Source organism: Carettochelys insculpta, chromosome 12, assembly GCF_033958435.1.
Source record: "Carettochelys insculpta isolate YL-2023 chromosome 12, ASM3395843v1, whole genome shotgun sequence".
Classification (NCBI taxonomy): Eukaryota; Metazoa; Chordata; order Testudines; family Carettochelyidae; genus Carettochelys; species Carettochelys insculpta.
In genome coordinates this window covers 35,799,189-35,943,367 of record NC_134148.1, presented here as the reverse complement: position 1 = coordinate 35,943,367, position 144,179 = coordinate 35,799,189, and positions in this window count along the sequence as shown.

The window sequence follows — 144,179 nt, the reverse complement described above, 5'->3', positions numbered from 1 at the left end:
ATCTTCAATGATATTCAGAAATATCCTTATAGATTTTTTAAAGAAGTTCCTATTTTCTTCTCTGAACTCTTCTAACAACGGTATTGTGCTAAATATAAAAGCTGTCCAATTTTTCCAACCTTTTGCTTCTCTCTAAACCACAGTCATTTTGCTAGACATTGACAATGTCTTGATTTAGTTGTCTTGCTATTTTGGGCCTGTCCTGCCCCCTGCAGTGGTAATAAGGATGGGGTTTCCTGCTGGGCCCTGAAGAATACCATTTCACGGCCGCCACATAGCTGGCGGCTTTTATTTATGGATCCAAGAAAATGAATGGGTATTAGTGTCCAAACATTTCAACATGCTCCTGCGGCCATGCACAAAAGGGACTGATTTGCAGCAAATTTCCACTTATTTTCCAAAAGTATTTACCTTGCAGAAGCTTGGCTGATCGTTATAATGGCATAGCTGAGGGGGAAAATGACCATTTCAGAACCCAATTTTTATATATGTTTCTGAACCTTAAACGAGCTATACTTCTCCTGAATAAAGATAATAACCTTGGTTGCTAGGCTTTCATGGGTATCTGGATAAAGCCAGGCCTTTTTATTTTATTTTACTTATTTTATTATTATTATCTTTACTACATATGAAATAGACATTACCTAAAACCAGAAACCTCTCTCTGCAATGCAAAGTACAAGAATTTTTTGAAAGAGATTTTGAAGATTCCAATGCCATAGTTTGGGTATCTTTAGGCACAGGGAGTATCCCGTGGCATAAGAAATAAAATGGGTATTTCTGTGACCTGTACCTTTACTTATCCACTGGGGGCAGTGCAGTGTTTATTTTATGTTTCCTAGAACATCCTGCTCAGAGTTTTGGAGGAGTGTTTCAAACAGCGCATTTCTTTGCAAGCATAAAAAAATCACACCTTAGCGTATCACCTACCAAAATTACAACTATACTAAGATTTGCACAAGCCCTTTAACTTACAGGAATAGCTAAGATCATGTAGCTAAGATTTTCCCCACAAGAATCCAACTGGAGGTGTCTACAATATGTAGCGTTCAGGTGCACAGTTCAGACACCTACACACAAGTGGAGTTCAAGTGTTGAAGATCATCCCTTTGCATTTATAGGAAAGCCGTTAAAGAAAGAGAAATGCTGCTCTGCTTGCATTATACTTTCATTTATTGGAAGCTCCCAGCACGTGAAATGTGAATTCCAGCTAATAGAATCATAGCACCACAGTAGTTGCTGCTGTGTAAGTTCATACAGGCCATGCCATATGTTGCAGTCTGCAACCCTTTAAATGTAAGACTCCAAAGAACCTATATATATATTAATTTGGCAGGGCCAGTGAACTTGCAATCCCTCCATTTTGTAATTATTTTATACAATAAATTATTCTAGAAATAAGCCACATCCCTATGCGCTTTATAATTTCATCACCCACTCTGCAATCAGATACAGATGTGCTATTATACATGAACACAGTGCTTGCTAATTTACGCGTTAATATTTTTATCTGCTATTGTTTCTTTTACTGGAATGCTATTTGGTGACTATAGCAATATCTCTTATTACTTAAGCCATTACTCTATTCTTTAAATCTATATACAGATTAGGGACATAAAAAAGCCTTAAAAAGATTAGTACTACATAAAGGACTCCATTCCTTTTTATGGGAGGCAGATAAGTTATTCACCAAAGGGGGAAAGTTTTGTCCCTGCATATGGTCTGAATATCTGGGAGAGCCAATGGATTCCAAAAGGGAAGGAACCTTGAATCCTAGACAATTATGCTGCAATGGAACGACTCTCCAGATAATAATGAAGCTGGATGTTCGCTCCCTGTCTCTTATTTATTCTTTGGTCCTACTTGATTCAGAAGCACCCACCTGCAAACTGGCATTACAGAGGCCCCAATCAATACATAAGATGTACAAACCCACCACTTAAGCTGGCTGTTTTTATTATGTGACCATCCTGCACCTCATCTCCAGGCATGCCATGGCTCCACTATGTGCCTGCAAAAGAGGATTTGCCATTAATAGTTCTGACGAATAATGCTGGGATAGAGAGGGGGACAATGCTGAGAGCATCTGTCTTCCTGCTTCCACACCTTGCAGGCAACCCATGGAGGATAAAATGAGAAAAGGAGAGTAGGGTACAGGGCAGGCTTTCCCACCCCCTTTTCCTATGCCAGTTTTATCTATAAACTACAGCAAATTTGGTTATCCTCCAGATGACACAGTAGAAAACAGCTGGCTGATTTTTGACTTCCAGAGTGGAGTGAGACCAGGCCAGCTGATGGTGGAGTGGGGCGAAAGGGCAGGGAGGGAAAGGGGGCAATTCCCTTGGGTCCTAGTAATACAAAGGAGCTTGGTGCTCCTGGCTACCACTGCTGCTGCTGCTGCATCAACGGCAGCGGCCAAAGCCCCAAGCCCTTTAAATCACTGCCAGGGCACTGTGCAGTGTGCTCTGGGCAGCACTGACAGGTGTGGGAGGGGAGCACCATGGTCTGGGTAGTGCTCAGGGCTGGCTGCCCCGAACCACAGTCCTTTTGCCAGAGGCCCTGCCATTTCCAGCGGCATGGAGCAGGGCCCCCTTTCGCCTTGTCAGTGGCCTGGCCAGGCTACCCACCCTACTGAGTGGGTGTATAAAATGAGAACAAGGGCAGCCATCAGGAGTTCTGTCACTGACTTGCTCAATGGTTTGAGGCAAGCCACTTTCTCTGCCTCCGTTTCCCCACTGGAGAATGATGTAATCAGGCTTGCCTATCTATGGACACTGGTGCTTGGAGAATTAACCACAAAGCTTTGAATATGTAAAGCATTAAGAGATGTTAATTTTAAAAAATCTTTCACAGTCACTGATGATAATATTTAAATACCTAGAAACAGCCTTAAAAATCATCAGCTATTGGGCACTCGGTGTAACAATTTACCTTTCAGACGCTCCCAGGCTTATTAAACATCAAGCACTAATGGCCGTTTTAAACAGCTAGACTGATTTAAACAAATATGTTAGGATTTGCTTGGGTATCTTTTTAACATCACAATGTGCTATTTATTTTCCTGGCTCACAACAGTATAATTAAGCTTGTGAGTTTGTGAATACATTCTTTAAAAAAATCCACTAAAGAATATACTACTCTGAAAATTCTTCTGGAAGGTACAGTAGATAAAAAGCTTGTCCTTCCTACTAAGAAATTCTGACTTGCTTTCAGTCAGTTGTAATGAAGCAAGAGAACTTTAACAAAAATGAATACCCTGTGGTCTCTTTTGTTCCCCTTTTTAATACATCTTGGTTTAGTCAGTGATGGAGGAAGTCTATCAAACTCTGCACAAGGTTCTTTTTTCAATCATTAGAAGTGAATCATCTTTAACACACACACGCGCACACGCACATGCACACACACACACACTTATTAGAAATGTTCCATCTTGTCAAGTTAGCAAAAAAAAAAAAATTTACATTTTGCTTTCCTTTTCCTGATGTTAAGAATTACTTTTATCTCACAATGGCTTTGCATGTTACAGTGTTAATTTTGCAATAAATTACAGTACAGGTATGTGGAATTACTCACATTGCTTGACCAAAGTGTCTGACCTAGACAGAACTCTGATTGATGAATAGCTTTTCATTTTGTTCTGCCAGCCCTATCAGACAAAATCGAAAAACTGGGTGAAAAAGATCCTATTTTATGTAACAGAATTTTGTTATAGATCATTAACACTTAATTCTGTCACTAGCACTAGGTGCATGTTAACTAGTCTTTCAACTTAATGCTTTCACATCTCCATGCGACATCCACCGGAGGAAACTGATGCCTCAAAACTGTTGCTCCAAAAGAGTGAAATAGTTCATAGGCTGTTATTGAGTGACTTGTCCACACCCTCTGAGGAAAGAAGCTTACTTTCATGCAAAACTTTTTACAGTGTGTCCACTTGGCTAATCATGGGCCTCACAGAATGCTCCTAAACCAATTGAGAGTTCCTGATATGTCCAAATATTTTGTTTTTATATAGCACTCAAAATTTGAAGTGCCCAGGTTTGGCAAACATTAGCATCACATTATCACAGTGGCGCAGGAGAGTATTATTAAACCCACTTCAAACATAGGAGAACTGCAAGGAGGAGTAAAATTTATGCCAGCATAAGGTGCCATGTGCAAAGGGCTTTTGTGGGACATGATTAAGACTTTCTACAGGCATTCTGAAAAAAGAATGGCAACATTTTCAACAACCTGATCTCTATTTTCCAGGTTCAGTTTTGGGGATGAAAATCCTATTCCCCTTGTTGAGAGCAAATAAACTAGTATGAACTCACAGAGTTTTGGCAGCAAGAACTTCAGCAGGTGGTCAGCTTGTCAACAAATGAAAAAAGGAGTTTTGTGGAAAATCTGTATATTGTTTACATTTCCAAGGGCCAAAATAGACCAGTTTTTTCTTTTTCAAAAAAAAATATGATTTTAAATCAATATTTTAATGAAAAATATTGTCAAAACAGTTAAACATTTTTGGTAATCAAAACCCAGATTGCCAACAATCCAAAGTCAATATCCATTTTACCAACACTTATCCTCAATTCATGTTTTCTGAAAATACATTAGGGAAAATTATGATTTAAAACTTAAAACCATTTTCAACACAAATGAAACATTTTGGCATTTTCTGCAAGCAATCAAAAAATTCATTTATAAAAACTGGCTTTAAAAAAAGTTTGAAAAGGTTGACCATTTGTGGCATGAGGAAATGATGTAACTGTGCAATGCTCACTATTCCTTGTATACTTTCCCTGCAAAAACAGGTTCACTCCTGTTGTCTCTGAAAAACAAAAAATAGGGTGGGAGGGGAGAGCAAAATGGATTCTCTTCCCCTTCTTTAGCCAAATTATAAGTTCTTTTTCTGACTGTAGGCTCCTTACAGCTGGCAGCGGTGTGAGAGGAAGTAATTGTAAAGTAGGACTTCCAGATCCCAAAATGACTGCAGCACTGGAAGTTAGAAAAACAAATCATCCTCACCTAGATGTTACAAATTTGACACAGGAATCATTGGATTACACTCTATAGCCTGTGTTATGTGGAACATCATCATATGTGGTCCTTCTGGCCTTAAAAATCAATTTGCAACTTTTTGATCAATAGAATGACAAAATTTGCTACAAAAATTGACGGAAAAATGAATATGCAATGCCTAGATGCCAGAAAATGTAACAGTTTTCCAAAGAGCATATGTAAATATTGAGTTTTTCATTCAGATATCACTGGTACTTGCAGAAATGTTGCTATATTTTTCTCTATATTTTCCTGAAAAACTGCATTTTTCATGTTGCAGTTTTCATGCACATTGTACGTAACTTTACATTGCAGTTCTGCATCTGTTAGATGATTCGCAGTCCACAGTGCCTGCCAACTGGATTTTCCTCTGTAGATGCAACACCCTCCAGAACTGGTTAATCAGATCATATCTAGCTCTAATTCAAATATACACGTAGGACTCCTTTTTATAATGGCTCCTTTAAAAAGCAAATCAAGAAAGTAATTCTGTGTACATTTCACTATTTTGGATTTCTATCCTGAAGCTAGATCCACGTGAGTGAAGTCAGTGGGGGTCTGTGTGAGTATAAAGGACCACCTGCATGGACCTGATTGCTGGATTGGGACCATAGTTTATAAAGATATCATTTACTGATTTGTTTATATTTTGTAGTCACAACAAAAAACAGCCATGCTTTGAACATGCCTTTGCTCTTTCCTCTTTCCATCCTCCCTTGACTCTATCTAGCCTCATATATTGGGACTAACAAGTTGAATCACGTGCAGTTTGGATTACAAATTCTTGAGGCATGCTCTATATGCTATTTATCTTGAACAAATTAGGCTACTGCAAAATAATTTTAAAAATCTGTAACTGGTATAACACAGTTTCATATAGGCTATGTCTGCACTACAGAGTTTTTTTTTCATAAAAGCCCTTCAAAAATCCCATGGAGCATGTACACATAAAATGCATTCTTTCAATACTAAATTAGAAGAATGCAGCTTTTTCTGGTGGCCCTCCTCCTCTCCCAGATGAGGAAGAGCTCCTTTTTCTGAAAGATTTGTTCATTAAAAAAAAAAACATGTGTAGAGGCCATGGAGGACCTTTTTTCAAAAGAGCAGTCCTCAGGGGGATGGATTTTTGATCCCTGGCCCATTCTTTTGAAAGAGTGGGGGCTGTGTGGACATCCTTTACCGAACGAGCAGATCAATTTTTTCAATCCACCTTTTTTGTGTGTGGACACGCTCTTTCGAACGAAGTTTTTTTGGAAGGGATCTTCCAGAAGAACTTCTTTCAAAAGATTGCTGTGGTATGGGCATAGCCATAATGTGTCCAATTCTCTACATATAATAATTGTCCACAATAATAAAGATTCTTGGTATCCTGACCATCTTCACAGATTGTGTTTTCACCTAGCATCTTCATCTAGTCCGTTTAGTCTGTATTACAATTTGTAGGGATAATTTCTGATCTTAGTCATTCCACTGGAGTTACTCCATATGTACATCAGTGTAGAAAAGATGAAAAGTCTGGCCTCTGATGTGAAAAAGTCTATTTATGCACTTTCACAAAAGACTGAAGTCTGATAACTTTGTGTCTACCCCAAAATGAGACACAAATATGTTAGTCAAAAGCCCCAAGTTTTCTAAATGTAGATGAGCACAGATTAAGAAAGCAGTAATTAATTTCCTTTGACCTCAAGCTGAAATTCCTTTCTAAAGCTGTCATAAAGAGAAAGAGGCCAGAGAGAAGAAGTGAAACTGTGTAACAATGCAATTAAACCCTTGTAATGAGGTCAGCCATTGGACTTGTTGCAACTGATATCATTATAGCAATGAGGAGGCATTATACCGTTGGCCTGATTTTTTGCTTGATTCATTCTTCCCCTTTAACTCTTTAACACTCAGATATGCAGTTTATAATGTTATATAAAATAAATGTGGTTTAGCATTGCACTACCTTCTGATCTTACTAACGCTTTTCCAGGAATATTGATGAATGAATTAACAAACCTGGGGACATCAGACAGTGGCACAGCTCTGATATAGGTAACACTTCCTCTGGATAATATTTTTGTGCCTGGCTGTCAGAACTGTACATTCGAGTGCAAAAAAACTGGACATAGGATCAGTCTGAACTCTGGCATTTCTGACGCTGACAATTGAAAATCTTTCTCTGTTGAACTGTGAGCCTGAATTTCAGTTCAACTTCTGGCTAGCCTTTGCTGGCCTGCACACGTTTGGTGTGTTGACATCTGACAGCATTTGTCTCCTGTGTTCCCAGAGAGTAGAGCACTGGTGTTCATGAGCCAGTGAAAATTGGAAGCTATCTGCTAAAAAGCAGGCCTTTATATATTATTGATGGGTAACTCTGAGTTACATAGGAGTTCTAGGCGCTCAAGGAAAGCAAGTTAAAACTCTAAGAGCTAATTTCAATTTGAAAGAGCCCTAAATAGTTTGGATACTCATTTGAACCTTGTTCATCTATTTTTTGGGTTTAAAAAAAAGAATGGATCCTATTGCAAAGTTACTCATTGATTTCAGCTGGTCCGGCAACCTCATGGTTTTACCTGCCTGGTTAGGTCAGAAATTTGGGAATGAATAAAAGCTTTTAAAGGGAAATATGATACAGTAAACCTCAGAAAATAGTTACTTATTGCAGTTCAAGAACCGAATGAAGCTTTGAATCACCCATATTATATCCCAACTGGTTTGCTCATGTGATTTAAGGTATGATCTCTGGGATCCAGAAATCTGGTTCTCAGGATCATAAGAAGCCTCATGGAGCAGTGAGTTAAAAGAAGAGTAACAAGCACTACTGCAACACACACCTGATTACTGCAGACATGCCACTACTGCAGTGAATTGTGCTTTCTCACACATGTGAGGAAGGACCAAGGACTCATGTGTAGGACACGGATAGATGTCTATCTGAGGTACTGAGCTAGTAGAAACAATACGTCAAGCGGGACATGAAGACTTCGTGGTCCTAGAAGGCTGGTTGATTAGGAGCTTTATCTGTCTAACCTGGCTTGTCCTTCACAATAATATAGTGAATCTCAGAGAATTTTAGAGTAATTGGTATCTACATGCACAAAATCAGATGCTTCTCTGAACTTGAACAGTTATAACTTCTTCAGGGCCTGATCCGATAGCCGAGTCCATAGATGTTTTTCCATTGACTTTGGTGAGGTTTAGAGGTTTCTTCACTTTCTGGTTAGTTTACAGCTCTGGTTGAAAATAAAGCAAGGAACACTTCCTTCATGGGATTTCTGCCCTTCCGGTCCGAGACACAACCAATAAATTAGACACCACACCCTCCCTCCCCAACACCCCACCCCTCAAAAAAAAAGCAAAGTGTGAAAACTGAATATTTTCAAACCTCAAAAAAGATTCAGTTCAGGTTCAGTTTGAGCCAAGGCCAAAGGTCTAGGAAAGCTCCTATTTCATCTGAACCCTAGAATACTTCATACCTTTATAAGCACCATTAAAAGATAGCCTTTTAACCAGAAATAATAGAAGGCAGAATGATCTGGCAATAAGAGCACGACTATGGGATCTGTTCAGATGCCAGTTTTAACACAGAGTCAATGTGAGCACGACCTTAGAAAAGTCACTTAACATCTTTGTACCTCAGTTTCTCCTCTGTGAACCAATACTTAGCAACCTTTGAAAATTGCTCTCATCTTGGAAGAAGAAAGGCTGTACATAAGTGCAAAGTGGTAGCCTTTTAAGGATATTTTAAAAAGACAGTTGAATGATATCCTATAAATTTTGTCATCTTTCTCTCCAGATGGACTACAATATAATATTTCCTCCAGGAATGCATTTATTATTTAACACTTTTCCGTGAAAGGTTTCTTTTACATTGCAAATGCTAAGAGTTCCTCCGTAGGTCTTAGTCTATTGACCCTTTACCTTAAAACAAGCTATTAATGCTTAACATTGCTATTAGTATTCAGGGAAGTAATGATTGGTACTGAAATGTAAATGTGCAGTAAAAACAGCTTCTATTTTGTAAAATAATTATGTAGCCTAATAATTATTTCATATGACTCTTTTTGATTGATGGGAAAAGGGCACCAAGTAGTTTGGAATCTAGATGCTTTTTGGTCTAAATTCAAATAGCAGCCACCAACCATTGTTTCAGATACAGTTACTTTTTTATAGAAACTGCGGCAGGATGATCCATGAATCTGTCTCATCAGGTTACATCAGATACGGTATTTTTAATTAAACTTTTTTCGAATGGCAAGGAATTATTATTCTATAAAGGGCAACACCAACTCTTGCAATCTCCAAGTAAGTCATTAGAACCCTGAAGGTCAAACATAGTTCATGTCTGCAGCGAAGTGAGACTTTCTCTTTCCACTCTGCTGTCATTGCATCTGACCCTAACCTGGTAAAAGCATCCCCAGTGGTGCCAAAGAGGCCTTTCCATTCTCAGTGTACCAGCTACACGGGTCTTTCACATTTGAGGCTGCCAGATAAATGTCAAATTGCAATATTCTTATGATGTTTAATGGGAACTGGACTGAGAATGCTTCAACCTGTTTCACTTTGGAGAAGTTTTTGTCACTCTGGCTTAGATGGAAGAACAAGTCACAAATCAATAATGTACATGAAAGGAATTCACCACACCAGGCTTTCCTAGCTAGTTCACAGCTTCTAGAAAAATTGGAAAAACTATTTAGCCATCAAAACAAAAAAGCAGTAAAGTAGCACTTTAACAACAACTCGCCCAGATCCAGGACTTTAAAGTGTTACTTTACTGATTTTTTGTTTTGATAGTATATAGACTAGCACGGCTTTCTCTCTGTTACTATTTAGCCATGTGTATGATTTTTCTGTACATAGGATTTTTTTCACTCTGTTTTAAAGCAAATTATTTTATAGCTGTACTTTTCTTGAATTAATAATATTATAAACTAGCATACCAGTTTTCATTGCAAATGCTGAGCTTTCATGTAAGACACATCTGGTCTTATATGTGTACATATTTACATCTAAATTTATCTAACTGTCCTTGTAATTATATATTTTTACTAATTCGACTTCTGACTTTTTTTCTATGTTTTAATTTTAATTACAATGTTTTGACTTAGAAAACTATAAACTATTACACTGGTTTATTACCTGTGATAATATTCAAGTGAATTGAAAAATGAATGGCAAAATATATAAGAGAATGCATTAGATGCATGAAAACAAATTAAGAGAATAGGAAATTTGGTCCAACTGGTATAACTTAAATCTAGACCATACTTGGGAGCCACCATAACCAAAAGGATGTAAATAACAATTTCACTTTCACTATACATCATCACCTATTCCAAGCAAAGTTTTCTGTAACCAGAGAAGGAGGAAGAACCAGCGTTTTCATCAAGTTCACTAAGGACCTTTCTATGTCCATCATTTAACTGTGGAAATATTGTCAGGTAAGGGCTAGATTATACTGTCACTGTACTTTGCCATGCAGGGAAGCAAAGAGAAATTTGCCAGTAACTTCACTTTACCTGCTTGACCCCGGTGAATTTTAGGTCTGGTCTGGTTTGAAAAACTGTTGCTGTCATGATATTTTTGTGAGAAAGTGGGTGGAGAGAAGCAGGGAGTGGATGGAGCTGGAGCTGGCTGGACCCAAGAAGAAAGGAAGCTTCCTTTTGATGGGGAACACAGGAGTAATCATGACTGGGTTCATCACATTTTCTTTCAGGATATGGTCCCAGGATGGCATGCCTCTGGCACTTTGACAGAAAGAGAGAAAAGAGAAACACAAGGATTAATTGTTAAATATTACATGTAGGCTTGACATATTTATTGCTAATTATCTAATAACTATTCTAGGACAATGACTACAACCCTATGGTATGTTTTATAAAGAATGACTTACACTACTGAATAACTGAAACACTGGGAAGTATTTACTTCACTGGAAAGTGTTGTAAAATATCATGTCTATAACAGGTGTTAGAGCACTTAAGTCATAACCAAGAGATATGATTGGAAATGGAGAAAAAAAATCTGTCAAATTTTTGTAATTTATCCCCTCCTAACCATAGAAATCTCTTTTCCATATTGAAAACTGCAGACCATGATAAAATCACCTCTTAACCTCATCTGGCATAAACTAGATAGATTGAGATTCTTTAGTCTAACCAAAGGGTAGAGCTGAAAATATTCTTGTAGCTCCTTTCTGAACCTGTTCCAATTTTTCAGCATAACTTTTAAAGCGTAGATATTTTATTGGAAACACTATTCCACTAATGATCTCATCAATGTAATTTACAGAGATTATACCATCTTCCACTTGATGTTCCTTTGGTTCTATAGCAAAGGATTGTGTTTACCCTCTTAGCTATGATACTAAACTTCGTGGCATCTGCAATGGGTTATCAGACAGAACTCTCAAATCCTTTTCAGAGCCACTACTTTCTAGAATACAGTCCACCACCTTATACATGTGATTTAAATGTATGTTGCTGAAAGTAGCCCACCTTCCAAAGTGATCTGCATCATCAGAATAAGTGGCCCGTCCTGTCATTATTTACCACTCTATCAGATTTTGTCAACTGCAAATTTTACTAGCAATGATTTTATATTGTCTTGTTAGTTCATTGATAAAATATTGAGTAGCATTGGGACATGAATAGTTCACTGCGACAAACACACTCATTTCCCATTTATAGTTATTTTGAAATTTACTGGCCAGTTTTTCATCCATTTCAAATTAATTCAATTGATTTTGCTGAGTTTTTAAAAATATCATTGCCATTCAGCGCTGTCAAAGGAACTACAGAAATCTACGGCAACCCAGTTACTTTTATCAATCAAACTTGTAATCTCATAATAAATAATATTAAGTAATTAATTTAGGAATTGATTACTTGTTACTTCCAACTGTTATCATAGCTAGGCATAACTAGTGTTTCAACTGGGTCTGGACATAGTTCACTATATCCCCTCACTCCCTTTTGTCTTTTACATTATGAACAGAAGTGTGTGTGGTACAAGCAGTACAAATGGATCCTCTTACCGGTGGCACACACATAAGGTAGAGAGAGTCTATTAGAGTATTAGAAATTAATCCCATCACTTCATGACTAATTTTAATTTGAACATCTTTTTTCTAGTGCCTTAATGCCAAGACTGAGCAAGTAAGATTCCAGACTGACAGACCAGGAAACTGAATGACCAGAACCTCCATTTTGTTGAGGGTAATAAGCAACAGAATGTCCTTAAAGCTGTCACAAATGGACTATAGAAAATTTCATACAAGGGGGCTCTCCATTGGTTTAAAATGGGCATCTGCACCCTCCCCACCTCACTCCCTGGCATGTTTGGAGTGTTCCGGGTGGGATCCAGGGAAGAGGGAGAAGGGTATGGTGGAATGAAACACTCTCTCTTGGTGGTCACTCAGTAACGAGTAGGATGTCTTCATGTCACCCTGCTATTTGTGCTACACTACACTCAATCCTCCACTGGCAATGGTGTAAGTTAGGCCTTCCCCTGGGCTGCGAGAGGCACATGGCTCTGAACCTTTAAAACTCTGTAGCTGCCTATCTCCACTTTGCAGGGTGGGTATGATGGAGAATCAGGGCTCAAAGTCCTTCATTTATCCCCACCACTAGTAAATAACAAGCAACAGCCTGTCATCCATTCTTTTGTCTAATCTATGATATTTTTAAGTTGCCAGTTGCTTTGTTATCTAAAAGCCAATATGATTTTAATGAACAAGATTACCTCTGAAGATGAAAGGTTAGCTCAAATCTCTGATCCATTTATATGGTGAAGGCTCTATTGACAATGCCAAACACTGGTGGTGTCGAGTTTTGGCCAAACTCATTTTATGTCAGCTATTTAACTGCAAATATTAAAAACTTTTGTTCACTGGTGACCTAGACCAATTTTGATGTATGAACCTAGCATAGAGATGAAAGACTCTCTCATACTTTGTTGGTTTCCTTCCCTATTCTATCAAAATGGAATGCTAAACAGTATGCTATCAGGAAAGATATTCATTATTAAACTCCAGATGGGAAGTGATTTTTTAAAATCATGAGATCAAAAAGCACACAAACTTTTTTTTTCTTTGTTATCCCTCCTTGGTTAACAATATGATGAATTTGGCTGCTACTGAGTCCAGCTGGTAGCAAAAAGTAGAGTAAATCTTTTGAGAATAGTTGTTCTAATGAGGTTGCCAGGTGCTTTGCTCAATTCACTCAATGATTGTTTGCATAAGTGTCTGAACTTTTGGGTTAAATTCAGATTCACACCCAAAGCATCTCAACTTTTGGGAATGCACTTCTCATCAATTACTCCATCATGTCCGTAATGGGTGTGCAGTCACGGTTGTGGTGTCTCCTGCTGGCTACTCCTGGGAATTAGCTCTCTCCAGCCTGTAGCACACCCAGGTATTGTCTCCCCTGCCTCTTCCCTCTTCTCTGAAGATCTCCACTACTGCACTCTGTCAGCTCTCTCCTCCTATACCACAGTGCACCCTTTCCCAGGGTACTGCCCTACAGCAGCATCCATATTCTGAGGTCTTCCTCTCCAACAGAACCCAGTTGCCTCTATGCCCACTCCTTGCCTCAGTGACCGACTACCATCCTTCCATTAGCCCCTTCACTCAGGAACAAACTGCAGCAGTCAAAGTTGGACAAGCTCATAACTGGCAAATGGGGCAGGCAGGGGTGTGGACCTGCTGCCAATTTCTACCCTCGTTGCCCCTCTGCAGCTCTAGTACTTCCACAGGCCTTTCCAAAACTCCTCAGCCTGGGAGTTCATCAGGTCAGAGTTTCGCAGCTCCTCCTATCCTTTCCCAGCACTGCTCTGTCCAAGGTACCCCTCTCAACATAGGCAGTGAATCTTTCTCTCTTCTGAGGTGGAGAGACACTGACTTCCCTCTGTTTTGCAGCCTTTTGTATAGGACCTAGCAAAGCCCTGATTGGCTGCTGCACTTTCTCTCCTGATTAACCCCCAGGACAGCCATCTCCCAGGGCTGATTTTATGCTCCAATGTGAGGAGACTGCCCCATTGCAATGTCCTGTAAAGAAAACAGATAATGGCCAGGCATGCTACATTGCTGGGCAAAATGAGGAAGACGTCTAGGCCACTGAAGCCAACTTCTCACAATTCCCCTGCTCAGACCCCTCAATAATTTTGTTCTTAAGCAATATAAACCTGAAATACCTTCCTGTTTTGTATACACCAGGCTCCCTTTATCTCCTCTTCCAACAATGTTCTAAAACTCTCCCTAATTCTGTAATGCATTCCAGTGATAATGACCATAGTCCTCTCAGACACTTAGTGCATCAAACTCGGTTATCTTAACTGATCTTCCTGCATTTAAAAGTTTTGAGACAGGGCCCTGTTAATTCTTCAGCATGGATCGCTGCAGCAGAAGTCAGACCTCCCATTATTCTGTGGGGGCTGAATTGAGTCCCCTGGGCACTTAAGATACAGAACCACCTTGTCTCTCTTTATTGTGAATCTTCTTCTTGGATTTTTAGTTTCTCCATTATAAACTGATTGTGTGTTTATATTTATGGACAATCCCACTTTTCTCAGGGTAGGTTCAGCATAGATGTGAGGTACAATTTTAAATTAAGCTGGCCATTGCTGAAGAAAAAAACTGCCAAATTATAGAGGGATTGAGCTCGGCAGAACTGTAACAGCAAAGGAATCACACCCATTTTGTCTTGCTGTCTTTGGAGTCAATGGGATTTCTAAAAAGGATGAAAAAGAAAATAGATGTTAATATTTTTCTCTTTCCTGAATGCGTATGCCTGGTCAGTCCAAATGGGAAGAAGAAACTGGTGTGAGAATTTTGTTTCTGTTAATTTTGTTAATAATCTTGTGCTGAGTTTTGTTGGGATGCTTTGTAACTGGGGTCTGCCTTTTTCTCTCCCTGTCTCCACCCCACTCACATACTCTTGCTAAGGATTATGATATTCTGTAGTAACAAGCATTCTTCCATTCAAATTTATATCAATTAGTTTGGGACAGTCATTCAGTCGGAGAGCCCAGTGGATTTTGAAAGAATTGCAACCATGCCAAAGTGGCAACCTTTTTCCTCGGCTTTCAGCCAAAAGCCATTTTTTAAACAAGGAGCTCTTGAAAAGAAATGCCACTTTGATAATTAGTTATTGATCATGGACAATGTGGAGACGAATACCTTCGGATTATGCAGACGCCAGTAGGTCGCGACACTAGAATATCCTTATCGCAATAATCTATAAAAAGAAATGCTCAAGAACAGTCATTAAGGCTAAGTCTGTGGGAAATAATATCCAGAAAATCTAACTTCCTTACTAAAATAAAAATATAAAAGCTTCTTGAATATATCAGGTTCTGTAATAATCCCGTTAAAATAGCTGTCAGAGAAAGAAAATTTGGGAAGTAGAGCATTTGTTTTGAGACAACAATATGCAAAGCTATTTTGAAAATTAACCCTGCTTTGGCCAGCAGTTTTACCTCAGTAGAACACCATTAACCCTCCTGCCCTGAAAAGTCCATTAGAAACAATTTGGGATCTGAACTCAAGAAGACCATAAAAATTATAGACTTGAAAGTATAATTGACTTTTTTGAGGGCTCATTTAGACTGCTCTTGGAGAGTTGCATAAAATTGCTGCATATGAGCCATTTAATGGAGAAAAACTGGAAAGGATAATTATATTATATTTAAAGAAAAAAAGGTTTCCATTAGTTGTAGAGTTTCTTTCTAGGATTACTAATATTAAAATCTCTTCAAAAACTGACAAGGATATATAACTCTCTATGCCACAACTTCGTTAGCTCAGGGGGGTGGGGTACAGTATATAAAATGCTGGTATCAACAGAACAATATTTTGAGAGGAGTGCTTATAGAAGTCCTCTTCTAAGTGAATTGTTTTGACACAGCAAGTAATAATGCATTGTACAGCTTTATGATGTATTGCACTGATAGGATCCAGAGCTTCTCACTTCTAAATCATTGCTTCAAATTAAATTGAGAGCAATATTATTTTATTTGTAGACTTATCTATGATGTTTACTTATAAACGTAGTTTCACAGCAACTCTGAGGTAAAGTAGTATCTTTATGGTGTGGAAACTGAAGCACTGAGGGATTCAGTGGCTTGTGTAAGGTCATACAGGTTGTCTGAAGTCAACAAACTGAAAACAAACTGCCAACACCATCTTTGGAATCCTTCTTGATTGTTTCAGTCAAGCCTAATGAGCATTAAGTCTAGAGACAACTCTTACCCTAAAAGATAAGTTTGATATCATATTAATGGGGAAGCATATAGTAGCAGTTTCATGGATAAAGGTCCTCAAATTATTAGGCTGGTTACTCTGCCATCAGCATGAGATGGGGTTTTTTGTAGCCTATATCACTTTTATAAATGGCTTCCTTTATTTATTGGAATTTATGATGTTACATTGGGCCAAACAATTTATTTCTCACTGTGTTCCTTTTCTTTGACGAGTTTCCAAAGATATGTTCTTGGTATTGTAATGTGCATGACAGCGATTCTAAAATATGGTTGAGGTAAAATGTAAAGATACCATTTATATCATTAGCCCCTTATCTTTGGTATAATAAACTACTTTAATTAGTGTTCGTACTCAAGGTTACTTCATTTTATTGTTAAGACTGCATGACATCTAGTTTTGAAGAGGAAACTAAGAGCTAGTTAAAGTCTGGGAGAATCACAAATGTGAAATGACATACTAAATAAATAGGAAAGGGTCTACCATGAGAAAATAAGCACAGTTCTAGAAGACAAATTTCTTAGTTCTAATCCCCGTGCTACCATAGACTTACTTTGGAAATGTAGGAATGGAAGGGATCTTGGTGGGTCATGTAGTTCTATCCTCTACACTGAGGCAGAACTAAATATTGTTAGACCACCCAAGCCAGATATGTGTCTAACCCAGTGGTGGGCAACCCGTGGAATGTCAGGGGAAGCTGCTGGCAGGAAACTAGACAGGTTGCTTGCCTTGCATCTACTGGTATAGCCACCCACAGATCCCATTGACCATGGCCCACCAGTGGCTTAACCTGATGAACTACATGTGTTCCAGGGGCTGCAGGTTGCCAACTACTGGACTAACCTGTTCTGGAAATGCATCAATGACTGAAATTTCACAACATCACAAGGCAATTTGTTCCAGTGTTCAACTAGCCTCACCATTAGGAAACTGCATCTAAACTACATCTCTCTTGCTGCAATTTAAGCCCATTACTATTTTTTCCTATCCTTAGTGACTAAAGAAAATAATTTATCATCCCCCTTTTTATAATAACCTTTTACATACTTGAAGATTGTTATTATGTCCCCCATATTCTGGGGGAACAAACAGTTTTTCAATCTTCCTCATGGATTAGGCTTTCTAGACCTTTAATCATTATTGTTACCATCCTTTTTTACTATTCTCCAATTTGTCCACATCGTTCCTGAAGTGTGCTGCCCACAACTGGACATATAAATGCTGAGCAGAAAGGAAGAATTACTTCTCTTGTCTTTTGTTTTCAGTACGCCTGCCAGTACGTCCCAGAATTAGGTTTGCCTTTTGGGTTTTTTTGTACAATACAGTTGAACCTCTCTAGTCCAGCACCTCTGGGACCTGACTAGTGACAAACAAGAAAATTTGCCAAACCACAGGAGGCGATAAGGTCTAGCAGCAATACTTCTACTGCTTACTAGGACTTTAGAAGACATTTTGGGGTAAACTGGAACTAAATAACCGCAAAAAACTCTGAGAATCAGGACTAGTTGCTGTAAACAAACTTTATGGGACCAGAGGAAACTTGGCCACACTTATAATAAGAGGACATCTGGTTAACTAACATCCGGCCTGATGGTGGATGTGGCCAAACTAGAGCGTGCCAGATTAGAGAGTTTCATATATTAGTATCATAGGATCACAGAATATTAGAACTTGAAGGGACCTCAAGAGGTCATCAAGTCCAGTTCCCTGCCCTCATGCCATGACCTAGCATCGTTTATGTCATCTCTGTTAGATGGTTATCTAACCTGTTCTTAAATATCTCCAATGATGGAGATTCTACAACTACCCTAGGCAATTTCTTTCAGTAATTAACCACCCTGACAGTTAGAAAAAATTTCCTAATGTCCAGTCTAAACCTTCCTTGCTGCAATTTAAGGCCATTGCTTCTTGTCCTATTTTCAGAGGCTGAGAATAATTTTTCTCCCCCCTCTTTGCAACACCCTTTTAGGTACTTAAAAGCTGCTATCATGTCCCCTCTCACTCTTCTCTTTTCCAAACTAAACAAACCCAACTCTTTTAATATTCTTCCATAGGTCATCTTTTCTAGACCTTTAATCAGTTTACTTGCTCTTCTCTGGATCCTTTCCAATTTCTCCACATCTTTACTAAAATGTGGGGTCCAGAACTGTACACAGTATTCTGTCTGAGGCCTAATCAGTGCAGGGTAGAGAGGAACAATAACTTCTCGTGTCTTGTTCACAACACTCCAGTTAATGCACCCCAGAATCATGTTTGCTTTTTTCGCCACAGTGTCACACTGCTGACTCATACTCAGCTTGTAGTCCTCCATGACCCCTAAATCCACTTCTGCAGTCCTAAGGAGTCTCTTATCATTTTGCATGTATTGTTGACTCATATTTAGTTTAAGATTCACTATAAACCCCAAATCCTTTTCTGTAATATTCCACCCTAAGTAGCCATTTTCCATTTTATATTCATGCAGCTGAGTATTCCTTTCTAAGTATATTGGCCTTAATGAATTTCACCTAATTTATTTACAACCATTTCTTTAGTTTATAAGATCATTTTGAATTCTAACCCTGTCTTCTAAAGCACTTGAAACCTTCCCATTATAGTACCCACTGCAAACATTGAAAGTGTCTTTTGTTGTACGTAAACAAACTCATTTATGAAGATATTGAATAGAATGGGACACAGGACAAATCATTGCAGGATCCCACTAGATTTGCCATTTTTGCTTGACCGTTAACCACTGATGTCTACTTCCTTAGTATGGCTTTCCAAACATTTGTGTACCTTATAGTAGATCTATCTTGGCTATATTTCCCTAATCTCTATGTGGAGTTCCATTTTCTAACCTCAGTTTCCCCATCTATGAAATGGGGACTACATTGTTCCTATAATGTGAAGAACATAAATAGAATAATTCCACTGCTATATTTTGAAATGATACTGTAGAAATCTGTACTATTCTGAACATCAAAGTAGCATTTAGTTTCTGAACAGTCCTGGACTCTTCATTTCTCTTTGGCATCCAAATGTCTTTCCTAGCTAGCAATGCTTTTCACTATGTGCAGAGGCCCAGGAGGCTGCACCCTTTTCTGTTCCCAGTGAGCCACATGTTAAGAGTCTCTCAGCTAAGTCACTGCTGTATATTGGTGTTTTTATTCAGCAGGACCCAAAATATTTTAGAAACTACCACCCTTCCTATAGCTGTCAACTACAATAACGTGCACTTCAGTATCAGGGGAAACTTGCAAATGCAGCAAGGCATTGGTCTTTTTTGTCTACTATTTCCAACCCCAGGGAGTGTCCTTCTGTATGATATTACAATGAATATAGATCTTACCCACTTCAGAATAAAATATAAGATCCCTCTCTTTTCCTGGACTTTCTCCAAATAGCCTATCACCATGAGTGCTCTCTTACTGAATCTTGAAGCAATAGCAAGAATATAACACTTCTGACCAACTGTTTGAGCAGATACCATGGTGATGGGTGCACAATGAGATAACATCGTTTATTTTTACAACAGGATAATAATCCTTACCTACCTACTTCCCAGTGTGTTCTGAGGAGTAATCAGTTAGTGTTTACACAAGTCTATAAAAGGCTATGTACGTGTGAAGTATTGTTATTATTACCTTATTATGATATTGACTTTGCTTGTCAAACTGCAATACTTTCCCCTACTTAGGCTGTAATATCACCATGAAGTGTTTATATTCCTGAAACATAAATGTTTCCTGTTGAAAGTGAATTGAGCGGCATGTTGTTACTAGTGACCAAGAGCATGTTTTATCTGTGTGGCTCAAGAGATCTGGGTGACTTAAAAAAAATTCTAGAGACCCTTCCAGTTAAACCTATCTATGCATTTACATTCATAGTTTCTCCTCTGCCATGTTTGTTGACATGCATTTTTAAAACTATATATTTGGCCAATCCATACAGCCCTGTAGGGCCCTGTGCTTTGCTGCAAGAGTATGTATGAAAACAAAAGAGCAGTCATGTAGCATTTAAAGACTAACAAAATAATTTTTCATGGAAGAGATATAATGTCAGTCTGGCACTGAGATAGAGCTGACTAAAGGAACACAAACTCTGATTTCCTTTTGGCCTGCCTCGGAAGCGCCTGGTCTGAGAGCAAAGAATTAACAATTGTATAGAACCAAGCCCACTATCCTTCCTCGTTGTGATTAGCTCTTAAAACACATTAAAAAAAAAAGAAAACACAAAGCCACCTGATCTGTCAAGTCTATCCTTAGTATCCCTCTGCCACACTGACAGATATTTACCCCCTCCACTCCCCTCTACATCTGGATGAATAGGGACAGGTTCTCCACCCCTCAGAAGATTCACTTACATTAAGTGGTGAGGTGGAAGCAGTGAATGAACAATAGACGGCTGTCAGGCTCGACAGCAGGGCATGGATGTATGAGCACAGAGCTGACAGCGAAGGCCTCAGAGGGTAAACTGCTTTGCTGGAACTAATTAAACAGATGAAATTATTACATGAATATGCAGATGTTGTTTACATTTTACCATATGGTATTATTTCAGGTAATAACTCGCAGGAGGATCCCTTCCTCTCATCAAGAGGAAATGGGTTGAAAAGGAGGCTCCATGTGTCACCTTTCAGTTGCTAGGCAGACAGTGATATGGCAGGCTTCTCTCCTAGTCACCGCTCCTTGTGACTCTTCCTGTAACCACGCTATGCTGGAGGGATCAGTGTTCTCCCTACCAGCAATGTAGTAAGAGATTACCCTTTATTCCGCTCAAATGTTTATGGTTGTTAATTTTTTTTTCAATTAAGTGAGTAAGTCAGTTGCTTTTCTGAGAATGACCCGCGGCATGCACTTTATAATTGAGAAGGTACCAATCTATAGTCTATAGGTAAGAATTGACAGATCTGTCCAAATATGTAGAGGCTAGGAGTGTGACATTTCAACAGAGAGCCTGACATGAAGACGAGTTTGTTAGCATTTACAGCATTGCCAATGTGAAGTGTTGATAACAGAGATACTCCTTTTCAATAAGTTTCCATTCATCATACTGAAAAGGTTGCGCTCTAGAATTATAGAAGCAAAGGATTATCACAGACAACAATATATAAAATCATTAATAACAGGCAGTTAGGGAGGGCAGTCAGATACTGACCCTACACAATTACTGTACATCCCAGGCAAAATACATAGCAAGGCTAAGCAACATACTAAACATTTTGAAAGGGTGTTTACTTTAGAAGCATGATCTAGTGACAGATCCCAGCACCCACTGCTGGCATTATCTGCTCTGGGGGTTACTGAGCAGAACATAATCACAGGCAAGGTACAGGAAGTGGTATAACCATGCTGTATACATCCAGTTTTATATGAAGAAAGGACACGACTTCTGAGATCAATTAATTTGGATACAGCTGTCTTATGTGTAAATCTAGAGGCAAGACCAAAGTAAAAATCTCACTGATAGATAGATCATGCCATAGCTCTGACAAGATCTTAGTACTGGACAAATGATTGTCTATACCAAAGGTTCTGTGTGCACCACAAACTCCTTTCAGGTGGTCCACAGATAGCCCTTAAAGGTTCCAAGACTGGAAGATTTTCTGTTTGAAAAAGAAATGGTTCTTGACAAAAAAATTAAAAATGACATTTAAGAACTTGTCATTCTTAAGCATCAGTTTGAAGATCACTTTCCAGTAGAAGCTAAACCAAACAACTGAATCCATGATCCTTTCAGAACTGAAACCAGTAAGATAACCTGTGGTTGGTCCAATGAAGCAAAAGAGAGCATGCGGGAGCTTTCTTGCGATGAAATGCTATAGTCAGTATTTAAAAGACATTCACTAATTGAGTTCCGAATTCAAAGGACCCAAAACTTACAGACAAAACAATGCATTTTCTGATACCATCTGCTACTACATACCTGTGCGCAGCAGGACTTTCATCATTTACCGCCCTCAATTGCTAATACAGAAGCAGGATGGATACTGCACCTGACCTTAGGCTTACGCTGACAAGCATTACATCAGAGTTCCCTGAACTTTGTTCACAAAGAAAGCACATCCATCTGCCTAGAAAGGTAAGACTACTGAAGTTAAAATATGAGTTGTGTGCTTTTATTTGAGGAACTAAAAAACTTCAATTATTAAGAGTATTTTAACATGGTGCTTATACACAATATGCATTACAATAATTAGCTAACAGTACAAACAACAATTGGAAAGATCATTAAGTGGTCTGGTGAGATCCTTAGCCATTTTCAATTAGTCCTTGAAAAAAAAAAGTTTGAGAACTACTTCTCAAGCCAGTCTGCTCCTAGAATATCCCAAACTCATCATACTTGGATATTAGTGCAGTCAATCCCTCTATTATACTGGTTCAACATCTCTTTTTTATCAAGACCCACATTCTCCCAGGTTGTCACAGACCCATCTTTATAATCAGAAACATGATATACCTTTCTCTCTCTCTGATCATCGCCTCTCCATGTTCTCTGGTCTGGTAGGTGGACAGGTCACAGTGCTTAGTCCCCAAAAGCTCAAGTATCTAATACATTTCCATAACACTTTAGCAGAGGATGCTGCCCAGCTGCGCCACCAAGCATTGACAGATTGGTTGTATACAAACACGAATATATTTGGCTACTAAATGTCCCATCACACCTGCATCACCCTCACAGAGTACCCTTGGTCACTGATGACCTATGTCAGCTGAAATGCACAGGCATGATTTTGAGGTGACAGAATTGTAAAATGTGGCCTGGATCCCTACCCTTGTACATTGTCACAAAGAGAGACCAAGAGATCTGTGTCTTGTACGCTATCATCTGACAATTTCAGCTGGACAGAAAACAAGATAGCCTCTGGTCACTCTGAGGAAAAACCAACCAAGTCTGACCCAAATTTTTCTATCTGATGAATCAGAGATTATCTCTGGAGACTTTTGGGGCTTATATTATTTAAAAAAAATCCAAAGCAAAAGCCACATCACAGCATGTACTTTTTCCCATGGGGAAAGGATGAGAAAACAAACATGACAGATGTTAGTCATATTGCTTATTGTATAACTAGAAAGTTATCAGGTACGATTATAAGTGTGGTTTAAGACCCTATAAGGAATAGAATACCTTTCTCTAGCATTGCCCGTCTCACCTGAGGAAAAGTTCCTGTTTTCTTTGTTCACTGATGATTGAGATAATCAATCTCCTGTTCAGAAGGCTCACCTGCCTCCCAGTCACTGTGGATATATACTCCAATCTCATCTCAAGAAACCAAATCACAAAGCAACTGATCTTGACAACTGCCTTCCTTTCTCTTCTTGGTCAACATTGTTAAGAAGTTAGCGATCGCAAAAACTACAATAGTTTTTCATGTCAGTCATTCAGAGAATTGAGTTATCTACTGTAAATGAGACTACTCTACTTTCCAGGTACGAAAAGCTTCCACAAATCCCCACAGATTACCTTTCTAAGTTAAGTGTCATTTTCATGTTGCAATAATATTAGGAATAAAATATTTAAAGAATATACCTGTAACAATGCACTTGAAATTTTGTTTTGAAAAGCCATTTATTGTAAATTACAAAGTAATTTTTCTAAGGGGTAGAAACACGCCCTGTGTTTTTTTGGCCCTCTGCAAAGAAAGTCAACCAGGAGTTCCATCTATCTCCTTCCAGCCTGTGACCCACCATCAGACAGAAACCAAGTTGTAGATTCTTGGTTGCGAACCTCTTTGGCTTCCTGCCATATATTCACTATACCTTGGTACTATGAGAGAAGCGTTGGGTCATGGGCAGCAAATTCAAGAACTTGAACTGAGATGAGAAAAGAATGAGAATGAGGAGAGAGATGAGAAGAGAAATAGCCGAGGAAACAACTGAAATGGAGACAGCACAAGGTAACAAGCGGTGCTGAAAAAATCCCCTATTGGCTCTCTGGTGTTTTAGGTTGAATCTACAGGTGTGCACAAATGCTACTGGTTAAGTACAGCATAAAGGCTACCACTCCTAAGCTATAATAATAATTGTGGCATGTTATAACAATATAATAACGCCGGGGGTCTTCTCAGCAGCCATAAAAGTATCATTTCAATAAGACTCCAAAGATTCTCAGAGTGTGCATTTCTATTCCATCACCACAGGTACACAAGAATTCTTGAAGCTCAATGACTTTACCTGCTATAATATCTCTGAAATCCTTCCTTTTGTCATCCTTCCATATATCTTAACTCTCATTGTTCATTACCTGACCACTTCTCACTCTGATTCTGGGTAATATCTTTCCCGAGTCCCTCATCTCATGACCTTGCCTAACTGATACAGCTAACCCATCTTACTTTTGTACCCCATGGACACTTTTCATCCCTCTCCTTTTTCTGGATGCCTGCCTTTAAACAGCATATTCTTCTGAACAGAGACTTCCTTTCTAATTGGAATGTGCCTACTGGAAATAAATAATAAATAATAACAAGAGAGTAAATTTTATTTTATCTTGCTTACATCATATGTTCTCAAAGAACTGGCACTTCTCGATGTAAGGTGTGTGTGTGTGTGTAAAATGCAATTAGAAATAAAAAGTAAATCAAATAGTTAAAAATAACAGTAATCTGTTTATTAACCAACTATGTAAATCACTGTACAAAACTGGGATAAGAGGAGTCCTTGATTTCACTCCATAGCCCCATTGAGCAAAGGGCAGCAAAATGTCTGGTAGTGTTTTACTAGCAGATTCTATTTCAGTGACTAATGCCTCAGCATTCTGCAGTCTCTGGTTCAAATCTATCCCTGGGGAATGGCAGCTGAAATCAATGAAGTTACACTTGTGGTATATTTGGTCCCATTGTCTTTTGGACTGAGGCCCAAATCTGAGTGTAGAAACCACTTGTAACTTTACAACGGAAAAAGATATAAAGGAACTGATGTGCTCCCGACATGGAGAAGCCAAAACTGTGTAACATTACATGAGTCCAAATTACACTACGAGCTGTGTTAAAGAACAGAAAACTTGAGCCAGGCCTGGAGTTTTGCCATATTGAATTCCGCTGTACTTGCTCTAGTTTAGCAGATAGGTCACGTCAGGTTCCTAGGTTTTTTCAGCATTCAAGTGTCTACATAGATAAACACTTTTGTGAATAAAAACTGTGTAAAATTTCTGCACATTATGCATGTCATATATTATCTGGAATTTATGAGTACATCTGTGCTATTTTAGAGGTTTTTAATTAAACAGAAACAGTTCTCAGTATCTAATGCTATTTCCAGAATTTTCAATCTTTTCAGAATTACACGTTTTTCTTTCATTGGGTGATAACAGCCAGAAGCAATTTCCTACACTGTGTTATTTTAGGTGTTTCTGCACAGATTATGTGGAATCAATGGCTTGAAGAAAAGAATCTGGAAAGGGCAAGAAAAAATATTATACAATACTTTATTTTAAAAAATATATTTTAGGGCCAGCTTTTCAAACTCCAGTCTCTGTTTGAGCACTTTCAAATTATGGCCTGAAATAATTACACAACCACTTTGCAATCTAGATCCCGTCTGGACAGACTCTTGTACCCACAACTAGCTCCACTGAAAATAATAGCTCTGCAAGAGCACAGGAATCAACCACGGACAACTGCAGTGTTATTTCGAAATAATCTAGTCCAGAAGAGATTTTTTGGAATAGTTTATTCCAAAATTGCGCATCTGCACACAAAATGCATTATGAAACTGCTCAGCTATTTTGAAATAGCGTGTCTAAACACAATAGATCTTATTTTGAAATAAAGCCATTGGACACACTACAGCTTATTTCGAAACAGGCTCTATCCCCTGTTTATACAGCCCCTAATTTGAATAGGCGCTATTCCTCATACAATGAGGCATACCAATGTCAAAATAAGATGCTAGCTATTTTGACATTATTTCAAAATAGTGGTTGCATTGTGAGTGTAGGTGCTCGCAAAGTTATTTCAAAATAGTGTCTGTTATTTCAAAATAATTTTGCCATGTAGACATATCCCAAGACATTTAGGGATTAATCTCGGAAGGAATAAACTCCTTTTGTAACAAGACGCTGAGCATCCTCAACTCCCACAAACTTCAATGTATTTTGCACGTCCAAAAATTTCTCAGCAGTTCACAGGGTCAAGGGCTTATCTGTCAAAATGTCTGATCTGAGAGTGCCATTATACATAGCAAAACTGTCCAAACAGGAAGAAAACATGTTTAAGGCTACAGCTCTGCATTAGAATTCATCCAGTTACACATCTCTTTTCAAGCTTCTGAAACTTTGTTTTCAAAAAATTTCACAGAACCTGTATTTTGTTATAAAATCATGGAGAGCCATGATACTTTATGTCTTTAAAGAACAGAAACATTTTGGGTCCCATTTTCAATGAAAGCAATATTTAACCTAATTTTGCAGAACCTTCATCTTTTTTGAATTTATAGTGAAATATGGAAATACACATTTCATATTCTTCTGATTACTTCCAGTAACAAGCATATTGATTGTATACCTAGATGCACATTCCATAAGCAAATGCTTTTCTTCTATGTTTAGGTTCATCATCATCATCAACCGTGGGCTCAGCGTCTGTTGGTGTCTGATGCCTCTCTCACTATTTCCTTCCATCTTTCCCTGTCCAGTGCAGAGTAATGGTCATGGAATCCCCTTCTCTTAGTTTCTGTAGACTAGCTCCACACCAATCTACTATATCATCTATCCATTCTCTGTGGGGTCTGCCTCTCATACTTGAGCCGTCCATTATGCCGAATACCAGGGTCTTGGTTTTTCATTTGTCATTCATTCTGCGACTTTGTCCAAATACTTGTAGCTTCTGTTTTATAACCTTCTGCAGCAGGTTCTCTTTCGACTGTATCTTTCTATATAGTTCCTCATTGGTGACCTTCTGCATCCATCTACTCTCAGAATCTTTCTATAACAACCCCTTTCGAACACCAATATTCTTCTTTTCGAATCTTTCGTTATCACCCATGTCTCACAGCCATACAACATGCTGCTGAATACACACATTTTGAAGACACTCAGCTTCATTCTTAAGCTAATTGCTTTGCTCTTCCAGATCTTATCCATCGCCTTCAAATTCACTCTTGCTTTCGCTGTTCTAGTCACTATTTCCTTCTTACAGTCTATATCATACATTATGGTTCTCCCCAGATATGTGAACTTCTCTACATTTTTTAGTTCAATACCATCGACACTGATCTTCCTTCCTATTTCCTTAATTCCAAATGCCATTGTTTTTGTTTCATCGATGTTCATAATCAGTTCGTACTGCTTCCCTTCTTTGTTTAACACCTGAACCATTTTCACTAGCTTCTCTTCATCTTCCTGAATGAAAACTATTTCATCCATGAATCTCAAGTTGTTAATTCTTTTCCCATGCTCATATATCTCTTCTACCTCTTCCTTGATCTTGTCCATCACTCTCTCCAGACATACGATGAAGATACTTGGCGATATTGGATCTCCTTGTCTCGTACCTCTACTTGTTTTAAACCAACTTCCCAACTCCCCACATGTTCCCACCGCTGCCTCAGCATTATCACTGATATCCTTCAACAGCCATATCAGACTGCTATCCACTCCATATGACTCCAACACTGCCCAAGTCACTTTCTGACCCATAGGCTACGTCTACACGTGAAGCCTACATCGAAGTAGCCTATTTCGATGTGGCGACATCGAAATAGGCTATTTCGATGAATAACATCTACACGTCCTCCAGGGCTGGCAACGTCGATGTTCAACATCGACGTTGCGCAGCACCACATTGAAATAGGCGCAGCGAGGGAACGTCTACACGCCAAAGTAGCACACATCGAAATAAGGGTGCCAGGCACAGCTGCAGACAGGGTCACAGGGCGGACTCAACAGCCAGCCGCTCCCTTAAAGGGCCCCTCCCAGACACACTTGCACTAAACAGCACAAGATACACAGAGCCGACAACGAGTTGCAGACCCTGTGCATGCAGCAAGAATCCCCCGCTGCAGCAGCCAGAAGCCCTGGGCTAAGGGCTGCTGCACACGGTGACCATAGAGCCCCGCACGGGCTGGAGAGACAGCGTCTCTCAACCCCCCAGCTGATGGCTGCCATGGAGGACCCCACAATTTCAAAGTTGCAGGACGCGGATCGTCTACACGGTCCCTACTTCGACGTTGAATGTCGAAGTAGGGCGCTATTCCGATCCCCTCATGAGGTTAGTGACTTCGACGTCTCGCCTCCTAACGTCGAAGTTAACTTCAAAATAGTGCCCGAAGCATGTAGCCACGACGGGCGCTATTTCGAAGCTAGTGCCACTACTTCGAAGTAGCGTGCACGTGTAGACACAGCTATACTGTCAAATGCCTTTTGAAAATCAATGAAGCAAGTGTATACGTTCTTGTTCTTTCATCGAGCTTTCTCCTCTATCACTCTTGGTGCCAATATCTGCTGTATGGTACTTCTATCTTTTCTGAACACCGCATGCTCATCTGCTATATGTTCTTCTATCTGTAATCTTAGTCTCTCAGTCAGTATCATAGGTTTAGGTTGGACATTAGGAAAAATTTCCTAACTGTCAGGGTGATCAAACACTGGAATAAATTGCCTAGGGAGGTTGTGGAATGTCCTTCTCTGGAGATATTTAAGAACAGGTTAGATAAATGTCTGTCAGGGATGGTCTAAACAGTACTTCGTCCTGCCACGAGGGCAGGGGGCTGAACTCAATAACCTCTCAAGGTTCCTTCCAGTCCTAGCATTCTATGATTCTCTGATTCCATGATTCTGTTATTTATGTTGTACAATAAGGTCTGCTGGAATTGAAATAACAAGCACATGATTTGGGGCCTGAAAATACAAATTTAATCTTAAATTGTGAAAAACCAAATGCTGTTTGTGAGCAAGTTGCTGTTAGCACCTTTCTTGGTAGTTTTAGTAACTGAAAAGGGATTAGCAAGCTTTGACAGATGACTAATTTAAAGAGACAAACAAGAGCTAACAATTTGGGGATCTGGTTACTATCAAGAGGAGTGAAGGAGGAAAGGGCACTATAGAGAAGAGTTCTCCTGTCACAGATGAATGGTTCAATAGTTGTCTCTTATGCACTGCTGGGAATTAACTGCACACCACCACAGTTGCCTCTTTTTTGAATAGTTTCTAACTAATGGTCTGCAATATTGCATTTGTCACAAGCCCCGAGTAAGAACCACCATGTAGTTGCCCTGCCCAAAGAGGAGACCCTGCGGCATATTGGGACTTAAATCTCTGGTGGTTTAGGTCTTCAGGAGCAACATAACCTGCACAAGCCGTATAATTGATGGAACCTCCCCAGCACAGTAGAAGGAAGCAAAATTAAGGGACTACTCCACCTTCCACAAGGAGGGGAAACTGCTGGCCCCAGACTCTTCTCTCCTCCAGCACGGGGCTTTTCTTCTCACATCCCTGAAGGAGTTTCATGTCTTAATGATATAGTGAGGGATACCCTTTCAAATAGTTACTTTTTTGAGTGTGTCAGAGACTGTTTTTTAAGTATCAGTGTAATTAAAAACAAAATTTGATACTTGGGCAATGTCTACACGGGTGATCTGTCGACAGAAGTTTCTGTCAGAAGATATCCTCTGCAAACTCTTCTGTAGACAAATTGCAACCAGACTGCCAAGTGGATCATAAGAGTGATCCACTCTGTCCACAGAGAGCAGCTGGACTGCCCAGCTGCTCTGCTGACAAAACAGACAACCAGAAGCACAACAGACAGGGCTGCCTGGTATCCCGGAAGCCATGTCTGTCAACAGAGGGCCCTCTGGAACGTCCAGACCAGCTTTCTGTCGACAGAGGCGTTCTGCCTCATGGGGGAGCAGCAGAATGCTGTCAATGGAAGTGCCACATTGTCCCTGTGCTGCCAACAGAACACCTTGAGAATGTGGATGCACCATAGGTTTTGTTGACAAAACTCTCTAGCGTAGATATAGCCTTGGTGTATAACAGGTAGAGATTGGTATTTCAGTGTACAGTATATGAAAGGTGGAATATACTTTAAAATTGAATTTATTTTCAAAGTCTGAAGAATTAAAATAAATGGTTATGTTACTGCCTGACAGCATCTGGAGAGAGATTTGGTAGCACTGATGCCTAAATCCATCAAGATCCATAGGATGTACTGAACCTGAAACAACTTTAACTGTTCTGCTTGCATTCTTAAAGATAAGCATGTGCTTAATGGCTTTGATGGATTCAGATCTTAATTCTCAAGACATGTCAGGATGATCTTAATGAGGGGTTTGGAAGGTAGGTTGTTTTGTTTCTTTGGATTGGAGCTGTGGATTGCTCTTAGAAAAAGTTTTATGGAATTTAAAATAAAATACTGTGTATCCTTCATATGGGTTTTTATTATCCAGCCTAAATAACTGAATACAGAATTCTATCCTTGTCCCAGATCACACGGGATAGTTCAGAAATCCTACTAAGCTCTATAGATGTGTTATAGTCCTCTTTACTGAAACTATTGATTTCACCTCTTTTTTTACATGCTAAAAGAAAAGCAGGGGTTTGGTTTTGTTCTTTAGCTACATCTACACTAGAGGGTTTTGTCAACAAAACTTGCTTAGCGTCCACACTACAAAGGTATTCTGTCAACAATAAATCAACAGAATGTGGCACTTTTGTTGACAGACTTCTGCCCCTCCCTTATGAGGCAGAAAGCCTTCCTCCATAGAATTTTTCAACAAAAAATCCATGTGGATGCTCCAGGGGGCCCTCTGGTGACAGACAGGTCTTCCAGGTCACTGAGCAGTCCTGTCTTCTGTGCTTCTTCTTGGCTGTTCTGTTGAGAGAGCGGCCAAAAGGCCTGGCCGCTCTCTTTTGGTAGAGTGGATTGATGGAGCAATCTAATTTTGTGTGTGGCCACTATCTGTCAACAGAAGTTTTGTTGGAAGATATCTTCTGACAGTAACTTATGTCGATAGATCACTCTAGTGTGGACATAGCTCTTGTTTGCAGGAGGGATGTTATATTAAGGGTTGTTATATGTTATGTTATATTCTACCAGAGTATAAACAAAAATATCATGGCATTGTCACTGCAAATATTTTACTTGAAGAATAAAATAGCAGAAGCAACTGGTTTCATAATAGTCTACGCCTTGGCAGTTCAAACAGAAGACATTCTGACAAAAATTAAATTGAGGAGCCAATGATGTGATTAAGACCATTTATGTCTGTAACAGTTGTGAATGGTAGCATCAGTACTTGCTAATCCTTTGATAAATTTGTGTTACCTTTCATCTCCCAAATGTATGTATGCAGGTATGCAGCATATTGCAGGCAGATGCTGCAGCAGACTGAAGTGTTTGTCAATTACCACTGTTTTATATATATATATAAAGTGTTCCGAAACAGTACAGTTAAGTGCACCAAGTACTTCTTATTCCTACTAAAACATATGCAGCATACACTATGATACTAGTGAATACTGGTACCTCTCTTTTTGCCTCTCTAGCCCTTGATCCCACAGCCTTTGCTCACACACGTAATCTCACTAACTTCAATAGCACTAATCACGTGAGTAAGGGATACAGTGTCAGGCCAGAGTGATCAGAAGAGCCCTATCACCTTTGATCCACTTCACAACAAAGCTTCTGTCTTAACCTTGACATGTCATAGGGGAATATACTAAAATGGAGCAAAATTGATTACAGTATAATTAAATGGAAGCTGGCATTTCCACTGCAGTAGCTAACAGTACTTGTTTTATTTGGAACACTTAACAACACTGCTTTAAAACCTACCCTGCTGATTTGACAAAGCTTCAGACACTAAGCATCATCTGCCTCTCTATGGCTTTTACACTGCTGCCCATCACTGTTGTATCTGAGCTCCGTCCATGTAATACAGTTCAGTGTCTTGCACAGAGACATTTCCAGGCTAAAAGCTCTTCTTGAAATGGGTTATTTTGGTTTTAAATTATATTCATTTACTTGTTGGATTTAGTTGTCTCAAGGGGTTTTACAGTTTTTCGGAGTGGGCAGAGTTTGCAAGGGTGGATTCTTTGAGCACAGAAAGGGGTGTCAGTGCAAATTATCCTCCGTCATGCCTTTCTTCAAAAGGTGTGTGCGTGTATAATATTGTCATAAAATAGGCTGGTATGGCTTAGGAGTTTGAAAGCAATATCTTTCCCCACTAAACTGCTTTATTACTGCCATTCCCCTCCCTCTTGGGCCTGCATTCAGCTGAGACTAGGCCAAATTGGCAGTCATTTTCAAAGTGCTTGGCAGGCCCATGATCCCTGGGAGTTTTCAGCTGACATCTCTCTCTCAACCAGTCTATGCAAGGGTCAGTGGGAGACCTGACTCCCAGGCCCTGGCTTGCTCAGGCAGTGTCATGAGTCAGGACCACTATAAATTAAAATCTTAAAGCCGTACTGTGAAAGCATTCTTTACCCCCCGAGGTATTTTTTTTCCTGTGACAGTTTTCCTTTTGACTGGTTTCTTATTTTTCTGTTCTCAGAGACCACAGCAGTAACCACATTTTCAGGGATGGAAGTAGAGCTGGTATCTGGCTAAGAGAGGGTTAAACTGGCACCAAATTTTTAATACTTTTGGTCTATTTGTTGACATTCGATAAGCAGTGGTGAAATAACAATAATACTTGGGGCCACTTATCACTTACAAACAATAGTCCAATGCCAATGTTCACACTGACGGAAAAAATGGCAGCAGGAATTAATAGTGACAGTCCTGCAGGAAACAAGGGAGAAATTGGATACTGAGTTATAAAATACAGACTAACCCAATAGGCACATGCTGCTGTTATTATATTAATATTGTTAAAAATATCAAAGCAATTTAAAAATGGAATTGTACTGTAGGTAGATGGACAATATTATTTCCTTCCCTCCACTTTTTTAAATAGAATTTTTCACTCCTTGTTTGGCTTGGAGGCATGGATATAATTTGTTGCTCTAAAAGAGGTGCTGAGATCTGTGAAAATAAGTCTGAGGATTAAAGTCTCTCATCTGAAGGACAGAATAAGGCGATACTCAAAGTTCTCTCTGTTACAGATAAAACCCTCAGTCATTGTGGTTATGAATGTCATTGATGTTGTACAAAAGTTAAGGAAAGAAGGGGGTTTTTTTAATATATTTTTCTTCCTGTAGATGAGAGTACATGAGAAAAAACAAATTCAAACACCTGCATGAGAGACCTAAATGTGAATTTATGTAAGTGTTATTCATCAAAGAGCTCTATCCTGCAGTCCTATTTATTCCACTGAAGTCATGGGATGGCGACTTCATGTCAATTTAGTTTGCAGGATGAGGCTCTAAAACATGTAGGGAAATGCCACAGCATTGGCATGAGCACAATTAAAGGCTCAGTAAACTCTCTGGGCCTGGATTATGTTTTGTTCCATGTTTGTACAGTGTCCAGCACAATCTGGTGCTTGCTCTATTTTTGAGGTTCATAGTTACAACAACAACAAAATCATCATCATCATCCCAAGCACTAATATATTTTCATCAGTACTACGGGTGTGGGAGGCTGTCAGAGGATGCTTTAAACAAAAGAAGAGCCAGCACTGTGGCTATGGAGCCACAGTGTAGAAGAGCTACACTAGAGTGATCTGTCAACAGAAGTTTCTGTCAGAAGATACCTTCTGACAAAACTTCTGTCGACAGATAATGCCCAGATTGCCAAGCAGAGTGAAAGAGCGATCCACTGTCAACAGAGAGCAGCCAACCAGAAGCACAGCAGACAGGGCTACCTGGAGTCCTGGAATCTGTCAGCCAGCAGAAGGCCCCCTGGAATGTCCAAACTGGCTTTTTGTCGACAGAATCTGTGGACAGAGGCGTTCTGCCTCATGAGGGGCAGCAGAAAGCTGTGTTCTGTCAATTTACCATCAACTGAACACCTTGGGAATGTTTTGACAACAAAACACTGTAGTGTAGACATAGCCTGTGAGGGTGCACTGCAAAAGAGAATGCAAAGAGTCTCCTTTGCTGGCACTCTCACACAGAGAGACATCTACTGGGTTTGTGGTACCTGTGCATAAAATATATATGTGAAGCTGATATATACGGGAATGTTCACCTCTGCAAATTGAATGGCAATGGGCAGCACCAATGTTCCCTCTAAACTTTTCCATCCATATGTAGAATTTTTTCCACTGAGGTGCAGAATAAATTTTGTTATGTGCAGTGACGCATGAGCAAATGTGCACCACGAGGAGATAAGCAAAACTAGCTCTGGGCACTCCGCTAATCATCTGGGCAGCATTTGAAATGCTCCCCAGTTGAAGCACACACACAGGGAACACTGGGCAGCACCATAGCTGTTTCCCCTTGCACACAAGGTGCTTCATTTGTAATGGAAGGGGTGCTGGCCCTCAGGTAAATGTTTTATAACTGATGCAGCAAGTCCAGAGGTGCCAGGGCCAGGAACTGCCAAGCCCAATGGTGTCAGCTCAAGTCCCTGGTAAGTCCCGGAACAAATTAAGCTCTAGGCATACCCATGAGCAGAGCTTGTGCAAACTAGGCGGGGAGGAGGGAGATGCTCCAAGGGACTCCTGGTGGAATTGTATCTGCTTGCAGCACGTTTCCCAGCTTTCCCACTGCTGTGGGGGCGGGGGGTGATGCAGCTCTCACCAGCATCCCATGCAGGGCTGGTGCCTTAGTGGCACGATTGAACCCTTATTAAATTAATACACTGCATGTTCCAAAGCTTTGGTTTTGTGAGCTATTTCCCTGTCCATTGTAAATAAAAATACTTGACCTAGAGTAAAACTGATGGTCGTCTGTCTTTCAAGATACGATAAATGCAAATAATTGAGATCTCTGGCTTTAGTAACGACATGTTTCTTTCCCCTTTGGCTTTCTTTTAATGCTCCCCGAGACAGATCTTCATTTTCTGCAAGACACTGAGACTTGGCTTAATGGGCAGCAGGGGTAACATATCCAGCTTTTTACATGCAGAGATTCCTGAGGTACAGACGAGCCTGGTTCTCAGATATGATGAAGTAATCTACAGCCAGGCCCAGCCTGCCAGTTTAGGCCTAAAGGGATTTGATTCAGTGTCAGAACCTTTGGCTCATGAGGTCACTCTGTCTTCTTGCTTTTCTTCTAACAAAAGCAGAAGGGTTTTTTGTTTTGTTTCTTTCTCTCTCTCTTTCCCCTAAGCCCCCACCCCATGCCACCCCACCCTCCGCCCATCTTGTGAATTCATCAACTGCTGTTTGTTGTGCTGGGTATTTATTTCAACCGACTGAAACGTTTTCATTAGATGGAGGCCTCTGAAGTATGCTGGAGGATGGAACTGTGTGAGTAAAAAAATCTTAGGCCTCTCCAGAAGCAGGCTGATTGAAATCAGCACTGTGTCAGGGGCTGTCATATCTCAGACAAGACATAAAACACACGGAAACATCAATAAGCAACAAGCCTCTGACAGCTCTGAGACATTCCAGCTGACAAGAAGAGAAAAGGGGTAAGGTTAGGGCTCATGGGGGATATTTAAAATGCCTAACAGCCAGTCGAAGTGTTGGCAGGCTTCAGGGAGGCCTAGAACAGACAAGATAAAGTCTATCAGGTTATCACCTGGTTCGAGTCGGATCCCTCACAGCAAGGCCACAGGGATGAGACAATGACACAACTGCTTTTTTTTTTTTTTTTTTTATTTTTCTTTTATTATTTATTTTTAAAGGTATCAGAGGAACAGGCTGTATTTACACTGAGGTTACCCAGACAACGTTTGTGCTGGAGAAGATTAAAAAAAAATAAAGAAGAAGAAATGTAAAAAAAAAAATATATAAAAGGCTGAAAGAGGGAGAATTCTGCGAATTAAAGAATTCTGCTTCTAGCTACCATGTACAGAAATCAAAAAGGATTAACAAGGTTTTTTTTTCCATTTAATTTCCTGTACACCAGCCGCTTTTGTTAAAAGATCAGAGATATTGCTATTTACTGAATTTTTAATATGATCTTTATTAAAAGGCAGCACACATGTTTGGGTTTCTTTTTCTTTCCCCTTTTTTAAAAACACGCATGCATATAAAAATCAAAAGCTCAGGAATGAGCCATGCTTGTTTGATATTGGTCCCTTTATATGATGATTTAGATTCTTATTTACATTTTAAAATATAAAATAAAAACTCAACAAGCCCCCACATAAATGTCTCACATCCCCCCTCACATTAATTTATCCTGCAGAGTAAGGAACGGGCATTGCCCTTTAACCTCCCCCCATCCCCCCCCCACAAGCAAGCTAACCAATCAGACAACAAGTTATAAATGTCTTCAGAGCAGCATGATGCTCACCAATCAAACTACAAGGAACACAGAGTACATGGGGCTATGTCTAATTATTTTACAGTTCCAGGTTGCAAATAACCAGCAGTTTAAGGAACAAAATCTCCCTCGATCCTCATAGGTTTTTAATAATTATTTGAATCATAGTTGTAAATGTGAAGGATTGGAAAGTCATCTAGTTCAATCCCCTGCACTCAAGGCAGGACTATGTAATAACTGTCATTCCTGACTGTCGTTTTTCTAACCTGTTCTTAAAAACCTCCAATGACAAAGATTTCACAACCCAAGCTTAACTACACTGAAGTTTTGAACTTCCATCAGTACCCTTGCTGCAATTTAAGCTCATTCCTTCCTATTATTACAGATTATAATTAGGGATAGCTTGTAACTTGGACTACATCTACTGTATATTGCAGTGTGTGTCTCCATGTCTGTCCCCCAACAGAAGGGTATTGCCCTCTTCTCAGGCTGTGCCTGCTACAGCGGCAGCAGCCATGGATAGATGCTTCTCACCTGGCCCCAAACTGCTGTGACAAGGCGGCTGGGGTTGTCCTCTCTCCCTGGGACAGCCTACATATTAAAACCATCATCCCTAACCCCACTCCAGAACAATTATTTAAATGAAGAAAAATAAAACTTATTTGACTTAAAACAGGTAAATCTTCTAGTATCTGCATACATGAATATGAACTGGTCCTCACAACACATTCAAGTGGATTCAAGCAAAGTAGCATACATAGGACTAAGGGTTTGTTTATTCCAGCCTCAGAAGAGGTTCTTGGTGATATTGGCAAAGCCTTAACACTTCATTTCTCTCCTCAGTGGCCAACGCAGAAGAGCCAGGACAGTAGTATAGGCTGATCATAAATTTGTACTTTCTGGGAATGAGGTGGGAAATAGGGAAGAAAGTTTCCTTTTCTGAGGTGCTCCTGGTGTGGCACAGCCACAAGGCAGATCATCGTACAAACTGTGTCCTTATGACAAAATCTAGACCTAAAAAAATACCTTAAAATAAAAATGTATCTGGATTGGCAAGCAGAAGTATTCTATCCTACCTATTCATCTATCGGCCTGCTACAATGCCCATTAAAGTACAGCTCAGAGGAGAATAGAATTACCAGTTGTTAAAAAGGAGCGGGGAGGAGTATGGAAGATGTGAATAGTCACCACACTGCTAGGAGGAGGACGAGGCAGCTATATGGGGCAAGGAACTGTGAAACATGGTTACACAGAATAATTTTAAACATAGTTATGAAGTTTGAGAATAACTAATTACATCAGTAATTCCTACTCGAGAGAGAAGGGAGAATGGGGGAGACAATAAGGGATATCCAATCACATCCTTCATGTAAGTGTGTTTTGTTATTCAACCTGGCACAAAGTTCAGTGGACGAGCTACGGCATGTCACCATGGTTCTCTTCAGCAACACCATGGACCTGCAGAATTGTTCTAAAACGTTCTTCCAGTAGCTGAGAAGGAGATGCTTTCTAAGCTGGGGTGCAAAGCAGATTTTTTTTTTTTTTAACTCCTGGCAATAATCACTGACCATGGAACCCTGGAGGGGTCTGTGCCCACTTTCACAAAACAATTGACTATAGGCTGGATGCATTGTCCTGGAAGTTTTACCACTACAGATTGAAAAGCGTTATAAGCTTTGTGTACGGGAACAATTGCTCCCTTTTTGGTGAATGTAGATCACATACACTATTAACTCTATTAGCTCCAGTCTAACATGACAAAATGGATATGGTACTTCCTGTTCTCTGCCCCCTCTCCCATGCCCCCCACAATCATGTGAAGGTTGGAACAATTTCTAATCTATGTAGTAGCTATACAGGATATAATTTGTATCTATGTGCAACAACTGAATCCAAATAAACACACTAGTCACAATCAAAGATTTGGAGCTTCTGAAATAAGTCAAGAACTCAGAGTCTGCAGACAAACACGTTCATACAAATGTATATAAAAATTATAAGGGACTTCATAGTTTTATGTTCTACATGCCTGCAGGCTCCACAGTTACTAAGATCCCCTAGTGAGGTGTGTCTACTTTGAAGCACAGTGCTGGCGCAATTTGGCCATAAAACTGGTTTCACTGATTAATGAAGGGTAACCCTAATGTAAGTGTAGTGGACCTGGTATTGATTTGTGCCACACCCCAATGGACATGGAAGAGGAGGCATGGCCAGGATTTCCATTTGAGAGCTGATGTAAGTTAGAGCAGGTTTGAGACAAATGTGAGCTTTAACTGTATATACCTCCTCCTGTCTGAAAACCAGCCATGCCTTAGAATTTGCCCAAAAATATGGAAAATGTGATATTCATTTTTTTCTAAATACAATGTTCTATAAAAATATAAAAAATAATATTCCAAACCAGATGGACCGAAATATTCTCCAAAGAACTCCTCTCCCAACAGCCAGTCAAAAAGAATTAAATACTCAATTTTCTTTAAGTGGGGTGAGAAAACACATTTAAGCTACAGTATCCAAAGCAAGATGGTGATGGTCTTTCAGGAAAGAAAAGAAGACCAGGTTATATCATTATTTTCCTTCCCCACCCCCATGCCTCTCTCGGGACATAACTTCTGAAGGAAATAAAGATTAAAAATGTGTGAATCTTTTTCCCCACCCCACCCTAAAAGGAAAAAAAAAAGGTACCAGAAAACCTCCTCCTTACCTCTTAAAAGAATTCCATTAGGTGAACTTAAATAGATGCATTTTCTGCTCTTCTGGATGAGAATCAGTATTACAGGCAAAACCTACTTAAGAACCTTCTACATTTGTCAGAGTCAAGTTCCTTTTCAGTGTATCTGTCAATCAGACTCTTTTTAAGAGTCAGTGGTCTCAGAATCAGTTAACAAACTGATTTCTGCTTAGCCTGTAGTTATTAGGTGAGGTACTCAAAAATCCCTTATTATGAAACAGTCTGTCTTAGGAGATATTGAGCTGGTCCTGACAACTAATGAAAGCCTCTTTTGAGCCACTTGATTCTTGGAATCTCAAGTACTCTGGCTCAGGTTTAGCTTGTAGAGGCAATGAACTCCAAGCTACAGCAAGTGGTTCACCCAACACATAATTTTATAAAGTAACTCATTGAAAAGGCTAAGCATGTGCTTACAGAATATGCTTACAATGTAATCGTTTACGCAAATAACAATAACAACAAAGCAGCCTGACGGCTCAAATTGACTTGACTTAAGCATATTTAAGTACTCTGCTTACTGAACAGGGTTGTATTTAGACACAGGCTTAAAGTTGAGCATATACTTTCATTGCTTTCAACTGTGGACAGAAGTGGTGTGTAATTTATTCTGACCATTGCAAGGATGTTGTAAACTTTCCTCAGTCAGTGAGACAAATGTAGTTTTAGGGATTGCAAATGGACTATCTGGCAGTTACGAAAAGGCTTGATGATACTCAATTATCTCTGATATGATGGTCATCAGAGATTACCAACAATATTGAGGTGATGAAGATTATCATCAATATCTGTTGTGGTTGTTTACAGATTTAACACAGTATGGTTAGACACTCTTGTCACTGGAATGCAACCATAGAGGGTTATGTCTTCATTGCAGGGTTAGGCTGGGTGATAAGAACCTAGGTTAGCCAAACCCGGGTCTAAATAACCACAACTCTGAGTTACTTCATCCACATTGGTGCTGCCTGACCTCGTGTGTTGATAAGACTGCAAGGGAGCACATTCCAGTGATGCAGTAAGAGGAGCTGCTCTATCATTCTTTCCCATGAATTGTGGAAGAACTTGTCTGTCCTTCTGGGCATGAACAGGGATTTGTGGGAAGGCACTAGAGACTCTCAGCACTTGAGTGCTTTAGCTTGCATTTCCAACACAAAGTGGGTGGGTGGGAAAGCAGAACATGGGCTGAAACCCACCAACCCACCAGCCATGCTCGCTAGTTCAGGCAGAAAGCACCATTAAACTCAGGTGAGAAGTTTCCATTAATGGCTGGGTTGTGAGGTAACATCAGGGTAAAAGCCATGGCTAATTCTACAGTTAAGATATACCCATCGTACATATACTGTCATAGCAACAGCAAACAGGAGGGATTAGGAAGGAATCAATGTACAGTTTATCCAATTACAACCCCAAAATACAACTTGATAGGCAGCGTGAACAGTAAGCACTCATGTTAGACTGGGTCAAGGGTAAACAGGTCCTCTTGAAATAAATGTCATGGCCAGGGCTTCAGTTTTTCAGCCTATGGGAATGGTGGCCTGACTTTGGCGATGAATACAGAAACTACTGTGGTATGCCAACATTGCAAAAAGAAAAAAAAATCAGCACCAATTAATCTCAGAGCATGGGTCAGCTGACTCAGGCTCATCCTAAAGAGCTGAAATTAGCCGTGCAAGCATTCCTGAGTTCTGAGACCCTTCCACGCCAACCTTACTATGTTGATCCCTGTAATACATTGCTCACAAGCCTGAGTTAGACCCAGGCTATGAGACTTGTTGCCAGAAGGTTTTAGGGCTTGTTTGTGTTTTGCAGCGTGGATGTACCCTCGAGAAGAGAAGAATTATGTACCCCTTCACATAGCTCCAGAGCTAAGAATTACCCAATGAAATTAACAGGTCCCAGGTTTAAAACAAACAAATGAAAGGAACTACATCGGAACCTATAGGATTTATTGTCATGGCATGTCATGAAGGTCAAAAACAAATTCTTGGAGGATACATCAGTCAATGGCTATTATCCAAGATGGTCAGGGATGCAACTCCATGATCCAAAAGTCACTAAATCTTCACCTGCTTGAGTATGGAACTGAACGGCAGAGGAATCACATGAAGTTGCCTTGCTCTGTTCATTCCCTCTGATGGCTTTGGCACTGACTGTTATCAGAGGCAAGATATTAGACAAGATAGACCATTCATCCGACTCACTACCTCCACTCTTAGGTTCTCGTGTAGTGCAGTGAGGACTGTTGAAAAATGTTTTCTAACATGCATGCTGGTAAATTAGTTTTGTCATGAGGATTACTTCTCTTGTCATAAGAAGAAAAACCCTCACTTCATCATTGCAGCAATTCTCTCATCAAGGATTGCAATGATACTAAATAGAGGGCCAAATTCTGTTGTCCTCAACCTCTATGCAACCCCACTAAAAACAAAAAACACACAGAGCTTTATCTTTGGCAGGATGCATTGGGACTACAGTGCTATCAAATAATCTGTGGTACATCCTGCATACCCCAAACAATCCAGCTCTATACAGTACCACCAAATAGCACCATTTAAAAAAAAAACCTGTTAGGTTAGTTAGTGCCAGAAAAGACTGCTCATCATGTAGTGTGACTGTCACAGTTTGTGAGCTGTGCGCCAGACTCTGATTTAAAAGCATTATGAAAGTATGTAATTTTGGTGTAGTCTTTTTATTCCCATGGTAATTTACGTCTACGGGTAAGCATTTTATTTCATCAGAGCCATGGTGCTAGAGTTATTTTCTGAAGCTCTTGAGTTTTTCTTTGATGCCTCTGAAACTAAAACCAGAGCTGCAGATAGTACCCATGCTGTTCGTCACAGAGTCAGAGGTTAGAATGCATTTGCTGCTATTTATTGTTACTCATCCACTGCCATAGTTACTGTAGCTCTTCATGAGGGCAACATAGAAATATTAAAATCACAGACAGCAAAACATTGAAAATCAGTGTATAATGGACTTTGTCATTCACATCCACATTATTTCGAAAATAAATGTCTACTTAACTTAATAGCCTCATGTTATTTATACAGTGAAACTTTAAAATAGAAATGAAAGCTTAAATAATACTTGATTAAGATTTAACTTAGTCAGTGACTTATATTTCTAGTAAGCAAGGAGAAAGCCTGAGCACTATTCCTGAATTTACCATATTTAAACTAAATTTTGTAGAATGTATATTGTCCACTATTGATAATAAAATTAACCAAACAGAAATCTATCCACCCATCCATCTATCCACAGAATGGACCCTAGGGAGGCGCATGGTCCAAGGTGGAAGTGACAAATATATCACTTCTGGGACTAAGCCATCACTTCCAGGGTCAACCATGCCAGCCAGTCATGACAGCCCATAGGACCCTCCACAGCGCTGAGCCCATAACAGTTGCCCCAATTTACCATACACTACAGACAGAGCACCAGGAAATGTGGGAGAGGTGGTCGGATAGGGGACCTGCGTCCAGCCTCAGTACAGGGCCCACTTCACATTGCTGCCCTGGAGCTAAGCCCCATAGCCATCATTGCCCCATATCCAACTCCTCCCCTCTATGGTGTTCTTTCTGGCAGATTTTGCCATTCCACTCTGCATTGCAGGTAGGCTTGCCAACTCTAACCGAATATATTCCGGGAAACCTTCTTCCAACATAACATAGGCTGTGTCTATACTACCGCCCTCCTTCGAAGGAAGGATGGTAAGTAGGGTGTTGGGAGTTTACTAATGAAGTGCTGTGCTGCATATGCAGCGCTTCATTAAGCAAATTCCTCCCCCTGCCCGCAGCAACTTCGAAGTTTTAAACTTCGAAGTACCAGCTCACGTCTAGCCGTGGCTCACCCACCGGTACTTTGAAGTCCCTTTACTCATCAAAATTTTAAAACTTTGAAGTTCCCACGTGGGGGGAGTTTGCTTAATGAAGTGCTGTATATGCAGCACAGCACTTCATTAGTAAACTCCCAACACCCTATTTACCATCCTTCCTTCGAAGGAGGGTGGTAGTGTAGACAAGCCCATTATGTTGTTTTCTGAAAATAGCCTATTAAAATCTCCAGGATTGTTCTCAATAGTCACCAGGTGATTGATCCCAGTTCTGGGAGACTCCAGACCAATGTAGGAGGGAGGGAGGTTGCAATCCTAAGGGGAGCACAAAACTCAGGAATCATCACACAATGATGTGGATAGGAGCTGCATGACCATAGTGCAAGGACCAGGCTAGGGAGTCACATACGGCTCCTCATGCTAAGGAGCAAATGTAGTTTCCTGCCCTCTGCCCACCATACACAGGGGCTTTGCACCCTTGGTGTCATGATTTCTATGGATACCATGGAATCCATGGACTCCAAAGAAAGCCATCACTAAATGAAGCATGGTCCTTAACTCATATTCCATATCCGAATACCTCAGAACTTCGTAAAAGTCAAGTCTGTATCCTCTTCTGAAATAGGGGTATGGCAGGAGGTGCGGCAATCATGGCACTTTTTCATGTTTCAGCTGTGTTTTATTTTTAAGCTCTGCCCATATGAGTTACCCATATGAAGCTCCACTCACTACAAAGTAAACATGTATACCAATATAGTCACAACACGAACCCTCTGAACTCTGCTGGGCACTCCATCAGTATGTTCATGGGCATTGCCTGCCTCTTTGCTGTAGTTCCTTCTCTGAGAGGAAAAAGGGATGGTATCTCCCAAACAACACTTACACCATTTGTAGCACCACACTGGGATTCAAAGGAAATGGTGGAGATCTGTGTGCCTCACTCTCTTCTCTTGTGTAAGGAATGAGATGGTTAATCAGGCCTGTCAATAGCAGTTGGGTGGGGGGAAGCAAAGAGGGTAGTTGTCCCATGCCCCAATGATTCAAAGGGGCCTGGGGCTCCCACTTGCCACCACCCCTACTGTGACAGCAGCAGCCACAGCCCTTTAAATTGCTCCCAGAGCACCTATACTCCTTGTGACTCTGAGGGCTGTGGCCAGCTCAGCACCATAGTCTGGGTGGTATGGAGGGATGATTGCCCTAGCCCCTCACCTTCCACACAAAGCCTCACCTCTTCTGGTAGCATGGAGTCACCACCTTGCCCAAGGGCCCACACACAACCTGTCTGCTCTCCTGTGATAAATAATGATGTTATTTATGTGTGGTCATTCATGTACATTTGTGCTAACCCCTTCAAGGAATTAATGGGGCCGTTCACATCTCTCAGACCTATTGTTCCCACATCTTTCCAGGAACATGTGGAATCTCTGCATCAGTTACACTCAGTTCACATTTTTGAGGTTTTCTTCAGAACCATAACAACTGGAGACTACCTATTTTATGGGGGATTGAGGAGGGGGTTGTTGTTTTTAATTAAAGCTGAAACTTTGGAAAACAAGACAGCATCTTTAAAGAAGTGCCATTATGACACATGGGTATGTCCAATCTCTTTGAACCTGCCTCTGGATTTTGTAAACTCACAATTATTATTGAAAATAGGTTAAAGTGAAGAAAGTCAAAGTATTTGGGGCATCTCTGTGGTCCCCATTAGCAACTGAATGTGGTGGCAGCCAGCAGAGTTTAAAGCAGTGTACTCTAATCTACCTGGGAAAATAAAAAAAACACCTTGAATTCTCCCCATGCATTGCACAAAGCTCAGCCAGAAAGCATCTGAACAATAAACAGAGAAAATATGCATATACTTCAGAAAGTTCAAAAAGTATAACAAATGTATGCTTTAAAATAATACAAAATTAACCCTTTCTAGTTATTGCTGCACTGCAACTTAGATAAATGTGATTGGAGTTCAACAGAATGAGATACTTTATTCAACAATAATATAAATGAATTTACTCATTCATATATCCTCTCTAATGATTCCATGTTACAGTAGGTTTTCTTTATCCAAATTTTAGCACACATCTATGAATGTAATACACAGTGCCTTTTTTGCATAAAAAGAGGAGTTGGTACTCAGTTGGCTCCCCGACCACCACCCCCAGACAATTCCGTTGCCAGGGCTATGGGGGTGCTGGTACTCATGACCAGCAAACATCAGCACAAAAAAAAAACCCAAAAACACTGGTAATACTTATCTAAACTATAAACACCTGTGAAACTGGGATAAATCTTATGGAATTAACCCTTGTTAAAGGGAGAAAAAGTGACTTGGTTAGTTGCCACATGTTTCATTTACACCTACAATTCGGCTAAGGGTAAAAAATAGACAGATTGCTCTATCTTTTAAGAAAGAAGAGAGAGGAAAAACATATGTGCTGAGAACATCACCCTAGAAATCTTGTTGCTCTAGCAAGGATATACTGTCTGTAGCAAATCTGCTTCACACATGGTCTCCTTTTGTTGCTTTTAATCATCCAGAACATTCAAACTAGGAGATTCTGCTGCAGCCTGTTGCCTTCACACCTAATCCTGAATGAAGCTTCAGTAGCAGGATCTTATAACAAACCCTATTCCTGAAGAAAAAAGCTACCAGCATAGTTTGAGAGAACTTGGTACCAATCATGAACATATGACCACAGGCATATGTTCCTCTACAGGTTGAACCTTTCCAGTCCGGCGCACTCTCGTCTGGCAGCACCCATAACCAGTATGATTTTAGTTAGCCAGATAGCCACTTATGGGTCCAGTCAAGTTTTGTGGGGTCCCATAAAGTTTGTTTACAGTCCCTAGTCCTGGGTTCTCCGTGTCCTGTGCTATTATTTAGCTGTAATTTACCCCAAATGTCTTGTAAGAGCCCAGTGAGCAGTGGAAGCTTTGGTAATGCTGCTAGACAATATTGACCTTCCACGGTCAGGCAAATTCTCTCTTTCAGCACTGGTCAAGTTCCAACGGTGTCAGAGAAGAGTGGATCAACCTGTACAGCATACACAACAGTTCCAGGGCTGCATCATTTAGCTATGATACATGTTAATTAAAATTTCACTTAATCTCAATTCAACCAATGCAAAAATGTATACTTAATATGCAGTGTTTTGTGCATAGTAATATATTTAATTTAGTGTATTTATGCATAATCTGATCACTGACTAAATGTTACAACAAAGAGAAATGAAATACAGTTTCTCTTATGCCCTCTCTTTAATTTTCTGCTTTGGAAAAAAAAAAAAAAAAAAAAAGGAAAAACTCCAAAGGAACAGTCAGTTGCCTGTACTATTGCTCTTCAATCTTTCCTTACATGTACTGACTGCCTTGAAGTGGCGAACAGATACTAGGAATCTATCCTGATTGAAAATAATTCCAGGAACTCCTAATTTGACACATTTTTTGATCTACTGTAACAGCTCCTGCTACAGTGAGCTCAGCTAAACAATAAAGATATAGCTAAACTGGAAAATATTATTTAAAACTTTATTTTAAAAAAACATGGACATATACATATCTCATAGAGCTGGAAGGGCCCTGGAGGGGTCATTGAGTCCAGTCCCTACACTCACCGCAGAACCTCTCACTACTCCTGACAGATTTTTTTTTTTAAATCTAACCTGCCCTAGAAGTTTGAAAGGAGCCCTCAAGGATTGAACTCACAACCCTAGGTTTACAAAAAGCAATGTTCTAAACACTCAGCTATCCCGCTGCCCCCAAAAAATTGCTTTTAGTAGCTGAACTATTTCTGACCTATGATATTTTCATAAATAGACTGAAGCAAATAACTGTTCCATACACTCCAAAAGACAGATCATGATACATTTCTTTGCTGGGAAAACGTCTAAAATGATAAAGGCTAATTTTGCCTATACTTTGGCCAACAACATATGTCCAACATAACAATAGCATGCCATCATACTAACATGATTTCATTATATCACCATATTTGCTACAGCCAAACATTAATGTTCAACTTTTGTAAGGTTATTATAAAGACTTAATTTAATCTTGCCATATGCACAACATGTGTATGGTTACTGACTGATAACAAAACTGGTAGCATTCATTAAGTATTGCTATAAATCTCTTACTGAAATAGCAATAATATCGCCTTTCAGCAACCACAATAAATGTAATGCTTAATCTTCCTTTGTGATATTGTATAACTCTAGCCTGCAGCTAGACTTCCACTGTCAGTGGTACTGTAAAGGATGAGTCTACAATGACAGCACATGATGTGTTCCTCTCTTCCAGCATATGGTAGTTTTTGAGCATGAAAAAAACTGTTTTCTTCTTTGTCAAAAGTAGCAGGATTTAGAGTAGGATAAGAAAGTAATGAGAATGAAATTATTATAAGGGGGCTCAATATTATTTTAAGTCACTACCTGATGCGTTTTTAAAACTTTTATCTGATTACTTCTTGTGTTCCTCGTAACTTCACCTCACCAATATATATACCTGCTCTATATACTTCTTTCTTTGTTTTAGTTTCTCCAGCTCTGAGAATGATATGACTACACTCAATAGACTGTAGTCAGACACGGTGAGTGAGGTAGCATCTTTTACTGGGCCAAAAGTAGATTGTGTGGGAAAGCAGTGCTGTGTTCATATTCAGCACGTTCTTGTTTTGGCAAAGAAAATACCATAATACTTCACCAATATCTAAATTCATAAAAGTTTTCAAGGTCAATTTCTAGTCCCAAACACCTTCTGCACCTTCAGAAAAGCATCCAAACTTCCAGGGGCTCCTCAAATAAACTCCTTTACTAGCTTAGCTTCCTTTTTTCAAAATTACAGGTCTAAAGCTCTGGCCATGGAAGATATTTCCTGCCATGAGATCTCATGCACTCAAATGCATAGGCTGCACCTCAGTGAATCCCAGGTAGCTCTGTGGGTACACAGGCCAGCTCATGTGCAGAACCACCACATGCAGCAGCTTACAGGATTAAAGCCTAAAAAAGGAAGCTGGGCCCTTAAATTCTGCATCAGAACACAAAAAACTAAAGGCCAAATCCTGCTGTGTTCTCTTGCTGCTGGGATGAAGTGAAGGGAGAGAAGGTATGTGGCATTGTGCGTCCATTTGCTCAAGAAACATCCTACTGGTGCAAGCCCTGCAGCCACACCGCACACAGTGTATATGAACTCTCTCCTTTTTGAAAAATCGGCAGTAGCATTCACTCCAGGCTAGTGCTTGTTGCAGACTGAAGCATGTGTGACAGCCAGCTGAGGACCTATCCAAGGCCTCTAGCTGTAGATGATGCCCTCTCAGAGCTCTGGTTGTTACACTAGCCTGCCCCCGACCCCTGACTCCCCATGCTCTCCTGAATGTCAGATTGTGATCTTACCCTTCTGTTGCATGTGCTGGAAACAGAACCCCCCAAACGCCTATTCTGCCATTAGCACAGGTAAATAGCATCAGGAAGGGGTCAGCAACCAAAAAAGCAAGAAGAGCCATTTTTTCCAATTCAGTGAAACACTCAATAAATCAAAAGCCAGCGTGCATGTGAGTATGAGACCTTCCTTAATAATGTCAAACCCTACTTTTTGTAACCCCTATTTTCAGAACAGTGCACACACAATGATTTGTGATGTGATATATGTTTACTGCCTGTCATTCACAAACTTTTACATATTCTGTTTCTTCAGACTCCAGAACCTTCCCTCTCCCTCTCTCTGGAGGACACTAGGGGGAGTCATCCAATGTTTCAAGATCACATATTATTCGTTATTTAGATAAGAGTTGTTCTTTTTTGGGCTTTAAAACGGTTGCCATTTATGGAAAATAGTCAGGAGGATTTTTTTTTTTTTTTTTTTTTTTTACTTTGCAATTTTAGCATCAGGAGCCACAAAGAAGTCCTTAAACAGCCCTTTGAGGCTCTGGAGCACAGGTTGCAGACCCCAGCATAGGGCATATTTCAGCCTAAATATATTCTTTACACCCTAAACAATATTTAGGCACCAGTTCAGCAAAGCTCCTAAACACATGCTTACTTTTACGCATGTGCTCAAATGCTTTGTCACAGCCTTGGTGTACCTCAAAACACAAATCAAAGACACAGTCCCAGTTCAAAACCCTGAGATCTTGTTTCAGTAAAAACTTACTAGCCTATCTTTATGCAGATACTTAAGTCCCATTGAAATCAAATGTTTAATATTAACTACATGTGAAAGTCTTAGCTGGATTGAGGCTTAATCTAGAATTCAGAATCTAATCTAGATTAACCTGAATTTAGTGAGGGTAGAATGAGTAGATAATAGAGTAATTACACTCATGGATACAAAAAATACCTTTCTTCAATATAACTCTTTTCACATGTATGTTGATAGTACCTTGATTCAAGTAATTTTAAATGCTAGTCTTTTAACACAAACTAAAAAATGGGCTATTCACTTGCAACACAAAAGGCACTAATTACAGCAAAATGAACCCATGTTCACTGTACACCCACATATGCAATTTCAAGATTACTTTTTTTTTTTAAAGAGTGTCTGGCATCCTTATCTAACTTGTCCAGTAGGTGCAATTATTTGCAGAATTTGTTCTACAGTTCTGCGGGAATTTTTCTGTTTGCCTCAGCTGTGATTTTCTTCTGACTAAACATCCTCTAAAATAGTTTTTGATGCTTCCCAGAATTACTGGCACTCCAATTACAATATCCTGTTGGATGGATACCATGAAAGGTGTTCACTTAGCTACCTATGAAAAGCAGTTTGGGAGAGAGAGTACTTTTAAACCAATCACAATTTGAAAGTGACACACTTATTGTTATATTTTCATTTCATATTACTTTGCACAGTTATGGTAGTTATAATACTTAACAGAAATGCTATATCTCACATATACTTTTTATTGCTAGTAATTAGGAATCGTGGCATTTCATAAGGCTTGTCTCAGATGGGATAAACTACTTCCATACTTTATTAATTTTGATGTAAATCATAACCAAAATAGATGCCTTTCCATGGCTCTAGCACCCTAACACTCAATTAACAATATAATTAAATTGCAACAGCTGTGATCAAATGATCACTTCAGCAGGAACCCAGCCAACCAGCCACCTATAAAATCTTCTTTCTGCCCATTTCATCCAAGAAAAATAAAATCAGCCTTCTTCAGAAACCCTATCAAAGGGGTATTGTTTGCAGCATTCCTGGAAAATCAACTCTTTTTTGTACCAAGAGGGAACAGTAAGTTCTACAGACACAGAAAAGGCCCCACCAGCCTAAGCACTAGGAGGGGGAAGAATAGCTACCTTGGAAGCCCTCTACTGCCCCAGTATTTCAAGAGAAGCAAATAAGAACATAAGATGGCCATACTGGATCAGACCAAAGGTCCATCTAGCCCAGTATCCTCTCTTCCAACAAAAGCCAATGCCAGATGCCGCAGAGAGAACAAACGGAACAGATCATCCATTTCCAGCCTCTGACAAACAGAGGTTCGGGACACCATTCCTACCCATCCTGGCTACTAGCCACTGATGGACCTAAACTTCATGCATTTATCTTATTCTCTTTTTGAACCCTGGTAAAGTCCTGCTCTTCAGTAGTTTGAGCATTGGCCTGCTAAACCCAGGGTTGTGAGCTCAATCCCTGAGGGGCTCATTTAGGGAGCTGGGGCAAATAGATTTAAAAAAATAAAAAAGGTGGGGGGATGTTGCTTAGTCCTGCCAAGAAGGCAGGGCTGGACATGATGACCTTCTGATGTCCCTTCCAGCTCTATGAGATGTGTATCTCCACATAACACTCTCTGGCAAGGAGTTCCTCAAGCTTCCTATGCTCTACATAAAGACAAGCTTCCTTTTGTTAGTTTTAAACCTGATGCCCATTAATTTCATTAGGTGGAATAATACAGTAAGCAAGTAGACTCTACAATCGCTGAAGTCCGCACCAATCTAGGACCCTCTCGTGAAACTTGACCCTCTTTCTGCAATCCCATTCAACAAAGCAGGGGATGAGCCCCTTTTCTCTTCCTAATTTGTAATGTAAGACACCCCACTGCAGAAGGATGGCACGAGGACTTGTACCTCCACCCAAACACTGAAGGCTGAGGTGAGACTAAAATGGAGCATAGGCTGTACATTGTCTCTTTGCAAGGAGCCGAGCGTCACACTCAGAATGTAATGGTCCAGCCGGTATCTTTTTTTGGACTTGCTTCTCCTCTTTATGTTAGTGGCTTTGAAAAGAGCACCTGGCATCTTGAGTGCCCTGGAGTCAGAAAACCTTCAAGGCTCTGGGTGTTGCTAAGATAATTGGTGATTTTTTTAATAAAGCCAGAGCAGCAGTATATTCAAATAGAGCAGAAACAGCAAGAATGACAGAGAAGCTGTCGTTCCCTGACCTCTACTGCAGTCAGGATGGAGCTGCAGAAAGTGGAGGCTTCTGAAGAGACTCAGAACTATTTCGCCCTTGAAGATGTTGCCTGAAGAAAGGACTTCGGCTTTTCCAACTCCTTGACATTCCTGATGACAGAGGAAGGTGGGCTTTTGCTTACCCAGAAGCTGTCACTTATGCACCGACATTTCTAGTGGAGCTACTTTTTTTTTTTTTAAAATACCCTTGGACCTGAGTCTGATTCAGCTTACACCTGTTTCATACCAGTGTCACCACATTCACTACAGAGGATTTGCTTCTGATTTAGAGTGGTGTAGGAAAGTTGGCTGCATTGATTTCAATAGCGTGTGGACCAGCCCACACAATATTTAAACCTTCTCTGATTACAATACTGGTCCACAATTTACCCATCCAACTTTCTTATATAGGGCCTATGATTGTGGTGTCTGTTCAGCTACAGAAGGGTCTTATAGTAGAGGCATTCCACAATCTTTTATCAATCCATTTTAGGGTTTGCTGATATGGGAAAATGTGATGTCTTAAATTAACTGCCTGGTATACAAAAGGCCTAACACAGCATTATTGTATTCCAACATTAAACTTTTCAACTCCATTGAGTTCACCAGTTACACTTCGGTAAAAGTGGAAAAAAATGGAGAATCAGGAATAAAGTTTTAAAAGGGAGTTTTAGAAGGAACGGGTGACATTTATTGGCTTCTTTTCGTTCTTACAAATTCTTTTTTTAAAAGACCTACTTGCTCATGTTTTTTCCCTTCAAAATAGTACAACAGACTTTGGCAATATCTCTGCCAAAAAGGAAAACTCCTTGAACCTTGACTTTCTGTCCTACTACAGATAATGAGACAACTACTTAAACTGCATTTAAAAAGTGCTGAGTAGTTGAACTCAATGACTAATGATGTTACTCAGCTAGTCGGCATCTGATTGACACTAAAAGTAATAAATTGGAACAGAAAATGATTTTACAAGATCCTTAGGATGACAGACAGGCTAAGTGTAATATCCTCTATTACAGTTGTCATTGGATTTTATACAGTTCAGATCTGAATGGTGCAGTCAGGAAAGTGGTACAATTTCAAGGACCATATCCTCTGTGGTTTAAAACAGCCTAGATTCCTTTAAGTCAAGGGAGATCCACTGACTTACACTGCTAGTTCCATATTTTTATACCCTGCTTCTGTTCAAGCACAAGGAATTAATTCATGCAAATTTGGGCAGATAAAAGGCTAAGATCCTGAAAGAGAACTGCTAAAGCCTGATGTCTTGGTTGTATTGTGTCTTTCTTTTTTATATTTTTAAGACAGAAGGCAGTATTTAAAGCTTAGCATCAGGGATTTTATCAGCTGTCTTCATTTCAGGAAGTCCAACAGTAAATCCATAGCTCTGCAGAAGCACCATTACTTTCATTAGCATTCATTGTTAGACTCATTCGTGAAAAAAAAGACAAAGGCAACCACTGCCTATTTCACCAGTCTCAAAGAGCCTAATGTTTAGGATGGCTGCAAAGAAGAAATTAATAGCTATATTTGAGCTTTATTTTTTGCAAACTATTTGATTTTTAAATGATAAACTTCCATCCATGAAACTTTTCTTTATGATAAAACAAGCTACAATATAAAGTTCCTTTCACACAAGGTTTATTTTAGGTTTACAAATCAATGTGGATTATTTTAATTCTGATGCAGTCAATGAGCTCTTCTAATGCAGTGATTTTTTTTCCCATGGAGGACCTTAACCACAGTGGCCATTTGCAGCTGATGATTTTTTTTTGTATAAATAATTTATAAAGCTACTGCACACTTATACTTTTACACTGAGAAAGAGAGGGAGAGCGACTAGAATTGCATCTTAAACTCTATTTACAAATTTACTTTGGCAGGCCCTCTTGCTTCCAGTAGGAAACCATGTTGCATATTTAATTTGCTCTTTTGTTACGATGGGGCTTAGGTTAGTTAATTTCAATTTTCGATTTCAAAAGCTATCAAATATGGCTCAGATGAGAAATCAATTTTTCTCAGCTGCCTCTGTTTTTGTGATGGGGAGGTTTCTCATTGGCTGAAGGTTAGCCATGTGACATAGCAAGAGATTAGTTCACTAGACCCCGTGTTTCAGCCACCTCAATTACTGGCTGCCTCTTGTAATTTAGCCTTATAACACCTAATTTCAAGATAGAACTCATATTTAATTCATGAAAGCTTCCACAAGAGTAATTGTGAAATAAATTGCCATAGAAAATATCCATTTGTGACTCATTTTAATTTTGTATGCTAGTAGCATGCTATTTGTTCTACTTGTTTAACACTTTAGCACAAACATTTTTTTATATTGAACTTTATGGACTGTTAATAGGTTATTTTTCACTAACCTCCTCTTCCCCGCACACAATTAAATATCCCTCTCCTCTGCAAAACTCTGAGGCTAGTAACATTTAAATAGATTGCTAAATCACAGGAACTTATAATCTCCTAATAATTGAATGGATTGTTATGATCTGCTCATAACTTTAAAAGTAGCAGATAAAATCACAAGTGATGGCTTGTAAATGGTAGTTAGATGACAAGGATCACTTGAAGGGCCAAGGAATAAATACAGTTTAATTTCTGTAATGTTTTAAACAAAGCCATTCATTACACATATTGACATTTCGTGATAACATTGGTATATATTTTAAGTTCTTTAACCAAAATAAATGTTTCCACTGTATACACACCACTTTGTCCTTTTCCTCCCTGTTGCTATGACAACAAGGTGGGTGAGGCCTCCTCAACTGCCAAACTCAGCTGTCATCCCTTCACCCTAAAAGCCTTATAATTGCTTTTATTTGCATACGACAATTAGGCAGGATGGCTCACAGCAAGAAAACCAACCTTTCTCTCCCCCCAGTGCACACAACGCCAGCCTGTAATTTATAAAAGATACACGCCATGTGGTGGAGCACTAAAATAGAGTGATGAGTCCTTTCATCTGATTGTAAGCCATTAACAAAAGAAAACATCCCCTTTCAGGCTGTAAAAAATGCCTATCTGGTGTGAACCTGCAAAAAAAAAAAAAAAAGAAAAAGAAAAAGAAAAAAATCCCACAAAGTTTTGCCTCCTTCATACAGACCCTTCACATTCATTATCACATTGAACTCAGCAAAAGAGTTCTATTGAAAGAGTTACATTTTGGGGCTTGATGAATAATGGAGCGCAAATAAAACTGACGACAGGGCAAAACTGGATCCAGGTTTTTGTCTGTGCATTACGTCACAGGCTGAGATGCCAAGCTGCAGTAGTCATTGCTACCCCCTTTGCTGAAATAACTGCAAGAGGGGCATGGGCTTTTTCTGCATTCAGGTCCTGTACAATTCTCAGGAGAGGCTGGATGCTTGAACCCTGAAGCTCTGTATGGCTCTGGTTCAGGAAAATATTTTTATTCAGCCAAGCATTTTGACACGTTTAAAGCACTTAAAGCAGGTGTGCTTATGTACTTACCGAATCGGGGCCTGCATGATCGATGGTGCAACATAGCAAAATTCAGAGAACATTTTATACATAATTTATTTTTGTTGAGATACTATTTTTAACTCTCAGAACTGAACACTACTCTTCTGCATATTGTTATGTCCTCACCTTAGAATTCTAAGGCAAACTATCAACCAACTTCTATCCCAACAACTGTTCCCTCATTTCATTTCTTCTCTGTACTTTATCTGAAGAATCTGAAGACCTTCAGGATTGTCTTCATATAACATATGTAATACTCACGCTTCTCTTATTAAATGTCCCCTCTCGAATAATTAACAGGAACTTGCCTGTGGCATACTCAACATCCACTACCAGGAGCAAACTTGTCAGTGAAAACAGAGCAGCTCAAACTTCTTTGAGCAATGGAGGAAAGAAATATTTACTATCAGGGAAATGAGCAAGCAATAAATAGCTATGTGTTAGTCATCTGCTGTTAATGTAAGACAACTCTATCTAAAAATAAATCAACTAATACTATACTGTAGTATCATAGCAGGCAAATCTTTAAGCCTAATTCACATGAAGAAATCAAACTGCACAAAGAGACTAGTTGAGGGAGTAGAGCAAGCAGGATTAAGCTTCTCTGACCTGCACTTGGGACTGCCAGCCCTCAGCCATCACCAGGATCAGAGTGGCAGGCAGAGAATAAGAGAGAAGAAGAGGTGGGGGAAGAGAATAAGAGAGAAGGAGGAGTTTCAGAAACATGGCTTGGAGACACCTGTACCTCAGCTCTCTTGCATGGCATTGCACGGAGCTCCGTTGTGATACAGTGAGAATTTACCCCTAGTTTCTAATCAGTCTTGAAATCGGGGAGCTTTTGGGTTTTTTGGGTTTATTTTGGTTTTTTTGTTTTGTTTTGCTTTTTTGTTTTGGGGTGGGTTCTTTTGGGTGGGGGGATGGGGAAAGCATGTATTCTTGAATCCTTGACAGTTCACTGCTCTGTATTACACCAACTAGCCAGCCAGAGAGAACTGGACAGAAGTGCCAGCAAAGAACTAGGCCTTGGAATATAACCTAAAGTCGACAAATAGCTCTATACAAAGAGTCTCAGAGGGGGCAGCCGCGTTAGTCTGTAGCTTTGCCAAAAAACAAGCAGTCCTACAGCACCTTAAAGATTAGCAATTATTTATTATTACCTAATAAATAAAATTGTTAGTCTTTTAAGGTGCTACATGACTGCTACTTTCACTCAATCCAAATAAGACTACCAGATACACTAATCTTAGAATCACTAGAGCAAATGCAGCCTTGTGGTTTGAGCTGGGTTGAATTCACAGCTATGCCTTTGATTTGAGGCCAAGTCACAAACCTTTTTGTGCCTCAGTTTACACAGTTACTAAAAAGTTAGTTACCTCACTGAACAGGTATGAGAGTCACTTAGTAAAGAAGTTAGAGGTCAAGAAACCATCTAATAGTACACACAGTCCATCTCCCTGTAAGCACAGAATTGTTGCCTGCTGTAGATTTGCTAACGTTTTGTCCATTTTAGTTATAAAAGATACAAACAGAGGGTGTTTCCACAGTTTCCCCAGAAGGGTGTTTCACAGCCTTGCCTAACCACCTATAGAATATCCGTCCATCCTAAATTTTAGTCCATTACCCCTCCTTCAAAGCCCAAGCTTAACCCTCAAAATTCCCCCAGTCCTTGTTGGTTATCGTTCCTCATTCGCAATACTTACAAAGCACTTGACATTCCTGAAACAATCCATTATAAAAGTGCAAATTATTGTCTTCCCTCCTAGATATTATTCAATTGAGAAAATACCAGAACCTGGTCTTGTATTTCTCTGAAGTAAAGATGAAATTCCCCATTGATTTCAATGGGAAAAATACATTGCTCAAGATCAAAACATTTTTTCTTGTGGATTTAATCCAGAAAAAAACAAAACAAAAACAAACCATACTGTGGTTGAGCTTTTAAAAATGGTTTGGAATAAGCAGGCTTAACAGACACTCTCATGGTAGCTGGGCCTACTGGTTCCAAGCCTGAATTTGATGACTGACCAGTCCCTAACCCACTTTTTTTCCTCTGCTTATATCTTTGTGGCTGAGAAGTTAAAAGGCTGTTTGATAGAGTCTGTTGTAAAAGCAGAAGCTACATAAGCTAAGATTCCTTAAGAATTGGGGAAAGTAAGATTTCCTGATTCATAAAAAATGCATGTACCACTTATTCTAGGTTTTAGTAGATTTGTTTCTGAGACATTCTGAATTTTTGGCTGTGTGCTTAATAATGCACCCAGAAAACAGAGCCTTTTTCTAAGCAGGGAAGAGAGCAAGACAAGTGGCAAAAAAAGACAGTTCTAATCTATTTCTCTTACTACATTATTTTCCCTGTGCAAAATTCACAAACCCAGAGTGGGGCAGGGTGAGGCACAAACCATAAACAATTTGGCAAAGTTTATAAGATGAAGCTTCCTGAGGATGGCCCTATCATGCACTCTGACCATTTACATAGATTTTATGTCACTATTAGCTGTAGTATTCAATAAAAACACTTACAGTACAGCCACAACAATGTGGCGCACTTCATCACACATATATAAAAGAATCAGAGATTAGTAAACACCCACTCCCTGGAAATTCTTACTTGCACACATGTCAGTTGAGACGAATGGCAATGAGGTTACTCCAAATATATAAAGACTCAGGGCAGAATTTGCCTCAGAGTGCAAACAGTATTTAAAATGGGATCTACAGGGTTGTATCTAACTGCCTCTGAGTATACAGAATTTTTCATGGTTGATTTTAAAGATATGTTCTTCTTCCATGCAAACTTTTACCTTTCTTTGTCTAAAAATTGTTCAACATATGAGAGAGAAAACATGCAAAAGATCAGCACAAGGGGAAGAGGAGTGTGCTGGAGTATGGGACAGTTGTATGTTTCCTTATTGTCAAAGTCGGACAACATGGAACAAGGGGTAGGGGAAGGGCATAATGTCACTTCGCTGGTCTCCATTTTTTGGATTGACTTTCATCCTGGCTTTATCTGGGCCTCTTTTTTCTGAAGGCCCAAAATGGTTAGCATAAGCAGTTGAAGGCAAAATGTGGACCAGCAATTGTTTCCAGCCGCTATTATCTGCCCTGATAGTCCAATATATAAACAAGTATGCACACAAACATGCATGCACACACACAAGCTTCAGTACTTTTCAATATATATTAAACTCTGAGAATACTTTTCATACAGCAAACTCTTTCCTATCCGGCAGCCCCATGACTGGGAGATTGCCGGATGTTCAAATGTTCTGGATAATAGAGAGGTATACCTAGAATGCATAACAGTAAAAAAAACCAAGATTAGAAATTAAACAAAAATGTATGCAGAGTACTTTGTTTATCAACATCAGCAGTATTACACAGGGTAAACTTATACTGCATTTGCTGCATTCACTTGTATTTACTTTGATTATACTGTATTTATGGAAAATGTAACTACAATTTACTTATGGTTAAATTTAATGCCAGTTATTTAAGTTCTGGGTAATAGAACGCTGGTTAAGACAGAGTTTACTGTATTATAGTTTGCATGGTTCTATTACAGTTAGAAGAAATTGATTCAGTTTATAACATTGACTTGGCTGAGGGCAGAAGGCCATCAGATTACAGGTGTGTTTTTAAGCTGATCTTGTGAGGTACCATTTAGTGGGGGGGGAAAAAAAAAAACTGTTAACCAATTTTGTATGTGGATTCAGTGCAACTGTTACACTGTACCTTTAATCTCTCTCCTTCAATACGCAGATTTTTTTCTCAACATTTCCAAGAAAAAGCATGTACACCAGGCCTGAACTCCACATTTTAAATGAAGCCTCATGTGGGCTAATAGTAGAGAGACATTAATAATAAACTTAAGAGTAGGAAAGTCTAAGCTGATTTCTAACTTGGGTTTTGTACCTCAGACACTAGAACTTGAACTGCAGAGTTTGACATTGACACTTTTTAGGGAACAAAGTCTCTCTACTACTACCTCATCCGTCCTCCAATTCAAATCTCATCTGAGAAGTGCTGAAATGAAGCTGTCATTCAGGCCTGCTCAGGGACCTGTCAGCAAAACATTGAGCCTTTTCATTTTGATGGGTCAGCCTGCAATCCCCTTGAAAGAGAAGTCCGTGCCACTGTGGTTTTTCTTTCCACAGGAATTCTGAATTCTAATGAAACACCAAATCGCTCAATAAAGGCAGGGGCACGGGGAAGTAATCCGACCCAGATCGGAGTGAAATTTGTATTTTATCTTCTTTCCACCATCCCCCCAACCCCATTATTCTAATAGCTTAGGTGGTTCACTGAGAGGGTTTTTTCCCCCCCCCCCTTTCCAGGGTAGACGCGAGCGGAATGAGGTGTCCTTTGTCTTGATGTTACACTGAGATTAGGTAGCGGCTCTCTGAAAATGAAAGGGCATGGCTCAAATTTTCTTGGGTAAATATCCATCCACCTATTGCAGTTTGCAGCTACACTACTACATCCATCTCTAATGTGTGACTGTGCTAAGAGAAAGGAAAAAAAATCACACTCTCTCTTCTGGATTTAAAAAAAAAAAAAAAAAAGATTCGTAAGCTTTCATTAACACCGTATACACCTTCCGCAAGCCAGAAAAAGGAAACCTTCCCACCCTGCAACTTTTCCATCCAAGATTAGTCTCTACTTAGGGCTGATTTCGGAAGAAGAAGGGAGGGGTCAGACAGAGTGGGAGAGAATCAGAATTTACAGGATACACTGAGGTTTCCTCTTGAAGTGGTTTTATTACCACGTTTCATGTTTTTAAGATATATACGAATTCACCAGCCGTTTTGTGTGTGCTGCCACAAAAGACTTTGTTTATTTTAATGAGATAATTGTATTTTGCTCATTGTTTAAACTGAAATCATCAAAGAAGATATAAGCAGTTTGAACCGTGATAGGATCTATAGATTTGCATTTGGTTTTTAAGTGTACTGGTTAACTAAAGGGTAACCCTAATAATTTTATTCATATGGTCTTCACCTCTCTTCTACAGTGCATAATAATGTAAAATTCAATTAATGCATTTAAGAACACAAAAAACATTAACAAGCCAAATATTTTTGTAGTAAGAAAAGTGCAGCAGTCTTTTTTGCTGAATTACATGCACGGCAAATATATAAAAATAGAACCTGTGGTCTATGCAAACAATAAAAATATGGAACTAGAGAATAATACATATGGAAATCCCAAGGAGTAGATCGAGAGTTTTAAATAGGCACATTACAGTCTGTGATTCCCTATTTAAAATATATCAATTAGTCAGGATATCACTGCTAATGGCACAGTGGCAAGTGTTACATAACTCTTTTCATCTTCCGGTTAACCTGCAAGTGTGTCCAATCAGTAACATTCCATCAATGCTACAGCACTGTGCCCACCCTATAATTATGTTTATGTTATTCAGTCTTGCAGAATCACCATTTTCAGAATCTCACCCTTCCACTGGGAGACATGACCCCAAACATCTCATCTTCTTTGGCGCTGTCTGTCCAAAGAGAATCCATTATAACCCCAGGTGATGAAAAGCCCAGATACTATTATATGGTATACAATAGAAAAAATGCACAGATGTGTGTACACACATGTATGTATCTCCATTAGCTATTCTGAGATGAGAATTTTGATGCCAGCACAAGAATAAAAAAATTGTTCCTTAAAAGGTATTTTTCTCCCCTCAAATTGGCACACTTCTCCATAGAGAGTCATTGTAGTAACCCCCTAACTCTCTACCTAAATTGACAGAGTACCCTAATTCTGCTTTTCAACTCATCTTGTTATGTGTTAGTATTTCACAATGGGTGTAATGTATGATCACCTAGTGTTCTGACAGTGGGTAATATCTGGTCATTGGTTGCAGAATTAAAACAGTGGTAGACTCTGCTTTATTTCCTTTGTTGTCCCCCACCCCAGCTTTCTTGTTATTAAATCCATGGCTTTCTTTCTGAGTACGACGGTACCTCCAGTAACCCATTTTCCCATAGCAATTAAGCTCCATACATATACTTTTTTCCAATGAAATATTTAAATGCTTTTAAAATTCTCCAGTTCAGTAAGTACTGTGCTTTCTCAAAATGTATGCACTACAGACCTAGCCTTTGGCTTAATTGTGGCTATTCTGTTGTGTCCTAAACAGGAGATACACAACTTTCTAAATGGAGGAAGGGTGCATAACCATTTTTACCTTTCCATTATATTCACAGCTCACAAAGCAAATGTTTCCCATTCACTGCCAAGTACTCTGTATTCACTGATTACTAAAACATTATAATAGAATTCTTCTTTTCAGTTAGCACCAACAAATATTTGCCCTCATATAAAGGAAACTCTTTCATATCTGGCAGCCGAAGTACTAGGAAGTTGTCATCTAGTCAAGTATTCTGGATAACAGAGAGGCATACCTAGCAATGCATAACACTGAAGAAAAACTAGATTAGCTATTAAACAGCAAAGTTTGCAGAGTACTTTATTTACCAATAACAGTCATATTGTACACTGTAAACTTATAAACATATTTGCTGTATTTATTTTATTTACTTTCACTATACTGTACTTATGGAAAACCTACCTAAAATGTACTTATGGTTAAAATGCTGGTTATCTGAGAGCTCTGGATGACAGAATGCCAGTTAGGAGAGAGTTTACTGTAGCATTACCATTGGTCTTGGCAACATGCGTTAATTAAAATGTTTGAGGTAGACTAGGATATTGTTTCAGTATTTATAGCTTGCCAGTGCCTTGTTTTCAGATTAGAGAACCCAGCTTTACAAGGACAGTAGGTAAATTTGTCTGTGGCTATGTCTACACTAGACTAAGAAAGTCAACAGCAGATACACAATTCTAGCTATGCCAACTGAGTAGCTAAAAATCAACATATCTGCACTCTGCTAACTTGTCTGTCTATACAGGGGAAGGTCAATGGGAGAGTTTCTCCCTTCAACCTCCCTTACTTCTCAATGTGAGGAGTACAGGGGTCGACTGTGACCCCTGAGAGTTGGATTTCATGCGTCCAAACTAGATGCGTGAAATCAACTCCTGGAAGATCAGCTCTGAGTGGGTCAATCTTCCATGGTAGTGTGGATGTAGCCTGTATGGCATTATAAGATGCAATGTGATATCCACTGAAGCAAAGTAGATCAGGCCCTTCCTCCAAGGCCTTGAACATCCATAAAGCAGATGCACCTCCACATTTGATTTTCAGTTTAAGTAAGGACATCTGTCAAATTAATTTCATTTGCCCATACTGAGGGTTTGTCTAATTGCACAGTGCTGCAACGACACAGCTGCACCAGTGCGGCAATGTCACTGTGGTGCCTTAGTGAAGACACTACCATGACGATGGGAGAGCTGATGAAGATACCCTGAAATCCACCTCTGCAAGGGGCAGTAGCCATGTTAATAGGAGAAGCAGTGGTCAGATCATTAAAACTTCCTCACTCGTTCCTGAATTGTTCTGCCAACTTCAGTGGAGTTGCACCTGCAAAAGCAGGGGTAATTTTTGTCCATTACATTTTGTAAAAGAAGTTTGGGGATGTTTGTCACAAATTAAAGATCAGAGTGGGGGGACAGGAAAAGGGAGCATGTGGAAGTCATAGGGTTCAACTGTGCAATTGGCATGCAGTGAGGGTGCAGCTGTCCCACAGGGAGCTTTGAGAATCATTTTCTCTCCTGAGGGGTGTACCTACTGATACATCGCTTGAGGAGTTCTGAGCTTGTCTCCTCCCTCACATTCCTACAACCTTTTCCTTGGCTAGTCAGGAACAGTGTAGTCTTCAGTTTAAGGCCTCTCAACTATGCCTTACCCTCCAATGGAGGAATCTATGATTTGGTAAAACATGCATCCTGAACTCTGGAGTTCGCATTCATAGAGGTGTTTTGCCCACACGCTGGAGAAGTTGCGGGGGAAGGAAGAGGAGTGGGGGAATTGCAGGTGTAATTAGAGTACCAAAGTGCTATTACTTTCCCCATCACCTGAGAAGACAGGATGCAGAAGACTCTTGAGAAGAACTTCTGCTGATGGGGATGATAGAAGCCAAGATGCATTTTAGAAGTACTTGAATGGATTTTTAATACTTCAGCTGTAATAGATTTTAACACCTTTCACCATCTTCTATCTCACCATTTGCACCCAATTTACAATCTGCAATAAATCAACAACTTGATCTCACTAGACACCCAGTGCAATTTACAAATCAAAGGAATGTAAACAAGCTACTCCCAAACAAATCCAGGAACATGTGTGCAGGGGGCGGGAGGGTCCACCTTCTCTGAGTATGACCAAACACCAAACTTTGGCCACTCTATTTCTTACCTTTCCCACCCCCAACCCCTCCTGAGAGCCTATTTCTGTAATTTTTAGTGGCTAGTCACACTGAGTAGCACTTACTTAAATTGGATTCTACAGGAGTGAGTACTACTCAGTGTGGGTGAGGACTGAAGAATCAGATCTCAGCTGACATGCAACATACATTTCAATGGGCTTCAGTCACCGTTAGGCTAACTGATGTCATTGCAGGTTTTGAATGAAAACACTGCAAACTCAGTAGCATTTGTAAGAACCTTTAGTATCATTTTTGTTAGTTTAAAATCACCTATTATAAATCTGAACTTCCCAGTAGATTAGTATTAATTTCTGGGATAGAGAAAAGGCTGAGATTGTATCCCTGACTACTCCTCTGAGTAAACCAAACTACATTTTTTACTATCGTAACATTATGGTATATCTAAAACCAGAATTGTTTTATGAGTCAGTGAGAAACACTGACTATCGACAATACTCTCAAACAAACAGATATTTAAAGCCCACTGTCTGATTCAGTTTTCAAGAATCAGATCTGTATCTTGCAGGCCTATTATGATGTTTACAAGTGAAGAAGACAGTGACACATTTGTTTTATTCTTGATTTTAAACAAACCAAAAATAAACCTAACCAACCCCGCCCCCTCCCGCCAGATATTAAGCATCAAAATGATACACCCATGAAGTACTCCAGGGACATCTACCGTAGCTAGGGACCTGCTCCTCATGCTTCTAACCCCTTTGTAATTGGTTACTATGTTCAAATATAAGAGATAAATGAGTGCCCCTTTCCTGCCTGCTCACAGTACGCCACAAAGCACTGAAAGGGTTAATTGGTATTTTAAGAAAAGGTAATTGTAAAGCATAACTGCCAGGGTTATCCCCAGAATTGGGAGGTGGTGATGTCTAGGTCTCCCACCCACTGGAGCCTCTCACATCTTGAAGAGCATGCTGAAGACAAAAGCAGTGCCACTGCTGTTTCTTGATTTTCACTTTCAGCTGTAACTGCTAACCCCCAATGTGCTCTTTTGAGTTTACTCTACCAAGCTAGTACTTAAAGCAGGTGCATCTACTGTGTCCTGACTGTAAAACGACATCAGCACTATAAGCATAAATATAAATCGGTGTGCTTTTTTAAAAATAAAAAATCATTCATATTTTACTGCTGGATTTATTGATTGTGAAAGACCAGCACAGTGTCTGGAGTAGGCATTCTATTAACTGGACTGTGATACATATGTTTATTTTTAAACAAAAATATTTTATTGATTAAAATGTAGAACCTAGTAAAAAATGAAGTTTAGATAAGTAATTGAAAAGTCAAACTGAATCTGTCTGAAGTCCCACTGTACCAATTTACCCACCAAATCTGAAACATTATGCTCCTCCATAAGAACATATTATATTGACTTCTTTCAATTGCATGTTGAAACAGTTTTTCCTTGATATAATTTTAATGGAATTCCAACATAGGCTTGTACTCCAGGAAACTGACCTATGTCTAGGCACAAACACGTAAAGGAGACACAGAAGAGATGACAAATTACTCATCCTCTGGCTTCTACTCCTTGTGAAAATCAGGAGGAATCACCAATCTTACAGGAGTTTGGGGGTTTTATTTAACTTACTGTGACCAGACTTCTATGTTGACTCCTAAATTATTTGTAAATATTTGGGAGGCTAGCTTTAGTCACCCAGGTTTGTAAATGTTAGGCTTACAGTTCCAGGATAATTTTTTTCTTTCAAGTAATTTATCTCAGTACCCCAAACAGGGCAGATTCACTCCTTCAGAGCTAGATTTTTTTGATCCTTACAAATACTGATTAGTGCCTTACTTCACAAGCACTTCCGCTGAAATCTGTGTGACTACCTGGAAATTAAAGAACTGTTCAATGTGCAGAAATTGATCTTGTAAATTGGGCAACCCTTTCTCACCTTGAAGAGCACTCATCACTGATGGAAGTCATTCAGACTACTTGTGCAAAGGCTCATCAGTGGAAGGAAGTGCTGAGCAACCTGGCCATCAGTAAACATCTTAAAACTTTGTTTTCCATAAACGACAGCTTGACTGTTGCCCCTCATTCTTTTAACCTCTTTGTTTTCTCTTTTTTCGTCCCTTTCCTTATCTGACACCTCTCCCAGTTACTTGTATTCCTTTCTCATTTGAAGAGGACATCAGCCCTGGGGGGTTTAACATGTTTAACTGTTCTATCATGTCCTAAATAGCTTTGTCCTTTGCAGATAGGCAGTTATTTGTTATACCCTATATGTTAAAGTCATTTATATTGTTTTCATATTAGGTATATTTCAACTTGCTCCCACTTCATTGCATTTGCTCAGTACACATAAAGAAACTGGGGTTGCTTTTGTCCTGCCATCATGCAATGGTCTAGGACTGAGTAGGGACTTTCAGAAACATGCACAATCTACATGAGGGCAGAACATAATTACAGGTCAGGCATTTGTGGCTGATCTCCAGCTGCTTCCCTGCCCAGGGTAACTAGTTGGAGAGCAGGCAGAGAAGGAACATAGCTCTTGTCTCTCTTAAATGCTGACCAGTGGTCCATCTGTACAGAAGACAGCATACTGTAACTTTTGAAAGTTTGTAGGAAATGACATCACCTCTCCATAATTCAATGCTCACCGAGATACTGAGACTCAGACTCATTGAAGATTAGTGTTGGAAGAGACCTAAGGAGGACATTTAGTCCAACCCCCTATTCAAAGCAGGGCCAACCCCAACTAAAGCATCCCCGCCAGAGCTCTCTCAAGCCTGGCATTAAAGCTTCTAAGGTTGGAAATTCTACCACCTGTCTAGGTAACCCACTCCAGTGAATCACTCAGACTCTCCTGGGCCGTTTCTACACATGCCACTTAAACGGCCCAAAATATGCTAATGAGGTGCAGATGCAAATTCCCTGTGCCTCATTAGCAGAAGGTCATGTGATTTTTGAGTCCAGAAGATGTTCTTATGGACTCAAACAACGTGTAGAAGCACAGCCTCCAGGGGGTCTTACAGAAGACCCCCGGGGGCCGCGCTTCTACACGTTGTTTTGGAGTCCCTAAGAACGTCTTCCAGACTCCAAATCACATGACCTTATGCTAATAAGGTCCAGGGAATTTGCATCCACACCTCATTAGCATATTTTGGGCCATTTACGAAAGTGGCATGTGTAGAAACGGCCTTAGGGTATGCCTACACATATGGGAAGATAGACCCGCTGGTGGTCAATCTTCCAGGGTTCAATTTAGCACACCTAGTGGTGATGTGCTAAATCGAACTGCTGTGGTGCTGCTGTTGACTCTGGTGCTCCTGACAATCATGAGGAGTAAAGGAAGTTGACAGCAGGTTTTCTCCCGTTGACCTCTGGCTACGTGGATGGGCAGCAAAAATCAATTTTAAACATGTCGACTCCAGCTATGCAATTCTCATAGCTGGATTTGCATATCTAAAAATCAATTTTACCTGATAGTGTAGACCTGGCCTGAGACACAATGACTTCCAGCATTTGCCCGTACGCTGCCTCTTATTAGAGGCTAATAACTCAGTTTAACACCTGTAATATTTGAAGTAGTGTTGTGTTCTCAATAATTCCATTATATATTGTAGTGGGAAATTTTTATGCTGGAACTTTTGGGGGTATGAGCTAGGAGTGACCCGTTATACCCCCAAAGGACACTTCATTCAAAGTATTCCATTGTGTTCCTCTAAACGGTATTCTGCCAGCAGGAGAGCAAATCTCTGAGATTCCTTCTCCTTTGTCTTCTGCATTTTCCCTTGTTTGGGAGGGTGCCTAATGTAATATAATTGAAACAATTTTATTGTCTGCAGCTATTCATTCTTATGTTTCAGTGACAGAAAATACTGGTCAATTTGACAAGTTAATATGATTTTAGTGGTCATTTGAACACCTTTAAACCACTGGACATTAAAATCGCTCATCATCTCCCTTTACCTGCAAAACTGGTATGTGGGGAAGGTAAAAGGAGGGGTGGAAAGGGAATTTTTCCAGTGAAAATATTTTCTAGACTGGATAGCCATCAGTTTTGCTAACTGAGAAGTTGTTCTCTTTTCTTATCAACACTACTGAACTACTCAGGGTCCATACTTAGCACTTCCAAATGGCACCTATACTAAAGCCCTGAAATTTTAGCTTTTTCCTGTAGCCACACAGACTGAATATGGGGAAATGCAGAACAGGTTACACAAGCACCTGAGTTTCTCCTTTGCCTAAATTAAGATACATTAAAGAATATAAACCACATAATTGTTTATGTATCAGATGTCTGTAGCCCAACAGGTGTACTTCAAGCTTACTCTATAATGTCCAGCCTGTATACCTGGATACGACCTTCGGTGTATACCTTACCGTAAAACCTGGAAGAATCCTTAAAAATGACAAAAAATTAAGAATGTGCATGTAGAACTCATTGTCACTGGATAGTAATTAAACCAATTGCTTAATGGTTTTCAAAAAAAGGGCTAGGTATTTGCATGAGTGAGAACATATTAGTCAAATAAGATAATTTTATAAGGGAAATAAACATTCCTTTTTGAAGTTCTATGTAAATGTAAGTATTTAATATTTATACACATTTAAATTTGATAAAGAACAGGATCCTGTTCCCACAGAAGCTCATGACATTCTGATGTGTATGCAATCTGTTCCCCTATACATTTTTACTCTAGATTTTTTTTTTTAATTACACTGTTCCCTATCTGGATTATATATACCATGTGCTCTCAAAACATCAATCATGGTTCCCACTGATTTACAGAGTCAACTACAAGGGAAGGTACTGTGGTTAGTTCCTGCCAAGAGGTCACTCTGGGATGTTTCTGATAAATCAATGGGAGCTTTATGAACTGGTTTTATCCTCCCTTCCAGGAACAAATGCTTGCACAGTCACTGTCTGGAAACTTGTTTCTCTGCAATGACCTAAGTAGCAGCACCAAGACTAATTCATCAGTTTGCTGAGACACACCATTCTGATCTCCTGCTGCCTTCTTCCCTTTTTACACCATATATTTTGGTAAATATCCTTTAAAAAGAAGACTAGCTCATATGAAAACAAATATTCCAAATATGTATCAGATCTGTCTACTCATCCTGTACTTAGGGTCAATTTTCAAATCACATAACTCCCATTGATTTTAATGGGATCCACATAAGAAAAATCCCACATGACACTCTGCTAAGGTTTGTATTTACTGTAACAATCTTTCAAATACATACTCAATAACATAATAATCCTATTAATGGGATAATACCCCAGATTTTAAATAAAAAAATCACCACTGTGATTATCAAGCATGTTGAATAAGTCTGGTCTGAACCCATAACAGCAGAAATTCATGCTTACAAAATGCTCCCTCACATAAGCATATTTATAAAAGAAGAAGAATGGAATAGATCTGGCAAAACATATGGTAGCCACCTTTATTGAAATAAATATGTATATTACAGCAGTCTAGTGTGATATTACAGTATTCTGACATAACAGTTCAAAACACCGAATCTTAGAATATTAATTTTGCAGTTTTGGGGCAAATACTGCCTTTTATATGGGTATGTGTTTAAGGGTAATTAATATTCACTGCGATTATTAAAACACAATTGGCCTGATTGTTCGACTGGTATCACTGCCTATTTTCTTTTAGTGCCTGCAGTGTTGCAGATGCAAATAACTGCGAGAGCAATTTTACATTTGCTGTTGTCAGCAGGTACTTTTCATGTTTATTCAGTATTTAACTACCCAATCTCATTGCAGGTAGTTAGACAAATACATATACATTAGTTATGCCTGCAATTTGCAGGTGCAAAAATAGAGGTAACATTTTAAATATGTAGCCCAATAGGTGCATGTTGACTGCAGGCAGCTGAGATAGGTGGGCCTTTTTATTTTTTTCAAAACTCTGGACAAAGGGATTTTTATTACTTGAACTAAAGTAATGAATGCAATATTCATTTCAACTGGATTCAGACTGTTGTGACCACTTACTGTATTGCTTATTTGGGGTGGGGAAGAGAAGGTTTGGAATATTGTAAAAGATTACTTGGAGGTAGGCATGCCAAAAGCTGTTCTCTGGAACAGAAGGTGGCCTAATTATTAAAAGAAATGGCTTCCATCTTTGTGATGGTCTGACTGTTTGTGGATAAAATCCTACAACTGTGAAGGGCCTCATGCACTGCAAGGAATAGAAAAAAGGAGAAAAGGAGAAAAAAAATCAAAGTGTTTAGCAGCCACACATCAGACAGACTATACAAGAAGGGTATCGTATTTTTAGAGCCCCCAGAATTCCTGACCAAAGTAGTAGTTAGTACCAGGTCGACATCAAAAGAAAACAACATTCTGTGTCGTCGCTGGCCTCTTCTCTGATGTTTTGCCCTCAGCTTCATAATAATCGAAAAGTCATTGTAAAAAACAGACTGTCCCTTTAAAATTAGATCACCCATTTATTAATATGCAGAATGAGTTGTCAATTGACCAAGCAACAAATGTACATCCCCATATCCTCATTTTCACTTCTATCTATGAATATTTTAAAACCCTAATGTGCACTTGGCCATTTGGGTTTTAAGCAAAGACTTATCACAGTGTAAAACCCCTCGTTTTTATCCCTTCGCTGAGGGCTTCTTTTTCCCTTTTCCAGGGTGTCATTAAAAATCTGATGCCAAGAGCTGGGACTTGGCAGGGTTTGCAATATAATTTGCAATCTGCAGTGTTTGCTGGCTAGCCCCCACCTACCCCCCCTCTTTTTTTTTAAACCAGCCTGCCTGCTAGAGTCAATAGGGGGCATCCCTCATCTGTCTAAAAGAAAAATAGCAGCATACTAATTAGAATTCTATTTGCCAGAAGCCTCAGAGTTGCTGTGCTTATAGATTTCAAGCTTCTTTTGTTTGAATTAAATTGCCAACTTTTTTCCCCCCTTTCCTTCTTTGCACTAGGCATGAGAGCGCGGGTGCCTTATTTGATTGAAAGGTGGGGGGGGGAGCTTTAGCTATGGAAATGCTGAGGAAATGTCAGGGTTTTGTTTAAAAATGCCTGGTATGCTTTTCAGTGTGTGACTCCTGTCTTTATGGCAGCGTTGTCGAGAGGAGGAAAGGGAGGTTGGCATTAAGTAAAGGCACTCTGCCCCCTTTCCCTGACACCAAAATTCTGGGGGATCGCTGACATGCTTTTACCCAGCTCAAAGCCAGATGGTTCAGGCTTGGATAAAACCTTCGGATGAGATCACAAAGCTCGTTCATAACAGCACACACAACATCTCTGTTTTTCCGTTAATACCTCCTTTTGTGCGCGTTGTGGGGGGGTGGGGGAACTGAGGGATATGTCATAAATCCAAAGAAAAATGTCATATTTAACATTAATTTGTTTTCATAACCCCGTTAAAGAATTCAAGCTTTCACTATTAAAATGTCACAATTAACTATCGAGAAGTTTTATGATTTTTTTTTTTTAGTTCATGAATAGCTGAGTGAAATGTATATTGGAAAGTTTCTCAGCACACTGAAGCCCCACAGTGATTTATGAGTAGGGAAACAGTGCTGCAGAGTGAGATTCCATTCAAACACAATGGCATTTATGTCATCTTTCTGAGGTTAGGTATCTAAATAAAATACAGGCTAAACTCACCTTTCGAGTTCACAAACTATACTCTGTTAGGAATCAGGCCTCATAGGTGGATCCCAAACCCAGGATGAATGAATCATTGATTATTTTCACCTCTCTTACTAGTTGGGGGAGGACCAAAAAAAGAGATGAAAATTATTTTCAGTTTTATTCTTCATCATCAAGCAAAGTTACTTGACTTTTTTTTTTGTCAATTTCTTTTCCTGTTCATTTTGTTATCTGAGCTTCCTCTCTTAGCTGCGATTGGCCACAATCACACACATGCTATAGTTTCTATTCCTAGCTGCCCGAGTTTATACTCTTATAATTTGGTTTTTCGCATGAAAGTTCCTATAAAGTGAATTTCAAATAGTTTAAAACTGTACAAGCTTAAACTTTGTTTTATTTATTAGCATTTAGTGGTGCAAGCAAAACTCACTGTATACACTATCATGGGAAGTGGACACTTTTTATTCATGGGCCTGAGCCTGATCAGAGGAAATTCATGTAAAAATCCAAATAAACATTCACAGGAATATGTCTGCAATGTTTGTCTGGTTCTACTCCAAATCCTACCTAAAACAGGATTCTTGAGGCCAAATTCTGATGTTAGCATTGCATAAGGATATCTTTTATCTCTGTCATAATTTTTGTGGTACCTAATAAAACACTTAAACCTCTAGAAATAAACGTATTTTCTCTAGAAGTTGCCGTGCTCATACACAAACCATTAATACCCCTATAATACACACACACCTCTAAAACATTGGGTTTGTCTCTAATAGTCACTCCCTATATATAGGGATTATTTTATTAATTTTATACATGTGTGTATATATACACATACATATACACACACATATATAAAATAATACTTTTATGTTAACTGTTACGTTATTTATGCACAGTATTTAAACAATTTCATGACCATAACAGTGCTAAAATATCAGCTAACCAGTGCATTTTTTGGTCTTTTGTGCACATCTTTTGCACACTAAAGAAAATCTTCAAGGGAAGAGGAAGCATACAGACCTCAGTAACTTTTACATATACTTCTTGCTGCTATTATATTTTAATTAGCACAATCTGAAGACCATAACCTTTTCTGGTCCTACATTATGCACAAATATTTTATTTGCTTAGTATAAAGTAAAAATAATTTGATCATCATTTGTGCTATTTATGATTACATGTTTTTAGACACGCACAGTGTCCCTATTTATAGCCTACTTTAAAGTTCTTAAAGAGCATAGAGTGCTGACAAGCAAAGTATTGATGTTTACAGTATCACGCAAACCCTGAAGCCAGCCATGCTCACATCTCTTTGAATTACTTTTCCAATTCCAAGCCTCTAAGAATCCAGGCCTCCTTTATCTTTTCTCGTTATAAAAAGTGGCAGGAGGCAGAGTGGCAGAATGACCCACAAGATGGCACCTGTCACCAGTGGGATTTCTCCTGCATTCTGCAGGCCAAATTTTGTTTGAACTCACTGTGGCCTCTGTCATATCCTCATTTTCCTTTCCATTCTTGGCTCTCCTTCTTAATCCCTTTCGTGCAGGCTGAGGCTCTGTTTACCCAGCGTCCAAAACCTTTTTCTGCAAGAAGCCAAAGTAAAACTTTAATTTGAAAGCAGGGCTCAGAATTAAGCAGCAAGATACTGTACTAGAAGCAGATAGCTACAGCAGCTGCATCTTTCTTTGTGCTTACTTAAAGACATCTCCTTCCTCCTGCCCTATGCCTTATAGTATCACCAGGCTCAGTCTTATACATGTGCATCTGAAATACATTATTACTGTAGGCCTCAAAGGTGAGGAAGTTGATTAGCACTCGCATGAAGCCCTTTCCTATTACTAAAAGGCAAGGCACATCACAAGTAGACAAAATGTACAGTACGTAAGTTTCCATAGGGTTTGTCCTGTGATATTTTAACCCTGATGTGGTAGCAGTAAGGAGGTCCTTAAATACATTAAAAAATTATTTTAGTCTATAATAAAGTTAGTGTTTTTCAAACCATTCTAATACTATGTAGGAAGGAAAGGGAGTAAGGAGATAACAACCCTGAAAAAGTGGCTAATTAATCTTTCACAAATTATTTCATGTTTTGTCCAGAATGGTGTGGGAAAATTCCCCATTGGTCCATTAGGAACAAATATATAGAGAAAGCATTGCTGAGCATCCCTTTTCTGTCCTTTAAGATGTGATGGGCCAAATTGAAAGGCCTCACTAGTAGCTCAGCATCCACACAAGGTCACAGAGATTTTTCTCTGAGTTCTGCTGGGTGCCAAAGAGGGGTGCTCCTTCATGGAAAAGGACACAGGGCTTATCCCCAGGCATAGCAGATCATCTGACACCAGGCCGGGGTCCTCCACACAGACGTCTCCTGGTTGCATCACAATTGAGACCATACAGGGACTATATGGTGGTCTCCCCTGAATCTCCACATGACTACAGAATGACCCTCCTCAGCCCTCTCCCTACCCATTTCCTCTTCACCCAGAGCAGTTTGCAAGATCTGTAGCGCATATCAAGTGCATGAGGTATAGTGTCCACTGGAGGTCAGGTGAGAGAGAATGGTTCTGTGAACGGTAACTGAACTCCACTCCCCCATCACTGGAGTGGGAAAATCCACATGCAATCCTCAGTTCTCACCCAGAGAAGTCAATGGGAAGTACCCTAGGTAAAAGCTCAGTAATGACTTCACTGTTTGATTGAAATTATGTGAGAACATCGGGGGCAGGGTGGGGCAACAGAATTGCCAGGCCCCTGGGCAAGCTGGGTGGGTGGACAACTCTGCTTTTGGGTTGGACGGGACCTTGGGCAAAATGGGGGAGGCTGAGGGCAGTCAGGCCTCAGCTCTGCCCAGATCCCACTGTGCCTCCCCACAGCCAGACCATAGCACCACGTGGAGCATGTCACCTGGGACTCTGGCTGCTGCCACTGCAGCCAGCAGCCCTGGACTGTTTTGAATCACCAGGCCCCTGGGGCAGTTCTTTCGCCTAGAGAATGTTAACTGGCTAGAACACAACTTACGTATGCTAATTCAAGCAAACTATGCAAAAAGTGTATAGTAATATTTAGACACAGGTTATCAAGGGAATTAAATAATAAAATCACACACTTTATTAAGGACATCCCTTTAACAGCACTCTCTACCATCACCTTAGAGGGCAGAAGGCTTTTTTTGCTTCCCACATAAGCCAAATTTATTTCTAAAACCCTGATCAAAAGCTCTGCTGCAAAAGTCAGGCCATGAATGCACTCATTGCAGAAAGGCCACAAATTAGTATGGATCTGAAGCAGCAGGTTGTACGCTGGTGCTCTTTAACTGGGCAATAGAGGCAAAGAATCAGAGAGAAAATCATTGACAAAACCATTTTGAGCTAGAGAATGCAGTTCTGAAATTGAAATATTTACAAAAGTACCTAAGAATGACCAGAATGGGTCAAACCAAAGTTTAGTCCAGTATCCTGTCTTCTTGACAGCAGCCAATGCACAAGCCCAAGAGGGAATGAATAGAATCATCATTTGATCTATCCCCTGGCACCCATTCCCAGCTCCGGTTACACTGGCTCAAACTGCCGGCAGCAGTATGGAAATGGGTGGTCTCAAATGCAAATGGGTGCTCATTTGCATATTTGCTGGCTGGAATAAAGTGCTGTCAGCATAGAAAAATCAGTGTAAACGTGGTTCTGCCAGCAAATCCCCCCTTTTTGTTGGCAGCCTTTTATGCCTGATTTTTCCAGGCATATGAGGCTGGTGACAAAGCCGAGGTGTCGCTGGCAGAACCATGTTTATACTGCTTTTTCTCTGCTGGCAGCAGCCTCTGATGGTGAGCAAATATGCAAATGAGCAGCCATTTGCATTTTCAAGACCACCCATTTGCATACTGCTGCCAGCATTTCAGGTCAGTGTAACCATAGCCCTAGTGTAAGGCCAACAGACCTGAGTCGTAGGGAGGAGAGAATGAACCTGTGACCTGAGGAGCTACGCCTTGTGCTCTACTGCATGAGCTAAAAGCTTGCTGGCTTTCAGCCAAGGCTGTAAAGCATAGACTTCACTCTCCCTTGACAGTTGTCTCACTGCCTCTGGGTTTACACTAGTTTGTGGCAAACAGTGGCTGGGGCACCATCCCTGCCCATCCTGGCTCATACGAAATTATGTTAATATTGCTGAAAAGTTGTTAGAGAAAATACTGGGGGAAATGTTACACTGTTGAACTGACGCATTCCAACACTTTTGGAATAAAACACTTACATTTTCCGAAGATATTCTGGTTTCCTTTGTTATATGTTTGTGTTTCATTATGTACCAAATAAGAAAAGATTGAAATAGACACAAACAATCTGATCTCAAACCAATGAACAAACAAATGATTTGTTTTCCTGTTTCATTTCATTTGGAAAAGCTGTCAAATTTCACAAGGCCAAAAGCCTTCACAAACTGGAATTTCTGTCCTTCACACTGATCTAGAAGAAATCTCCTATGGGCTCAGGGTAGCTGAGAAGCCACTTGACAGCAGCTCCTGCAGCATCCACGCTGCACGAGCCTGTGAGGAAGTGATACGGCGAATCTAAACCATGATGCACCTCCAAGTCTCATCCCATCCCCTCATAGCCAGCCATAGCATGCTACCGCCCCGACCCCATACTGTTCAAGTGGCTCTCCGGGGGGGGCACGCTCCCCAAATCCTTTCCCCGTATGGCACAATTGCGGTTTTTCTGCATCCCATTGGCTTTTCTCCCACACAGAGAAGTAGACTGAGATTTTCCTTCCTGACAAATCCTTGACTTCATTTTCAAAATCTGGGCAAAACCCTGGATAGTGAAGCCTGGCTTTGGCTTGATGCGTAATTTAAGGAGAGGAAAATATCTAGTAACAAGGCAGCAGGGAAGAGAACTATCAATAACATCCCAGGAAACACCTAAAAGGCCGGATTTAGTTTATTATTACTACTAAAGCATTTAAAATGTTACACTCACACTTTGATTATTCATTCTTTTAATAATACTCTCTACAGTTAAATCCAATAGCAGAGCTCCATTCCATTTAAGTCCATTTTCTGGCGAAAATGCTGATAAGATTAACAGCTCTAATGCAGAGCTATCAGGCCACAAAAACACTTTTTGCACAAAGACCCTCAAAACTGCAGTTCTGCTTTCTAGCTATTCTGGCAGAGTGAACCTCAGAATGACTTCAGTGTTACTGGGCCCAATGAGTTGTCACAGCAATCAAAGAGCCAAATTCTATTCTCAGGGACAGCAGTGCAATGGAAAGCTACCCCCATGCCTTCCCTGGAGCTGCACTGTAACAACATCCCTGACAGAGCAAAATTCAGCCAGGGGGTTTATCTCAGCGTCTGTTTTTACCAGACATGTTCCACAGCCTTCCCAGCCTCATTCAAACATGGATGCTCACTGCTTTCTCAATTCTCCATGGGCATCTCAGAGTTCCCCATTGTGTGATCGCCAGCAGGTTGCAGACTGGGGCTTTCTCACTCTTGCACCCCCTTCTGCACCGCAGGGGGTGATTCTGAAAAAGGACTCTCCATACAGTGTGTTTGAGTTGTATGTGCTTTTCAGAAATGACTCCCAAAATGGTTTGGGTTCTGAAGGATTGTAATTAAACTCATCTACAGCTGGTGTAATGAAACAAATAACAGAAATTCTTTGCATGTCAAGGACAGCTATCATTTGTGCTTTTTTTAACACTTTTTTCACAGCATTTCCTGTGTGAGCTCCATAACTTCTGCTTCTTTTAACTACCATCCCGCTCACTTGGGAGTCATATTTAAGGTCAGCCAGTATACATTAATCCTGCCTGGAGTAAAAATTTACTCCTCACACTGGAAATGACAAGTCTGTACAACAACACATTCAAAAAAAAAAAGTCATTCATTATTTATAAAAAAAGCCTGGGCTGTCTTTTCTCACATTACAGACATCCTGTACAAAAACTCTAAACTGTATATTATTTTAAAAGCTCTGTTCCCTGTAATATCACTTTGATTTTTGTAATTATTTTAGGCTTTCCACTCAGGAGCAATAAAAAGGGCTTATCTTCTCAGCACTCAGATGAAATAACTTTGAAATCATGCCTCCTTGTTGGCTTTATGCTTTCTAGTTCTCTATAGTATAATTTATCTCAAGACGTCAATCCCCCCCCATATGACAGTCTCTTTGATGGGACCGAGGAAAATAAAAAAAATAAAAAATTATATTTTGGTTTTAATTTAGGTTAGCCACTCCCTTTCCAAAAACAAGCTCACAAAAATTTAACACACAGCAAGAGATAATCCTCCACCAACAAATCTATCAAGCGCACATTTGCTGCAGACTTACTAAACGGTCAGAAGGGATACGAGGTACGGATCAAATATACCGTTGAGCAAGGAAACAGAGAGCACCAACTTTGTCCTCAGCTCGGGGACAATGATGCTCAAAGATTAACCCACCCTCTCAATTAACACCTCACATGAAAATCCCAGCAAGGTCATGGGATCTTTGCTGCGACTCGCTCAATCAGCATCGCCTGCCTCCATACAAACCAAGATCGAATGCAGAATTAACACTGGTCCCCCAAGCCTTCACTCGCAGACGCACGTCAGATTAAGCCCTTGCATGGAGGAGATATGAAAAGCATTTCTAATTAGGGTCTGAGGTTACTGGTTAAAATGCAGTCGAGCAGGCTACCAACCATTCTTCTCCTTTTTTTTATATAATTTTAATTAAACTCAGATACTATTTAATTCCTACCTGCATATATTTAGTACTTCTTGAATGCAAACCTGATAAAGAATACTCCTGATCCCCCACTTAGCTGCCATGAGGACTTATTAAAGGGAGGGTGACTGTCTTCAAGATCTTTCATGGGTCCTTTTGCAAGAATTACTTTTGCTATCAAATTAAGAGTGTAATATTTTTCACTAAATATTTCCCCCTTGTAAAACCTTAACCCCCCCTACCTACTGTGGCAAAATGAAAATTATAACTTGGTTGGAGAGGCAGTTTAACCTGTTAGGCATTTATTCCATGCGCATTCGGCTCCTCTTTTGGTTCTAGCTTCCAGCATTCTAGAAGTGAACAGTGGAAGGATATTTTTGTACCCCATTATTCTGCATGGAACCAGGGCTAATCCTCCGGCAGTCTGAAAATTATACATGTTGGCATTCACTGGGTCTTGTTAAATTATTAGCAATTCCATGGCACTCTTCAACATTCCTGCCATTGTGTGATTAGCAATCTAGATCCCCAGTACCATTTTTTAATATCTGAAATGACCCCTGAAGCCTTAAAGAAATGCCTGCCGCATACTAAAGGTAACTCTTCCAAATTGTAGCTTTGAATAATTCAGGAATTGTAACAGCAGCTCTGTACTTATTAAAGCACTGGGAAAACTTTGGAACTCTAATCTAAAGGGCTCTCTATTGTTATTCTGATGGCAAAGATAGTTTGATAGGCAATATTGCTATTCAGTGCACCTCCTCAATACTTTCTGTGAGGAGTTAAGGAATGATCCAAATTAGTGCCAGCAGTAAGCAATGGCACCCGGGGAGCGGGGTGTTATAAGAGATTCCTGCAGTAAGTTGAAGCTTCCATGCAGTGGGGGAGATGATGCAACGATATTTTAATCTAACTTTAAACAATAAAATGTACTATCCACAAATAAGGTTCAAGAAAACAGAACCGTGATCTGCTTCTTCCCAACAACTTATGTTACAGCAAAAACAAACAAAACAATCGTTATATGGAACTGGGAAGAGTATTTGGTTTTGTATTTTTTTTTATTGTCACCAATCCACAAGGACAAAAAATTCATTAGACTGTTTCAACAACATACTCTGCCATATTAGTTCCAGGTAAGCAGTTCTCATAAGCCTCACTGGCAAGGCAGATCTTAAGAAAGGCTTTCACAGAGGTGAAATTTTCACAAAGGTTTTCTAAGGGCCACATACAATCCTCAGCAACATCCATGCTGCAAGTCGTACCCATCCTAAAATCCAAAAAGTGTTCCTTTAACAAAACCAGAAAGCATATGTCAGTTCCACACAAAAAAAAAAACAAAAAAAAAAAACCCTCACTCAAGAAACAAACAAACCTCAGACAAATAGAGAACTTGCTTTAGAAACCTGGATTTTCAAATGCCTGAGGGAGGATGTCATACCTGAGTACCTGTGGTGAGATGTAAATACATGGGGATTATCATACTAGAATAAATCACCAGGCCTTTCTCATCAGTCAATGACCTATGACTGATAACTTCATTAGATACATGAAAATATCCAAAATAGACCTAACTGTATGGCACTGTAATAGCTAAATTGTTGAGATCTTTGGCAAAGTTCATGCAACCAGTTTCATTTCCAATCTGCTGAGAGAAAATCAGTTTCTGGACATCTGACTATTTATATCCCTTCTGGCTATCCTCAGCCATATGGTTAAGTAGAGCTAGCAATGAAAAAGGGGAGCTCAACATCTATGTGAATTATTTAGGACCAAAGCATCTGGCAGCAATCCGATCACCCACAAATCTGAGTCACGTTATGGGCAACATCTGAAGTGCCCGTATGATATGACTACAGAGACTAAGGGAGATACCTCCACAGTGTCCCAACATTTTGTGAAATATCCAAGATCCACGTGGGAGAGAACTGGTCCGACGCACTAAACTGGCACAGGTAGAACACCTACAAAAAATCCTAGTATGACCATATTCACGCTATCTGGTTTAGAGCAGGCAATAAGGTTTTATTTACAACCACACTCTATCTGGTTTGAAGCAGGCGATAAAGTTTTATTATTGCTGCCTATTTTGAAAAGCAGATTACTTTCCAGGTGGCACAGCAGTGCATCAGACATAACCTGGCTTGACTGTGAAATCTGTCTGCTCAGGAAAAGGAGGAATAAAAGTTCCACCGTGCTAATAAAGGAATAAGAGGTAGGCAGTGAAAACTCTCTCTTTGAATGCCACCTTAATGTGAACATAAACACTTGGCACTCTCATTTGAAGGTTTTATGGTACAGTAAAAAATAGAACTGTAATCTTCTGGCTTCTGTATGTCTTTTCTAGGTTCCCATTCATTCACCAATACCCCACAGTAAGGCTTTTCACAAGCAGAAGTTTATACTGAGGATGTTCTTACTACAGAACTAGAATAAGCTAGAACAAGGCAAAATAAGTTGAACTAATTTATGGGTTATTTTCCAATCCTAGTTTAGGATGCATGAAACTTGACATGCCTTGTAACTATTTAAACTAATGCAACTGCACATGTTATTCCAAGGCTTTTTATGCAATCTTGGTAGGAGATTCCTTTGCCCCTATAAGAAATTTACAATAATTCTTCAGCCTTGCCAAATATATCATAAATCTATCACTCAACTTTGTTGCTACATTATTTCAATTCCATAGTGAATTTGGGAGTAAAAGTACATGAAAGACTAAAGAAATTAAAGTATAATTAAATAAGGGTTGAATGCATCTTTGAAAGTGAACAAATTATTTGTCTCCAAATTGCTTCAGACAGATGTGGTAGAAAATGTCAAAAATTTGCAAAAGTAGAATACCAGAAAAGTTATTTGTAGGGCTAATCCTCTAGGGCTGAATGCTCTGGTAAGGATTTTAATACCCTTGACTCTTCCTGACTTCCCATTCCTGCCAGGTGCCAAGGAGCCCTATAATATGCTAAGTGTTCTCACCTCACCGTGAAGTCAGTGGGGGTCGAGGGACCTGCCAGGGTTCCTCTGTACCAAATGCAGAATGGAGCCTCATGAAGATATACATGCAGTTTCCTATTGTTTTCTTTAGAAACTTTTACCCACCAATAGACCCATCAAGATTTTTTTCTCTTCATATATATCTTATGCTGAAGTTATATATAGTCAATGTTTCCCTTAATTAACTTATCACAACTAATTTCAAGCCAAATATTCAAACAATAGCAACTTATTTGCAAGTGCAGAACACAAATGTGCCATGAGGTAATTAAGAAACTCCTGTCAATTATTTTTCTTTATCACAAGTGTTATTTTCAATAACCTGTATCTTGTCAGTGCTAATCATCCTATTATTATGTTGGCCCCTTGTTCTTTGTCACCTGTTTGACACCCACAGGGCTATATTTGCCCTTTACCATGCACAGAGGTCTCCTTCGTAGGTCACTGGCAACCACATGCACCCACTAAAGCTTGGATCACCACTCTGAACTAGTCTTGGTTTCCTTTCAACTTTTTGGTGAAAGTCACCATTATGCAGCATGTTAAGTCCAATTTTGAAGATTTAAGTGGTACATAAGCCTTGTGTTGGTTTGCAGTACGGAAATGAACAATACTCAACCATATAAACCAAATTCTCAGCTCTATTTTTCCCTCTTGATATCAGATTCACTATTCTTTTGCATATATATTGATCTCTTTCAGAAGACCAGATACTGGTCTCTTTCAGAAGACCAGACCTTCTTTTCATTGCCTTAATAAACACAAAATATGCACAAAGTAACATACTGAAAGTATAATAATGAGACCAATGATAATATAATAATGATAGTCAAAACTCTATCAAACATGTAATTAATGTTTTAATTATAGTTCTCTGGCATATCTGCATCCCACTGTGAAAAACAACTGGGTCTACTAATTTTCAAGGAAGATGACAAGATTACTATTCCTAATGTTCCAAGGTACAAGTATTTATGTTTTTAATGTTATTAATGTTACTAATTATGATGAATGTGATTATTTAGAGTCATTATGTGGTAGAAGAGTTTGATGATCCATTCAGGTGCCTAGAATTTAACATTCAGTATATACCAATAATTTATTCTGGAAGATTAATAGCACTGGTCTAACTATATTGTTATAAACATAAGCAGCAATTAAAATTATTTTAAGAGAGTTAACAAAAAAATCCAAATGTACAGATTGCTCTGTTAACGAACAGAACTTGTGTTTGCAAGGTGATAAGAAATGCGACCTTAAAAGAAAAAATATTAGCTGCACCATAAAGGAATAATGTTTTTTTTCAAATGGCAAAAAAAGCTTTTCATGGCTTGCTCCAGAAAGGAACCTTCCTCAGATGAGCAGTACTATTACAGATGAGGAACCGTGTGCTAGGTGCTGTACATACACCCAGTATGAGATAGGGCTTAAGAGGTAAAAAGCTCACAAGCTAAGTCAACGCAACAGACAATGGAAGTATTTTGACAAGCCTGTTTTGCAGACAGGGAGACAAAATGTAGGAAAAGTAAGTGTCTGGTTCAAGCTCATACAAGCTCCTTGCTAGAGGCAGAAATTGAACTCATCTTCTGAGTTCTGACCCATGGTCTTAATCATTAGATTAATTTTCTATCAGTCTGATCGGTCTCAGTGCGGATACCTGCATGAGAGAGGTAAGGTTCTGAAGACCTAAGCCAAACAGCCCCCAAATGCATTGACTGGAAGGGGCATTCAATGCTATCAGCACTTTCAAATGGGCGCTCAGCACCTTGCAAGATTGGTCCTATAGCATCTGTGACTATCTTGAACTTAAAGTGCCCTTTCATTATTCACAGCTATCTCCTGTGCAACTACATCTCTGATGTCACACACCAAGAAAGGGCACAGCCATGATGAACTATTAAACTTAATAAATACACTCTCTCCAAAGAAGATGGGAAATATTGAGCACGTTAGCTGTGTAATATATTTACATCAGTGACTGGCACGCTATTAGGACTGGTATCAAAGGGGGTGGGATGTTGGTGTATTTGCATTTGGGACTTTCACATTTTCTGATTGATGGAACTGAAAGGTTTCTGCTTGTAAAGCGGTCACCCCACACAGCTGTCTCTTGCTCCAGTCCTCCTTCCCACTACAGCTTAGGCAGCTCTGATATCATTTACCAGCCCCCTTGAATAGCAACATTCTTACAGTGGGAGGAAAGCTCTGTACTAAGGCAGATGCTATGCAATTGGCATGCATGCACTGCATTGCCTAGCAGCGCATGAGTACTTGCTTGCCAAGGGCCATGCTGCAATGTGTCTCCCCATCTCCCCCATTTTTCTAGTTTCTTAAATGATGTGTGTTTTACTTCTCTTTCATGTTCAAAGCAGAGCAAATGTATTTGATATATTTTGAATTCAAAAGCACACCAATGACATCAATCAAACCACAGAGTACTGGGAAAGCTTCTACAGAGTAATCCGAATTAGCCATAAGCTATAAATATCTACTGTCTCATGATTTTTTTTTGGCTGCTATGCAAACTTTGATCATTAGTACTGATCAATGACTATGAGGGATGAAATGGTATTAGGATATAATGGCATGTATGTTACAGCTAAGGCTATATACGACAGGTTCTTAACTAGATCTGTTTTCTCTACTCTCTTGGAGTTTATAGGGCAGACTTTAATTTTAACCTCACTGTGTAAGTTACAGAATGCTACAGTGCGATCAGAATATGCATAGATGTTATGCTTACTTCTGTATGTTTCACAATTGTGTTCTATATAACATACTGCTTATAACAGTACAAAGGTGACTCACTCATAGAACATTTCTAATTATTCCTGAGAGTTCAGAAAGGGCATATAAACCAGATTACTGTTTTTTTCGTTATTTTCTCCTTGTAAATGAATTGGGCACTTCTGCTCTTAAAGATATGATAAATAAAGCACTCCAGAGGCCTCTCGTGCACTGAGCACCTGAGCCCAGAATATTTGAAGACCAGACCCCACCTTTCCTCCAATGCTTATTTTTACTTTCTACATCCTCCAGACAGCCTTCCCGTGAATGCATCATTTTATTCTTCTCACAGGTTGGCACAGAATCATACTCACTGCCTCACCCAAGCCCTGTTCTCCTCAATGAAAACAGGCCATGCTTATGTGTTTCTGTTACTGCCATTGCAGCTCTTACTGCTCATGTCTGCTCTGAGGGCCAAATGTAAATCATTTTTTCCTGTTGGGTCTGTGGAGTGTCACTCATCAGCAGTGCATCACTAGGCTCAAGAAAATGCATAGCTAGGGTCAAACAAGAATTAGATAAGTTTGGAGGACAGAACCACCAACAGCTTGTAGCCAAGATGGCCAGGAACAAAACCTCCTGCTCTGGGTGTCTCTAAGCCTCTGATTGTCAGATGACTGATTTAAAACTATTAAGGCCCAAATCATCAGATCCTCAATTTTTACTTGGCAAAATTCCCAGAGACGTAAGAGTTTTGACTGATTGTGGCTTTACCCACATGCTGGAGCACAGTACAGTTGAAACAAATACCATATGATTGCATGCTCTTTAAAAGTATGTGTGATCCATGATAGCCCATTCAGTCTAATTTCAATGGTGCATATTTTCTCCAGAAGTGGTGTATGTTTTACACAATTGCACATACCACTTGACTGCTCACCACAGAAGTGTGGACTAGACCTCCTAGTGAGAGGTCAAACATTTAAATGAGACCAGAAGGATATGACTTCATCATTTGCTGCTAGAGTTTCACACGGATAGGCAGTTGCTTCAGGTAGAAGTGATGACTATAAGTTCAATGCACAGCGGGTAATTTTACAGTAGCCTAATTTTCTAGGAATGTTCCCGAGGTGATGTCATGTATGGCCCAGAAAGAAAGAGGATTTAAATGTTCTTAAATTCCCTTATCTGGTACTTCTCCCAGAGAGGTTCAAATACCTTCCTCCCGACTGTAGAAGTTGTACTCATCCAGTCAGGGAGGAGAGACAATATCTGATGGCTAATCAACTAATGGATCTCGTAACTGATAGTAAATTCTTCCTGGTTAAGGTGTATAGTTATGATAAAAATAAATGCTGGATACATACACCCACACACCTCATATCTTAAGAATGACTAAATTACAAGACATCATCTGACCAGAAGGAGGGACTTCATTTGTCAAGGATTATCATTGTGAATTTTTCACTCTGCTCTATTAATAGCCTTTGCACTTCTACAAAAATCTCTGTCCAAAGTTGCTAAACACTCATTTATTATGGAATTAGGATTCACGTAATAGATTATTAGCCCCATTTTAGAGACAGGAAACAAAGACAGGAAGTAGGTAAATGATGTTCCCAATGTCACAAGGGGAAGCTGCAGCAAGGACAGAAATAGAGCCCCTACCTCCAGAGACATAGGCCAGTAACTTAGCTATAAAACTTTACTTGTATCATGCAGAAATAATCCATTGGGAAGGAGTTTTAATTTCCAGATACTTTTGTCTTGTTTGTTCTTTCCTGTGTCCCCCTCACTGCATGGATGTCACTAAAATTCTTGAATTAATGCTGAAAATCATGTATGTAAATTCTTCCTGCGACAGATTTAAACCAGCCAATTCATGCATAGGCATTTCAGCTCCAGGTTAGAACAAATTGTCCTCCAAAGTAACACTGTTAAATTGAGTGGAATTAGCACCATCCAAGTTACAAGGTATGTAATACATATTATAAACTTGTCTAACTTGGCACTGATTTGACAGCCTCCATCTGAGAGGGCAGAGAAAGAAAATGAGTTTTAGGCATCAGCTATGTACAGACACACTATCCGCTTATGTATGTTCCTTCAGGTGATTGCCCTGTCTGCCAAGGGGCAGGTCTCTACTACAAGGATAAGTTGATCTAAGCTACACAATTTTAGTTATATTAGTAGCATAAATGAAATCAACATAGCTTAGATCTACTTATTGTGGAGTTCACACTGCAAAAGTTTGACAGCAAAAACTCTCATATTGACTCCCTTACTCATCATGTTCTGAAGGAGTATGAGTCTCCATGGGAGTGATCAGCATTCAGGTTAGTGGGCCTTCACTAGATTCACTAAATCAATCACTGATGGATAGATTGCAGCAGCCTTGATCCACCTTGCACTGGAGACAAGCCCTTAGACAGAACTTCAGTGCTCAGTTTGGTCACAGAGCCTCCAACAGTCCAGGATTCCCCAATTCGAAGTCTCACACAGCCAAGTTTTCTGCATTCAAAAATTTCCTGCTATTTCCTCAGCAGACCCTAGAGACAAATTCTGCCACACGTGTAAATCTACAAGGACTGAAAAGACCTGTAGTGCAAGGAGAATCTTTAATTACAGAGAAAGCTGAGGGACAAAACTTTCCTGGAAAGCATGAGAGCAACACTTTCATTCAGTAAATGACTTTTCATTCCAGGTAAGATTCTCTTGAGAAGTTGGTATTTTTCATCAGAAAGATTTTCTATAAAAAGCAGATTTTTCCGCCAAACCCAACAGTTTCCATTTTAGAAGAAGAAAATCCAGAATTCTTAAACTTTTGTTTTTGTAGGGAAAATCCCACAGTTGCATTTCACCATCTCTCCCCAGCCCTCTATTTTTCAGAGAAACAGGAAACGAAAGTGAAAGAAAATGGGTTCCACTCCATACCATAAAAAACTGAAATGCCCATTGAACAAACAATTAAATAAGCCAACCAACTTTTATTTCTTCTGGAATATTTCATTTTTTTCCCCCCGACCAGCCCAAAAAATCACCCCATGCTAAGGGCCAGCCTGAGATTTACATACCATATGCAAAGACTAAAGCAGCAGCAACCGTAGATTCCCCCAACCACCACCACCGCACCACCAACAAACAGGACATTCTAGGATTGGGAAGCGTTAGAGTTGTTGTAATAGGTCTTTGGGTGATTCTGTCAACTGGTTGGTCCCTCAGAATCTCCAGAATCAGGTGAGCAGACAGATAGCACCTCATAGACGTACTGGGAACTGCTTTGGCATGACCTCTAATGATTTCAGTGCAACCTTCAGAGAGGTAGCTGTGTTAGTCTGTTTCAGGAAAAAAAAAAAAAAAAAGGAGTCCGGTGGCACCTTAAAGACTAACAAGTTTATTAGGGCATAAGCTTGGTTAGTCTTTAAGGTGCCTCTTGACTCCTTGTGGATTTTAGTGCAGCTACTTTGGATTTACACTAGTGTCACTGTGTTCTGTTTCTGGCTGCTTTCATACTCCCCTTGTTCGCTTTTGATGTGTGTTAACACAGCTTAGAGTCTTTAATGCAGAAAAAGTCCCATGCCCTGGCCCCCACTTCATATTTAATCAGAAGGGAAGATGATGGAAACCTCTATTAGGTCTTCTGTTAGATTTTCTTAACTCATCTCACTGACAGCACAGTAACTCCCGAAGAAGAAGAGAAGTCTGAGATATAGTGACTTTTTGTTTCACTGTCACTAAATTTCACTCTGCATGGCTGGTAGAGCAAAATGTAAATCATCTAAAAAATAACACCAACAGAGCCTGCTCCAATGCCCACCAAAGTTACTGTGTATCTTTTCACAGACCTCAATGGACACTGGATCAGGCCCAGAAGGGGATATTTTCTACTCAGAACTGCTTTCCCTCTTTCCTTCCTAATTGTCATTAACTCAGTCTCACCAGCATAGTCCAGCTTTGGGCTTACATCACATCCAACCACCCATCTCCCGATCAAGGACATGATAATGATGATGCTCTTATGGTGCATAGATTATTTTATGCTTTATGTAGTCCATTGGCTCTCATGTTGGGAAAGTTCCCACTGGCTTGGTGGCATGATTTTGTTTAAAGCTTTCTCTTCATTGTGAGCCTAATGGCTATATTCAGGCTTGCAATAAAAAGCAGCCCTACTGGTTGAATGACAGCAAGTTCAAGTGCTTTTGTGGGCTCATTCTCTACAGTTGGTGACACTGGTAAAGTGTTTGCTGCAATTCTGCAAAATAAGCTCCAATTTCCCAACTGAATTTCCTGTGAGCAGATCTGCAGGCGCACACTGCTGTAGGGTGAATAGAGCCTTTCTGCAAGACACACACCCAATCTGTTCCTAGAAACAAATACACCTAATGGCTCGTCTGTAATATCTGTAGTTAGAGAGCCAGAGATAAATATAAGCAGAGAGAAATTTTTCCAAAATATTTAAGTAGATTTCACGCTAGCAGGAGATGCCAGGTAGTCAGTCCTTGAGACTGACTACATTTATTTAGCCACTTAATAGGTATACTACGTGGAACTAGAATTTGCTTCCTCACGAGACTTTGCCAACATGTCACAGCTTGAGGGGAATTAGCAGCAAGACCGAGAAGGTAGTTCTGTCTGCATTCTCTTTAAATGTTTCCCTTCTATACAGATGGCCCACAAGGGTGAACACTAACATCCGTTGTGATGGTTAGAGCCCTGGGTGGATACAAAATCTGTATCTGTACCTGCATCCATATCGACAAAAATGAGGTGTGGATACCCATGGATATAAAGCCGGTATCTGCAAATTTACAGGGCTCTAGTGATAGTGATACAGCAATGTCACCAGCAATTTAAGAAGTAAAAAATCTGTTTATGCAAAAGAAATAGTCAAATATGTAATAGACACTATGGACCTGACTCTACAGTCCTTATTACAATAGCTCAACATAGAACTCCTAGAATGAGTAAAGTTCACAGGATCAGAACTTTGAGTTTGTTTCAAAAATCCAAAAGACTGACAATTTCACATTTTTCAAAGTAAAAAAAGTTCACATTTTCCTAAACTCCTTCTCCTTTTTCCATTTTTCCAGGGGCTAGAACTGTTAGTAGAAATGTTTTCCAAGTTGAAAAAAGCTGTGCCCACCTCTTCCAGCCTCATCTGGCTGGTCAGTCCATTTCCCCTTGGCAACAGTCAGGGTTTCAGTCTCACTGGGAGCCCAGACACTCTCCAACTAGGCTACTCTACCCACCACCATCCCCGCCTGCTGTCTTTTATAGATGTTATTTGTTCTCCTTATCTGCCTCCTCTCTTATCTGCACCTCCTCCATGTCCCTACCTTGTGCACCTCCTCTCTTGCTCTCTCCCTCCTCCTTTAGCTGAGACTGCTCTCTAAGCTCTGCTGGCACTCAGGCAGTGAGATTAGCGGCTTCTCATTGATTACCTGCTGCCACACCTTATTCCCTCCATCTGGGAGCTTAACTAGCTCTTTTTGTTCCTCCCTTAGCCCAGGCTGCATCCTGAGCTGCCTTTCACCTATCCAGCTGGGGCCTCTCTTTCCTGGCTTTCTCTTTTAGACTGGCCAACATTCAACTGTAAGTCCTCTTGAAAATGGGTGTTTTTTAATAGGAATTACTTTCCTTGTCTATTGTTTCCCTCAGTGCCAACAATGGTAAAACTGCATTTTCAAACCTTCTGGATAGGTCACCCTTTCCTAGATACACCTGAGAACCATGGTTTGGGGGCAGGGAGGAGTTTCGTAGCACCTGTACTTGTTCTGCATCACCCTTTGCTATTGTCTGACTTGAAAAATCTTACCCTGCTTGCTTTTCTGTCCTCTTGAGTCCAACTCCTAAAACCGGTCAGAAATAGACTGCATATATCCTCCTGCTCTCTGTCAGTCTCCCTGTCTGCCTGATGTGACAAGTCCCTTGTCATCCCCCTAGGAGTTCTGTGCATCTTGGCAGATTGTTATGTGTATGCCTCAGAGACTCAGAGTGGCCCTTCCAATGGGAATGGTCTCTGCTTACCCAGCTGGTCTCATTATAGACAAATCACAAGAGCAGCAGCAAGACCCCTTCAGAAGGTTCTGATGCCCTAGGACCCTAGATGGGAGGCAGCTGATGGGGCTTTTCACCTGCCCCAGACACAGCAGCCTTTCCTTGGGCCTCTTCTCCCACCACTTTCCTCGAGCACCTTCCCCCTTGTACCTGGCTGAGCTGCTTCTTTCTTCTAAATCTCAGTCCTCCAGCCTCTCCTCCTGGTCTGCGTCTGCGTCTGCATCTGCGTCTGCCCTCCCTGCCTGGGGTGGGGGGACAGGGGGTGGCATGGGGACCCCTTTTATAGTGAGCCAGGATGCCTTAACTGGCAGCAGGTGCCTGATTAGCCTTTTTGCTGCAAACTGAGTCTCAATGAGCCCCAGCTGCCTGCCTTGGCTACTGGGCCACACTCTGTGAGCCTAGGTGGGGAACAAAAAGGCAGTGACCTAGCTCCCAGCATATTTGCCTTCCTCCAGGCTCTTGCAGTGTGCTGCTTGTGGTCTGCCACACTGACTATTAATATGACTCATCATCATCGTATCTCAGGCCCAGATTTCAATGGAAGTCAGGAGCCTGCATAACTTTGGGGATCTAGACCTGACAGCCTATCTACCCAACATCCACAGTAGTGCTCCTTCCTAGTCCTATGAAATGCCTCTGAAAGCTTTTCCATCCTCTCCAGTTATTGGCATGCACCCGAACTGATTGCTTGGCCTTCAGTTTATGATTAGGCTCATATTCTTCCCTTGTCTCTGGAAAGTCCCCAAGGCTGAGACAAATTCATTACAATTAAAACAAATGACATTGACTACAGCAGAAAAGATGTTATTTAAAAATTCAAATATTTCCTCCCTTAACGAAAAATTGAAACTAGAGTGTTGAAAATAACTACAACGTTCAGCTCTCTTTTAGAAGTGAAATAGCATTAGTGCCTTCCACTTTTCCCAGATAGCATCAAAGACAAGGGAAAAAAAGTATGGCCAAGCGAAGTTTCCATATATGTATATGTATATGAAATCTTTTATAGCGGGCTTTCTAATGGCATTTAGTCCAAAGATTGGATGCCACACAGAGGACTACCAGGATAACCTTTGGACATCTGAACACACTTAGCCCAGGCTCTACATGAAGTGATGCACTTTGTTAGTGTTCTTGCACTATCTGGCAGGATAAGTTGTTGATGGGGACAGTTGCCTCAGGCCCTGGCAGTTCAAAGGAGGCCCAGAGCTCTGGCTACCGCTGCTGCTACTTTGGCAGCGGCAGCAGTTGGAGGTCTGGGCCCCTTTGAAGTGGCATGGCAGCACAGCAGCACTGTCCCTCACAGCTCTGAGGGTGGGGGGCAGCACTGCAATCGGAGCAGCACTAAGGTCCTACTGCTTCCACCCTTGGCCCCACCCCTTCTGGGGCAGAGAGCTGGGCCCCACTCCTACCATGCCCCTGGGCCTGCAGTAGCTATCAGCCCCACTGGTCTCCTCTACAGTGTTCAATGATGGAAAGGCTCATGCACTAAGTGCCAGAGGTCCCAGGTGCAGGTCTGCCTGGTGATGTTGCATATGCACAGGATTTAAATGTGTCTGTACTTCTCTCATCCATCCTGGGGCTCCACAAGTTCATGGGCAACATTTTTGTACCACTGAAGACTCTTGGGAGGAAAGGAAAAGATCAGCTGAGGCTAGCAACACTGCTATAGATGGAGCATCTGGTCCTCCAGGCCCCCTGGCGTAGCACAGGGGTCACTCCTGTCTTCTTGTTCTTTAAGGCCTTGAGGACTACAAATCCCCAAGGCTGGCCACAAAGCCCTGTTAGATCATTAGACATGGTCTCCTAGGCACTGCCCCTCAGCTGGATTGTCCCCCAGTGGCAGCTGGCAAGTGTTTAGCCAAGAAGAGAATCTCAGCCCTACTGGAAAGAAGCAAAAGCCACACAGACTGCTCCCAGATGAACATATTTTGAGCGATCGCTGCTACAGAACTGATGTCATCTGAAGGTGGAGTTGGGACAGTCTCAGGCCTAGCATGGTGTCTCCCGCTGAACATGGAAAAGAGAAGAGGATTGCTAATGTAGAAACTTTGAGCCCTCCTAAGCTGTTTCTCATGCACAATCAAGATCTCCTGCAGCACTGGGGCCAGTGGGAAGAGTGATTCCAGGCAGGCCTTTGCCAGCAGAAAGACTTTGGTCAATGTCCAATTTGCAGTCCAACCCATAGGCGTAATGTGGGATGAACACAGATTAATTCACTGCCGTAGGGAACGTCATTAACAATATAAATGACCTATAACTGTGCTCAAACCACCAGGGCTCATTTGACTCTGCTTGTTGTCATAGTGTGGGCAAATGCCTGTTAGCTGAAAGTGATAATAAATTGAATTTCAAGATCCAGTCTTCTGCCTCTACCCTCCTAGAGGTTTCTTTGTTTAAAACCAATTATACTGTCATATAGCCATGCCTATGAGCTGCCTTTTAGCACATTCAGACTTTGAGTAGTTCAGTATGGTACTTGAATGAGCTTGTAATTGTCTGAATTGTACCAAGGGAGGTACTACCTGGACAGTTTTTATTTGCCAGGCAGAGACTATTTCTGTTTTCTGAATCTATTACAGCGACTAAGAGACAGGCTGCATACTCCATTGACTGGGAATCTAGTAGCAGATCCTGACTTCACATAGACCTGTTTGGATCTACCATGCAGCCCATGGTGACAAGTATCAGAGAGGTAGCCATGGTAGTCTGTAGCTTCGAGAACAACAAGAAGTCCTGTGGCACCTTATTGACTAACAGATATTTTGGAGCATAAGCTTTCATGGGCAAAGACCCGCTTCATCAGATTCATGAGTGGGAGGGTGGTTACATAGGGGTATTTAAAGAGCGGGGTCTCAGTAAGAGGGAGGGCCAGAGCTGATACGGTCTATTCAGCAAGGGGGAAATGGCCCAGTATCAACAGCACTTATCAAAAGAGGAAAAAACAAGTCAGATCAGACAGGGGATTAAACAGAGACTGGGAGTGGCTCGCAGCTTACAAAGGCAGTTTCTCTGCTCTGGGTGCTAATATCTCCCCATCAGACTCTGACAAAGGCTCACAGACCCCTGTCTGATCTGACTTGTTTTTTCCTCTTTTGATAAGTGCTGTTGATACTGGGCCATTTCCCCCTTGCTGAATAAACCTTGTCAGCTCTGGCCCTCCCTCTTACTGAGACCCCACTCTTTAAATACCCTTCTGAAACCACCACCCCCACTCATGCATCTGATGAAGCGGGTCTTTGCCCACGAAAGTTTATGCTCCAAAATATCTGTTAGTCTATAAGGTGCCACAAGACTTCTTGTTGTTCATGCAGCCCATCTATCCCTCGGATGGGATGATGCAGAGGAAGGCAAAATCTCAGTGAGAGTACCCTCAAAGAGATCTCATTACCTTAGAGGCAACCAGCAGAACTCCTTGCCAGAGGATGCTGTGAAGGCTGGAACTTTAACAGGGTTCAAAAAAGAGCTAGATACATTCATGGAGGATAATCTGTCAATGGCATTAGCCAGGATGGTGTCCCCAGCCTCTGTTTTTCAGAATCTGGGAATGGGTGACACGGGAAGTGGTCACTTGATGATTTCCTGTTCTGGTCATTCCTCTGGGACACCAGGCATTGCCCACTGTTGGAAGACAGGATACCGGACAAGATGAACCTTTGGTCTAACTTGGTATGGCCATTCTTATGTTGCTATATAGAGCTCTCCCCCACAGGTTTAAGAAGTGGAAGGGGTGGAAGGGCAATGGATTAGTCTCAGATTCACATTTAGATGAAGTTTGGACTATTTTCAACCTGCTTGTTTTGTCTGAAATACAGTTCAACTTCAAATATTGATGCTCTGGATAAAATTACTGATATTCTACTAAAACCCATACATGGACATCGACATGCATGTCAAATCAGTTACCAAGTTGTTAGTGAAGTTATCTCTGGAGGGATCTTTAGTTCAAGGTGCTCTTTGAGACCAAAGCTGTACATTTGGCAATCTCTGTTTCTTATTGATGATAATGATCGATAAGCTGATACTATTATTACCAGTCACCATGTGTATGTTGCTAATTACAATTCCTTTAGAAGAAATGTTTCTGTGTTTCCAGTACATACATTTTCTTCCACTAATAAAGTGTGGAAAGCTTCCCAAAGAGTTTAATAACGCAGAGTCACTGGAGTGTAGCTGTTAAAACAAGCTAAACTGGTTCAAATTCTGAGCTGTCAGGTTTCATTTGAAATGATGAGGTCTGACCACTATTTTCATGTATATTGGTGAAATTAGGTCAATTCTAAAAGATAGGCAATAAATATTAAAAAGCATTTAAAAGTTCAATTTATTGTTCTCAACTCTGTACCTCTTGAATGTAATCAAACATACAGATAAACTATTAGTTTATTAAAATGTACTAAATATATTAAATAATCTGTGAAAAGCAATGTTAACCTACTTTAATGAGATCATTTTAGGAGGGCATTTTTTCAGCATTTCTTTTTAAAATAAAAGATATCTAGCTAATTTTTTTCAGACTTTAAAAGCAAATGCATATGGCATGAAAATCTGTTAAAACATAACACCTTATACCTTGATTTGTACCTGATCCAGATATATTTATCTATAAAATTAACTGCACATGGTGGTTTTCACATTGGCTTATTTTATCCATGTGTTCAAGAAATAGATTTAATTTCTCATTGATAGTCTATATAATACACTTCTCCTTAGCAAACACTGAGGCCATGGCTACACTAGCCCCTGCCCTTTTGAAAGGGGGATGCTAATGAGCCACTTCAGCAGATGCTAATGAGGTGGTGTTATGAATATGCAGCACCTCGTTAACATAATGGTGGCCACACGAATTTCGAAAGTGCCGCTTTCAAAATGCACGCCTCTGGTGCAGACAGGGGCCTTTCAAAAGGACTCCCCAGATTTCGAAAGCCCCTTCTTCCCAAAAACAAATGGGAAGAAGGGGCTTTCAAAATCTGGGGGGGGATCTTTTCAAAAGGTCCCTATCTACACTGGCCGCATGCGTTTCGAAAGCGGCACTTTCAAAATGTGTGTGGCTGCCATTATGCTAATGAGGTGCTGCATATTCATAGCAGAGCCTCATTAGCATCTACCAAAGTGGCTCATTAGCATCCCGCTTTTGAAATGGGGGCCTAGGGTAGCCATGGCCAAAAGGTGGATGGGTAAAAATACACCTTATTGGTTATGCTGCAAATAAAGGAGCACACTGCCCCACATGCCAGTCATTTATAGGGCTAGTCACTAGGAGACCTGCCTTCTGTTAATGGAGCAAGAGTCAAGACACCCAGAGAAGACAACCAAAAAAGTATGTACCTTAAAATCTTTTTTAAAAAAAAATCCTACTTTGAACTTTTATAGCAGTAGCCTGTGAAGAGCTGAAACCCTGTTGCAAACACTGAACAATCAAACCTCTAAGGAAGCCTACATGAAGCAGCTAAGTATTATTATCTTCATTTTACTGATAGATTAAGAGACAAAAATGGATGCAGCATCAGGCTATGAAAGGCCCTCATCATCAGCCGAGCCTCCCTTTCCCAGCACCTCCCACACAACAACTTGTCATGATCTCAAGATCAGAGCCCCAAGACTGCACTGCAGATGGGACTGAGGCATGAGCCATGCAGTCCATTGATGCATCAAATGGCTACCTTCATCCTAGAGCTCATCACTGCAAAGTTTCAACATAATCTAGTACTCCATGCAATGGCTAAATGCCACAGATTAACTCTAAGGGACTCGCCTTTGAATGCCTACAAGAATTAGGAGAAAAGAACCCAGATCTCCTGAATTGCAATGGGCCTTCATGATCCTCTTTCCTCCCAGAAGCCTGAAATTCCACAGCTCCTCCATAAGCAAGGCTGTAACACAAATAATAACCCAACTGAGTCACTCACACACGAGTCCATCCAAGGTGGGACTGTTGTTTAGGATGATGAGAGAACCTCTGTGGACAGTAAAATCTCATCACTTTTCTTTTTAGTGTAGGTGAAAGCTGTTGTATGGACAGCCCTGGAGACTAAAATTTGCCACTTACTTGCAGAAAAGAAGAACCACAGTCTTGTCTCTATAGCCCTCCTAATGCAGCTTAATCCTGGTTTACAGAAACTACCTCCAAAGGCAAAAGGATAGTTTTGTTTCTCCTTCACTCATTCAATCCATAATTTTGCTGAAAGTCCCAGTAAGGATAGTGGTTTGTACATGACAGGTATAAATTGGACTGAGACCAGACGATTCCTTTGATATAATCTATATTAAAGCTACAGTAACAACTTGGTCATTACTAACCTGGGCTGAATTTGACTTGAAAACTTTCAATTGCTCTATATTCCTCTGTAGTCCAAAGCCAGCTGGCACATTTAACTAATGAGGCTGCACACTGAAAAGGTTAAAGCTCCACTCTTGCTAAGACTTGTACACGTGCTTAATTTAAGGCACATCAATAATTCCATTAAATTCAACAGTCTCAATCCAGCTGAACACAGTGGGACTACTCACGTGCTTAAGGTTTAGTATACGCTTAAGTCTTCTCAGGATCTGTGCCTAAGCTACATGGGTTTACAGACCATCAGCCAGAACACTGGACACACTGGACACTGCTGGACAAAGCAGCTAAGCAATCTCTGTTGATCTTGTCCTTTGAGTCCTAAATTCTTGCAAAACTAAATCCCTTAACTTCTTGTAAGAAGCAAGTACACAGAGTAGAATGACCACATGCCTGAAGGTAAATGGCAATACAAAGTGAACCTAATTCTAGTGGCTCCATCTTAACCAAATTATTTTTGCGAGCCCCACTGCAAAACAAAATTTACATAGCCTATTGGGACTATTCACATGACTAAGGGTTGACAGGTTCAGGTTCCAAGCCCCAGCCCTGTAAGAAAAGCTTATCGGGGCACAGGGACACTGTATTCAGGGCCTTCTTTTAATTCTCTTCTTGAGGTTTAATTATATTACAGGAAATGTTTGGCTAAGGTATGGTTACTCATCATGACATCTCTATTAATAGTAGGATCAGAGAGGTTTGAGTCAATTTTTCATTTTCACTTGGCTTTTACTTCCAGAATATAATTACTTCCCCCATTTCATTTATAATATGTTCTGGAAATAAATTATATCTTTTAATTTTCTCTTACTAAAAGAAAAGCTTTTTCTTTTAAAAAAATGTATATTGTAGTGGGCAACATATTTAGAGCTTACGATCAGCAATTTCTCTAAAAAGGAAGATTTTCAAGGGAAAAAGTGGCTTTAAAAGTAATTTCAGCAGCAAAGTAGATTAAATATCCACCATATTAGTCACAGAGCATTAGATGGAATTGGATTGACTGGGAAAAGGTCAAAGAGTTACTGAAGGTTTTAGCCCACCAGAGGAGCAATAAAATTCAACCATACTTAAAATCATTAGCTTTAAACCCTTTGATATGAGATCCAAACCTCCAGCACTCACACAAGGAACCTCCAAGCACCATGCCAAGCAAAAAAGAAACCCTTCAAGTGGTCTACATTTCATGAAAACCTTTAAGTGAAGTTGAAGAGTGAAGAGAGGGAGAAAGACAGTATATGTGTGCACAAGGAAAACTGGAAACCAATCCAAGTGGAGGAAAAGAAAAAGTTGCCTTCCAAGAATGCTGATTCATAAAATATCAACAGGCAAATTTGTTTTAACAAGCTTGTTTTAAAAAGGCCTGAAGTTCATTTCTTGGGTAGCAAGGAAAACCACGAGTAAACGTTCTCCAGCTTCTCCTTCCCCCATCTCTTCCTGGCAAATGCTCGTTTCCACCTCTTCATTTTCTTGAGACAATAAGCTGAGCTTTTTTCCTAATAAAAAAGGGTTCTGTTTGTGGAGCACACATGGTACCAAAAAGAGACAATCAAAGATCTGGATCATGGGGCATGATAAAGCAAAGATGGTGAGAGCTGACAGTAAGGCATGAAGGAAATCTATTAAATCAGAAGTTGCCTAACACAGAGACAATCCAAGAGGAAAAAAATACAGGAGACTAATTAAATATTCAAGACAGTGATAGGTCTCAAGTTTTTGAACTGGCTCCTTGTTTCACAGAAAGACTGGTTTCTACCTGAGAGAAGAGAGATAACAGAGAGAGACTTTTCTGTAACTAATAACTGACATAGTTCTGTTGATTTTGTACATTTTTCTACTCATTCTCAAAATGACAAGTGTAATTAAAGTTGTTAAGCACACTGAGAGCCTTGTCAGTCAACTAAAACATCAAGTCTTATCATTTTCCTCAATAAGTCATGCATATAGCTGATGTGCAAGTAATGAATATCTTGCTAGAAAGGTTAGTCATCTGATGTTCACTTTTAAAAAAAACACATCCAAGATTTTTTATTTGTTGGATGGGAAGTGGCTCAACCTTCTTTCATGTGTTTGTATGTTCAAAATGTATTTACTTTAATGTGCATAGTTTGAGGGGATTACAAAGAATATTTCAATGTTCAGTCTGATAGACTCAGCTTCTTGATTTTGGTACAAATCCTGCCCTTTATAAAAACATTTAGATATTCATCCTTGGGCTTTCCCAAAGGAAAGCAACCAAGATTTAAGGCTTTGTGCTGCTACCAGCAAAGGATGAATTTCACCTCACTGATGAGCCAGGAATTTATGCAGTTCATCCATTTGGCCGTAACAGAGAGGCAGACATGTTAGTCTGTATTCCAACAAAACAAAGCAGCAGAAATGTAGCACTTTAAAGACTAACAAAATGATTTATTCGGTGTCCCAAGAAAGCTCATCACCAAATAAATAATTTTGTTAGTCATTAAAGTGCACTATTTCTGCTGCTTTATCCATTTGGACTGACAGCTGCTCAACATGTACACAGTCGTCCAAGCCTCACAGGATCTCGTAGCCAACCAGGCTGGGAAAAGGTTTGTGCAAAGGAGAAGACAGCAAAGGTGAGCCGGTTTAAATGGCGGTGTATAATGCTACTCATACAGGGTCCTCAAGTAAACGATTTTCCTCTTGGATCAAAGGGGGAACAGTGCTCCTCCTGCCACTACAAAACAATGAGCTGTCCCTTACTCAGTGCTACTAGCCAAGCCTCCATCTAGCTCTTAATTGCACAATTGGCAAATATACAGTGAACTAGGCTTTGTTAGTTAGTGAGAATCAAGTAGGCCTGATCACTGAAGGCTGTTTAATGTTCACTATTTTCCCTTTTTATTCTTACAAATGAAACATCATCTTCTTTATCTAAACACTAAATGGAGTCTCTACCAGTTATATGTGAAAAAATGCAGCAGTTTTGCTATTATCTATTTCATAAGTGACTGGCAAGGGTCAGATCAAGCCCCTCCCCTCTTGCCAATGCAAGGTCAAGCCTGATCTGGAAGGATTATTTTGGGTGATGAAAGAGCAGTTCAGTCTTCATGGTAGTTTAATCCTTGACCTCTAGGCCGAGAATGTGGTTGTTTGTATGTTGTGGACAACTCTTCACTGAGAGCTGGAATGGGACCACTAATTCATTTCACATAGTACATTTGACACTGGTTAGAATTCTACAACCTTCAAGTCTGATCTTGCTCTACTGAAGTCCATCAAAAGTTTTGTCAATAGCTTTAATGAAATCAGGATCAAGGCCTTTGTTTCCTGGGTGCACGCAACTTTAAATAGGCTATTTTGTCTTAAAATAACCACCCTTTTTTGACAGAGAAGTCTTTAAACCCATCTAAAAATTCCTGTTGATCTTTCTTCTTGATTTCCTATGCATAATTGGAATGTAGTGATTTAGTAATCTAGAACATAATGTGACACAAAGACAACTCTTCCTTTCTTTCTCCCCTGCTTAAAAAATATTTGTTCAGGAAACCTAAAATATCTCTCTTTCTCCCTCTCTCTCTAATGACATTTTCCTAATTCTTTATTTATGTCTATAACATTTTTCAACAACAAACCTGAGGGAACACAGAGGTCATGTAGATAATAGTTTACTTCTGGGATATGAAAGATGATGTCCCTTCATATATAAGGCACTTGTGAGGCAAGTTATGCACACTGGTTGACCACATACAATTGCCGAATTGACAGCTCTTAACCGGAAAAAAAACTATCTGCATGATTTATAACAAACCATGTAATATGGGTGAAACATTCCAATAAACTTCAGAAAAAAAGAATTTTTGAATGTTACGAAAGTAAATCTAGAGAGTTTGCAAAATTTATTTTGTCTGATGGAATGTATTGCTTAAAAATATTTTTTATAACTAGCTGTCTGTTAAAATTTAGGATAAAATATTCACACTTGAAAGTTCGTATCTGAGGATGATGTTAAAAGAAAATCTCCAACAACGTTCTTATAAAAGAGACAGAATATACTATTTTATCAAAGAGAATGCTTGTGTTTCATAACTTAAATCAGAACTCTAAGAATGAAGCTCAAGAGATCCATTTCTTTTCATGGATAGTGACTGAAAGAAGTTGACATTTAATAGGTTTCTAGTCTCTAAAATAGTCTGTTTTCCATCTCTGAAGGCTTATTTTTCTTTCTAAAAAATGGCGTGGGGCCTAGGGGACCCACTTAAAGTTTCTTGCCATACTTGGCCAAGAAGCACAAAGTGTTGGTGAAGTATAAACACAGAGCCCTTTTTCTTTGACTCACTCTGCAGTGTGATGGGATAGTGTTGTTAGTTTACATGAGAGAAAATAGCATAGGCTTTCTGAAAAAAAGTGGAATTGGATTAAGGCCTTTGTGCGTGCCTCAATGCTGAGGGGAATTAGCAATAGTTGTAGGCACTTAAAGGAGCTCTCATGCTGAAGCTTATCCCAGATTTTACACAATAAACATTTGAATATCAACAGTGTTTTGCAACTTGCAGCACTAATGTATAAACTTCTCCCTTTTGAAACCTCCAAATCCCTCCAAATGTTCACAGTACTCTCTACACAAACATCTAGGGCCTATAGTGGAAAACACCCCGTCAGAGATGTAAGTTTGATTTTTTCAAAAAATCCACAGAATGTAAAATGTTTTGGTATAATTAGTTGGTTTAAGCACTTCAAAACTTAGATGTTTTTTAATCATTCAACTCCTTCCCCACACATCCTTACTTCCCACTTAAAAGGCAAAGATGCCAGAGAAACCTGAGCTCAGCTTGGCTTTGTTAATCTTAGCTCTGTTTGATAATTTTTTTTTTAAATTACCAGCCTGTTAAGTGCTTTACTTTCAAATATGCTGATACATCCCTCATAAATAATACAAAGTACTCCCATGCAGGGACACCAAACCATCCTTCTTTGGTACAGTATACTGCACTAGATCATGAGAGTTTCGAACGAAGGTTCAGTTGTCAGCACTTAAACTAATCTCTTACTAGGATTCACAAAGTGCTGACAAAAAATGTGGATGCCTTCCTATTACACTTGTTCAAGGCTCCATAGATAACATGAACTTCATCACGTTGTTACATGATTTTGAATTTTGTTATATTGTATGTCGCAAACTCGCACTTCTGTAAGTGGAGAAAAATCCTGCATATTTTCTTGTATTGATCAACAAAGTTACAGAAGAAACTTTCAAAAGATGATTTTCAAAAGATGTAACACTTTTATTAGTGTTTGTAGGTGCTCCTTAATTTCAACGAACTTTAGAAACAAGTGGCTTTTGTTAATTTACTATGATCTCAGAGCATATACTTCTGACAGAACATAGAATTTTCATGTAAAAATTTACAGTTTCCCCTGCAATTTGCGTTAGCTAGGGACATATGTGATCATTTTACAGCTATGTAGTCATACATGAAAATGTTTTACAGGGAAAGATGTCTATAGTGATCCAATATGGTAGGAAAACACTTGTGGGAGATTATTTTTGGTTACAGTGTTTGTTTTGTGCTTGAAAAGACTGTGATAAAAAACTCATTGCACCAAGAAAAAAAATGAAGACATTACTACCCTGTCCAGTTCTGAAGCATGTTGAAGCAGTTTGCCCATTGAATTTGCTACAATGATGTGCAGATGAATAAAGTTATCTCCAGTAGTGAATAGGATGGTGTCAGTGGGAGGGTAAAAAGGGAGGAACTTGGAATCTGAAAAGAATACTTTTTTTTTTTTTTAGAACGTGAAGGTCAGAGTCCAGCTGCCGTAAAAGGCATAAGGACAAACAAAATGCTGGACAGGCCTAAATAAAGACAACTATAGACACACCACGCATGCACACACACACACACACACACACACACACACACACACACATATTGCAGAGGTTTCTTGCTTCAAGTAGCTATTCTATTAACCCACATTTCTATAGGCAAAGAACATTTTAGGTTTCACACTGAGGAAAACATAGGATGATCAGGAGCAGCTGTAAAATTACAGCTTTAATGAAACAGATGAAACAGGCCAGCAAAGGTAGGAAAAATTAAAAAAGAAGAAATTCTAATGATTATCATTTTGTTTTAATGGATTCTAATTATTCTGATTGAGATGGACCAGTTACATGGTCCTCCCCACTTCTGAAACAAACAAAAATAATCATGAGCTATTAAAACTATTCTAGGAGATCTGTTGATACTGGGCCTTTAATAACAAGGAGGTGAAGCCTTTAACTGTGAATCAGCATATGAACAAATACACACTTTTAGTTAATCCATGCTTTTAAAAAAGCAGTTTATTTGTAACAGTTATCATTCTGATATATAATAACCTATAATTCACAACTGCATGATCTTGGATATAATGGGAAGACTAGTCAGTGAGGTATTCAAAAGGGTTAATATAACTGATTGGGGGAAATCATCAGTTAGCATTAAAACATCAAGTTGATCTGCATTTTGTCATCCAGGCTCAGTGCTGCTTATTGTTTTGTGTCTTGCAATTATTCCAAATTTAAATGCCTCCCTCTCAGATGAAAGAACCATTACCATCCTTTTAAAAGAGTAAATACTAGTAACCTGTTCCATTAGGGTGTTTTATTGAGAAGAAAGAAAAAAGCTTGACAGATAGAGTAGTTTCAGAGTTTGAAGTTCTTATTCTCCTATTATATTTTCGCCTTAGAAGAATGCATGTTTAACTTCAAAAGAGTAGCAGTCGTGTGTATGCTATGAAAATGTGTCCAGTATACTATCATATTGTTAGTTTCATTTGCTCATCATTTCCTCCTTTGTAACGCTTCCATTGCTAGTGTAAAATTCTTCAGAGTGAATTGGAAAGTATTAACAAGCTGTTGCACGTAGTATATAACTAGATCTTTCGGCATTCAAATAAATTCTAACACCATAATTCTACTTCTACCAAATGACGAACAACCAACATTTTTACCAAAGCTTTAACCCTGAAGCACACGTTTTACTACGTAACTGAAAAAACTTTTGAAAATAGAATTTAAGCAATTTCATCTGCACAACAGCTAACAAAAATGTTCAAAAACCAGAAGTCAGAATTGTATTAAAGCAGAAGTATAAAGTAGATGGAAAACCAAGGAGTTAGTCAAAAAGCTATAAAACATTACATCATTGTTAACATATATCTTGAAGATCATTAACAGATTGCATTATCTAGCAGGTGGAAATGATATATTGTATGGTTTGAAGTTACTCTCTTTTGTCTATAGTAGATCTTTGAGTTTGAGCCAATCTATATTGAGAAATCCAGGGATTAATCCGGAGGTTTAAATGGTTTAGCCACAGGTTGGTCCTGCTTTAATGATGACAGCTGATTTGTATTACTTTCCTCCCATTTTTTATGGCTCCCATACATAGTGTATCTTGCAATTAGACTGTTGACAATCTATTATGTTGAAGGCAGTGGTAGGGTTATACAGGGAATTACACAGCACGCTATGCTGTAAATGTTACTCACAGATGTCTTTTAAGAGACGGTAGTTTGTCCCATGTGCTCATATATATGCTGCAGTGCATCTCTTGGGTTTCAGTTGTTAAAGCCAGAATTGATGACATGCTGAGTCTAATGCAACTCTTACCAACAACTTCCAGAGATTAGGAGCCTGTCAGGATGATGTCAATGGAGGTTTAAGCACTGCTTTCTGAAGTTGTTCTGAGTTAATAATTAATGGATATCTTTCTTTGATAGTTCTTTTATATCTGGATGCAGCTGTCTGGAAATCAACCACAAAGGAAACTTGATTTTGTTTGTCATTAATTTTGACTTTCCTTAGCTAAGCATTGCTGTGTCCCATCATCAGAGCTCTACTAATCTGGCCCCGGTATAATGTGAAGATGAAATACTTGATTAACACAACAGCTTAGTCTATGTTGGAGTGATTTTTGTGCGGAAAAACATTTTTCCCCCAAGTAGGTTTCAAAACACTTCTGTAGATATGTTAAATCTTAAAAGCTGCTCAGTAATCACACCACGGTTTTTGAGGCAATAGCTAGATCCTCAGCTACCATAAAGCATTGTTGTTCCTCTGAAATTGGTGGAGATATGCTTCTTTACATCAGCTGAAGATCTAGCCCTATATATCTTGGAAAATATAGGGCTGCATTTCAGCTTCCTACATATATTTTCTGACAAGATAAGCTTCAAGAGTGATAATGTGAAACACTTTTATACATTATTATTTGCATCATGGTAGTGGGCACAGTGTACTTGGTGCTGTCCAAACATATATGAAGACACAATTCCTGCCTCAGAGTTTGCAATCTTCTATTCTCTAATGCTATTTATTGTGTATGCATGTGTAAATGTAACGTGCATATACTAACTCTAAAGCACTTGCCTTTGAATCCACTTCTGCAAACACTTATGCAGATGAGTAAATTTACTCACATGAGTAGCCTCAGTAATCATTCATGTTGGCAGCCCTTTATTAAGTATCGACATGTTATACTGAAGACATCTATTGAAGAGTTTTGCTCAAACTGATCTAGTCTACTAAAAGTGACTTTTACAATGAGATGAGATGGGGAAGAAACATACTGCACATTCAGACATCTTGTCAATAAGTTTTAAACATTTTGAGTCCATGAAGAATTAATGATAGCTTTAGCCTGTACATTATTTTGTAATCTCTTGAACAAATCAAAAACGCGAAACAGAATTTTGAGGTAACTTTGGTAATAGGAATACACCTATGTAGACTGGTAGGTTGAGATGTATTCTGTATAAAAAATACTTTATTTCTTAATGTTGGCTTATTCCTATATCTAATCAGACATGATAAATTAGTATAGATTCTCATAGTCAATAACAGCTTTCAATAACTCTCCCTGATATTGTGACCAATTCATATGTAGTCATACTACAAATGAAACTTTACCAGTTAGATAACTAAACAGCTGCAATATTTGAATAAAGTACAAACTATCCATTTTCAGGTTATTTGATTTCCTCCCCTCCCTTGGAGCTGTTTCTACCTCATATTTTGCAGACTGCTCAAGGTTCTTAATAAAGTTAGGAAATAAAATTAAATTCTTGGGAAATGAGGTAATTTGGTTCAAAATCCAAAGCAACCAGTTTCAACTGTTGCTAGGACATGCTATTAGATACTGGGATTTTTGAATACTACACACATAGTCTTGAGTGTTCAATATGGAACCTATGACCCGCTGCAGTAGTCTCTATGGAAGTTTAACAGTACTGAAAAACTTGCTGTTCACCTCTTGGTCCAATAAGCAATCTTTTCCTGTACTTTCATACTAATAGGGAGATGATGTTTTTAATGCTATGTGTTTTAAAATACATTTGAGAGTTTTAAAACTACAAATGGCTCTCTTATGAGAACTAAGGGAGACTCAGTAGCCTGGGATCAACAACAGCATCTCTCACGTTTTTGGTTTGGTTTTTATCTGACAGATATCAGACAAAGCAGCTAAAAAATATCATGTCCTCACCTAATTACACAAATTATGTTAGGGAAAGATGTTGCTGTCATCTCTCTCAATGTAGAGTAACTATTTGAAATAAACTTGACAATTTGTCAGAGTGGTATTTCTTAGGAGTAGTGGATCTTCCTAGCTACCATAACATGGTCACATATATGGAGACACACACACACACACACACACACTGCTTATATAGTGAAATGTGTGTATATCCACAAAGGCTTTGCTATCTGTGGTATTACCCCTTTCATTCAAAAACAAACAAAAAAAAAGACAAGGATAATAAGAAACTTTCAGTGAACTAATTAATTATACACTTGACAGTCTCATCTGCAAAATACATTTGCATTGTTCAGATCATCATGTTTTGTAGAGCCCTCAAATGTCAAGACATTGTAGAGAGAGTGAGATGAGAGATTTTGAAAGAAAAATTGGCATTATAAGCACTGACCAAAATCTGTATCATTTCAGTGCCCATAGCTGGATCAAATAATGACAGAAGGCAAATTATTACTTTTCCAATTATGTTTTAGGGATTGAAATGAAGAGTTAGGGGAACGTGTTTAACTCTATACTATGTTTTAGATTTGAAGGAAAACCTGTTGTAGGAATATTGCAGAAGGGATAACAAACTGTACTAATTCCAAGCATTCACTGCCCTCCATACAGCCTATTGTCTGCTTGATCATTTTATAGTTATTTATTCAAGGATGATTGCATTTCCAGGGCAACTGTGAATTTTCCTCATGGAAAAAACAATACCCACATTTCAGCAAGTTTAAAAACTGTCTTTTGCCATAAGAAAAGGTATAAGGTACTGAAAAAAAGGTATAGCAAATCTGACATCTGTGTTAACAATTCCTGAGTTTATTTCAGAAATCCCATGACAAAAACTTGATTAGTTGGAAATGATCATCAAAATGTAATATTGCGCAAAGTCCCATGTTAGAATGGAGACACATATTATAAACAGAAATGCGTGAATACTTTCAGCATTAGATTCTCCCCGGCAAAATAAAATGTAACTAAAATACCCCAAAATGTTGATTTTAAACTAATAAGTTATATAACTATTTTTGAGACCATTGATTTCTTCAGTATAAAAGCTCCTTTCTTTCCTGATAGAAAATCATTGCTTTCCTCTACAAGTAAACAACCTGACAACTGACTTTGTATTAAAAAATAAAACCAAGTAATGTTTCTTGCTGAAGTGTCACTTTTGGTTATGTGATTACCTGGATCAGTAACATTTCTGCTCGTTCTTGTCATTTTAAAAATTAACGTATAATTAGGGCGACTAAAAGAAAAATATTTAAATCGTGTTAAATGCAGCTGCAGAGAGTAAAAGTCATTCTATTCACAGATTTAGGCTACATGATTGTGAACCTTCCCAGGGCTTATCCTGCAAATGCTTATGCATGTTTATAACTTAACTTGAGTAAGCAGTCCCACAGGTTACTTCTTTGGGTTACATTTACTCATGTATGTAAAGATTTGCAGGATTGAGTCCTTAATTCTCCACTCTAACCCTAAATTTTTATTAGCCTTTACCCACAAGAAGAGTGTACCTGAATATTAGCACATGAAACAATTTGCACAGTTGCTCTAGTGTAACTGTTTTAGATGTTGTGCTTGAAATAAAAGCTATGTTAATAAGTGCACAGTAGAAAGCTTTGGTGTCTACAGAGCTAAGATGCTTGTTTTCATTCGATTAAAATTATTAATACTAAAACAAAAATTGTTTTGAAACCATTTATATGGAGTACATACCTATCTCTTTAGTTAAAACCAGTGATCCATTAAGGCTTTTCTCTCTTTTTTCCAAGCTGTGAGCATACTGAGTATTTAAGTGTGTGTAAGAGTGAAGGTGGGGGGTAAGTTTAGCTGAATAAAAGATTGCTTGATATCTTGAAGTCCTTTGAAGAGTTTTATAGGCTTATAAAGCCCTGGGTGAATGAATGACATTTTTCCTCCTTTACTTTTACATATTGAAGTTTGTTAACCTACATTTCAATTAGTGAGTAATTATTAATTATACCAATTACACATTTAATGAGAAGCATGGACTATGTAGAAAAGTTAAGCTTAGGTCTGAAATTGTAGCTGCAGACTTAGTGATGCTTTAATGAAGGCTGCCGCAACATTTTCAATTTTATATATGAGCCCTCTCCGTGAGGTAATGTTTTAACTCCAGAGCAACTTTTTAAAATAAAAATACATAAATAGTTGGTTTAAAATGTAACAGACTTTTTAACACACAGGAATAACTCAGATTAACTAAGATTTTCAAAGAGAACTCATTATGCTCTCTCAGGAATGTGGTACAGTTTGGAAAATTGCCCTCATTATGTTACGTTCTTGACTACCCACCAGCAGACAAACTGCAGTTTGTTAGTTCTTCTGTTGCCTGCCATAAAATACAATTCTTTGTTCCGAAGGAAATTAGTGTTACATATATTATTTTAATTAGCAATAATGTGTGACACCGAGATAAAAAAACTAGGAATTCAAATCTAACGTTGATACTCTGTTCCATCGTTTTACCAACATTACGTTTCCCCTCATTCTCTATGAGATCAAGATAGACATAAAGATGTAATCTGGAATTTCTCAGTTTTTGCAAGTTTGTGTCAACCACTTTTATTTTTTATTGATTTAATTATACTTTCAACAAAATATCTTGGACTCCTCATCTAATCTATACTACATATCTTTTTCTGTGTGGAAAGAGGCATTTTCAGAATCTTTTAATTGTATGCTGTTTATATATATATATAAATGTTATTCTTAACTTTTGGGTAGACACAAACTCACTAACAAAACTAAAAATTAGTTATATTTTAATAAACGGCCAATCATGGATGGGAATCAAAAACTGAAAGCCTAATATGTAAAAATTTCCACCTGTATAAAACAGCTAATCAGCTCTTCCGAGCTATGCCTTGAAATGATCTGAGGAATACTAAGCAAATAATATAAAAACAATTGCTGCTTTTCCAAACTTTTTTCCATATTTAATATTTCTATTTACCAAGCCAGTCAACTGCTTATATTCTGTATTTATTAAACATGTGTTTCATATAATAAAAAGACCCATCATATTATCATCATATATAAACGGAGGAAATCATCACATAATAGAAAGATGTGTATAGATAATTATCAGTAAATGTAATTAAAACCATCTAATTTTTGTGGATTTGAATGTGGGAAGATATAACCATAATACTTATAAACTGCCATTCTACAATTAATAATATTAGCATTTTAAACATTAACAAGCAAGGTAGCTAGTGACTATTTTATTTTCAAAAAACTGTGTATATTATCCTTCTTACCTTTCCCACATTTAAATCGAAACTTAATCCACCAAAACTGTATGCAATTAAATCAACTATAAACAGATGAAAATAGTTGTCATATTTTTCTCCCTATTCAGCTAGAGATATCCAAAATAAAAGTAAATTATGTAGGTTATTAAACTCCGCTTTGCCTGATCTTGATTTTAGATTTAAACACTATTTTAGCAAATACAGGCAATTAAAGTTCATACAGTAAAACTGTATAACTGAAAACTGATTGCAATTCTATATGAACTGGACTTGGTAATACTGACAAGCAATTCCATTCTTGCAACCAGAATTAGACTTAATGAGTAATTATGGTAAACCATATTCACTATATTATAGTGCCTGAAGATTATTGAAAAAGCATATTCAAAATATCACACTTTTTCATTAACTATCTTTACTTGCCAAATTTTACTTAGTGAGAAAGAAAGTAAAGGACATAGACAACTGATTCATTTTAAAATGCTAATAGCAAAATCTGCAACCATTTCTCATCTGAACAAACTCCAGAACCCAAAGCCCAAACACATGACCCCTTACATTCAAATCAGTAAATTGGGCCCAGATCTCACAATCCAATCAATGTGGACAAACCCTTATACCAACCTAGGGTCTTGCTAAATTCAGCTGGGGCTCTGCCCCAAACCAATTGTAGGATCAGGGCCATAAAGACCTTGAAAGAATGATCTTCTTGCCCCTAGTTTAAGCTATTTAACAAAGGAATGAAAGAACAATTAAATTTTGGTTGTCTGACAGTTTTAGTTTAATGGTTTTGTGAAGAGCACTTTATCTCCTTTCTTCCCCATCATTCTTTTAGGGAACTGGTAAATAATTCATGTTAGTTGCCTCCTTTGTGGCCTCCATGCTACGAAAATAAAGCAGTAATGGAATAATGGCCTGATGCGGGGTTCAGAGTTTTCTCCTACACTATAAGCCATGCAAAACAGGCTCTGTGGAACTGGATTTGCTTCTCTACTCCATGCCCCAGGGAAAAAGAACTAGCGTCCACCAACATACCTAACAGATTCCCCATGATGCACATAGATGCCACTTGTGCCATAAGCTCTGCCCACAGGTTGGGTTCTCCACAGCTCCTTGGCAACATTCTTTCTTGAGCACGAAAGCCCCTGAGGCATCCAGGATATGGTTTAATTGGCCACACGGGAGAAGACAGGCATCTCTCCTCCACTTCCCCCACAGAGACCCAGGCTGTGAACTCTCTACAAGTCGTGGTGGAAGGGAACAGACATGTCTCTCTTCTATAAAGAAGAGGGAGCTCTGCTCAGAGAGGAGTGAGCAAATAGTCTGGCTCTTTGAGGGGTGCTGAGCCTTCCCTACTAGAACCTTTTTAGGCTATGCCTATATGACAGCCCTATTTCAAAACAAGATGTTTTGAAATGGATATTTCGAAATAACACAACCACATGCAAAATGCAATTTGAAATAGCATTTCTGGGTCCATAGCGCTTTTTCAAAATAGTGACGTTGGAGCCCATTATGGCCTATTTCTAAATAGGTGTTATTTCTCAGGGTTTACTGAAATAGAAATAATGCAAATATATTTCGAAATAGAACCAAAAAGCAATCAAGTAGCCCTTTAAAGACTAACAAAATAATTTATTAGACGATGAGCTTTCGTGGAATCTGAAGAAGTGGGTCTGTCCCACAAAAGCTCATCACCTAATGAATTATTTTGTTAGTCTTTAAAGTGCTACTTGACTGCTTTTTTGTTTTGATAGACTACAGACTGACACAGCTATCTTTCCATACTTTGCAATAGAGTGTGTATCATTTAGATAATGCCAAAGTTATTTCAAAATAACTGCTGTTATTTCAAGATAACTTGGCCATGCGGACATAGCCTTAATAAGCTTCAAGTCCAGAGAACTAGGCCCTAATTTTTTAACACTGCTAGTGAAGGGTCTCCATTATTCTGATCAGAAGGGTGTCTACAACACTCTCATGATGACATTTGGTTGCTGTGAGGAGCAGCAGTCCTAAGCCCCACATGCTGCTAAAGCTAGAGGATGAAAATAGCCATGGAGACATTCCATCCCTATGTCCTTCGTGCCACGGAAAGGGTCTCCTTGCCTGCTCCAGGAAGGCCAGTGCAGAGAGAAGAGATGGGGACACATCATACATGTTTTATGGAAGCAGCACTTCAAGCACATCACAAAAATGGAGCAGAGAGGCTACAGTCCCCAAGTCTGGCCTCAGATTTGGAGAGCAGGTTTCACCTCCCAACCCATTCCCTAGAGAGTCCTATTACACTGGCTCAATGCAAGTGATCACGATTTCAGCCCCAAATAAATAACTGAGCATTAGGGAACTTCTGTAGCTACAAATAGACTTCAAAGCTCTTCCATCAGAAAAGCTCCAGAAACATATAGCAACCCGCAACCACTGAAATGATAGAGAAGAAAGGTTATCAGCAGGAGCCCATTGCTTACATGAAACCATTTTCTGTATTCTCTGATTGAACAAAATTCCTTCTGAGGCCAAAGGGAGTTTTGAGTTTATAAATAGGGAGACGTGTAAGCTGACCCTCAGCAAAAAATATCTAAAAAGTTCTGAGATGTAATGTTTCAAGAGTTACCCACAATTTATTTATGCGTATACCCATGAATGTGGTTACAAGTTAATCACACAACTCAAAAGTGAGGTACTAGAGCTGAGTTGTCTACTTCAGCTTCTGTGGAAAAGCTCTGCCAACAACAGACAACTCAACTCAAATTAAAAATTTTGTTAATACTAAGGGTGAGCAAATTATGGATTGTTTGGTTTGGCCACTGAAACAAAAAATTTTGAGGAAAAATGGTTACAAGAAACCCCAACCCCAAAATGGAAATTTGTTCCCTCACCAAAAACTGGTGGCGGGGAGGGGACATTCATTTGGGCTATGTCTGCGCAGTGCCCTTACCTCAAAATAAGCTACACAATTTGTGCTAAGCAAATTGAGTAGCTTATTTTGGATAGATTTCTCTAAATGGCATCATATGCTGAAATAAAATGCTATTTCAAGGCATCCCTGTACTCCTCCTGCGATGAGGTATACCGGGATGCCAAAATAGTGAACCCATTAGCTTGAAAACTGTTTTGAGACAACAGGTGCATTGCATAGATGCAGGTAGTGATTTTGGGATATCCCAAAATAGCTCCCACTATGTAGGCATAGCCTGGGAGACAAACTGACTGATTGGTACTGTCCAAAATGATTATTTCAGTTTTTCTTTTCCTTTCATTTACAGGTGATTATTTTTAAAAAATCAAAAATAGTTAAATTTCAAAACAACATTTTCTTTCAAGACAAGAAATCAAAAAAGTACATTTTGACTTTGGTTTTTTTTTTTCAGAAAACCTTATTTGTGCAATTAGACCTGAATTCACAAATAGTTTCAGTCATCTTGAAATTGCATTTTTGGTGAATAATCTATTTGTCTGAAAAAATTAACTCCTATTTCTTATCTCTTATTCTAACGTCTCTCATTTCTGATTCTCATAAATTCTTTGGAACTACGCAGGTAAGGGGAGAGATACCTAGTAATTAGAGCACTGGCCTTGTAAACCTGGGGTTGTGAGCTCAGTCCTTGAAGGGGCCTTTCAAGGTTCTGAGGCAGGTTAGATTAAAAAAAATCTGTGAGGGGTGGTGATAGGTCCTGCTGCAAGTGCAGGGGACCAGACTGAATGACCTCTCGAGGTCCCTTCCAGTTCTGTGAGATATGTATATCTCCAACTTTCAAGTAATGCAGATGCTAAGCATATGCATGATTTTGCCTCTGAACTTTAGCATTCAAATTCAGCAAATAATCGTTTTTTCCAAAACCAAATGTCCACAGAGCCCAAATTCAGACTCCCTTGCACATGTATACTACAAGATTGTCTTTAATTTTACATGATCAGATACTATATTTTCCAGCATGGAAAATTTCAACTTGCCTGGCTGAAGCTTAGCAACATTATTACAAGCTACTGAAAGGAGGGAAACAAAGTGTTAGGGTTGCATTAAGGAGAGGCATCATTGCCAGCTCTGCCTATAGTACAGTGCTGTGTAGATCATGGGCCTGATTTTGCTTTCTCTGATTTCCTATGGAAATGAATGGGACTTTTGAATTGCTAAGAATATAAGAATGGCTGCAAATATATGAATTCCAATAAGTTTGCATGCACATAGGGCCTCATCTAAAGTCAGCCAAAGTCAGTGATAGCCATTAATGCTAACAGGCTTTGGATCAGATCCAAAATATACAGTCAAACAGCATTTTGCGGCATGACTACCACTGTCCTTCTGTTTGTTTGTTTGTTTTTGCAAGAGACAGTAACACGAAAGGGATTTAATAAGTTGGAAAAATATAATTCAAAACATGCCAGTATGGCAAGAAAGGATTTAAGAACCATTATGCTACAAAGGATGCAATCCCACAAGCCTCACACGCATGTAAGACTCCCCCAGAAATCAGCCAAAATATAAATGCGATAGTGTTGAAGTTATTTATTTGATGCAATTAACAGCCTTGATCACTAATTCTTTGGGCTGCATTGTGCTCACTGGCACTGCCCCGTGCTGGGGGCAGGATGGAGCTGCCCTACCGCAGTGAAGTCTCCAGGAGGTATTGTGCCTCAGGGCATTCTGTGCTACTCTGCAGAGCTTGTCAGATCCCTGGCTCCTTTGGCTGGCGCGCAGCACAAGTCACACCAATGTGTTCTGCTCAGACAAGTGCAACCACTTCAACTGTACTAGGCCGCCGCATAGGGACACAAATTGGAGGATGCTCCCACTCAAAACTGACTTACAGGGCCATATCCTCATCTGGTATAAATGGCTGTAGCTGTGCTCATTTGCATTGGACAAGGATCTGGAAGTAAACAGTTGGAAGTGAAGCCTTCAAATACGATCCAGACCATTCTCAATAGATTGAAGCATCACCCTATCATCTTCCACAGGCAACCCTCAAAACACCTGACAGGACAATTTTACCAGAACACGACAACTAGAGCTCCCCATAGAAATTGTAGCATTAGATGGAAACAGGGACCTCTGGATCCAGATACAAAAAAGTATCTGTAACTGATTGATTCCTGATTCTACCAGCACTTAAGCATCTTTGTAACTTTACTCATGGGAGCAGTCCCACAGTATTCAGTGGCTCTCCTCACATGAGGTATGTTATACACCTGCTTATGTACTAGCGGTGATATTGGGCATCGTTCAGGAAGCGGTGTTGCTGCAGAAGGGCCACCTACAGCTCGGTAACAAAAAGCAGTTTGCATATAAACTGCCCTTTTCCTTCACCAAGATCCTTTATGGTCTGGCTGATTGTGTCCATGCTTTGGGTTCCTTATTTCTATTTAGGGGAATTCTCTATGATAGGCAGTTCTGAGGCAGGCAAAGTGACAATGAGTCTCGGGTGGATTTATGGACAAAGGAATAATATTATATCATAGTGTCTGTTTGGTGCCCTCTGCATACACAATAGCTCTGAGTGGCAGTGCATAGTAAGCGGATAAAGCAGTAAGTAGTATATGATCTGATGAGCTTGTCTAAGCTGGGGGAGTCTCCTCTACTCGGCTAAATTAAAAACCTCCCTGCAATTTCAGTCCTAATCACCCCCTCTGATGCTGTAATTGATGATGGTCAGTTAACTCTTTTCATTCCTGTCACTATTTATTGGAATCCACAACGTTTACTTGTTAGCTGCCTTTTACTCTGTTCAACCCATCGTGTTAGTATTTTCGGCAATGGCACCTGTGGGATTGCTATGAAATATACAAAGAATCATCATGGAAATACTGCACACCAGATCCTCTGCTACCTTAGGGCAACTGTGCCCCACTCCACAGGTACAAGCTGCCCTCAACCTGGAAGACCCAGCTCCTGAGAATCTCCCCTATGCAGGAGAACCTGAGGTAGCAAGGAACTCTACAGCGGCATCTTCATCTCAGTGACACAGGTAAACCAAGTGCCAGCTCACGCCAAGTTCCCCACATTATTAGGGTTATAAGGAAGTCTCTAGACTTGATAGAGTACCTGTGAGCTGCTGCATTGGATCATTCTCATTTATCACATCTGTATCACGTAGGGTAGGGTAAAATTTAAACATTTATACTGTGAGCCTCTGTGACTGCGTAAATCATCAAACAGGAGAGAGACTAGTGTTAAGCGCTGGTCTCCAACAGACGGTGTCACATCCTGGCCACCTGGGAAGGCCCATCCACACCAGAGTATCATGGAACATTAAAGTGGACAGAAGTCTTTGGTGCTCTGCTCTACTCCCATCCATGTGAAGATGGGTCATGCAAGTGGATTCCTTCCCTCAGCTGAGTGCACATGGTAGGAAGGGAATGAAAGCCCCTAACAAGATGTAACTGGATCTCTGTGCTTCTTAGACTTTGGGACAAAACAAGGTTTTGAGGCCCTGGCAAGGAGTCCCCATCTGCTTAACCTGGGTTAGCCCTAAAGGCCGTGTAAGGCTTGCTTACTATAGAAGCTTCTACTGCCTTTTGAAATGTAAGATTGTAACTCATTTGTGTGTGTGTGTGTGTGTGTGTGTGTTATGTTTACCTGCTTTAACGTCATAAATAACTTTCATTTCCTTTTCCTATTAAAAAAATCTGCATATAGTTCCTTGCAGGATTGGCTAGGAGCATTGTGTTTTGTGAGAGATCTAAGGTGCAACTGAGCTGGGGTAAGTGACTGGCTATAACGGTAGTATTGCTGTGATTCTTGGTGTAAGGGACCATTAACTATAAAGATAGGCTCTCATGGGTGGAGTATCCCAAGGGACTATCTGTGAGTCTGTGTTAAGGGTGTTACAGTGCCTGAGGAGTTTGCTTGATAAGTAGGCCTGCCAACAGAGGGGGGGCAAGGTGAAGGGGCACTTGCACCGGGACACAAAGATTCAAAGAGGCCCAGAGCTCCCGGCTGCCACTGCTGCAGTAGTGGCAGTGCCGTGCTGGCCAGAGCCCTAGGTCCCTTTGAATTGCTGCTAGATCCCTGCTCCAACCAGTTCTGAGGGCTAAGAGGGCGGAGAGCACCATGATCTTCATGGTGCTAAGGACTAATTGCCTGAGGCCCTGCCCTTTCCTGCTACCCAACACAAGCACATTGCCCTAGAAGCCGGTGGTGGCTATTGGCCCCACTGTTGGTAACTGGTGGGTGAAATCCAACTTAAAGGGAACCTCCCTCTGGCCAACCCAATGAAAGTAGTCCTGAATCTCAGTTTGAATTTCGCCAAAGCTGCCTTGAGAAAATTACCGTCTTTCAAAACAGTCCTGAATTCTACAGGTCTGATTCACCACTTTCTTACACAAGCCACACTTAGTGGTGATTCAGATCCCTTAGTCAGATACAATTTAAAAAGCATAGGTGGAACTCAGTCACACATACATTATGAAGAGTAAGATATCACCTCTGCCAACCAGACTCAATATATTTGTTTAGAAGGAACATAAACATCACACATTGTATAGGATGTTAAAGGAAATGCTGTGCTCAAAATATTAAGGAAATAAATCCTAGGATTCTTGGATCAGATCCCAAAGCCTTTGTTCAGTTTCTACTCAGACCAATTCACTCAGCCAAACAGAACACAGTGAAAGTCAGAAAGTGGTGAAGCCTAGGATAGATATATAGTTTTTGAACAGTGTCCTTTATTTCCACTGCTGATAGGGTGATTAGACAGCAAGGGCCAACAATCAGGCTGGAGGATGGGAGGTAATAGGTGGCTATCTGAGACAAAACTCCAAATATTGGGACTGTCCCTACAAAATCAGGGCATCTGAGCTGCGTCTACACGTGCACGCTACTTCGAAGTAGCGGCAGGAACTTCAAAATAGCGCCCGTCGCGGCTACACGTGTTGGGCGCTATTTCGAAGTTGAAATCGACGTTAGGCGGCGAGACGTCGAAGTCGCTAACCCCATGAGGGGATGGGAATAGCGCCCTACTTCGACGTTCAACATCGAAGTAGGGACGTGTAGACGATCCGCGTCCCGCAACATCGAAATAGCGGGGTCCTCCATGGCGGCCATCAGCTGGGGGGTTGAGAGATACTCTCTCTCCAGCCCTTGCGGGGCTCTGTGGTCACCGTGTGCAGCAGCCCTTAGCCCAGAGCTTCTGGCTGCTGCTGCTGCAGCTGGGGGTCCGTGCTGCATATACAGGGTCTGCAACTAGTTGTTGGCTCTGTGTATCTTGCACTGTTTAATGAAAGTGTGTCTGGGAGGGGCCCTTTAAGGGAGCGACTTGCTGTTGAGTCCGCCCCGTGACCCTGTCTGCAGCTGTGCCTGGCTCCCTTATTTCGATGTGTGCTACTTTGGCGTGTAGACGTTCCCTCGCTGCGCCTATTTCGATGTTGGGCTGAGCAACGTCGAAGTTGAACATCGACGTTGCCGGCCCTGGAGGACGTGTAGACGTTATTCATCGAAATAGGCTATTTCGATGTCGCTACTTCGAAATTAGCTATTTCGATGTAGCGTGCACGTGTAGACGTAGCCCTGGTCACCTTACCTACTGTCCCCTGCTACCATTATCTGGTCTCCACCCCAGTCCTGGTCTCCACCTGCAACCCCATTAGGGCAACAAAGAGGTCATAAAGACAATGTAGTTGATTGGTGTGGAATTTTCTCATTGCAAGAGATATCCTTGGGCTATATAGGGCTGGTGTCTTACACCACTCTTCTTTTGCAGCTCCCCTACCCCCCAACAGAATAACACTCCCCCACGGCTGGTGTTGAGAGGACATATGAAGGTGTATGGCCAATACGTTTGATGCTCCTGCTATTCTAAACCAATGGAGCCCTGATATGGGCATAGTCCCCCTGCTAGAAACTTTCTAACTTATGTCAGGGCCATTCACAGAATTCTAGGAGGCAAAAGGTAACTTAAATTTATCTTTGTCCTCACCCCACCCCTAGTGGTGTCTGCTGAAAGGCACATTCCAGAACTGGAGACTCCATCTATGCTGTTGCCCTTTGCATTCCTACTTTTCCCACTTCCTCATTTTGCCAATTTCCTTGTGAGTGAAACATTATGAAATTAATTTGTATAGCATAGACTGTTCCAGGAAAGCTGTCAAGATCAGCATCATTAATAATAATAATTTGCACTTATACAAGGCTTTACATTTCCATAGCAATGTAGAAACATTAACTCAATTAAAAAGTGACATCTCCACAAGCAGAAGCCACTTCTGCAACAATAACCTGTATGCCTGAATTGTCCAGAAAAGCTCAGACTTGGTGCAATGGTCTCTATCTTTCACCCACTGAAGGAGGTTGATCTTGCTTTTTATTCTTCTCTTTTGTATCTATGAGCTCAGCTCACTGAGTATGAACCAATTAAAAAAATTCAGGTGGAAGAACATGGATTTAGCCTCAGCTAATTGGCAAATCTACAGTACCCCATTTTTCAGCCAAAAGTGCACAAAAATCAGAGTCACATGAGGCACATGTCTGGGCAGAATAGGTCTCTCAATGGGCTTAAAGTGTACTCAATATTGATTGCTCTGCAATTTCTAGAACTGTTTAGAATCAGAGTCACATAATTGGGGCTTATTTGAATTTTTTTCTTCAAATTTAAAAGAGAAAGAAGGGAAAAAATCAATATATTAAACTGATGATGATGGCAAAGTAAGTGAAACACCCATCATTAGTAATTTACACCATGAATTCGTTAGGGAGAATAGCATTCATTTACAGGGACCATATCTCAAACCAAGTATATAAGCTTGTACTAATCTCCAAAGCATAAACTTAAACATGTTCATGCTGCAGCCAGCTTGTTTTTTGCTTCTAGCCCACAAAATTAATTCAATGCCCAAATTGCACATATGTACACAGACACAAGTCACTCCCTGTTTCCTGATGCATGCTGCCCAATCAACTTCACTCACCAAGGCCCTGATTCAGCCACATATTTAAACATGAGCCTAACATTAAGAACATGAAGTCTTTGAGACCACTCACCTATTTAAGTACCAAGGTGATTTCAGACCCATAACTGTGCCAGTTTATCATGAAATGATAGCATTCATGATTCTAAGGAACAGTAGGAGGGAGAATAGCAAAATAAAGACAATGGATTTCAGGAAGGCAGACTTTAGCAAACTGGAGGAGCTGGTAGATAAGATCCCCTGGGAAGCAAGTCTAAGAGGAAAAACAACTGCTGACAGTTGGCAGTTTTTCAAAGAGATGTTAGTAAGGATACTATTACACAGCATAGAAAAGATAGGAATGATAGCAAGAGACCACCCCAGCTTAAGCAAGAGATCTTGAATGATCTACAAATCAATAAGCAGTCATACAAAAAGGTGGAAACTAGGTCAAATTACAAAAGACGAATATAAACAAATAACAGAAGTATATAGGGGCAAAAAGGCCAAGACACAAAGGCTGCATCTACACTAACCCTCCCTTTCGGATCAGATGCCAAATATCGGAAATGCTAATGAGGCACTGATATGAATATTCAGTGCCTCATTTGCATAACAGCCGACACCCAGCACATTGAAAGTGCTGCTTTTGAACTGAAAACTAGCTTCAAAAGGAACCCCAATTTCAAAAGCAGAAGGGTGCTTTCAAAATCTGGGTTTCCTTTCAAAGGAACCCCATCTATACAGCTAGTTTTCAATTCAAAAGCAGCACTTTTGATGCTCTAGGGCTACGTCTACACGTGAAGCCAACATTGAAATAGCTTATTTCGATGTAGCAACATCGAAATAGGCTATTTCGATGAATAACGTCTACACATCCTCCAGGGCTGGCAACGTCGATGTTCAACTTCGACGTTGCGCGGCACCACATCGAAATAGGCGCTGCGAGGGTATGTCTACACGCCAAAGTAGCACACATCGAAATAAGGGTGCCAGGCACAGCTGCAGACAGGGTCACAGGGCGGACTCAACAGCAAGCCGCTCCCTTAAAGGGCCCCTCCCAGACACAGTTGCACTAAACAACACAAGATCCACAGAGCCGACAACTGGTTGCAGACCCTGTGCATGCAGCATGGATCCCCAGCTGCTGCAGCAGCAGCCAGAAACCCTGGGCTAAGGGCTGCTGCCCACGGTGACCATAGAGCCCCGCAGGGGCTGGAGAGAGAGCATCTCTCAACCCCCCAGCTGATGGCCACCATGGAGGACCCGGCAATTTCGACGTTGCGGGACGCGGATCGTCTACACGGTCCCTACTTCGACGTTGAACGTTGAAGTAGGGCGCTATTCCGATCCCCTCATCAGGTTAGCGACTTCGACGTCTCACCGCCTAACGTCGAAATTAACTTCGAAATAGCGCCCGACGCGTGTAGCCGCAACGGGCGCTATGTCGAAGTTAGTGCCGCTACTTCGAAGTAGCGTGCACGTGTAGACACAGCTTAGGTGGCCACCATTATGCAAATGAGGTGCTGAATATGCATATCAGCTCCTCATTAACATTTCTGATCCACCCCTTCTGAAAGGGAGGGGTAATGTAGACGTGGCCAATATGAGCTCAAACTAGCTAAAGACATAAGGGGGAACACGAAAACATTCTGCAAATATATTAGAACCAAAAGGAAGACCAAGAACCAAATAGGCCTATTACTAAAAAAAGAGGGAAAAATTTGTTTCAGTTTTCATCAAGAAGGCTGGTGGTGACACCTAACATAATAATACAGTGGCAATGGGATAGGTTCAGAAGCTAAAATAGGAAGAGAACAAGTTAAAAAATAGTCACATAAGTTAGATAGCTTCAAGTGACCAGGGTTGGATGAAATGCATCCTCGAATATGCAAGGGGCTGACTGAGGAGATATTGGAGCTTTTAGCTATTAGCTTTGAAAAGTACTAGAGTACAGGAGAGATTCCAGAAGACTGGCAAAGGGCAAATATAGTGCCCAACTACAATAAAGTGGAGACATTCTCAAAGAGTGTCCACAATTTTCCAGGTAGCCTTGTACTTTGGCAAACCACAATTTCTCGCAGATTTTGCATTGGCGTGTTGCAAACACTACTGTATACCATCCCAGTGTGCAGTGGAGCCAACAGCCACCCCAGACCCCAGGGCCAGGTGGGAGGGGACGCCTAGCTCCATGCCCTGCCCTGGAAGGGGCGGGGCCAGGGGCAGAAGTGGTGAAGCATAGGTCAGTGATCGCTTAATGCCACCAGGCCCATAGTGCTACCCCATCCCCTCAACCCCATGGCTGTGCTGCGTGGTGGCACTGCTGCAGCAGCTCAGGGGGGCCAGGAGCTGAGATAGCAGTAACAGCAGCTGGAGCTCCAGGCCCCTTTGAAATGCCAGACCCCAAAGCAACTACTGCTTTTTCTCCTCCCACCAAGCATGGGCCTGCTGATGTGGGACACTGTCTTCATGGCAATGAGGCAAAGAAATAAAATATTCAGGTAGGAATTATTTAGAGAACAAAGGAGCCCATCACCTAACCAAGTAACTGGAGCATCTTTAAAACTACCAGTATTAATGTTTGTTGTCTCTGCCATCAACTATGGGATTATTCACTGGATGACACTGCATTACTTTGATATCCCAAGCCAAAAGAGCGCTAATTCCTGCCACTGAGAGGTGAATGCCTCAACAAACACCCAAACCAAGTGGCTGGCATAGCAAATCTACCTGTACATTTGATGTAGTTGTTTGTTGTTCAAAACCACAAGTAATGAGCAACGGGCAGCAGCTTCCCATGGGTCCAGCAATACAAAAAGACCCAGGGTTCGCAGCTGCTACTGCAGCATCAGCCAGAGCCCTAAGCCCTTTAAATCTATAACTGCCCACGGGCAGACTTGACCCTGGAAGCTGCAGAACACAGTACAGGTGCCTCTACAGTTGGAGCTAAAAGCCAGCTGGCTCTAAGCTACGGCTACAGAGGACTCTAATGCTTTCTCTCTGTAAATGGGCTCGGTGCCACTACATGGGACCGTGAACCACACCCAGCAGGTGTGCAGATTACATTAGATCCACGTAGGGCTGAGGTTGGGTCACTGTGGTCTGGGTGGAGCAGAGGCCCCACCCCACCACCTGAGGCCCCACCCCTTCTGGGGGTGCAGAGCAGGGCCCCCACCTCACCCCAGGGCCTAGCAAGGCTGTCAGTCCTGCTGTTAATGAGTCTCTCATGTACCATCTAGGCGCTGCAACAGCACATTGGTTAATAAAGTGAGCAGGGGAGGCATGGGGATTCAGAGAGACATTCATGCTAGGTGCTACTCACATGTCGGCTTGCACTGCTGTTGTTTCACCTTTCCCCAGGAGCAGTAGTTGCTAGGAGCTCCCTCATCTGAAACTGTGGTAAGTAAAATTTCACAAGCAATCAGAGATGCAGCAAACAAGTTGAGCCATGAGGAGCCAGGGGTTGATAAAACATGCTCTAAAGCTGCACTGTGTGTCTGTGGGTCTCCCAGCTACTCAGAGGAACCAAACCCCTGAGATTCTAGTTCCTCAGTAATTTAGTTCCCTGCAGCAATCTGACCCTCTTTTCTGCAGTTCCCATTTCTCGTCCTGCAGGATGGTGACTAGCCTGTAGCTTAAAAAGCTGCCATAACCGGTGGGATTCAGGGAATACTGAGCCCTTCCACATCATGCAGTTGTAACTTTTTTGTACGCTTGACATGGAACTGAGGGGAAGGAACAAGGAGCAGCTTCTTATTGGCATTCTTGTGCGTCCCTCCTCCACTACATCAGGCTTAAATCAGAGGCATTCCCCTTCAGTTCATCTCATTGGGAGACAGCAGTGAGACATCTTCATTGTTACCACTTCATGTTTGTTGATTTGTTTGTTTGTTTGTTTGTTTGTTTTTGCAAGTCTTGCCAGTGTTGGCATTTTACTTTAAGTGTCTCCAGGGGTCTAGTGATTATATGAAAATGCCAGCTTTCATTCCTGGGCAACTCACATCTATAGCCCTCATGGTTTAAAAGAAAAGCTTGAAAACATTAACAGTAAAAGCTAGAACAAGGCTCATTATATATTTTTGCTTTCCTGGTTTTTAAACCTATCTTGCCTTTTGGGAGGCCTTAACATAATTACTTGGATGTTTTGGGGGCTGGCAATACTGCAGATTGAGTAAAACTTCTTAAATGTGATGCACTGGTCCCTCATGGCCTATAGTGCTGATTGGCTTCTGGGATATCTGCTTGGATGTCTTCTGTTAGTTATTGCCATGAAGCCACGCAACTAAGTTTTAACTTTAGCAAATATAAGCACATAAGGAGAGGGGTTGTTTGTTTGTTTGTTTGGATATCCTGCCCTTCCCTCATGAAGAGGCAAAGTATTTGGCATGTGAAACGGACTCAGTGGTTGTCCAAAAGCTGCAAGAATTATTAGGAAATTCAGCCTGATCTGATAGTCTGATTCCAAGATGCTTCATGTAGCATCACTAGACAGAAATTGACATTTCTGAAAATCAGGTTCTTTATCCACTGTATGTTTGATCATGATTTAGTCAGAACAGTAATGCTTATTTTTAATGTTGGGCTTCTTCAAAATATTTAATTATTTTTATAATATCAGTGTAAAAACATTGTTCATAAATGTTTAAGATTGCCTCTGAAAAGATTACCTATTGCGTAAATAGCCTGTGAATACATTTAAATGGGCCGGATCCTCAACTGAGGCAAATCAGCATAGCCCAATTGACTCATTTTCCCAGCAATCTGGCCTAGTATTTTCAAAGACTCAATTACCCAAGCACATATGATAAAATCCATATTAATTGTTTTAAATCTGGTCACTTTTTATTTATGCTGCCGCACAAAGGCAACTGTGCTGTTCTATGCGTATATAAACCTAGTCAAACTAATTTATTTAAACATGATGAGAAATGGCTTTATACTGAAACTCTGAAACAACGCTCACATCAACAGTGTAGTCACCACAATTTTCCTTCTTTCCATAGACAATTTCTACATTGGAAAAGCTCTTATCAGAGCATTTAGTATCTGTTGTAAGCCTCTGTTTTGCAAGAAGATTACATCCCCCAGATTTCACAGTTCAAAAGTTCATACTGTACTGTTCTATTTATAGACAGCCTGATAGCAGCTCTTCTTTAGCAAGGATATTCTGGAAAAAAAAAACACTGATATTTTGAAACAAGGACTTTAATAGCTTGTTTTATGTAGCCAATGACAGACCATCTTTTAAAAACAATCACCAGCCTTAGACCAACAGATCAGATGCCTTCATTCATTGGTGCAGCTATTTAAGCTTCATTCATTGGTAGCTATTTAAGAATGTCCATGACTTGTTATTAGACTTGAAATTTTAGAACGAACAATAAGAAATATTAAATGCAGGTTGAACCTCTCTAGTCGGGCACCCTCAGAAGCTGATCGGTGTCGAACAAGAGAATTTGCTGGATTGCGGGAGGTCATTATAATCTAGCATCTCTACCGACATTTCCACTGGTTACTGGGCTCTTTGAAGACATATGGGGTAAATGACAGCTACATAACAGCACAGAGCACAGAGAGCCAGGATTGTTGGCTGTAAGCAAACTGTATAAGTGACAGGAAACGTGACCACACCCATGATAAATAGTTATCCTACCAACTAAAACCATGTCGACCTACAGATTTTGCCGGACAAGAGAGTGCTGGACTAGAAAGGTTCCACATGTAATAAGCACTATGTATCAGGAGATCTTGTTGTTTTACTTAGTAATTTTTTTCCCAAACAGAACAGCAATAACCTTTAACAATACATTTAAAATATCCAGGGAATACAGAATTTTAAATAAAAATTTGCTTGAATAGAATTGTTATGAAGAGGAAAATTGTTAGGACATTGTGATACTAGAGTGTCTGTCCATTGGGAAGAGGTTAAAACAGATATGCAATCAAACTGTCATCATTAAAGACTGCCCGGCACTTTTACATGTTGTCCCTTAGCCAAATTTACTTTCTTACTCTGTAACTTTTCCATTCAGTTTTAATGAAATAAAATCTAATCCATCACTTTCTGTTGTGTGCTGCTATGTGTTGTTAAACAGCTGCTACGTCCCACCACAAAATTGGCTGCATGTCCAGACTGGGTAAAGGAAATCTGCTACGTATAATAATTTGTAGCAAGCACACAGGGCTTTTGATCTTTTCACAACACAGTATGTATTTCAAAGAGAGATAATCATTGTCCCTATTTTAGAAACTGTGAAAGTGAGGCTGAAAGATTAAGTGATTTCCTCAAGGCAACATAGGGAGTTGTTGCCAGAATTAGAAATAAGGAATTTCTGTTTACTTTTAGTTTCTTCACCTTCCTATCTAGTTTGTAAACTGCTTTGTGACTCTTTAGGAAGGAAAGCACTATATGAATGTGAGACGTGGTGACTGTTTTTCAAGCAACATGCCAGCTCTTCTAATGAAATTACTTGGGCACCAACATCAAAAAAAGAATCAGACAGGCTTTCTTAAAACTTGCTTCCTTGTAAATTGCTACCCGGATGCAGGGACAGATTAGGCCAGAAAGAAAGTACCAATGGGGAACCAGGGCAGCTGGAATTCATGTCTGTACCTTGAACCCTCTCAAAGAGAAGTAATATCTGTGGCCCCTCACCCCGTATCTTCCCCAGAAGAAAGTTTCCTCCTGATGGAATAATCTTGGATTCTCTAATCAGAGCATGCTCTGAAAAGCTTCCCTCTAGTAGTCCTTGCAATGTGGCACCAGGCTGTCGCCCTCCCACATCACCCTCCGCTAAGGTAGCAGAGACAGAGCTATTTCAGTGCCACATCTCATCCTCAAACTGCAAGTAGTGAGCTGCTTACACAACACCACAAATCCTCAAGATCCACTGAATACAACTGGCTCAGCGCCATATCCTTCCGCATGTTAACACAGAACAGTATCCCTGGCACGCCCAGCCAACCTGCAGCGGTGGAAACTCTGTGATAGCAGACTGCATTAAATATTTAATTGTCATTTCTTCTGTGCACACCTCAAAGCAGTCTCCTCTATCAATACTTCCTCTGTGTAACCATAGTTTGACTTTATGAAATACATTCAGTAGCAGTAATAAGTATTTCATAAAACAGTAACGGAAGACTGTTTGTAGTCTTTAGGGAACCTGCTGCATATCCTAAGGTGGGTGAGTATAACTGAAGAGTATATGAATTTCAAATAATTTTTAAGTTATTCTTTTGGGTTGTCAGCTTTACCCTGCCGAAAAATCTAAGCCAGGGTGACATCGTTATATTGTGGTGAATTCACTATCCTCCCACCTACAAAATACACAACATGATTCAAGGTTAAGAACAGAATATCACAAGATTGAGAGTATGGACAATTTTAATGGCAAAGGAGCCTTGACTTTTGCTGATTATATTAGTTCAGCTAAAATTGACCTTCAGTGTATGAAGATTTCATTTTCACAAATAAATGCTCTGACTTATGGTTTTTATTAGGCTTACAAAAAACTGATCCGAATAGAAGCATTCAAGGCCACCATCTCTTTTCATTTCAAATTACAAGTTACAGAAGGAAAGACACAGGTATGCAGCCTTAAAAGCTAAACTAATTTTTCATTTGTTTCTTAACTAGGCAGGAATATTACTATTTATGGAAACCTGTATGGCTGCCAGCTAACAACATGCCACTTTCCAGCATTATCACCAGAACTGTCATTTGTGCATATTTATCCTGTAAATGTGATGGATTTATTACTAGTGCTGAATAATTTGGACCTGGGTTACACTCGTGTACTTTATAGCATGTGGTCAACATAACTATGAGTCTGCAAATGCTCTCTAAAGTGAAAGATATAGCCATTAAAATGAATGAGCACAAGTGTCTGCTGTGCTGTTTTTAATTATATGTTTATCTCTTTCCCTTTTATACCTCCCTTTTATTTATACCACATGTGGTCACATATGGCCACAGAGGTTGTCTTAGGGAGTTTAGACAAATCCTAGACAGTCATCTTACTTTATTTAGAAGGATCTGACTTATCTCTGGCAGCAATTATTGGTCTATATTTCTTAATCTACATACAAATTCCTGATTTTTAGTGAAGTCCAATCTTCAGAGCTGAGGGTATTCTGACGGGAAGAGGAGCAAATGGATTTCTCCATCATGTGGAATGCTGATTGCGATGGGGATTGTATTAATGGTTATCACAGTTTAATTATAGGGTTATTATTTAAACTGGACATTTACATTGGACATAGACATTCCTTGAAAATTTTCTGTAATGAAAATCCTAAAGATGGACACTGCCTAAACCATGAATTAAACAAGAAATTTATGACACTTTCAGGACATGCTTCTATTTTTTTTTTTAAGTTTTACTATGTATGATACAGTTCAACCCTCCTCTGGATTTATGGAGATTAGGTAAAAACAATATGATAGCAGTTGAAGGAGATCTATGGTAGCCTGGTTACATTGGAACTACCAGGGGGCAGGAGACCCTAGAAACCAGACCCTGTACAGAGGCGCAGGGACTCCATAAGGATAATCTTCATGGATCCCTACAGATCTATGTTCAGCAATGAGTCCTGGAGTAGTTTATACCCAGGAGGGGAGGGGGCATTTGGCTCGTTCCCAGAGGGCTCTAGTGATTTCTGCTGTGGAAACTGTTCATCTGGGTTGCATACAGGCTTACCATTTGCTTTCTAGAAATGTTCATACTAGGGAATTCAGTCAGCTGAATGTTTGTGTTAAGCAAGGACAAAATTACAAACCTGTGAACCCACCACTAGTGCAAACTTAAGGACTCTAAAGAATTGTATCCAGACAGCTGCATCTATGTTTCCATGGTGGGTTGGTTCTCATTTATGTTTAAAACATTTAGTTAAGACCTGCAGCTTTCAGATGGTAGAATATGGACAATTTATGCATTTAGACAAAATCCGCCTGACCTAGGTCAAACTGCATTCACTGTTGGAGTTCTGCCATCATGAGCAAAGAATTACGTATCTAATGGTACATGCTCCTGTGAGAGGGTTATGGGAAGGTTGAGCAGATCAACAGCTTAGCGATGATGCTTCTGGCAGGCTCTGTGGGTGGAATCAGGTCCATTGACATTTCCAATCCAGCTTTAAAATTACACTTTTAATTCTTCAAAGTAAAATATTAGCAGATCTAGGGAAAAAACCCTCTGCTCTGTCAATTTCTATATATGTTGACATTTTCACCAAAAATCCTTAATGGGGGTGGTATAGAATGGCACTATGTTATAACTGCTTGCAGCTATGAGGATTTCCTCTCACTCATTTCATATCCTAACTTTGTTAGTAGGACACTTGCCTCTGAATTGTTGGAACCTCATTTGAACTCTTTACTTCAGTACTAGTTTTGCTCAATCATTAGTAAACAGGAATTAATATAAAAACACACTGCATTTCATTCAAGACATTTAACAGTCTCTATACAAGAGAGGTCCCAAAACAGAAGAGCTTATAAAAGAGAGTGATATATCTAGTTTAGAGATGGGGTTACGAGATGGATAAGGAAATAACTTTCCCACTCCAGCTGTTTGCACCAGCATGGAAAGATCTGTAATCTCAACATGGAAAGCACAAATAATCGCATGAAGAAGAGAAAACTGTAAGCTATGTCAGAAAATGCACACCTATATATAGATGTGCATACATCAATTGCCAGTGTTTCAGATGTGAAGCAGAGCATGGGAGGTGGAGTAAGAGCTCAGCTAGGTTAGGAAGAGTGCAAAAATCAACAACATTAAAGCTACTTCTCAGGTTAGCATAATCTTCTGTCTGCAAATACAGTCTGTTTTATCTGATTTTTTTTTATTGGACAGCTGTTATCTTCTCCTTTCAAAACCTTGTCACTGCTGTTCAGCAGAAATGTAAGTGATATGATTAAGGAACATGGCATCTTGTATAATTGGTCATAATCATTATCTAGGGGTTTCAGTGACTTGACACATGCACAGCTACAGCAGCATCTGCTATGGACTGACAGATAGCTCAAGCTCAGAATGACAAATACACACTCAGGGATTTGTAAACTTGTCTTCACTAACGCCACTGTCCTGATGTGAACTTGTTGTGGCTGTGCTGCTTAAAGGCCAAAGATTATAAGTGTTCTCTAAAGTTCACCCTGTCCCTTATCCACCTGTGTCTCTGACTAATGTAGGATGCATTGCCTGAGAAGACCTTTCCCACTTTCACTGATAGGATGGCACTTTTGGAAGCAGTTTTAAAATACAGCATTGCAAGTTAATATTATTTCTCCACCTGATGCAGGTTTTCAGAACTCTTCTCTCTTGGTGGTCACTCAGTAATGAGTAGGATGTCTGCATGTCACCCTTCTGTTTGTGAGCCTGTTGATGGCTGGTCCACCTAATTCTGGAGCCACCAATCTTATCACAGAAGAGACAGGTGTTAGTAGCTGTAGGAGGGGTGCGGGGCAGTTTTTGATGCTCTTTTCTTCTCTGCCTCTCCTCATCTGCACTGCAGTGGGACTTCTCAAATTGCACCACCCCCTCACGGATTACCATTCTCCACTGGGGACGGTTTGGGAAAGGTTCTCCCAAGTGTCAACACTGATGCTTCACTTTTTCATGTGTGCCTTCAACATGTCCTTATATCACTTCCAGTGGCCCCCAACACTCCCCTGTCCTTCATCCAGTTCAGAAAACAGAATCTGTTTTCAGACATCTGAACCACATGACCAATCCAACAAAATTGTTGATGAGTGATAAAGGCTTCAATGCTAGTCATGTTCAACTCTTCCAGTACACTAGTGTTCTTGTGTCTATCCTCCCAAGAGATATTTAGGATTCTCCTGAGGCAGCACTGATGGTATTGTTCACATGCCTTCAAATGACACTTGTATGTTGTCCACGTTTCACATGCATTTAGCAGCATTGGAACAACCACTGCATGGTATACAAGGAGCTTTTACTTGGAAAAATATTCTGATTCTCAAAGACCCTTTGTCTCAGGTAGGCAAGAGCACCACTCGGCCCTGTGTTGTCTGTTCCCACAGAAGTCAAGAATATGGAAATCACACAGTAAATTAGTTGTATACAATAGGGGCTGGATTCCCTTCTTTGTCTCATTTCCAGAGGGCAAATGTCCAGTGGGTGCTGCGATATTCTATGCTGATCCATGTTATCCTCTGGGAGACATCCACCAGCTGCAGCTTGTTGGTCATAGCCAACGTACTGAGAAAAGGAATAGGCATTGCTCCATGCCTTCAGTGGACTTCCCCATACTAGGATAACATGACCTGCTTTTTGGTGGTGGTATTTATTGTTTGTATGTGTTTCTGTGTTTTGACTGCAAAGAGGACCCCCAGCCAGATTTAATCACAAGGTAGATATGAAAAAACAGGCTTTGATTTTTTTGTTTATTGGAAATGGTTGTGCTGCCCTGCCAGAGTGAAGCTGTCCTATTCCGGCATATCTGGCCAATAGGAGTATCAGCCAAGGAAGGAATAAGCTGGGGAAATTGCCCCCAGTTCTTATATGCCTTCTCTTTAGACAGCTAGCAATTGGCATAACCTAGCTTTGAGGCTATTCTGATTTACTCTTTGACTGGGCTCAGTGCCCAAACAGTTCTAGGATCCAGGGAGCCACCTTTGCTCACCCTCTGTAGAACTGCACCATATGTTCTTCAGCCATAATGGAGAAATAGGATAAACATTTACCAGGGTGCTTTTATTACACTTCCTAAATTTGATCTTGGCTGATTCTAAATAACATTGCATGTTGACTGTGCTTGCTCCCCTTTTTATTCAACTCTTCACAACACAAGGTAAATCCCTGGAGCTGGGGATTGCATGCAATCAGTAGCCCTCCCCCCCAACTGGCCAATGCTAAAGCCTCCAAGGGCAGAGAAGGAGCTACTTGGTGTCCCTCAACAAGTGTCTTTTCACCCACCTTGCTGCTGTTGTTTCCTTTACTGCCCGCCCCATTAAAGTCCCCACCAGATGACACTGAATGGTGTTTTTCAGCTACAACAACTACAAAGTTTTATCCAAAAATTCCTGAGCAGCTCTAATTAAGAGTCAGAATTAAATGCCTTAAGTCACATTGAGAAGCACCTTATTTATAAGAAATATCATTAGATCAGATTCTCAGATGGCAGAAATTGGTTAACATGATTTAGTTCCACTATGAATCTGACCCATTGAATTAAATAAAAAAAGAAACAAGTAAACAGCCTTTTATCATAGGGACAAACATAGATTTCAGATATATCCTGTACTCTCTTGTTTCTTATAGGGTATCCTCATGAAACAGAAACATTCATGTCTCAGCAAATTCAGCAGTGCTGAATGATGATTGCAGGAGGGGGATTTTAAAATTCATTCTTCCTTCTGATCTTCAGGCAGGTCAAAGCCTTGAAAAAAATATGTGCACAGATTAAACAGACAGAGATGAGACATAAAACCTCACCTGCTCCATTTCTCAATGCTCTTCTGTTTATGATAATATAATTTCAGAAATTATATAGCTTTTGATGGAGCAACCTAAAATTGTTTGGCCTAAACATGTTTGAGAATATGAAACAAGGGTAGAATGAAATATAACAAAATGAACTGAAAAGAAATGTGGAAGAGAAAAGAATATAACACAAAAGGGAAATCACTGGAATTAAAAGAGTTGTATCTACCCCTAACGACACTGCTACTGGTGATGTTAGCCATTTGGCTTTAACTTTCCATTGAGAGGTCACCAGGTACTCCTGCTCTCTGTTTGCCTGTACCTGCTAATAATATTAGCTACCTGTTTCAAGTCCCCACCAGAAGGAGCTTAACAGATGATATTTTTCTTGGATTGTGCAATGACATGAAGTCTTCTCTAATCTTATTTGGCACATTACCCATTGGATTTATGGAAATCCCTGACGAACCTTAACCTAGAGGTGTAACAGTCACATAAACTGTGCATGTGAGCGTGTGTGTGGTGGGGAGGGTATCACGGGGTCTGCCCTTGATTTTAACTGCTAGCTAAGTCTTTGACTAGATCTACAAGTAACCCTTGAATCCAAAGAGAATGAAGTATAAAAATCAGAATTCCAAACACATGGCACTTGGGCTGATTAGCAAGGAGAAGAAAAGAATTAATAATGAGCAGAAAAGGGAAAAAAATATAGCCAGAAACTACAAACACCAGGGAGCCCATTTCAGTGTTACTTGAAAATAAAGCAACAATAGGAAGACTAGTCAGTTCATTAAATAATAATTTGTTATTTCCCTTTAATGCAGCACATGTTCTTTAATGGCTGTGATTTCTTATGCCAGTTTGATTATCATTCCAGAATATTTATCAAAAGGAAAGTTGTAAAACTTTTAATGAGTCCTTGAACCCACCACCTGTGAACAAGAGGTGTTGTAAGCCTTGACTCTTGAAAAATGAAAAACAGTTTAATATCTTCCCAATGTAACTGATCTCAAGTACATTGTAAAATTGCTGGCAGACTGCTCATCCCATGCGCCTCGCAAAGTTAAGACATGCCTCTATCTTCTTTCCAAAGGGAAAGTGAAGAAAGTATCTCCCTTATTCTCCTTGGGAAAAAATGACAGTAATTAACAAAAGATAGATGTCTCTGTTTCCTAAAGAATGATTGTTTTGTTGACTGTGACTATATGCCTTGAAAGCCACAAAAAAGCAAAACATCAAGGGAAGTTTCCATCAGTTGAAAATGGGCATGATGACCTTTCATGTCCATATGCCCATGAGCTGGGTGTTTATGAACAAAGAGTTGTGTGTACTGTGACCAGTATTTTGGATTTATAGGTGAATAGTGGTTTCTAGTCTGGGGTAGATGAGAGCAGTTTATGATTGATACGTTTTTTCTTCACCCAGTGTGATTAAGGAGCACAAACATTTCCCTAACTTAAACATTCCTCCACTGAATTCTATTAAAATAATCAAGAACTATATCATATACTAACCCAGCCCCAAAACTACACTGCCAGAATTTTTAGGAAAGACATCGTGTTTAGATCAGTCTAATAACATTTTCATTTAATGTGGCAGAACTGTGAGTGTACCTCAGTTATGCAATGTTTGAGAAAAGCATATACATGCCTAATGCATTTTAAGGGATAAAGTAAAACTGGATACCAACATATCATGAAAAGGAAGAATAAAGGAGAATCCATACAAATGGAGAAAGTGACAGCAGCAGAAATGCCAGAGCTTTTTCTACAGAAATATTGGGTTATAGGAGTTAAATCTGCCCCTTCTCTCAGCTGGCAATTACATGGCAGGTAACTCAAAATTATACTGCCTTTGGCAGCATTACAGCGATAACCTTTGCATAATGAACAGGTTTTGTACATTTTTTCCAATGTCCTGGCCAGGAACAGAGTCTCCTGTAATATAAAGCATGAATATCTGCATGTTACACTTGCTCTTTTCTTGAATATAGATACCGACTGTGGACAGTGGAGGGAAAATAAAAATCCCATTTTCTGTATGTGAGGCCCTGGATGTGTTTGTTCTCTGTTATTGTATTTATATTGTGGTAGTACCCAAGATGCTCTAGGTGCTTTCCAAACGCAAAGAGAGACATGGTCTTTGCCCTGTTAAGCATTGAGTCTGCTGCATAGCTCTAAGGATTGATGGAATACATAGTTGTGCCCTTTGCAAATATCCTATCACTGCCATAGCATAGTCTGTGGTTTTACTGAGTGATTTACTGTGTCAATAGCTCTTCCCTGGAAATATGCAACCATCCAATAGTCTCTGTGGTGACACCAGCCCCAATTGCCATGGGGACACCTTGTTTCCATATGACATATTAGAATGGCTATAAAGTAGGATGTGTAGCCTCACACCTCCCCAACACTTCTGTTCAATTTCACCTCTCAGCCTAAGTGCTGAGTCACACCTCGCTAGTCTTCTTTAAAAATAGCTTTGTTATGACACATAGTCACAGTTGGGCACCAAATAGCCATGCTTACTAAAGAGTGTATATACAAAAATGCCAGGCTCAGCTACTTAAACATTGTTGCTTTGAATGGTTTGTGTCTGCTACTAAAACACAGAACACAGAGAACACTTCTAGAGGGACCAAATTCTTAAAGAGATGCTATCCTACTCCTATACACTACTGGTTTTCAAACTGAGGTATTCATAGACCTCAGCTATCTCACTAGAAGACATATTGGAAAAATTCTGTAATGGTGGATAACACACTTTATTTAGTAAGACATGGGAATCTAATCCTAAGTATAGTACAGGGTTGCCAACCCACAGAAATGTCATTTACAGACAAAATGGGAAAAATGTATGGACAGACGAATTTTTTACAGACATAATTTTTATACTATATTAAGACTTCTTATATATTTTGACATTGCAAAATTTAACAGTAAACAATATTAAATTACACAAATTGCCAATGTGCTGATGTTAACTCAGTGAGATAAAGTAGATGATAACGTCAGCTGGGTCATGTGATTCACATTATGTCGCCTCAACCACTGAGCTAAACAAACAACTAGAATGTCCAATTTCTGCTGTTCTGCAGTAAAATGGCTGAAGCAGCACAGAAGAAATTTTATTGCTATAGAATAATTGCTGGTTTTTGAAATTTTATTGCACTTTTATGCAATTTATGGACACCTAGATTTTTTTACGGACTTTACAGATATGTCCAATTTCGGCTAATTTTTATGGACTATCTGTAAATTTGCTGATGGTTGGCAGCCCTGATATAGTATGACCCTATCTCAGACTGGATATAAAATAAGCTACCTTATCTGGAAGGGTGTACATAGCCCTACAGCTATATGCTATATGTCTAATGCATAAACATCTACAATGTGGTAAATAAAAAAAAATAGCCCTCATAGGAATATGAATGGAGCATTTCGTTGGCAAACATCCTGTAGTGAAAATCCAGGTAAAAACAAATCAGTCTGCATATTTCAATAAAATGTAAACTAATATATGTAATTATTAATATATGTTTTGTTTAATTTGGAATGAGTTATTATACGATTATATTTCTTTCATGGAAAAGTTTTCAAATATTCAGCAAAACGTTTAGAATAGTTCTAAAGGCTTCTTATTGTTCTTATAGATGTGTCTGTTTTCTAAAGAATGATTCTTGTGTTGACTGTGATTATATCCCTTGAAAGCCACAAAAAAGCAAAACATCAAGGGAAGTTTCCATCAGTTGAAAATTGACATCTGAGATATCTTATTCTAACATTTTAGTTGACACTTACATTGAAAATTCCCCGGCTAGCCTGCTGCTACAAGAGAATAGATGCCTATATCAACAGCACAGTTCTGTTTTGTGAATTAGATGAGGAATTTGCAGCTTACCTAATGCATCCAAAATTGCAAATGCTGCAACGTCTGAATTTTTTTCAACACCGTGACTCAGTAAATGCCAACCATAGACACATAAATGTGTTTAATAAATAATACATTAAAAGCATAACAGGCCAAATTTGTCTCTGGCATAGTTCCGGTGATTTCCCTGGAAGCACACCAGGGAAGAAGTTCCCTCCATAATACTCAGATCTGCTAATGCCTGTTTTATTGTTTTGCGTTATGTGCATGAGATTGAGCCATATAAGGTGAAAGTTTTGCTCTCTTCCTACACCGACTGACATGAAATGAAGTGAAAGGCTGTAACAGACATGGGTTAGCCACTACCTTACATTTTGACTAGAACAGCTCTTTCTGCTTCTAAAGACTTTGATTTTTCTGGTACAGAGTTGAGTGTAGAGAGCTAGAGGAGGTTACTTCCACTTGATCTTGGAACTGCTGAGGGCTGATTTGAACTCTGGTGCAATTTAGGGCAGCTCTATGAGCTTTGCAGCAGCCAGGGAATAAATGTGATCTAGAAATGTTATATCTCTTCCCATCACTGGCCCATCCTTTATGTCCCTTCCTCTGGGGGCATGAGGGAGGCTGAAACATGTCAGGCAGGGAAAAAGAGGCTTTTGTATGCATCATGTCCACTTTGCACTGGATATGGCAGCATAAAATGTTGCAAAGTTTGGTCAGTAGTGGCCTGGAAGACCTAAATGTCATTTTTATCCCTTTTTCCATTCAGTCACTCTGTCCAAAGCTGAAGAAGTTCTGGAAAGTTACAAAGTAGAAAACTGAAACTCAAGAAGAGGAAACAAAAATAGACATTGTTCATTCAATCGAAGTCAGAGGCAAAAAAAAAAAAGGGAAAAGAGAAGAGAAAGAAAAGATCCACTTTAAAAACACTTCACTTTTTGAAAACTGAAACAAAAATTTCAATTCAAAGTGAAATGAAAAATTTTGATTCATTACATTTTCACTTCCCTATTAATATTTTTTGTCAAAAGCAACATTTTTCCACCTAAAAAAAAAAAATCTTTCAGTGAAGCCCCATTTTTCGATGGAATTTTTTCAGTTAAAATTTTCAACCAACTCTCAGTAAAACTTTATAAAAGTACGCAAAATAAGAATTGGATGCAGATTGCTTCCCAAGAGGCTACGTTGAAAGAGAGATCTTTAAACAAGAGCCATTTTTATAAGGATACCTAGAAAAATTTCATAATCATAGGAGACTGCTTCAGTTAGGATCAATAATAAATAAAATATATGAGATTCATCAGTACATGACTCATTGGCTCACTGTTCTGCAAAAATTCTGTTTATCTCAATGCAGCATTCAGTACCCTGACCCACACATTGGCTGTGACTCACCATTGCATTATTACTGTTTGTATGACCACAGCTAGGAGATGTAGCGTTATTTGAATTTTATACTGATGTAACTCTGTTGAAACCAGCTCACTAATGTATCCATTCCTATTATAGTGCAATGTAAGCTAAAGCAGTATATGCCACAACTAGCTTTTGTAGGGGAAGAGCTGTATTATTTTTAAGTGAAAAATTGCAGTGTTTTACAGAATTCAGTGCTTCAGGAGTGACAAGAGAATGGCCTGTGTATGGTCCTGCTGTTTGACAATACCTAAGCTTTAACAAAAATTTCCATAATCTATTTTATATAGCTAAGATCACCACTGAATTTAGCTTCAAATATTTATTATTATTATCCAGAGGTATGAGGCTTATTAACATTAAAAACAAACAAGTGCATTGCAAGACAAAAATAACAATCACATTGATCTGGAGGGAATGTGAGTTTTCTCTCTTCTTTCAAACAAGCTGAGAATATTTGTGCAAGTGATGCTTAAGGGTCAGGACAGGCCGTGCTTGTAACTGAGGCTGTCTATCTTCAGGCCATGCAACTGTGCTGTAAGTTTCCCTAATGCCTTGGCAGTGATCCATATCTTGACCTGGAGACGCTGAGCTGAGACGAAGAAGCCAATTAGGTTACAACCTGAAGTTGGGTCAGACAGAGGTTCCTATAGGTGAACTTAGTTGCCTTAGCCACAAAGTTGTCTGGAGTGGGTATACATTTGAAATGATTGTGAACTATTTGTGTCGAAAATCATAATCTCCTGCATGTGTGCTTTCTTGTGAATCTGTGGAGATTAAGCTAATGACATTAAAAGTGTATTCTGCAAAAATTCAACATTGTCTATAAATTAGAGAAGTGGCATTATTTGAATCAGCTTTTTTCTGATATTGAAGGACTGTATGAATCTAGTTAGGTGAGTTCTGAAGCAAATCTGTTTTCTTGAAAACGACAGTATGGAAACTGTTCTGGGACAACGCTCTGATGAGTGTTTCAGAGCTTTGGCATTTGTAGAATGGGACACTTTATCAATGGCTGCTACAACAGCTTTCTTATTCTCCCCTCATATTGCTATCTTTCTGGGGCTGATAGTGAAAACAAAAGTTAAAAGACAAACGTGGAGGTCCAGATCCTTAGCTGATACAGAGTTTCAGAGCTCCATCAGCATCAGTGGAGCTATGCTGATTTACACCAGCGAAAGAGCTGGCTTGGATTTTAGCAAGTGTTCACAGGTATAAGAGGAAGGGGAGAATTTAATCAATGTTATTGATCAAGTAGGGGGAGAGGTAGATATGTTGGAGGGTAGAGAGAGAATTCAGAATGACCTGGATAAAATGGAGGACTGGGCCAAAAGAAATCTGATGCAGTTCAACAAGGAGAAGTGTAAAGTCCTGCGCCTGGAGTGGAAGAATCCCAAGCATTGTTATAGTCTGGGGACCAACTGGCTCAGCAGCTGTACAACAGAAAGGGACCTAGGGTTATGGTGGATGAAAGACTGTATATGAGTAAACAGTGTGCCCTTGTAGCCAAGAAGGCTAACGGCATACTAGGGTGCATTAGGAGGAGCATTTTGAGCAGATCTAGAGAAGTAGTTGTTCCCCTCTGTTCGGCACTGGTGAGGCCATATCTGGAATATTGTGCCCAGTTTTGGTCCCCCTAGTATAAAAAGAATGTGGCTGTACTGGAGCAGGTTCAGCGGAGGGCAACAAAAATGATTAAAGGGCTGGAGCACAAGACCTATAAGGAGAAGCTGAGGGATATGGGCTTATTTAGTTTACAGAAGAGAAGACTTAGAGGTGATTTAATAGCAGCCCTCAACTTCCTGAAGGGGAGCTCTAAAGAGGAGGGTGAGAAACTGTTCTCAGTGTTGTCAGATGGCAGAACAAGAAGTAATGGTCTGAATATGAAGAGGAGAGGTGTAGATTAGATATTAGGACAAACTACTTCCCTAGGAACGTGGTGAAGCATTGAAATGTGTTGCCTAGAGAGGCGGTGGATTCTCCATCCCTCGAGCTTTTTAAGTCCTGGCTTGACAAGGTCCTGGCTGGGATGACTTAGTAGGGGTTGATCCTGCTAGAAGCAGGGGGGTGGACTAGATGACCTACTGAGGTCCCTTCCAGTCCTATGATTCTATGATTCTTTGATCACTTATAGAGGGGAGGAGAAATAATATTAAAGATCTGCATGCTGTGATGCCATATCTGATTAAACACTAACTAAACCAGTTTTCAATGCTGGCCAGGGGAAGGCAGAACTGGCTGCTTGTTTTTTAAAATATATCACCAACGAGCTGGGAAGGGAGAATGATGGAACTAAAAAACTCCATTTCACTGATGTGAAATTCACTCTGATGCTGCAGGGCTGGTGAAAGCTGGGGGTGCACAGGTGAGGGGAGGCCATTGCCAGTCCTCATGCCTGGGCTCCCCCTGAATGTCAGGGAATGAATCTTTGCATGTAGTCCTTGAGGGGTCAGCACCGAGGACAGCACTAGGAGTGGCCCAACATAGGGACTGTGGACTGTGATTGCACAAATCCTCTGGCTCCTCCACCTCACCCAGGCAACGGAGTGGAACTGTGCAGGATTGTTCTCCCTGAGGTGAACGTGCCGCAGCACTGCAGGCTGGAGCTGGATGGGGCTATTGTAGTTTGGTGCCTCCAGTTCCCATGTGCAATTCTCCAAAAACATGTGACCATCACCTTAAAGAAAGAGTTTCAGGATTCAAAAGTAGTGAACATCACCAAGCACCGAACACAGACAGACACCTCCATCTGGAGGAAGGCATATATCTTGCCTCTCCCTTTCCTTCATAGGTCTGACTGTTCAGTGGCCTGTGTGAACTGGATTGGTGGTCTCTCTCCTCCCAGAGGGATTTTACTGGTCCCTGGGCCTGTACTGGCCCTAAGAATTTCACCTTCAGAGTGCATCTGCCTTGTTAGCAGCCTATCTCTCTCCATGGCGCTGCTTAGCAGCTTAGCTAGCTCTGCCGTGACTCATCCTAGGGATTTTCATTTCTTTCAGAAGATTTCTATCACCCCACAGAGTAGCGGCACACACGCAGTTTGGAATCACGGCCCTGTCATCTCACAGCTCACAATGACACAGAAACATGTAATTCACGCAAGGAGACTTGTAATCCTTGTCTCTTTTGCTCCTCTAATTTGCTTATTATGTGGCTTGGATGCACGGTGAAACTGAGAGGTCATTGAAATGATGACTGAAATATATTGTGTCCTTTCTTGAAAAATATGCAAAATACCTGACCCACAGAATGTAAGTAAATAGGAATGTGCTACATATTTGGGCACTGGGTTCTGAAGTGCTCTTTGATACTGAATAGTATCTTGTTCTAGAAGAAGTCTCAGAGAGATCTATGGGATTGCATTGTTCTTCTCTACCAAGGAGTGAGGAATGAGGGTGGGAAAACCTGTTCTAGTGAACTGCAACATATTTTTAAAAGTTTACATCCATGATTGATTCATGCATCCGTTCATTTAATACAACCACAGATCACATGAAAGCTTCTGCTTTAGCACTTACTAGTGATATTTGATTGAGCTGTACATCTTCCTACTTTTTTTAAAAAATGCAACCCTGAAGTCAGCTTCAGTGTTGGAGCCAAGACCATGATACTAGAGATTTTCAACCCAATGAAGTATTAAAAAAAAAAAATTAAAAAAAAGATTGGTTTTGTGGTTATCAGTGCAGTATGTGTGGAAATACGCAAAAGGTGACCATTGATCAAAATAATAGATAGACTCATTTCTGTGTCTCTCCTGATCTATAAAAGTTTATACCTCTTAACTGTATACACACACATTTACCAAAGTATCTTGGCATCTTGTTTATCTTTCAATTACTGGTACTTAATATTTTTGATGGTGCAGTCAGAATGTATTTTTCTTCTCTTGCGTGACATGCTACGCATAAGACCTTTCTTAAAAATCTTTACTGTATCATGTTTTACTTCAGTTCCTTGTTTAATGTTGTGTTTTGGGCTTAATTTTACCAACAAATTCTTGGGGACTCTGAAATTTTATGTCTGATATTCAATTTGTGTGTAATAGTTATAGCTTTATCACTATTATCTTCTATTGCAGTGATCCCTAAGGGGTCAACTCAGGATCAAGGCCCCATTGTACTAGTTCCCTTGGAAACACAAAGTAAGATGATAAGCTCTTTGGGAAACAGTTTACACTTTAATTTCTCTCTCTCAATTTACTTGAGCCTAATCTAACTTGTATATCAACTTTATTTAAAAACTCCACTAATTGCAGTATAACTAAATTAAGAAAAGTTAATTTTATGAGTACATCCAAACCCAACCCAATAGCTCAACAAGGGCTAGCAGACTACATACAGGAACAATGAGAAAAGGAAATCACAGAACTGAAGGCTACCCTGGGACAATTCTGTGGCTTCCCTTTCTTCCCACTGAACTCAAATTTGGAGCCTGATGAGCTGCAAAATGATTGCTGGATCAAGCCTAAGCTGCAAGCTAGTTTCCAAGGTAGGTCAGGCTGTAGAGATTGACAATAACACCTTACATTTCACAATCTACAGAGTAGGGATGTATAAAGTATGTTTTGGCATATACTGCCTCAGATATTTAATCATAATAGCTCAAATGTGTATAGACAGAACTTGGCTCTTACAAAGACTTCTTTCATCCTTGGCTCTCAAAACTCTTCATCAAGGAGAGTAGGTGCATTATACCCAATTTATAGATTGGCAAACTGAGACACAGATGAACATGTTGCTCAAAGTTAGGTAATACATCAGTATCAGAGTCTGAACCAATGCTTTAACCACTAGGCCATGCAGATTCCCATTTATTTTGATTAAATACATTAAAGTAGTTCAGAATTTATGAAGATTCCCAGGGGACCAGAAATTTTCTTTGAAAAACCTGTTAATGTATAAAATGTTGACCTGCATGTGTAGTGAAGTGAAAGTTAACTTTGACAAAAAGCTGTTTGTGCTTCAAAATGTTTCATGGAAACAGATTAGAAAGTATTTTTAATATGCAGAATGTGCTTCCCATTGCACAATCAGTGTGCAAATGACATGGGACACAGTCTAAACAAAAGTCAGCAGCTACTAATGAGGCTTGTTAGTGATGCTAATCTATGTAAATGTTATTAATTGAGAACATCTATCTTTTATCTCCAGCATTTGGTAATCAGGCAATTAAAAAACAATGACATTCCCTGCGGTTGTTCTCCTAGGAAAAAAAAAAGTGATCAAAGAGTCCAGAATAAGGAAAAGAAAGTCCCTTATCAAGAGCTAGGCCTTGCCTTGGGCTACCAGGCCTCATTAAAGGCAGAAAAGCTCTGTTGATCACCAATTAACCTGATTTGTAGGAACTCTGATAAAGACCTCAAACAACATGAGTTTTCTTAACTATAATAAATGACACAGTTTATTGACAAAAATAAAAGTGTTCAGTTTGAAAAAGAACATAAAGGAGCTATTCAAATTTGATAGCCATCCCAAACACTGGTCCTGAAAGATGAGGCTAGGTTTGACTTTACAACACTGGTGGCATATTATCAATGCCACAGACAGACAACCCTATTAACAGCCCTATAGAAAACAACCAAATAAATACATATTTTGTAGTCGTCACATAGATTTCTGTCAGCTATAGACATAACAGACAACAGATTGCATTAATTATGTATGTGCTAGGCTCATGAATGGTAACTTGATGCTCTAGGGTGAACTATACATCTTGGAATAAGAAAGTAAAAAAGTGGCTATTCCTTGGATGCTTAATTGGTGGGCATTTTGTGATGCTGCTTGGTTTTTAATTTTAGTAGTTGCTTCAGATTATCTCAGGTGTAAATCTCCAGCTGCCTTTTTAACCCATTATGCTGCAGAGTGTAAATCCTTCCTCTGAGGCCTTGTGCATCAACATAGACATCCCCAGTGAGTAAAGAACTGCAGTGTCATGGGAACTCACTGAATTTTAGTTATTGCCAATAATCCATAAATTCAAGGAGTGGTTCTGTAATGTGACAGTACCTCATCTTCCTTGTCGCTTTCTCTTGGGCCAGGGGTGGGGGGAAGAGAGAGAGAGAGCGACAGAGAGAGAAAGGAAGGAATAATTAGCTACACACGTAAATATAGTCCCAAATCCAAGCCTGGTATATATTTTTAACATAGTGGTGGGGCTTCACCTGTGGCCTGAGGACCTTCTGTCTGCCTTGCCCCTCCCAGCCCCACGTGCCTTTCCTGCACAGAGGCACTGGAGGCCCATACTTCATGCTCTCCCCCATCCCTGTCAGCACTGTTCATGGCTGTTCAAGCTCTGTGAGGGAGGGGCTTAATGGCTAAAATCATACTAGTTGTGCCTGCGTGTTTCTCAAATGTAGACCAGGCCTCAGAGGATGCAGTGCATTTGAGACTACAAAAGTAAGGCCTAATGAGATTTAATCTATTGAGTAACTGATGTCTGTGATTGTTGTAGACTAGATCTGACTCCTAGGCTGGTCTACATGGGCACTTTCTGTCAACAGAATAAGACTTTTGTCAACAAAAGTCACAGAGCATCCACATGGTTATTATTATGTGCACAGGGGATCAGGCATTGCGAGGGCTCACCATGTGCACACATGGCCATGGCAGGGCGTACCACCCACACAGCAGGCAGGAGCTGGGCCACTGCCAGCCCCCCAGGAGGACCACATGACATCCTGAGTCACTGGAGGAGGGGGACGGCTAACCCTTGGCAAGGCTCCTGTATGGTGGTGTGTGCTGCACACATGTCGTAGGGCCCCAGGGAGGCTCCAACAGCACTGGGCCCCCCATGCCAGGATCCCCATGTGCCTCCACATGGGGGCTGTGACCACCGGGGGGATAGGGGTGGGATGGGGCCCCAGAGTTGTGCTGCGAGAAGGACTTACCCTTCCCATTTCTCCCCACAGTTGCAGGCTCCAAGGGCCGGCACAGCCCTGGCGTGCACCCAGGCAGGCCTGGGGAGGAGGCGGAGGGCGAGGTGGAGGCAGGGGACAGGTGCCCTGCGCCCGTCAGGGATGACAGCCCACCGGCCCCAGTGTGTCTGTGCATCCAAAGGATGTGGCACTGCCCTGATGAGGTAACTCTCCATGCATACACCACTGCCCTTGGGTGCCACAACTACCTGACAGAGGAACGGGTGCGCTGGGAGGACAAGCGGCACTGGGACTGCATGTGGGGCTTGGAGCAGTGGCTGACACACGTGGACCAGCTCCTCAATATCACCAAGGCCTGGGTGGCCCAGCCTGCCCTGCATGCAGGGTCCACTGCCCTCAACCCCTTGCCAAGTAGGGTGCCCCCTCCTCTCCCCTGGACCCCATGCCTCATGACATGGCACATGCCAAGCAGTGGGCAATGGACATGGTGGGGATCCATTCCCTGCAAGGCCCCTCTGGCCCTGCCACCCCACCTGCTGAGCCCAAGGCTGCACCAGGCCCACCCAGCCCCCCACCTCCCTGTCTTCACAGTCCCAATCCAGCCCCATGGTGGTGGTCAACCATGGGGTATGAGGGGCTTATGTGGCCTCCATGGTTCGTGGCCCAGAACTCCCACCCCTGAGTGATCACGTTCCCTTGGTTCGGGTGCCCCCCTTCCCCAGTCCAGGTGCCACCCTCGCTGTTTGAAATAAGAGCTGTTTGTTTGTTTGTTAAAAGTCATATTTTTATTCCCCAACTATATTTTTGGGATTAAAGGTTTCCGTTTCTCACATCCCCGTGTTCCTCCTTCAGGGTTGCTGGTGGGAGTGTGCAGTGGGAGAGGGGTGTGGCCTGAAGACAGTCACAGGAGGCCGCAGGCAAACACCTCCCGCAGAGCCTCCCAAATGCACACATCATTCGTGTGTAGCTGCTGATTGTGGGCCACCCTGGGCTGCTCATAATGGGACCCTTCCTTGGGTGCCCACCCCTGGAGAAACTCCTTGCCCCCCCCTCCCTCCAGCAGGTTGTGCAGCCATGACAGTGGGGATGGCCTCCTCCCCCATGTCTAGATGCGTGAGGCAGCACTGGAACCTCCCCTTCAGCTGGCTGAAGGTTA